This window comes from Podarcis erhardii, assembly GCF_964252035.2.
Source record: "Podarcis erhardii genome assembly, chromosome: 7".
NCBI classification, from domain to species: domain Eukaryota; kingdom Metazoa; phylum Chordata; class Lepidosauria; order Squamata; family Lacertidae; genus Podarcis; species Podarcis erhardii.
The window spans coordinates 37503350-37647528 of record NC_138511.1 but is presented as its reverse complement, the minus strand read 5'-3'; the positions used below and the strand labels follow the sequence as shown (position 1 = coordinate 37647528).

At 43.7% G+C, this 144179-nt stretch overlaps 2 protein-coding genes and 1 long non-coding RNA gene across 7 annotated transcripts; all 3 read left to right on the top strand.

The window, feature by feature from the left end:
* Positions 1–13617: 13617 nt before the first annotated feature.
* LOC309346502 lies at positions 13618–15346 on the top strand. The gene is made up of 2 exons (XR_014158639.1): positions 13618–13921; positions 15177–15346. It is a non-coding gene; the product is annotated as an uncharacterized lncRNA (long non-coding RNA).
* A 9014-nt stretch (positions 15347–24360) lies between these two features.
* On the top strand, positions 24361–40818 carry WFDC1 (WAP four-disulfide core domain 1). Its single transcript, XM_081870318.1, has 6 exons — positions 24361–24901; positions 35104–35299; positions 36297–36380; positions 37922–38062; positions 38743–38784; positions 40107–40818. Exons 1-6 carry the CDS (start codon positions 24776–24778, stop codon positions 40163–40165), a joined length of 648 nt encoding a protein of 215 aa, XP_081726444.1. The 5' UTR covers positions 24361–24775; the 3' UTR covers positions 40166–40818.
* A 7011-nt stretch (positions 40819–47829) lies between these two features.
* On the top strand, positions 47830–86662 carry CYLD (CYLD lysine 63 deubiquitinase). Of its 5 annotated transcripts, none has more exons than XM_081870190.1 (17): positions 47830–47913; positions 53856–54539; positions 54880–55182; positions 56425–56530; positions 59248–59343; positions 61099–61215; positions 63188–63567; positions 65768–65933; positions 66988–67129; positions 69482–69604; positions 72816–72907; positions 74182–74248; positions 76887–77019; positions 77113–77221; positions 78809–78927; positions 79108–79324; positions 80549–86662. In XM_081870190.1, exons 2-17 carry the CDS (start codon positions 54066–54068, stop codon positions 80731–80733), a joined length of 2829 nt encoding a protein of 942 aa, XP_081726316.1. In that variant the 5' UTR covers positions 47830–47913; positions 53856–54065; the 3' UTR covers positions 80734–86662. The 5 variants fall into 5 exon arrangements, with proteins under 5 accessions (XP_081726316.1, XP_081726317.1, XP_081726319.1 ...); XM_081870191.1 differs by having other exon boundaries at positions 47909–48001; XM_081870193.1 differs by lacking the exon at positions 47830–47913 and adding an exon at positions 48032–48081 and having other exon boundaries at positions 54880–55047.
* Positions 86663–144179: the final 57517 nt, after the last annotated feature.

Below are 144179 nucleotides of genomic sequence, written 5' to 3'. Positions count from 1 at the left end.
GTGTTGCCATCACACCTATCAGAAGCATAGTTTGTTCAAAATTCATCAGTATCTGTTGGAATCCTTCAGAATAGTCATACTTCTGGCTGCGAACGCTGCGGGTTGCGCGTTTCTGGGTTACGGATGCACCAAACCCGGAAGTACTGGAACGGGTTACTTTTGAGTTTCAGTGCTCATGCATGCACAGAAGCACTAAATCACGCTTTGTGCATGCGCAGAAGCTCTGAATCATGTCACGTGCATGCGCAGATGTGGCGCTGCAGGTTGCGAACGCGCGGGTTGCGAACATGTTTCCCGCACAGATCACGTTCGCAACCCGAGGTTCCACTGTATGGGATAGTGCTTCTGCAACCAGAACAGATTCAGGTCACCTACACGTACTCTCAGTTGTTCAGTGGTGACCCTAAGCTCACCCTTTTATAGGGCTTTTAAAGTAAAGAAGCAGTAAATAATTTGTTATTTGCCACTGTCTTTCCAAGTAAATCAGTTGCGGTTATATCCAAGTCTGTTGGAGGAGAGTCATTGGGTGTTATTCACTGCTAGAGTAGACCTGCTGAAGTTCAGTGACATGACAAATTTAGGGCCATTCATTTCAGTGGGTCTGCTTTGAGCAGGACTTAGTTTGATACAATACACTAAATTAAAATTTAAAGCTAACTGACGAAAGAAGAGCAGTACATACAAAACAGTTTGGTTCTGTTTTTAAACCAGTAACTCAAAAACACATTTATATACTCTCTGCCTCTCTTTTCCTTGCTGCCCTCGTTGATATCTGGGGACCAATTTTTCCCCATTTTGTCAAATTGTTTTCTAATGCTTCTTATGGCTCCTGAGTAGATTATGGCTTTGAGCTTGGGAAATCTCTTTCAGAGCTCTCCGCGCGCCTGACATGGACTCAGTCAATTTAATCAGAATCTGTTTTCTTCTTTCTCCCCCCTCCCCCCCCGGCAATTTTCTCTATTCACACACTCTTCTCCCAGAGTTGGTTCGCTGCCCCCTTGCCCTGCACTGTATCTTTATGGAAAAAAGTTATGTGATGTATCCTTGGAAGGTGGCAGGTGGCACGGGTGGTGCTGTGGTCTAAACCACTGAGCCTCTTGGGTTTGCTGATCAGAAGGTTGGCAGTTCAAATCCACACAATGGGGTGAGCTCCTGTTGTTCTGTCCCAGCTCCTGCCAACCTAGCAGTTTGAAAGCATGCCAGTGCAAGTAGATGAATAGGTACCGCTGCAGCGGGAAGATACACAGCATTTCCGTGTGCTCTGATTTCAGTCACGGTGTTCTGTTGCACCAAAAGCACTTTAGTCATGCTGGCCACATGACCCGGAAAGCTGTCTGCAGACAAATGCCAGCTCCCTCAGCCTAAAAGCGAGATGAGCACCACACCCCATAGTCAAATTCGACTGGACTTAACTGTCCAGGGGTCCTTTACCTTTACCTTGGAAGGTTATCAACAAAGTGACAAAATTCCCACTAGTCTGGAAAAGGAACAAGGAAGAATTTCAATTCAGTTCACACTGAAAGCAAACCTCCCTAATTCGCACTTTCTGAAAGAATGCACAAACCAGAATACAGCCTTTTCCCAAAATTTGCTCTTCTTTTAATTTTGCTATGCAGTTCTCCCACCAAATAAATTGTGCATACATGTTCATAGTTCCAGTGAAAATAAGGGGAACTCAGATCAATTGAAAAACTGTTGGATGAATTAAGAAAAATGAAATTCGGATCTAATCAATGGAGTCATTTGTTTTGATTATAGGTTACAAAAAGCAATGAACAGTGTAAAGGAAAAAATAGTATTTAATAATATAGTAGAACAAATATTATGTTAGACAGAAGATTCTTTTTTCACTTAAGATTTTTATTAATTTTTCGTAGCTTTAACTAATTATAGTAAATTAGAAGATTATTTACCCTTCATGACTAAGCAGGGATATGAACCTGGGTCTCCCAGGTCTGCTCTAACCACCACACCATGCTGGCTCATGCTGGAAAAAATGTTTTCAGCAGCTGCCCAAAAGAGGACAGTGTCAATAGTGGGTGCCGCCACACTAAAAGACTGATGTCTTACAAATGCGGAAAGTCGTTGATATTTAGTGCGCTACATAAAGGTTAGCCTTGAAACCACTCTCCAGAGTATTTCAGCCTAAGCATAATAAAAACACTGCCTCTACATACTTTTAAAAATGGAAAGGGGCATATCTTACATTTCAAATGTGTGTTTTATGTTTTAAAAATCATGCAGAATTCATGCAATTTTGATGTGCCTCTTTCAAAAATAAAAATCAGCTCCAAACTGCACAGATTAAAGCTATGAATGAGGGCCAGAAAGATTGAAATGGAACTGAATTAAGCCACCCAGACCATCCCTATTTCCCTGTAACCTAGAAAAATGCAGATCCTGAGCAAATGTTCTCCTCCCACCTCATCAAGCCTTCTTACAAACTCTCGTCTACCGCTTTCAATCTGGCACCTCCAAAATTAGACTGCGTGTTCTTTCAGAAATGGGACCAGATCTTCTTTTCCATACTGCAGAAGCCTCTCTCACACTTTTTGGAAAAGGAGATCTGAATGAAATACCTCTCCCTCTTTCCAATCAGATATTCATATGCTTCCATCAGAATGCTTTATTTATTGCAGCCTGGTGCTTTCCATTCAATGTATCAATGCTGGTCAAGAACTCCAAAAGACAGGACGTCTGTCTACACAGCCACCTTTTATATGACACAATTCAAAAATAAAATAAACGTCTCATGTGAATGTGCAATGATGGATATTAAAAGCTACATGTCAGGGTGCTCATTCTTTTTTTAAGGACCAAATGTGTTTTACTGTAATGTAATTTTACCTTTTAAAGTTTTCTCCTGGGCCACAGCTATGGTTATTTAGAGAAATAAGGGAAATCGAAAAGTTTGGTTTGATGGCCGCTATTGGAACACTTTGAGGAAAACTTGTTGGAGTCACAGAAGTGACCTGGGTTAACCTGTAGATGGCAACAGACCAAGAAAAAATGGCATAGCTGGTTTAAAAATGACCTGTCTTGCAGGAATTAGCTGGTGAAGCTTTTTACAAGGATGAATGCTGTCGGCTGCTAATTGCTACAAAAGCTAAGAGAAAAGTTGACAAGCCTAGCCAGGCAGAGGATGGTGAGTAGCAAGCTGGAAATGCATTCATTAAGAGAGAAAGGGTGGTCAGCAGCAAGAACGAGAGAGGAGGAGAGAGGGAGAGGGAGAAATTAGCTTTAAACAAATAGAACCTGCAACAAAACGTTGCAGAATGGAATGTGCCCACTGCCAGAACACTCCACTGCCCAGGAGTACCAACTTGGACCCGTGACCATGGGTGCCCAGGGCCGTGGGTGCCATGCAGCGTGCATGGCCCTGGCACCAAAATTTATGGGAGCCCAGTCCCTTCATGGGGAATTTTGTGGGTGCTCAGGTACCCAGGTCATCTGGGAGTTGGCACCTGTGCCATTGCCCCTCTCTTGGTTTTCCAGTCCTATACTCTCAACAAGGTCCCCTTTCCTTCTACTGAAAGGTTAGGGGGTGGGGGGGAGAGCAGGAGCTTGATTTCTAAACCCCTCCCTGTTGCATACTGATGGCGACATTTCAGCTACATCAGCAACAGCACTCAAAGCCTGCACATTGGAGACAGAGGAAATGCTTTCAAAGCTTTTGCAATTGTATATGGGAAAAGGCTGTGGCCAATTAAGACTTAAAGACTTAATTCTCACTGACGTAGGAAGCCTGTCTCTTTAAAATGTACCACTTTGGATCACAAGGCAGCCCCACATAGCATGACCCATAATAAAAGACTCTAGGAAATGTAGTAAGAACCTGTGGAGAGAACCATATTGGAAAACCATGGCCCACATAAGAAGGGCCTAACTGCTGGATTAGACCAAAGGCCCATCTAGTCCTATTTTTCACAGTGTCCAACCAGATTCCCATGGGGAGCCTGCAAGCAGGACCTGAGCACAACAGCACTCTCCCCACTTGTGAACCCCAGCAACTCGTATTCAGAGGCATACTTTCTCCAACAGTGGAAGTGGATCCTAGCCTAGCCATCACGGCTAGTTGCCAACAATACCCTTATTCTCTTTCAAAGCCATCCAAGTTGGTGGCTGTAACTACCTCTTATGGGAGTAACTTGCATAGTCCAACCATGCATGGTGTGAAGAAGTATCTCCTTTATGTATGTCCTAATTTTTCCAACATTCAGCTCATTGGAAGGCTCTGGGTTCTAGTTTTATGAGAGATGCTGTTATGTACTGAGCTGAATCCTAGAACAATAGGATCCAGAATGCAGCAGTCTGATTGGTCTGCAGGAGCCACCCAATCCAGCTCCAGGTGGAAGTGAATCAGTGACCTGATTGGCTATCAGGAGCAGCCAATCAGGCTTCTGGAGGAGGTGAATCCACAACCTGATTGGCCTACAGGAGCAGACCGGAATTAGCCAATCACGCGGGGCCCATTGTGTAAATAATGTATATATAGCTAGACGTTTTGGGGAAAGTTTCATTCATTGCTACTATGAGCTGAATAAAGAGCATGAAGTTCACACTCGATTCCGAGTGTATTTCAGATGCCTTTTTAAGGTGAGATGACCAGGACTGTACACAATATTCCAAGTGTGGTTGCACCATAGATTTGTATAACAGCATTATGCCGCTGACCGTTTTATTTTGAATTCTAGCATGGAACTGACCTTTTACACAGCTGCTGCTGCACACTGGGTTTTCAGTGCATGAAATCCAGTGCAGGTAGTCTGATTTCATCAGATAAATCTCACAATTCACTGTGCATACCCATATTTGAAGATTGGGGGGGGGGGTCATGTGTGGTGTCACTGCCCTCCACACATGGATCAGGCTGAAGAACCATTCAAGTTAGCTGTAGAAACTGAACCAATTGAATCAAGAAAGACTCTTCTCTTGGAGATCAATAGTTTGCAATCCCTGAGATTGAACTCAGATGCTGATTATAGGAACTGGTGCCCTCTTGTGGGATTCCCACAGGAAATCACCAGGTTTAAATGTGCTGAATGGGATTGGACTAGAGCTTAAATGAAGGCTGCCTCTTGTCCTGATAGTATTCATTTGCTAGTCTAAGCAGTGCTGCCACTCAGCAGACAAGGACACACTACCCACAATTGAACTTCCTAAAATGCAATTCTTATCTGTCAACAACAGAAGAGGCACATTTTCTCCAGTACTATCCCAGACGTCTAGAGTTCAGAAAGGCCACAATGAAAAGGCAACAGGGTATCCTTCCCAAACCTAGTGCCCTCAAGATATTTAAGACTACAACTTCAATCAGCCTAGTCAACATGGCCAATGATCAGGGATGATGAGAGTTGTAGTCTGACAACAACTGGAAGACGCTAGGTTGGGTAGCAGTAGAGGCTGCAGCTGAGATTAAATCTATTTCATCATTCCAGATTAGGGTTGAGGAAGGCCAATGGTTGTATTCTAAGTCCTCCTCAGAGTAGACCCATTGAAATAAATGGATCTAAGTTAGTCATGTAAAATGTGTGCCCTTTGAATAAGACCAGCATTGAATACAACCCAATATTTTTTCATGTGCTGATGTTTATTTGTGGCCCCTCCATATTTAGTGCTGAGAAACCAAATAATTTTTCTAAGGTACTGATCTCTCTTGGAAGGCAATGATTTTACTTGGGTCCTACTTCTGGCCTTCCTGTGAGGACAGCCTGCTGGGCTGAATGGGCCTTTGGTCTGATCCGACAGGGCATTTCTTACTTTCTTATCATTTTCAGCTGGGGACCCCAAGTGAGTCTGATGTGCATTTGCTCTTGATAAGTAGCCCTGCTGTGTTTATGCCTCCACTCATTTCCCTTTGATTACATTTCTCATTGCCTTGTGTGAGCCCTGTTGTTAATTTGTAATCTTATGTAAAGTGCCATATGCGAAGTGATTTGACTTCCAACTCAATCGGAAATGAGAAGCCTAAGTCTGGTTTCTGTTTCACTCGTCTGCAAATCAGTTTCGCAGGCATGCTCTGCACACCGCCATGGCCTCCTCAAATTGTTCATGACCCTGGCAACTATTTGAGGGGTTGAATTTAAATGCACTGTAGTGAGTCAAACAGACAACTATCTTGGATCAATAGACCAAGCAGAACCTGTAGGCTAGAGTCTAGCTGTGTGTTGTGAATCTTTATACAAGAATAGGTTTGCCATATGAGGAACATCCCAGACCCTGAGATTTCCAAACCTAAGACCTAGGGGCAGTCCCTGGTGATGTCATAGGGTTGCCCTAGCTCAGAACTTTCCAAACTGTTTGTCACAACACATTAGTGTCAGCTACAGTGTGTAGGTGTGTTGCGCAAACACTCCCCGTACTCCTCCCGGAGCTGGAAAGAGACTAGTTTCACCTCCGCTTTGCTAGTAAAACTGAATTCCTGATGCATGTTAAAAAGTGCGTCACCAACATGAAAAGTTTGTAAAACTCTCCCTAGCTTATGGCCCATGTGCAGGCCCCGGAGACAGAGGTTAATTGGGAGAGGGGAGCAGAGGAAGAAAGACCCCACCAAGGGTCTGTGCTATTATCTGCAGCCAGCTCCTATTAGGTTGAAGCTTGTAAACTGCATGCACAGTCTTCTTAATATGTATTATTATTATTATTATTATTATTATTATTATTATTATTAGCACTCACTCACCTATAGAGTCAAGCCCTCCACCTGCCACTTGGATGTATAAGACTGTGGTCTAACATTCTTCTTTCCAACAGTCTCTATGTCTTGTGTGATCTCATCCACAGTTTTGCTGTTCCTCCATTCAACCGGTCCCTTTCTCACATACTGCACATACTGCACATACTGCACATTCTGTTGGTGGGCACCCATCTATCTTGGGAGACTATGAAGGAGTGCACCTTTGGGGGTGAAATCAAGTCTCTGGAGAGTTACAGCGCTTGGTGTGGCTGTAGAGGCCAATACAGGAGAGACCTGTTTTGTTGCAACTGGGGCAGATGAATGCATCCAGTTGTGCTGGTACATAATGCATCTGAGCAGTCATTCTTCCTCTGCTCATTGCTGTGGCTACATGTCCTGACTGATTGTCTCCAGATACTGTGCTCATCTGCAAGGGATTCTCACACATCGGGTTTAATGTTGCCAACCTTTATGTCACGTTTGCAAACATATTTGTAGCACAGAATTGGTCTCTTATACGGATACATGCACAGACAAAAGGCTGTCTCCTGCAGAGAATGAGCACTGCTCTGGATAGAATTTGCTGATGCTCAGCAAAATGTACGTAATCACTCTGGTGGGAACTGGAAATACAAAACCACATCATTGTCATTCCTGCCAGCAAGGAAGTCCTTCTGCACACTGTTCCTCACCTTTATTAGGACTGATTCGTAAAATATTAATGGTTTCATCGGAACAAAAAAAAAAATCTCCTGGGGAAAATGAGTCAATTAGTACTCTATGTATCATTTCCACCATGACGTAGAAATAGTTCATCCTGAGCACACAGGCGCTGTGAATTAACTATGAGCTGTCCCCTTCAATGCAACCCAGATTCTCTTCTCCCTCTGGGAGATGGGAGGACAAAACTGCTGCAGGTTCATGTTAAGAGGCCTGCCAGGTATAAACACTGTTCATAATAAACTAGCTCCTAGTAGAGCTTGAATTCATTTTACAGATAACACACTGCACAACACCAGTTCACTGCTGTAAAGTTCTCCCTTTCTGTCTTTTTTACCATTCTCCTTTAATAGGTGAGAAAAGAAATTGAAAATATGAAAATTAGCAAAGGGAAAATAACATTGGCAACAGAATTCGGGGGCTGTTGGTTTTTGTTTTTGTTTTGTTTTTTTAAAGTACAGAGTATAACATATGCAGCTGTTTGGCCTAGTTCCTGGGACCAGCTGCTGAGATGCTTGTTTGAAGGTCAGGGCTATCCCAAATTCCTGAAGTGTTTATAAGTGAGGGCTGAAGTCCAGCTGCAGCCAAGAAGACTAAATTGCTGTGACAGAAGGCCATTGGTTCCAGATGCCTTCTACCAAGTCAGATACACTAAGAGCAACAGTACCTTCCATCAAAACTGGATTATTACAACCATGGGCTGATTTGCTGCCTCACAGAGTTTCTGTGCTAGTATGCTGCAGTGCTTTGAAGAATACTTTCAGTATGCTAGATAAATATGCTAACTATACAAGTACTGTATGCATTCCTTGGCATTGCTAAACTTAAACGACAGCTAAATGGTGCTGCTTCCACAAGAGGGAGCTACAATCTAATTTTATTTATCATCAAAAAATGAGTTTTGAGAGGAAACACTGTGCTTAATTCCTAACAGAAGACATCTCGTGGCTCAAATGCATTTAGAAGCCATGTATTAAACCTAAAGACTTTTGTTTTAGTTAGTGGTAAGAGGAGGGTTCACTGCACATGCTCAGATGCACTCTTCTGCATCATATTCTGCATCACTACAGAAAAGAGGTTGTGGGTTTAATAGTAGTTTAGCTTAGGACGTAGCCTAAACCTCTCCAAGCAGAATTTCGGTCTGAATTTGGGAAGGAGTGAGGAAAGAGAATTTCTTCTTAAATTTGTGTCTGGCAAGTGGTTGATAAAAGAATATGACCTGCCTTTTCTGGACAAAATCTTCTCAAGACCCTTTGAGAAGATTCAAATTTAACTTGGTACTGTAGACTGGTTTCCTACCTTCCAGAGTTGCCAGAGCTCAGGGACACATCATGTGATGCATAGTGAAACTATGGAACTCGCTCTCACAGAAGGTACTAATAGCTACCAACCTGGATAGTTTTAAAAGACAATTAGAAAAATTCAGAGAGGACTGTTGTTGTAAGCCAAAAATAGCTTATCTCCTGAGTTTATGTCAATAAAAAACTCAGAAACGCGAGGAGTTGGGAGTCCAATGTTTATTGCAAAGCAATAGGTTACAGTTGGATAGTTCTATGAAACTGCAACCCCACCCAGTGGTCCAGGTGGTCGTATTTAGAACATTTCAAACAAAGCATTTCAATTTTCACCAATCATATACATCATTACCTCATTTCATGTTTTACACGTGCACAATAAGCTCTGGCAATTTGTGCTGATTCAGGTTTGATTTTCACCGTGTTTTGTTACATTGTGTTATTGTGCAAATTACATTGTGTTATTGTGCAAGCTGGGAACCTGTGTTACTTGTAGCCATTTGCACCATGTAGCAACTTATGTTCTAGCTTTGAGCTGTATCTTTGTTATTCACATACAGTGGTACCTCGGGTTAAGAACTTAATTCATTCTGGAGGTCCATTCTTAACCTGAAACTGTTCTTAACCCGAGGTACCACTTCAGCTAATGGGGCCTCGCGCTGCTGCCACACCGCCAGAGCACGATTTCTTGTCTCATCCTGAAGCAAAGTTCTTAACCCGAGGTACTATTTCTGGGTTAGCGGAGTCTGTAACCTGAAGCGTCTGTAACCTGAAGTGTCTGTAACCCGAGGTACCACAGTATTAGCTGTATTTCTACCCCAATTTGGGGTGGGGGGGGGGACAGCAACTTGCAAAATCATCAGTTTCATAAAGCAACAGGTTACCATAACTTCTCTATTAGAAGCGCACTCAAGGATTTCCAGCGGTACACATTATCACATTTATTGTGGCCCTTTGGTTTGTTATGTAGGGATACTCATGCCTAAGTTCTTTTTCCTTCCCAGTGAAGTAGGAGGTCAGCTGGCTGTCCCGCTGTACGATGGTCTGAGGCACAAGCGACTGACTGAAGCATCCTTGATAGGAGGTACCCAAACATAGAAAACCCAGGAATGCCCCCCATCCTATCATTAAAGAATTTGGCCCAGCCACTTGGCGTCAGGATGGTATGCAAGGGTACCGTACCCCAGTATACGTCTTGAATCACCTTATCCGCATCCAAGCCATGGTAGAGATAATTACCAATCGCACGGCCACAGTGTTAGATTTACTCTCAGACCAAAGCTCCCAAATGAAAGAGGCCATCTATCAAAATACAATGGCCCTAGATTATCTGCTATCTGAAGAAGTAGGTATGTGCAGAAAATTAAATCTGACTGATTGCCGTCTGAAAATTGATGACCATGAGCATTGACTTTGAGTTTGACACCATCTCAGTCTGCAGCCTAGGAGAAGAGGAGGACATTCTTCTGAGTGTCCCAGCACCATTGGGTGCTACTGAGCCCGGTGGCATTTTGCCCATGGAGGGCTTCAGCCAGGAAGAACTCCAGGTCCAGCTAGCTTCTGTCCTGGCTGGCCTGCAGAACTGGAAGAAAGAGGTCCACAGCAAGGCTCTTCAGAAGTTTTCAGGCCTCCTGTTGGAAGCAAATAAACACCCTTCTGTAGAGCTTCCAGAATCCATCCTGGGCAAGATGGTGGCAGTCCTGGTCTCTGTGTGCTAGATCCAGATGCCAGCTGTGATCGTGAGGCAGCAGAGACACTCTGCAACCTCCTGCCTGTCATGCGGCGCAAGGAAGCCATGCTGAAGGAAACAACCTGGGGCTGGGAGGCGATCCTTAGGGCTCGGTGTATCCTCAACCCAACTGAAGGACCTTCCCCAGAGTTATTCCTGCATAATGGCTATGCTCTGCCCATGGTCTTTGGTGCCTACCTGCCTCCAGAGCAGCTCCTGGAGGCAGTGTGTTACCTGGCCAGGGGCTTTGCAGTAAAGGGCATTTTCATGCCACTGAAAATCCACGCCCTGCTCCACCAAATTTTGGACAAATTCGGTGGGAAAGCTATGCAGGTCAAGCTGCTGCTGGAGGCCTTTCTCCAAAATGCCAAGGGGCCCTCCATGGAGCAGCAGAAAGTGGCACTCTTTTGCCTTTTATGTATTGGCAAAGCAGTGCCCGGAGAGTGTGATGGGATACCTGCTCCAGTTCCCTTTGAGTGACAGTGGCAAGATCTGGAAGGTGGTCCTTAGCTCTGCGGATCACCCTCACTTGATCCATCTGCTGACTCGACAAAGGGCCACCTTCAAGGAGTCCACCACCACACTATCAATGGCTATTTAGCCAAGATGAATATGCTGTGCCTCCAATAAATGCTGCTGAATACCTGTTGCTGGAAACCACAGGAGGGGAAAGTGCTTGGGTCCTGCTAGAGAGTTTCCCACAGGCACTTGGTTGGCCACTGTGAGAACAAGATGCTGGTTTGATGGACCATTGGCCTGATCCAGGAGGCTCTTCTTATGTTCTTACATTCCAGGAGGGTGTTGAGCAGGTCTGATGATGTGGGAATTAGACTCTAGTTTCTATTTGCTAGGGAATGCGGAAGATAGCCCTGGGTCGTTTGACCTTTTAATTAGTTCTCTTTCCCCCTCCTATAAAAAAACTATGCAAGACACGCTCTTTGAAAGTTTAAAGAACCAATAACTTGTACTTGCAGATGCAGATTAAAAACAGAAAGCAGGTGGATATTTCTTAAATATGTCTTACATAGGTTAAACTGTTATAGACTAAATCTTTCTGAGGCAGACAGCGGCACAAAACAGCGTACCTGCTTCTCTAACTGTTAAGACTGTTCTCCTAACTGCCATAACTGTACCAACTGCCACAACTGCCTCAGACAACTGCTGTCTGAGAGTGCCAAGGGCCAAATGGATAGGACTTGAGGGCCGCATCTGGCCCATTGCTCTGCGAGGCCACAACCGTGTATTAAAGTCTATATTTGTTCACCGGCGAGTTTTTTAGACCTGGTTGCTCTTAGCATTTCAACCGGAGCCTGCCAAGGATCTGGCAGCTCCTCACTTGAAGCCTGGCCTGTGTTTTCTTACCACCTGGCCAATCTAACCCTGCTCAGTCATGTGGAGTGGCAGTGCACAGGGCGGAGCGGAGCCTTCCAGTTTACATCTTGTTTAGTCTGTTCCTTCAGCTCTGCCGCTTAGCCTTCCTTGATGGATGCCTCGTTCCCAGCAGACTCCACTGTGCCTAATTGGAAGACCTCGCAACAGGCACGCAACAGAGAAAGAAATTGACAAGGCAGCCGAGCATCAGAGTAATGAGCCTACGGGATTGTGGGCCGCTGAGCCGGCTCATGAGAAGTTGGGATAAGGAATGAGTGCGAGCAAGTTTTAGAAAATTATAACAGAGATTTTGAAAAATCACATCCCTATCTCAAAGCCATATACCAAAGGGCTGCATATTTTAAACAATCAAATAAATTACACATGATTGTTGTGGTTTTGGTTTTTTAAAAAACCCTATTACACATATAAAAACAATTGCATATACAGTATAAAACAATTTAAAATTCACACAATCGTGATATATGTTTTTAAAATCTCCACTTCTAAAGCTTGTTGAAAGAGGAAAGTTACTGAACGAGTGCTGGAAAAACAATAGTTTGTAGGTTCCTTTGACTTATTTTATGAGTAAAGTGATGTAGTAGTAGTAGTAGTAATGTCTGATCAAAGGGTTGATGCCTACATGATGTGGAATGGACCTCGTAAAACGACAATATCTGCAGAATGCCCTCTTCTGCAGAAGTCTGACTGTACAAGGGATGAGAATATCTTTTGGGTATCCTTGTCCCAAGCTGTGTAGTCCTTTGCATGCCAGTACCACCAGCTTGAACCTAGCCCAGTGACGTAGCCTCCTGTGAATAAACAACCCTGTGTTTACTAAATGTATTTTGACCACATGAGAAATAACAATAGGCAGATTAGCTGCTTCAAAGTGGATCCAGATTTCAGTGTTTCAGGCTTCTTTATACCACGGCTTCTCCTTATATAATCTTTAATTAAAGAAAATAGCATAAGAAAACCCTCAAACTACCAGACTCTGCGGGTCAGGATGAAAAAAATCCTTGATTAAGATTGTTTCATGGTGAAACATCCACCAAGAGCCCCACCTGGTACTCATAGCTGTCAACGTTTTCCCTTTTTTAAGGGAAATTCCCTTATTCCGAATAGGATTCCTCACAAGAAAAGGGAAAAGTTGACAGCTATGCTGGTACCTTCCAGATGTTTTAGATTCCAGCTCCCATCAGTCCCATCCAATATGGCCAATGGTCAGGGCTGATGGGAGTTATAAACCAGCCACATCTGCAAAAGGCTGTTCCAAGGCAGCCAAACGTAAGAGTCAATGTAGCCTGTGCTAATGTCTTTGTGGATAAATAAATGCAATCCATACTACTAAATATTAGAAACAACAAACCTCCACTTTGGTTTTGCTTTAGAGAAACAACATTCTCATTGGTTTGTCCCTCAATCAACATTTCCAAAGCAGAAAGAGGAAGAGAAGGAAGTTTAGGAACGCTTTTTTGTGGTCAGCCAATCCATTCCCTCAGTATCCTTCCCTCTTTTTTCCTAATGCACAGGCTCTGTTCCTTAAAAGGTACAGTGGAATCTTGATTTTCAAACATAATCCATTCCAGAAGACCATTCAACTTCTGAAACATTTGAAAGCCAAGGTGTAAAGGGTGGTCAGCAAATTTACAGAGAAAATTGAGAAAAATACAGTGGTACCTCAGCGGAAGCTTTTTGACTTCTGAGACACATTCAAAAATGGAAGCATTTACTTCTGGGGTTTTGGCGTTCGAGTTCCAAAACGTTCAGCAACAGAGGTGTTCAAAAACCAAGGTACCACTGTATATTTACAGTGTTTGGGTGCAACTCAGTTTCTTGAGAGGGGCTTGCATGGAGGAGAGGACTGTTGATGGTTACTAGCCATCATGGCTAGGCTCTGCCTCCACAGTCAGAGGCAGGGATGACTCTTAATGTCTCTGAATGCCACTTGCTGGGAACCACAGGTGGGGAGAGAACCGCCACCCTCAGGTCCTGCTTGCAAACTTTTCATAGGTATCTGGTTGGCCACTGCAAGAACAGCACTCTGGGCTAGATGAGTCTTTGGCCGGATCACGCGAAATCTCTGTATGTTCTTATTGGCATAGATATTGAAACTCTACCAAGCAGGTTTGTTATCACTCTTCTTCTTTTTTAAAAAAAGCAACAACCAACATATATCAAGCTGAGTTGAAAACCTCAATTATGATAGGAAATTTTGCAATGATACGGTTCAGACATTTACTGACCTCCTGGCCCCTGAGCTGCTTGTAAGGTCCTGTCTGAGATGTTTGCTTGTTGATTGATGCATTTCCACACAAAAGCGGAGGTTACAGGGAGGGCAATGGAAAGAGAGGCCTCCACACACAACCTTCCACTCCATCCCTTGCACTAAAAACAGATGACATTTGGTTGCAGCTTTCTAGCTGCGGCCTCCTCTCTAATTCGTCACCTTGATGTGCCAAAGCATTTCCCTGACTGCCCTTCCCTCTCTTCCTTTAAATTCCACCTTGAGTCCCACTTTTATTTTAGAGAAGTCTTTCCTGGCCCCATCTTCCATTCCTCTCCTTTCCAGGTTCTCCAAACACAGTGTAAATCTACACTCCAATCTACACTCCAAACATCTGTGCAAATCTACTCCAGAAGCCATATTACGATAAATGGGAGTGTGAGCTAAGTGTGTACGAGATTGCAGTCTAACTTGCTCTCATCTTCAACTTTCTACTGCTAATATTCCCTCAGTTTTGGACTCAGCTGCTTTGTATTTGCTAGTGACTGTTAAACATTAAATGCTGCATTAGCCTATAGAAGCATTAACATAAACCCATTTCCTACTTTCCAGAAAGGAAATAATATCCTTTTGTCCACAGTTTTAAATGTGGAAGCGGGGGTTGGGTGGCAGTTATTGGTTTAGTTTGTTCTGTTATTTTTATTACATATTTTGTGTTTTTTATCTCATATTTTTATGCTGTGAACCATTCTAAGATCTTTGGATGAAGGTATACAAAATAAAAATTAAAAGTAGGTCTAAGCATGGAGATCAAGTGATGGAGGTCTGCTTCACCTGTTGTACTTCTGACTGCCAGGAATACTGGAACTCTGCTGCACAGGGGCGAAAGAGATATTTGTTCAGTCTGCCTGCTAAAGTGAACCAGTCTTATTTGTCACTCCTGGGTTTAAACATTAATTGAAATGCACCTCTCAGTGGATTGCACACAGCTCCAAACTCTGCAATATAGTTTCAGGGTGTTGTGTTTTTTATGTATTGAAAAGCATTTCTGGTATTTGAAAACGCCAAGTGTTTGAGGCAAATAATGAATGAAAAATGAAAACAAAATGGATACAATTTAAACGTGCATTTTTCATGTGTTTTTTTTTTAAATAGGAACAGAACAGTCCTATGATTGAGCACATGAGAAACTGACATGGAAATGGGCTGATCCGCCAATTACTGCTGCTGGGAGGTAGGGGGTTGGAGTGGAAAATCTACCACCACCCAATTACATACGTAAAATAAAAACATAATATTTGCTGTCATTAACAGCATTGCTGGAATGTCCTTGGCTTTTTAATTATTCTAAAGGCAAGCAGTTCTGCACATTTGCTCCCTCCTCTGTTTTCCAACCACAACCATGAAAGGTTTGCTTCCTAAATTATGCATACTGTGGGTGCAGTCAGGAGCGATTAAGGCTACTGGGCAATCTCCCCCACCCCCTTCCTTTTTTTAAAAAAAAAAAAAAAGGAGGGGGAAGCTTTCCTGGGGAATCAATGCTTGCTAATCTTTAGAAAATTACTCTAACAAGCTCCAGGCCTGAACAGCTGGAGTCTAGCTCACTGGCCTCTGAAAGCACGCACAGGCCATTAGTAGAACAGGACTTTAATGAACCAAAAAATCTGTCCCAAGCCATGGCTTTCAGGCTTCTGCATCTGACATTCTGATTAAATGTCAAGCAGCCAAAGAGGAAAAGATAAGCAATGCTCTGGGCTCAGGCAAGAGGCGGTGCAGCAGACTTCAGAAATCAACAGGTACCAGACTATCTCTAACCCCAACCCAACAGTCAACAAGGGAGGGATGGGGGACACCAGAATTGCTTTCTGGGATAGAGACCCTCAAGACTGTGGGTTGTATGCAGGGGTCCATGGGACATCTCCACCTGGCCCCCAGCCTTCCCTCCTCACACGAGTGGTTTCTTGCACATTAGATAGAGATAGAGATAGAGATAGAGATAGAGATAGAGATAGAGAGAGAGAGAGAGAGAGAGAGATAGAGATAGAGATAGAGATGATATAGATATAGATATAGATAGAGATAGAGATAGAGATAAAGATATATTTATTAAATTTATATTCTACCTTTTCTCCAAGGAGTGCAAGGTGGTGTATGTGATTCTCCCCCATGTTTTTCCTCACAACAACCCTGTGAGCTAGGTTAAGCAATGATTCTTTGACATCAACTTCATTGGACTGGTCATGTTGTGCGGATGCCTGATTATCGTCTTCCCAAGCAGCTACTCTATTCCGAACTTAAAAATGGAAAGTGTAATGGTGGTTGTCAACAAAAGAAGTTTAAGGACTCTCTCATGGCAAATCTAAAATAAATGTAGTAGAAACACCGACAACTGGGAAACACTGGCCCATGAGCACTCCAGTTGGAGAACAGCCTTTACCAAAACAAGCTCAAATTCAGGACGAAAGGAAGAAATGTCCTAAGAAGAAGGCATACTTGGCAAACCCTCACCGTGATCGACTCCCACCCGGAAACCTATGTCCCCACTGTGGAAGGACGTGTGGATTCAGAATTGGCCTCCACAATCACTTACGGACACATGGTTAAAACCGTGTTCATGGAAGACAATCTTACTCGGCTATGAGTGATTGCCAAAGAAGATGATGTGATTCTCCCCCACCTTTTTCCTCACAACAACCCTGTGAGGTAGGTTAGGCTAAGAGAGGGTGACTGGTCCAAGGTTATCAAGAGAGCTTCATGACTGAGTGGGGACTAGAAGCCCAGACTCTCAAGTTTTAGTTCAACACTCTAACTCCTACGCCACTTGGGCTTTCTCTAACTCACTACATCACACTGCCAAAGAAGACACATTTTGCTGTTGTGCATGGGTAGATGCAAATTTAGAAATATTTGCTCTAACTGAAATAGAAGTACAGTATATATCTCCATTGTGGGGAAGGTGATGACCAGCTGAGCTATTTGCCAGTTCAGTCTGCTTCTCAGCTGCTAGCTGTTTCTTTCTTTATTTGTTTATCAAAATTTATACACCACTTTATTACATTCAAGACGCTAAGCAAGATTTACAAAAGTATAAAATAAAACATTACAATTCTTGACTGAAAAACCCCCAGTTAAAAACATGTACTTAAGAGATAAAACACACATAACTTCTACATATCTGGAGAGGTGTGCCTAAACAAAAATGTTTTAAGCAGGCGCTGAAAAGAGTGCAGCAAAGGCACCTGGTTGGAATAAAAAGGCAAAGGTGCTACCACACTAAAAGATGGATTTCTTACAAGCACGGAATGCCTATTATGTGGTAACTGCAAAAGTGCTAGTTCCTCAGATTTTTTTTTTAAATGATATTTATTTAAGTTTCCAATAACAACATATAAATACAAGCAACAACCATAAAAAAAAGAAAAAGAAAAAAACATACACAAAAACATACACAAACAAAGGACAACAAGTATAATTTCAAACCTTATTTTCTCAACCTATTTTCCCCAACTTCCTCATACCTCCCCGTTCTGTATTCTAATTTCATTATCCAATCAGCAAATCCATTCCCTTATTTCGCAAAGTTTTTTACTAATTCCATTCCTTTTCTTAATCAACATCTCTGAAAACCACCTTATTTTTGAACCCATGTCATTCTAGCCTTCATTAATTTTATAGTGTTGATTAAGATAGTCTTTAAATTTCTTCCAATCTTCTTCCACTGTCTCTTTCTCCTGGTCTCGGATTCTGCCCGTCATCTCTGCCTAGTTCCTCAGATCAAAGCAGTTGAGTGGACATATATGGAATAAGGTGATCCTGCAAGTAAACTGGACCCAAACTGCTTATATACCAACAGTAACACTTTGGAATTGACCTGGTAGCAAATGGGTTACCAGTGCAGATCTCTGAGCAGAGTTCTTACATGTAGACAGCGTCTCACTCCTGTCAGCAGCATTCTGCACTAACTGCAGTTTCCAGGTCAGGTGCAAGGGAAGCCCCACACAGAGTGCATTGCAGCAGTCCAGCCTTGAAGTCGGTGACTCCCATGTGGTCAAGCTCTCCTGGTCCAGGAATAGCCATAGCTTTAGCACCAGGTGCAGCTGGTATAAAGCACTCTATTGATGAGTAATTTCAAGGCTCCTGCTCTCGGTGCTTTGGACTGTATCTAACTTCAGTCATGTTTAGAGTAAACTTGTTGAAATTAATGGATATGATGACCAACTTTTGTCATTAAATCAGGCTTTGATGGGACAGTCCTTCAAATAGAGAGCTCCTATAGTGAACTGTTCTCTGTAAAACAGGACATTATCACCCGAGAGAGAGAGAGAGAGAGAGAGAGAGAGATTTTCCTTTAAAGCCATATCTGAAAGAATTTGTGTTCCTTGGACAATTTCCATATGGAGTCTTTTCTCAGAGGGCTTTCAGGAATCCTGCCCTCTCAAGCTGTGGTCACTTCACAGTCTTTATACTTGGCAGTACATGGAAAAGAAAGAAACAAAGCACGCACACAATCTTGGGTTTGATTTTGGGGTGGTGGTGATACAAGGTTTAGTTGTCTAATCTCTCAAAGAAGTTCTGGCAGAAGGTAAGGCCTCCCCCTGTTACTCTGGCAGCCAGCTCAGCTGCCCTAGAGTGAGAATTATGTTTTCATGTTTGGAAGCAACTCCACAGCCATAGCAGCAACGTCAATTTTGACACACACACACACCCGCCCCCCCCCCACCATGCACACATACAGCAAAGAAAAAGGAGGGGGAGGAGGTATTTGAAAAATTTGCAAAATATACGTCTACTGGCCATAAGCCATGACAGCTAAAACAATACGCCTTGCAAAAAAAAAGCAAGGTTGCCAAATGATCTGCGGAGAAATGGTCTGGCCTGCTCCTGTGCTTTTGACAGTGGTTTGATCTGTTAATATCTGCAAATGACACTTTTTGCAGCACAAACGTCACTTGTATCCTTGACTAACAGCTGGACATTAAGCCGATGTTAAAGGCTCAGCTGCAGAGGGTGGCTGAAATGTTGATAACCTTACCTCAAACCAGGGGCAAAACTAGGCTTTATTTCACTCAGGTCAGAGACCCAGTTTGGCATTTACCCATGTACATTTCTGTACACACACACACACACACACACACACAGGCTGGGAGCCTCAGTGGTGGCCCTCTGGAGGCTTCACCTAGGGTAAAAAAAAACTGGATAGTCCTGCCCCATCCCATAGCTACGGCTCTGCTCAAAGGATGGATGCCAGAAGTAAAAGGTGTATTGTATTCAGGAGTCTTGGCAACCCATCCACATTCAATTCCCCTGTTAGGCTATAAGAAAGTTGTCTCAGGCCTGTGTTGGGAGTCCTGCTAGGAAACTGTATAAAGCCTTGCAGATAAAAACCTTCCATAGTTTAACAATGTGCTGTTTGAATATGTGCTGTCTTTTATCTGCCCTGACTCTTCCAACATTCAGCTTCCTTGGATGTCCACAAGCTCTAATGTTCTGAGAGAGGAGAAAAACTTTTCCCTATCCACTTTCTCCATGCCATGCCTAATTTTATAAGCTTCTATCATGTCTCTTCTTGCTCAACCAGAAGGCATGAGGCAGGACACATTTGACAGGAGATATTGAACTTGATGGAACTCTTGATCTGAGCCAGCAGTGACCTTGCATTGTTTTGAGGAACCTGCTTGTCTCCAGAATGAGCAGAAGGCTCCACCCAGCACAGACAGTGTTTCATCTGGAGCGCTTGGAGATTCCCATCTGCCAGTTTTATGACTTTCCAGACCTGGTCTCCAGCAGTAGCCTGACTATAACCAACACTATAAATCAACTAAATACACACAGGGAACTCATTCTTTCAGCAGAAACCATTCTTAAGATAGAGAGTAAATTCAGTTTACTTACTGCTTAGAAAATCCCAGAGGCCCAGATCTTCTCTTCCTGACAGTTCAAAACATACCTCAGCAGCTGCAGTGTGTCAAATGTTAGGCTGTGCACTGCATTGAGCTTTAATGTTCATGCATGCAAATTAACATGTATGCACAGGGCCAGATTTTTGGTGGACTACAACTCCCATCATCTAGCAGGATGGCTAGCAGGACCAGTGATCAGGGATGATGGGAGTTTTAGTCCAGCAATATCTGGGGACCCAAGGTTGAGAAAGGCTGCCTGGGCCTGGGGGGCAGGGAGCTGTGCCTGTTAAATGGCCATGAAACCGATGTTAGTTTATATATAGAGTTTATATGCAGAAGAAATTAACTTTAGTAACCGTAAATGGCGCCTTGCGTAGAGCAAGCATCTAGTTGAAAGGCATTCAGACTCAGACTGACTTTGTATAGAATAAGAAAGCTTCTATTTATTAAAGGAAGTACATTATTGAAAGGAAAGAGTTCTATCCTAATTAATTATCTAATTGGACAAACAAAAATGCCATGCTTGCCTCTTTGTTTTCAAAAGATAGATCCACAGAAAAGTGTGTGAGAGGGAGTAGGAAGCTGAAACAGGATGCAGCCTAGGATGTATCAGTCTAAACATCAAAGAGAGAAATCAGCATAGGTACAGGGATAGTCTGGGAAACTGGCTATCTGTCTTACACGATCTGTCTTAACCCATGCAAAACTCTCAGTTGGACTCTGTGTTGTAGATATGCTCTTACTGTCTCAATCTGTCTCCCTTATTCTCAAATAAATTATGAGTGATTATATTACCCATGCATGGAGTAAACAGAAAAATTCCAGAGTTAATTCTAAATTTAGATAAGTTGAAATGTTTGCCTGTAAGCATCTTTAAAAGGAAAGGAATCAGGCATGTGTTGGTGACAAATGTTTAAAAACATGTGCATTGATAAAGCTTGGCTGAGTGCTCTGTAGTGGATAAAATTCACATGGCGTGAGACTAGAGGAATGAATGGCTAAATGGAGAGGCTGGAGTTTGCGTTCCTATTGTGGGTTTTTATAAATGAGGATATGGGGTGCTTCCAGGCCGCCACTATGTTGCTGATTTGGAGCTGTTGTGGAACAAATTCTCAAAAGATCATAGAACCTCCCTACGGATGCATAAAGAGTAGCTAATCATTAAATAGCCAACATTATACAATGTCTCTGCACATGGTTCAGGGGAGATGCTCAAAAGACAAGTCATCTGCAACAACCCTCAATCATATGTTGGCAATTTCAAGTTGCACAATTCCCAGAGTGGTTTAACAATCAGTCCCTCTTCCCAAGGAACCTTGGGAACTGTAGTTCTTTGAGTGGAATATGGGTGTCCTAATGGCTCTCAGCACCCTTAACAAGCTACCCTTCCCAGAATTCTTTGAGGCAAGCCATGATTGTTTAAAGTGGCATGTTATGGCTTTGAATGTGCCTACTGTGTCAAGAACTTGGTGCAGAGCACACCCATGAGAAAATGCCTGTTTGCAGGGACACTTAGGAAGAACACCAACAGAACTAACTAAATATGCAACAGTACTAAGATTATTCAGTTTTACTGTGTTTATCTTGGTTATTTTTATTGGTTATATTTTATTGGCACTGCCATTCATTCATTGGTTTATTTCTATGCTGTTTTGTCCAAAGGCTCCCAAGGCAGTAGACAGAATAACACAATATTATCACAAGAAAATTACAGCAGATACAAATGCAAGAGTACAATAAATCAATTAAAAATGTAAAATAACAAAACAACAACAACCCAGAAGCACCATCTACCACACTTAATACTTTCATGAGCTTCATATATGCTCACAAGTGGGGTGTGTTCATCCAAGTGCTGTGTGCTTGCTTGTTTGTTACTACTATATTTTCTGTTGAGATATTTTTGTTAGTCACCCTGGGCTCCCTTTTGTGAGGAAAGGTGGGATATAAAATTGTGGAAACAAATAAGCAAATAAAAAAAATTATGGTGGTAATTACATGGAATGTTTGAAAATTTCTTCCTGAAGACTCCTTAAGCTTTTTTGCTAAGATAGAAATATTAGCGAAACAACAATGTTGTAAAAAAAAGGGGATGCCTTCGGAGATGCATTGGCCAGCCTTGGCAGGAGTGGAACGTGGCGGTGAGGACATTTTCATAATGCTCTGAGGAAATGGAGGGCAGGAAGGAAGATGAGAAGATGGATGAGGCACCTAACTCCAAGGCAGGCTTTGCTTCCATTGAGTAATTCCATGGTTGGACATGACCTCTGGACCCTTGGATGCCCTCAGAGCAAAACCCTCGACAGGCGTCATTGACAGAACGCTTTTGTCTTCCATTCTGGGTGATCGACTACAGTGAAGGTCCCATTCCTGACAGGACCAGGCTTCTTGTGTGACTTGCTACCGTTGGGTCAGTGGTGTACTGTACTGTACCACCAATGCCATGTTCCACATAGGTTATTTGAGGTATGCGGTTTTTAATGTTTCAGCACAGACGTTTCAGAACACTGGGCTGTATACCTTAGTGGTATCCTTGTTCCATTGGTGAATACCAATAGAATAGGGTTGCTCAAGAGAATGCATAAGCAAGTTGCTGGTAACTTTGCTGCAAAATAGATTGCACAATCTCTTACACAATGGGCTTCCACATATTATATGGAAGCTACATATTATATGTATTGTGCATGTTAGGTACATATTACAGTGGTACCTCGGGTTACTAACACTTCAGGTTACAAACACTTCAGGTTACAGACTCTGTTAACCCAGAAGTAATACCTCAGGTTAAGAACTTTACCTCAGGATGAGATGAGGATGCGGCGGCAGCAGAAGGCCCTATTAGCTAAAGTGGTACCTTAGGTTAAGAACAGTTTCAGGTTCCGAACGGACCTCCGGAACGAATTGAGTATGTAACCAGAGGTACCACTGTATATGTAGCAGCAAGACAAAGAGCCAGAAATCCTTGTTACTCTTATCTATCTTTCTGTAGTTTTCCCCTTCTCTCTCTCTCTCTCTCTCTCTCTCTCTCTCTCTCTCTCTCTCCTTTTCTTGTTTTTCCTACTTTCTGACTTTGTGCATCCAGCAATACAGTAAGAAGGTTGAGTGCTGGCTTACCCCACTAAAAAATGAGCATCACAGTAGAGGCTAACTACCAAAGGCCTGGGTGTCTTAGCCTGATTCCTAAAAACTGACAATGATGGCACCGGGTGTGTTTCACTGGGGAGGGCATTAGACAAACGCGAGGCCAACACTGAAAAAGCCTGTTCTCATATGTTGACCCTCTGCATCTCCCTTGGCTGAGGCACACAGAGAAGGGACTCTGATGAAGGCTGCAGGGTCTGGGCTAGTTCATGTGGGGAGAAGTGGTCCTTGAGGTATTCGGGCCTCAACTGCATAAGGCTTTGAATAATTGAATAAGCCCCAAGCAGCCATTCCACAAGGAGTCTTTTTACTGCTTGACATCTGTCCTTGCTCCCTTCCTGGCAGCCCAAAGGGAAAACAAGCTCATTGGCTGGCTCTAGTCTGGTATTCTTGGGGGTTTTTTTTTGGGGGGGGGGCTTTAAATCCTTCCTTCTACTTTTGAGACAGCTTCCTCTTTTCAGCAGAATAATGCATTGCCCTATTCAACATCTTTGTGCTAATTTAAGCCACTAGGCACTTTCTGGGTTTATGGGAATACCTCCTTAATAAGACACATATGGCTTAATTCGTTCACTGCACGGCTGCATAAGTAGAGACAGGCAAGGGCTCTAAACTTTTCAGTCTGGCCCTACTACACTAAGGAGCATCACTGACTTTTCGCCAAGAGTGGTGGTGGTGGGGTAACTCTGTGTCTGGGCTGTGCCATTGCAGACTACATGTGACGGGGTCCAGACGGAGGAGAACTTGGAGTCAGATCACATTTGAAGGTGAACCTAGCTAATTTGCATTTTCTGAAACAATGCATGGACCAAAATGCAGGCACCCTTTGAAATCTGGACTTCTCTGAGTTTTTGCAATGCTGTTCTCCCCGCCCCACCCATCCACCAAGTGATGTGTTCAAAAATGCATGTACTAGGGTAAAAATGCATATACATCCACGAAAAACAACACCCAAAAATGCATGATCCTAGAGGAAATTGCTTTGCAAAACAGGTATATTCGAAGATATTGTGTACTAATATGTGCATATTAGGAGAAAAATGCAGAAAAATGCTTATGAATTTTATTGAGGACTTTAAAAAAAGATCCATTAGAAAACAGATGCAGAGAACCAAACACAAGATTGGAAAAATGAGAAACTGATCAAAAGAGAAATTGACTACACTAGTCATTGCGAGGAGCCTTGCCATGGGAAGACTTGAGAGATTTTGCTTGCGCTTGCCCTGCCTATTCCTTGGAGACCTTTAAAAAACAAAAAACAAATTCGGCTACCCCCCCCTTCCCTCCTTACAGCAGCTGTCATCTGATCCTCTCGTTCTCTCTGGCTTTGAATGGGCCTCTCTCTCTCTAGGAGTGCCAGATGTTGAAACAAAGGTCTAAAAATAATCTTTCCATCTTTCCAGGGAGGTGGGGGGCACAGCCGTTGGAGCAGCTGCGAGATCGGACAACCTGATCAAACTTGGAAGCACGAAACTTCTCCAACAACGTTCTCAGTTGCACCCAGAGCTCCTACAACCATCTTTTAGGACTAATAGCTGTGTGTGCTTGCATGCAAGGGGCTGGCTGGGCTGGACTTTTGCCTGACCAAAACCAACCTCCTCTTTCTGCTCTAAAGAAATCTGAAGCCAGCCTCGTCCTTGCTGAATTTGGAGTCGGGGAGTTTTTAATTGTTCTCAGTGTAAGGAGAAGAGACGGGTCTGTGCGTGTGTCAGAATGGGGTGCAGACAGCATTTCTTGGTGGTCACTTTGTGCTTGACGCTTCTCCTATCCCCGCATTGCTGCTGTGGAAAAAAGCGCTGGAGAAGAGCCTCACACCTGAAGCTGGCAGACAAATACGATGTAAGTAGATTTGGCTTGGAAGGTGGAGGACAGGGAAACCAGAGTTGCGGGGGGGGGGGCATAGTTTAGTGGTAGAATATGCAGAAGGGCCCATGTTTAATCCTTGGCTTTTCTGCCTGAAATCCTTGAGAGCCACTGCCAGCCCGTGGAAACAGTACTGAGCTAGATTGATTTAGTGGGCTTACTTAGTGCAAGGCAGCTTCCTGTATCCTGAAGAAGTGTGTTGCCTTTGGGGATGGATAATGCATTGGGTCTTCCTTAAAGGAAAAATCAGAGGTGCACAAGCAAAAGAAATGGGGTATCTTTAGAGGTTACCCAGTAGATCAATGGATTTGGGTCTACTCTATGAGTATTATTTGCCAGGAAATCACTTTTCCCCCTTTTAAAAATCTTGTAAACCACCCCCTCTTCAGTTTCTGCAGCTCTCCTCTCTGCAAATAAGTGAATAAAGGGGAGAAATAATCTATAACACAGGGCTAAATAACCAAGAACCAGAGGTTTGATTGGGAATATGCAGACAGGGGGTAAACTCACACCCTAAAGGTCCCTATTCAATTCTAAGGGACACATAAGACATAATTGGTCCCTTAGGATTATTATTTATAATTTCATAAAGAGGATCTCAGCACTGGGTAGAAGATACAGATTCCACAAAATTACGCTCTGCCTCTACTTTCAGTGGCAGTAATGTTTTATGAATGCCAGTAGCTGGGAACCACAGGAGGAGAGAGGGCTCTTGTGCTCAGGTTCTGCTTGCAGGTTTCCCATGGACATCTGGTTGGCCACTGTGAGAACAGGATGCTGGACTAGATGGGCCATTGGACTGATCCAGCAGGGCTCTTGTGTTCTTACATAAAAATAGTCACAAATCATTTTTAAAGTCTAACCTTACCCTTTTTACCTGGGACTAAACCCCACTGAATTCAATGGGATCTAGATACATAGAGCAGCTGATTTTACTTTCAATAACATTTAAAAACAGTGATAATTAAGAGGGACATATGTTTATAATTTTACTAAAAAGCCAGGAAATTATATGAGCAGAGCAGATTCAATGCAGCCATATAACTGAAAATAAAGTGTGATGTCAGATGTTGTCTTGAAATGGAATACTGTACACATTTCTTTAAATTTATTAGGGGTTTGCCTTCTATGATGATTTCTTGTTTGTTTAATTGGGAATGCTTATATGAAGCATTGATTCTTTTGTGCCTGCGTGTGTGATCAATTGTTTTCAAATTACTGAATTCTTCGGGTTGACTACATCCCTAGAATTTCTCCTCTATGAATCTGTGCTTTTGATGTGACACTAATACGGATGTCTTGATCATTACATTAACTGAATGAGTATTTATGTATGCTAGGCTGTTCTGACCGCCAGTTAGATGCTGGAAAAGATGGGCCTTTAGATGGACCCCAGAAGGGCTCTTCTTACTTTTGGTCTTGTCTTCTGGTGTATATATATTATTCTTATTTTAAAATTGGAGAGAGGGCTCCTGCAGCGACTCTTTTATTTCCTTTGTTTCTAACCCACCTTTCCTCCAAGGAGCTCAAGGTAGAATCCATGGTTCTTCCCCTGCTTGCCATTTCATCCACAAACAAGCCTGCAAGGCAGATTAGAGTGCTGCACTGTGATTGGCCCAAGGCCAGCTAGTTTCATGGACCAGTGGGGATTTGAACCCTGGTCTCCCAGCTTCTGATCTGACACTCTAACTTGCCATCTTTTCTCTCTTCTCTTACATTCTGGAGATCTCTCTGGATTGGGTGTGTGTGTGTGTGTGTGTGTGTGTGTGTGTTTAGGAAGCTTGCTGTTACTTGCCTCTCCTCTTCCAAAGATGCCTTCATGGTATTTGCACTTTGGGCAAGCTGCCAATCACGTCATATGCTGAGCTGGCAAGGTTCAGGATCCCCCTCCCTTGCTGCCCACCCTCCTGCATGTTGAAGGACCACTGTCTTTGAATATGCCCCAAGGAGAAATGTAGATAGGTCTTTTCCAGAGGGTGGGCTCCTCGCTGGGACTTGGTTTCAGTGTAGGAGATAAGCAGACCCCATAGTATGAAAACTGCAGGGTGGGACATGATGGTTTATTTATATGCCCCTTTTTTACTCAAAGGTCTCCAGAGCAGCACATTAATGCAAAAACAGATACAAAAAAAATTGCAGTGACAGTGCAAGCCTAACTGAGTCTACTTGGAAGTAAATCCTATTGAATTCCATGGGGTTTGCTCCAGGAAAGTGCGGCTAGACTTGTAACCTAAAGTCAATTATTAGACACCCATAACAATACATCAGCTCCAAGCATGACATGCACACACCCACATCCGATTCCCAGAAGTGAGAGGACTCATAGCCACATCCATCCGGATCCACAGCTTTCTGCCATTGGTTCCATCAAAGCAGCAAGAGCACTGGAGGTTTCTATGCCTGCAACAGAGAGGCTTAAGAAGATGGGCTTAGCCTTAGGGACATCGGATGTGGTGTTCTATTGAGAATTCATCCATCTAGCTCAGAATTCTGGCCCTGACTAGCCAGGCTTTGATCTTGCAGAGAGAGGCAGGATAATGACCACAGAGTTGAAAGAAAGTGGCTGGGTGGAGAGAGCCAAACTTAGGTTAGGCCTCATATGCACCATCCCCCCCCAAAACTCACGCCACTTTCACCTGTCATGGCTTCCCACAAAGAATCTTGTGAACCATTGTTTGTTAAGGGTGCATTAGGAGAACACAATTTCCCCCAACAAAGTTGCAATTTTTAGAATTCCCTGGGACGAGGGAGTGGTTGCTAAACCACTTTGGGAGCTGAGGGGAATAGGGATGCATGGGTCCTGGTTGTGGGTTTCTCTCAGGCACCCAGTTAGCCTCTATGAGAACTGAACACTGTATTAGATGGGCCACTGGCCTGATCTAATAGGCTCTGGTGTTTTTATGTGCATGTCTAAATGGCTGGTAAAGAACAGGTGTGTTGCCATAGAGACAACTGGGTGGTGATGCTTTCTTAGGAGATGGGTAGCCCTCCATCCTCCACACTCTCAGCTGGCTGGAAACTAGCTTTTAGTCTGGCTGGAGCTGAAAGCTAGAAAGAGATGCAAAGGTTTGCCTTGCTGTGTGTGCTTAATCCAAAACTATGGCTTTGGGGATCCCAAACTTAATGGGGAAGCATGATATGATGGAGTGTTACTGCTGCCTTTCCATCTTGTGCTCAGGTTCTCTCTCTCTCTCTCTCTCTCTCTCTCTCTCTCTCTCTCTGTGTGTGTGTGTGTGTGTGTGTGTATTAAAGATACCAGAGACTTCATTGGCCTTCAGTCTAAGGAAACTTAGCCTTTGGGGCAGTGATGGCCAAACTTCTTGGCCCTCCAGCTGTTTAGGGACTACAACTCCCATCATCCCTAGCTAACAGGACCAGTGGTCAGGGATGATGGGCGTTGTAGTCCCAAAACAGCTGGAGGGCCAAGTTTGGCCATCACTGCCTTAGGGTCTCTTGGCGCTAACAGATTGGGGTGTGTGCAGTGATATATACTGACAGGAGCAGTGCTTTTTTTCCTAAAAAAATGTTTAGGGGTACTCTCATTTTGACTCAAGAAAATCACCATTTTATACATAGTTCAATTTGGGGAAAATAAATGCAGTAAATAGACAAAAGTACAAAGATTCACAAAATGTTTAAGCTGTATGTGTACCCCTGCACCCCCCCCCCCAGAAAAAAAGCAGCACTGGACAGGAGCCAAGTGGGATTGGGTGGGATTGAGCTTCTTCAGAGAGGAAATCTACTGTAGGTCAGGTGGAAGTCAAAAGGGCCTCAAGTATTGTTTGAGGTTGAAAAGACGAGGCGTTTTAATCACCGTTTCCTTGAAAGCTCATTTCCTATTATTGTTAGCAGGAACTCTCTAGGATTACTAAGAACGGAAAGTGATCAAAAGGCAGCAGAGAGGGCTCTCCTTGAAAAAGGAAGGCATTAAAAGGGGTGATTTCAGGGGGACTTAGGTCAGGGAATTGATTAGTTTTAAAGTCCACTCATAAATTAGATTAGAAAGGAAGGGAGTTGTTATTAGTAGACAGGTTCTGCACAATTTTGCTTCTATGTGGTCCATTAGGTCAAGAACAGACACACTCAGGTCTGAAACACACTTATTCAGAAATAGGTGGGAGAATCTGTCAATTTCCATTTCTCAGGTCCCTTCACCCACACCCACCCTGCAAAAAAAAAAATAAAAAAAAATCAAAAACATCTGAATTTCAGTTATCTGAATTTCCCTATCAGTTTGTGATTTATTTATTTTTAAAATGTCCTCTCAAAAATTCACCAGCATTTTAATGATCAATCCTCCTAACAGACATGCCTCTGTATGAAATTTTGTCTAATATGCATGCATTTTGGCAAGTGCTTTTCTCTAATACCCATTTCTGTAAGTTGTTTTCATTATTATATGGATTTTTATGCACGCTTTTCTCTACTATGTGCATTTTTGCACACGACTCGGCTGAAGAACTGCACTGCAAATTCAGAAATGGGCAAATAAAGGATGGCTGTCTTTCAGTTTGCATATTGTTTTGGGAGCTGTGAATTAAGTGGGTTCATGCTGAAATGCAAGTCAACAGCTCCCAATGGGTTCAATACGTTATTACTAAGAATACGGTCGGGTAGCTTTTTAAAATTACTAATCCAACAAGAATGATGTAGAGAGTTGCTATGAATTTAGATACATGCAGATAACATGGATCAGAAAGCATTGCACGAACCATCATCTGTTCTACAGATGTGTTGATGGGTCCTTTTTTTTAGTTCCCCCGCCCTGCCTGAAACTTTGAGTTCACAGCTAGAATGTGGCTGGCCACTTCTTCAAATGAATTTCATTGGAACTCGACATCACACTATTATGATCATTCTGTTGAAATGCTTTTATAAATGCATATACCTTTCCATTCCATCATATCCTCCCCAAAAACCCCACATTACACCCACCCACCCACACACACACCCCATTTCATTTGGAGAAGAAAGAGTCAGAAGGCCCACTTTCAGCTCAAAACTCAACCATGGGTTCACCTAGAGGCCTCTTTTCTAAAACATGAACTCTGTCTGCATGGGTGAACACATGGGAGTTTCTGGTGCTACCTGGAGCAAAGCATTCCTGATCCATGTGTTAACCATAATGAAGCAAAGCAATTTGTCAAACAGTGACCCCCTAGTGGCAGAATGCAGCAATAACCTCCTTATGCTAGGAGAAATCATACAGAGTGACACCTAGTGGCAGAACATGGTATTAGCCCTCCTATGATAAAGTCAGAGGTGGAAATGAGGGCGCCTACCTCCAGATTTATTGATAATAAGGAACGGAAGAAACCTAGCTGCTACCAGATGAACAGACAGATTGAAGGTATTCAATACAAAGGAGCAATCCTGGGAGAAACGGAGAAAGGATTAAAATTGCAACAGAATATTCCGGAGACTGCAGGGACCTACAATAAGCTAGAAGTGAACAGACATGCATCTTCTAGAAGGGTTGTTTGCATACTGGAACAATGGGGCTTTGTCTCATAAACATAATGACAATCAGATATAGCTTGTCAACATCATTTATATCATGTACTATGATAAAAATAGAGCTTGGTGTGTCTGTGGATTTTGTGTGTGTGTGTAGCTGCATAATCTCAGCCCAGAGGGATGACACAGTGGAACAGGAACAATGTTAACAGTATGGTAATACATGAGAATTAGGCACGGTGCCCAAACCCTCCAGGATATGTTCTTTCCAGCTTACCTGTCATCCAGGTGCTACTGAACTGGAAAAGACCCCAGATGTTCTTAGATTAAAATGATCTGTGAGCAAAGGCGGGTGTACCAGGAGGCAAAAATGAAATACCTGCCTCGGGGGTGTGGGGCAAGGAGCTGGTTGCCGTTAAGGTGGGAGATGGAGAGGCTAGACACAAGAGACCCAGTCTAGATCATTTGCACGGACACACACAATCACATACACCCACACCTTCCCACATAAAAGTGTTGCCTCCCCTCCCCCCAACCATTATTTGCCCATTAATAGGATAAGAAATTGCATCAGGAAAGTATTAAAGGGAAGACAACATTGCAAAGGGCCACAGGCGAGTGGAAAGTCATCTTTCTTGCATGCAGAAGGTCTTAGGTTTAATCCCCAGCATTTTAAGGTAGAGCTGAGAGAGACCCCTGTTGAAACGCTGGGCAACTGTCAGTGTGGAAAATACTGAGCTAAATGGGCAGGTGTTCTGGCTCTGTATAAGGCAGCTTCCTACATTCCTGTTGCATTGAAATGCTAATTGGTGGGGCTCTGGGGTTTTGTTGCTCTTAAGATAGCCAAGGTGTGTTTGTGAGTATGCTTTTTTCCTAGCAGTCTGCACTCTGCGCTCTTCCTCGACACATCCAAACAAACAAACAAACAAACAAACAAGCCATGCCATTTTTAAACAAGGGCAGCCCAGATTTTTAAAGGCTCAGTAGGGAGTGACCCCTGGCTCCTTCTGATCAACGAGAGCCACAGTCAGGTATGTCAGGTATCTCAAATATCTCAGGTACGCCTTTTGTATTTGACTAGAACTGGTTGGGGGGAGATAGTGACTGCTGGGCATATGAGACATGGTGGGGGCAGGAGGGGATCAAGGCCTGTCATCACAAAGAAGAGACAATTAACTTCATTTGTGGACTTCTTGTCGGCTCAGCATCTGACTCTACTGTCTGCTTTCAGAATCCACACCACACCAATACTTTTATCCAAAGGGAGATTTTTTAAAGCATTGGGGGGGGGGAGGGTTGCAAAGAGTTTGTGCCCACTTACAAAAAGTTTATTAGGACTATTAACTGTTCTTCTTTTTAAACAAATGCACTTCATTTCCACGAGATGTGGGAATGACTGTTAACTTTGATGACTTAAATAGCACTAGAGTCAACACATTCCTGGAAGATTAGTCTATGAATGGCTATGAGCCATGATTGTTACAGAGGCAAAAGATCTAGAAATGTCTTGGCAAATTTTCAAATGAAAGGGTGGCTTCCATAACCACAACCTAAATAGACTCAAAAAATTTAGGCAGCTGTGCTGATTTCTATCTTGATACCCCACAAAGAATGACACATCATAGCATAAAATCCAGATTATTACAATCAGTTTACAGTCCCAGATCAGGGGATTGGACTACCTCAGAAGGTAGTGCGCTCTCCTTCATTGGAGGTTTTTAAACAGGTTTGATTGTCATCTGTCGGGGATTCCTTAGCTGTGATTACAGGGGGTTGGGCTGGATGACTCTGGGTGTCCCTTCCAACTCTGCAATTCTATGAGGGGTGAGAAACCTTTTCTGGCTGGCAGGCCAGATCTTCATCTCTCCACCCTCAGAGGCCCAATCTGACAGGTGGGTGGGGCTGCCCACCTCTCAGTCACTAGGCATCTTAGTGATGTCAAGTGATGCAATACTTGGAAGCCCTGACTTTTTACACCTCAGAGCACAGTGTGGGGCTGTTTGAAGGCCCTTTTGCAAAAAGCCCCATGCTGTTTTTTGAACTGCCAGATTTTTTTAGGTTTAAGGAGCAGCATGGGGTTGATAGCTGGATCTACACTGATTTGTTTAGCATTGTTAGGACTATGTTAGATATATTGTTTTAAAACGTCACAGGGCATACTTGTAAAATGAAGTGTTTCTTACCTTTTTTATATATATAAAAATGCTGTTTCACTGGTTGCTTGTTGCTCTGCGGCGCCTTCAGGTGTCACATTTTAATACTGCATAATGAAAGTTAAAAGTTGGATGTCATGTGTCCATATGGTTATCAAAACCGTACCTTAACACCTCCTTAACGTTAAAAACCATGGGTGTAGGTTCGCCCCAAGGCTGCATGTGCCCTTTCCATTAGTGCAGGCTTTCTCAACCTTGGGTCCCCAGATGTTGTTGGACTACAACTCCCATCATCCCTAACCTGGCTAGCCCAGGATGATGGGAGTTGTAGTCCAAGAACTTCTGGAGAAGTTGAGAAAGGCTGTGATACAGGAGGGAAGCAGCACCCTGTAGGAATGAACTCTCTGCTCATCAGCTGATAGGTGGGGGCTTCAAACCTGCTGGCTGCACAGGCCTGCTTTGCCAGGCTGTTCCCCACACAGAATGCACAGACAAAGCAGATCTTACCAGGATTCAACCTCCTCCTGTGACATCAGCTGAATGGCCTTTATGGAGCAATCTGGACTCCCTGGTGAGCCAAGATTGGCCCTGGGGCTGGATTTCACCTCCTCTGGAGTAGATAATCATGGCCTAAAAATAAATTCACCTTGGAAAACACATTGAGGTATAACAAAATCTTCAACCAGCTGATGTGCAGCTCTAGCTTTCGAATAGAGGTGCAAACAATCTCTCACTAGAAACAAAATGCATCCCACACTACCCATAATGGAGATTTAAAAGGGTGTACCAAGGTGTGATGGGACGCGGGTGGTGCTGTGGGTTAAGCCACAGAGCCTAGGACTTGCCAATCAGAAGGTTGGCGGTTCGAATCCCCGCGACGGGGTGAGCTCCCGTTCCTTGGTCCCTGCTCCTGCCAACCTAGCAGTTCAAAAGCACCTCAAAGTGCAAGTAGATAAATAGGTACCGCTCCGGTGGGAAGGTAAACGGCGTTTCCGTGCGCTGCTCTGGTTCTCCAGAAGCGGCTTAGTCATGCTGGCCACATGACCCAGAAGCTGTACGCCGGCTCCCTGGGCCAGTAAAGTAAGATGAGAGTCGCAACCCCAGAGTCGGTGACGACTGGACCTAATGTTCAGGGGTCCCTTTACCTTTACCTTTACCAAGGTGTGACAAAGGAAGAAGGAAGTGTCGGTTTAAAATGTAGCAAAATGTAATGGAAGGATTAAGAAAAGTTTTTGAAAGCGCGATACGTGTTAATGGATGGTCCCTAAATTAACGGCTCTTCATAGCTGTTATCGCTGCCAGTTAGCGCCATCTGCTGGACCATCTGAGTAATGCAGACAACCTTCAAAATCCTAATGGCTGAAGTTAATGCTGCATAGTATATATACACACACACACACACACACACACTTCTAATTAAAATGGTTAACAACATCTCAGTTACATTCAGTTGGTAGGTTTGGAAGTAGTTGCAGGGGAGAAACATGTAAAATCCTGAACTGGGAAGTTTCTACCTTGGATGATTATCTTCAAAATTAGGAATCCTCCCCTCTGTTTTAACAGTCCTGTTTGAAGGAGTCCTCTATTTTAAAGGTTGTTTGGTCCAAGTCTGGTTGAAAGATAAAACTCGCTAAGAAGAGAGAACAGGAGCCATACAGGTCACCTGGACAGAGTTGTCCCTACTTTGGAGAGATGTATTATATTTCTGTTTAAATTATAGTCATTATTTTTAAATTTATATGTATGCCTATACATTAACTAGGACATGAAGTGCAAATCTGTGTCCTCTTTTATCTTTTTTTCTTGGCAATACCTAAGGAGCCACCCTACCCCCTCCTCCAAAAGTGTCCCCCTTTTAAAGTAAAAAATAAAAAATAAAGCATGGTGTTTGAACATGAATTATGAGACTCAATGTGACTTCCCTGGACTGTCTAGAACTGAAATTATTTTGGAACCAAAAACATATATCAGAATTCCACGATTAATGTGCAACATAAAATATTGATACATTTTGTTCTAAGGCCACCTCCAGACCGCCCGTATTTTGCAGGAGGGATTCAAGAATATACTAGGAAAATTGAGTTTGTGAATGACTGTGTTCTGTCATCCAAACACAAGAAATCCACTTAAACAAAAATCAACAATGGGCTCTTGAAGGTGGGAAAGTGATGGGGAAATGCATTGAAAAATGTGGAATGAAAAAATGATGAACAGGAAGCTGTATTATCACCTCCACAAGCAAATCAGGATGAGTGCACAATAGATGATGTCCCCATAATAGTGCCCACCGGGACTGGCAAGTTGGAAAGGAGGAAGATCAACAGTAGGTGGCGCCAGAGCCAATGCTAGCCAAAGCCAATGAGCGGCAGAGCCAACTGATTCTAGTTTTGAGACTAGGGAGGAGGAAGAAGGCAGTGCCAACCCCTTGGACTATGAAATCAGACAGGTGAGGAGTGGCTGGGGGCAGAATGAGGCTGGTGGGGCAGTGCCCTATTTCCCCCAAGTACTCCCCGCAAACAAATCAGAATAAATGCTCAATAAAGACTGGATATGTTCTACTTCTTTTAGGACTACGAGTACCCCCTTCATTCCCATGGAACGCCTTACCAGAAGAACGACCGCTGCCCCCCTCCACCGCAGACGCTGCCTGACCGAGCGTGCGAGGTGCCCAGCTGTCGCTCGGACTCCGAGTGTGAGAGACACAAGCGCTGCTGCTACAATGGGTGCATCTATGCTTGCCTGGAGTCGGTGCCCCCACCTCCAGGTATGCCAGCCCTTAATATGTCATGCTGGACCAGATGAGGGGTGAGAGAGAGAAAGGGTGTTATTGATCTCTAGCATAAAATATTTGATCAGAGGAATGCATGGAGGTCTGCCTTTGGCAGATCAAAATGGTAAGTGCTGCTTCCAGGTTCAGCTGCACGGTATCAGATGTTGAGTGTTAAGGCTGAATTCCCACAGCAGTTTATTCTGTTTCCCCAGTGTTTCCCTAACTGTTAATTCCCACTTTATATTTGACCCTGGATAGCTCAGTGTGGTGCTAATGATGCCAAGGTTGCAGGTTTGATCTCTGTAAGAAATAGCTGCATATTCCTGCATTGCAGAGGGTTGGACTAGATGATTGTCAGGGTCCCTTTGTGATTCTTTGATCTATGAGATTTCAAATGACATAAAAGTCACTTCTGGAAATCTAGTAGAACATAGTAGAAGCTTATCACTCAGTTCTGTGGTAATTACTTCCAGAAAACATCCATTTGGAAGCCCATTAACCCAGAAAACCATGGGAGTAAAGGCCTTTCCTGTTTTTTTTCATGGGGGGATAATGGGGGAACAGAAGCACACATGTGCTGAAAGGGTATGGGAGAAGCCACGTTGTCCAATGGTGTGTGTCAATGTTGTTCGTCACCATGTGAATGACATTTAGCATGACCTGCAGGTATATTGATCAAAAAGCCACAATTCCCCAATGCTACAGGTACTGCCATGTGAAAGCAACATTAGAAACCAGAACAGAAGCACTAGCATTATAATCAGGAAAACTAGTGCAATGTTCTGCATGTCTGAATGCAGCCAAGGAGCAAAATACCACCACCATCCCTCTGCTTATGAACTTCCCTGGAGTATCCATTTGCCCACTGTCAATTGACAGATTACTGAGTGGCATCAACCAATGATCCATCATAGCAAAGCAGTCCTTGAGTTCTTCTATTCACTTTTCAGTGTTCTCGTTCTCCATAACAATGTCTGGTTTTTTTGAACAGTTTTGGATTGGTTGGTTCAGCCCAAGCCACGCTGGCTGGGTGGAAATGGCTGGCTTCTCGACGGACCAGAAGAAGTTTTACAAGGTCAGAAAAATGTGTGCATCATTTGGAAGGTGTCAGAATATTGATACTGCTCTACAAATATGTTTCCCAATTTGGTTATAGCATTGTAGGATGGGTGAGGATTCTGGTAAAATGGTCAGACCAGTCTCTTTGTTAAGTTAAGGGCTCTAGCTAGGCCTGCAAAGTATTTCTTTGCATGTCTAAACAGTACAAATACTACTACAAATACAGGCACCCCCAAACTTGGCCCTCCAGCTGTTTTGGAACTACAGATCCCATCATCTCTGACCACTGCTCCTGTTAGCTAGGGATGATGGGAGTTGTAGTCCCAAAAGAGCTGGAGGTCTGAGTTTGGGGATGCCTGAGCTAGAGATACTTCCAGGAGACAGGGCTTCTCCCCTCACCTGTCTGGAGGTGATGCAATAAACAAGTGTAAGACAACAGACCTGAGCTGGTCTTGACTGGAGCTAGGAAGACACAGAGGTCTGGCTTGCTCTCTGTGCTAAACCCCCAGCTGTGGCTTTGGGCACAGACACACACTCCGCAAGAAACCTAATGGAGAAGCAAAATCTGTTAGAGTTTTAATACTAAGAGCTCTTCCATCTTATGCCCAGCTTGTGCATATGTGTAAACAAATAAAAATTTACCGCCATCACTGGTGACCCTCATTCCAAGGAAACCCAAACTGACCTATGTGCTGGAACCCGTGAAATCTCCACTTGGAGAGTGGAGTGTGTGTAACAATAGGAAGTTGCCTCCCATCCAGACCAGTAATGTCTACTCTGACTAGCAGCGGCTTTCCAGAGTCTCAGGCAAAGACTCTGTCTGCTCTCTGGTCCTTTGAAGTGGAGACACTCTGACACTGTGTGAGGGTTCTCTGCTATGGCTCCCCAGAGAAAGGCAGCAAAAGCTAACTAAACCTGGTCTCTTTTCTAGCAAGATTCTCTCTCTGTGTGTCTCTCTCCCTTTCTGATGTTACCAGCTGATCATGAAAAACTGAACTGGCATGCTCTTGTGCTTTTAAGCACACTTCACTATGCAGAAATCAGCTCACAAAACTTTTCACAGCACAGAGAGAAATGTGATCACCTGCTAATGCCCACACACCAAGCAGCTGTTAAAAAGTGGAAGAGGCTGGGGCAGGATGAAAGCTGGCAACCTTGTACTTTGGACTTCCTTTGGAAAAGCTACTTTAATTCACATAGCCTAATAGAGATGAACAATCAGGGTTATCTAATGACTAGGAAAAATGCCCCCCTCCCCACAAAGCCAATTGATTTGCAACTGTCCCTGGCAGAGATCTGAGTTCAAGGCTCAAGGGCGGAACATTGAAAGACATAGTGGGCCACTAACTGAGCAGTGAGGTTTTGTGGGCACTTAACTGCATCCATGTCATGTTCTTGTCACCTTTGGGCTGAGAAGGCAACCAGCAAACCAAGCCAGCAGGGAGGATCCTTGAGCATGGCTTGGTCAACTCAGGAGCCTCAACACGCTAAGCCAGATGGACCTTTGGCCTGGCCTGGTGGGGACCTTCTCATGTTCTCCTATGACTCTTTCCGCAGCCGAAGCATGCAGCACCACAGAAGATGGAGACGAGCCTCTGCACTGCCCAACAGGATATGAATGCCACATCATTAATCCTGGCAACGCCGCTGAGGGCATTCCCAACAGGGGCCAGTGTATTAAGCTTCGTGGGAACTCTGGTAGGTCTACACCTTCTGGTGGTCACATGCCCTTGACCTTCTTGAGGGTCAAGAGGTGGAACAACCACAAACGTGACTCTTGTGTACAGCAGGGTACATTTCTGCCACACACAAATCAAAGGTTTCTATGCACACACCTCTCTGTTTTGGCAAGCAGGATTGAAGACACCCTCCAGCAAAAGTGCTTGAGAAGGGCACAAATGGGGGGTGGTGTGGTCTGGGGGCCACATGGCCTGAGGTTCCCCACCTCTGATCCATGTGTGAGTCAATGCTTATCTTTTCTGATTCTTTTGTACTTCTGGCTTCCAGACACTAGGTGTGACTGTAAGTGTTCTGCAGATCATTGAGAAGGAAAAGCCAACATGGTGCCCTTCAGATTTTTTGGGACTGCAGCTTCCATCATTCCCAGCCAGCATGACCAATATTCAGGGATATTGGGAGTTGTGGTCCACAACTTCTGGAGTCCACTGCATTGGCTACACACTGGTATAGAGGAAACTGGGTAAGCTCCCTCTATTGTCTGGAGTTCAGATTTGTTACTGCCTCATTTCTAAAGGGCTGTGCAACATAATGGTTTCAGCAAAGTCAGGAGAACAGCCAGCCAGCATGTTGTGGTCAATGCAAGATAGTAAAATTGGAATGACTATCTGGAGCTCATTTTCATTTGTTTTTCTTCCCAGATGGGTGGAATCTAAGGCCTAAATATTACAAGGAATATTTTGGTAAGACTCCACCACTGCGATTTGGATCATGACAAATTCAGCTTAAATGCATATTGCTGTTTGCTTGCTTGCTTGCTTGCTTGTTTGTTTCAAAACATGTGTGTGTGTGTGTATATATATAGAGAGAGAGCTTTTTTGGTCCTGAAATGGGTTACAATAGAATAATTAATGCACAATAAAAGTCACTTTAAACACACACACACACACACACACACACACACACATACATACATACATATTAACAATCATCCAACGGTCCACTTGAATCGCCATGAATTCCTTCCTAGGATTCCAAGCCAGTTTCTGGAAATTACAAGTGGGGAGAGGGCTGCTACTTATGGGGTTCCCAAAGACTGGGCCCTATGAGAACAGGTTGTTGGACTAGGTTGGCCTTTGGCCTGATCCAGCAGGCTCTTCTTCATGCATTGCATGGTTAAACTATGGAATTCATTCCAGGGGAGGCAGTGATGGCCACTAATTTGGATGGCTTTAAATGAGGATTAGAAAAAATTGTGCAGGAGAGGGCTATCATTGGCTATTAGTCATGGTAGCTACGCTCTGCCTCCACAGATGGAGGCAGCAATGCTTCTGAATACCAGTTGCTGAAAGCCACAGGCAAGGAGAGGTCTCTTGTGCGCAAATCCTGCTTGCAGGTTTCCCACAGGCACTGTGAGAACAGGATGCTGGACTAGATGGGCCATTGGCCTGCATATGGGTTCTACATATGTAAACAGCTGCTATTCTCTTCCTATCCCACTGGTCTTCACCTTGTAATTCTATAACCCCATTACACCATCAGGAGTTCAGCCTACACTCGAGTAGGACCTTGGCAGAGACACATGCCCGTCTGGCATGTTCCCTCCCTCCCGGTCAATCGTTCAGGAGCTTCATAAGCTTTCTTCTGCCTGAACATCACAGCGACCGATGCCAACCGACACTGGCACACTTAGGGATCCGCAGAGTTTGCACATCATGCATGTGACAGAATTCAGCAACTCAGTATGTTGGCTAATCTACTTTATTTACATATAAACACACATGGAGCACTGCAACATGGCTCCCTCTCTCTCTAGCATCAGACAGCAAAGAGAAAAAGGACAAAGGACAATAGTCCCACTTCACAGAACACAGTAACACAAACATCCTGTCTCCGTCACTTCCCACTCTGTGGAGTCAAAACATATCATGGCATGTGAAAGACAAAAATCCCATGACTGCAGTCATGGAGCAGGAATTCTAACATACACCATGATATTCTTGAATGGATTCACATTCTTAAATGTTCACGTTTAACACCTATTCTGCCCATTGTTGTTTTACAGGAGGCAGTTCCAATAACGTGGTGGGCTATGTCAAACAACAGCAGAAACACCTTGGTTAATTCCGGCAAAGCCTTCGGGGGGATTCTCCCAATAAATGGGGACACGGCGTGAAAATGCACGACGATGCCTCTGCTTTCTGCTGCAGCTCTCAGGTCTTCCCCACAATCTAAGATCCAGACCAAACAACATGGCACCTTCGAGATGTCGTTGCACTAAAGCTCCCATCAAACCCCAGGTTGCCTGCTCAGTGGCCAAGGACCATGGGAGTCATATTCCAACATCTTATGGAGGATACTGCATTAGATACCCCTGTCCTGAATTCCTGGTGGTGCCCTAACATTGTTAGACTCCAACTCCCATCAGCCCTGCCCAGCATGGCCAATAGTCAAGGAGGATGGCAGCTGTAGTCCAAGTGCATCTGGAGGGTCCATCACTTTGGCTACTGCTGGCCCCAACCAGTGATAAGACTCCGATAGGAAACCATGTCTTGTAGAGAAATGCTGAATAAACACAGACCTTAACTCCTAGTTTCCTGGATCACACTTTCACCTGTCACTTTGCATTGCATTCTTAAAAGCCACTGTATTCTTCTCCTCTGTGTTTTCTGAGCTTGACCTTTCACTATCATTCATATTTCGATAGTAGAGCTGCTGACTGGCAGTAACGTCTTCTCATTTGCACACACACAATAAATGCATCTTGTCCAGGGGAACTGCCCTGTCTATTTATTTCTTTTGGTGTAGTTCAAATGGAGCAGCCCTGTATGATATAGGTGAACAGATTTCTATCCCCCTGCCCTTGCCCAGATACCAACTGCTTTGGAAATACAGCTAATCTGCACATGCCAAGTGTATTATCATCATTCATTTTATTTCCAGTGTCCAGGCTGTGATGGCAATATAGGAATGGGTGGTATGGTGTTATGAACTAGGACTAAGAGACCAGGGTTCAAATTCTGCTCACAGGGTGATTGTGATCCAGTCATTGTCTCTCAGCTGAACAGGGATGGGGATGGAGAGAGGGAGGACTTGAGCTCCTTGTGGGGAAAGGTAGGGCAATAAATGTTAAAATAAATGCAAATAAAATCAGCAGCATTTGCACAGAAGAAAAAAGTTATCAGCAACCTTGTGGAAATTCCAGATTTATGTTAACAAACACATAACCTTTAGGAAAGGTTGGGGGTAGGAATAATAGCCCAATGAGGACTCAGCATGCTCAGTAGTCTCCATGCTGATGGACTGTTAGGGCAGGGCAATGAGAAATGGTGGTGAGAAATGGAATGGAATGGAAGGATGAAATCCTGAACAGCATCATGCCCCACTGCCACATTTTGTGTCAATGACCTGTTTGCAAATTCAGTCCATTTGTATGCAGATGATTCATAAATAAATGAGGTGGATGTCAGGCACCCACTTTGCTTTCTCCCAGCTGCTGCCAACCTAGCGTCTGAAAGCATACCAGTGCACGTAAATAGGGACCGCTGTGGTGGGAAGGTAAACAGCATTTCTGTGAGCTCTGGCTTCCATCACTGTGTTCCATTGCACCAGAAGCAGTTTAGTCATGCTGGCCACATGACCCAGAAAGCTGTCTGTGGACTAATGTCGGCTCCCTCGGCCTGGAAGCAGAGATGAGCGCCGCACCCCATTGTCAAATTTGACTGAACTTAACTGTCCGGGGATCCTTTACCTTTTCCCCAACCAAGGACCCTCCAGTGGTGGCTGGTGCCCATTGAGGCTGGTAGGGTGGCAGGCAGGGAGCTGAACAGCAGGTGGCACCAGAACAAATGAGAGGCAGAACCACTGAATTCCAGTTTTGTTTCTATCCTCCCTGCTGAGTTCTATGAGGGCAATACTGAGACTATGAGGAGGAAGAAGCTGACAGGTAGTGGTGCCTCCCAGATTGGGTGTAAGCAAGAAGGCAGACAGGAGGGGTTGCCCAAGGACCCACTGCTCACTGATGGCTAGGGTGGCTGTGTGCCCTACTTTGCAGAGGGCACTTCTCCGTAGGAAGACATCTCTATTTGAAGGGTTGTTTGATGCCGGGTACATTTAAAGATAAGCTTAAGAAGGCAGCACAGAGGCTATGAAGCCGTCCATCAACAGTTAGCAGCTGGATTGCAGACTGATAGCACAAATCTTCTGGTCCCTCTGTCCCCTCCTGGGGAGAGGCACTACAGTTAAATCCTAGCAGTCCATTTTGAATGTGCACATATACATACAAATTGGCACTCGCAAATATCTGTGTCGTCATTTATCTTCTTTTCTGGGGATGCATTTCCTGTTTCTTGGCAATACATGAGCAGACACCCTGACCACGACTGCCATCACTTCCTGTTGCCCAATGAAGGGCTGCAGCTCAGCAGTAGAGCTGCCAGTCAGTGTAGACAACACTGAGCTAGATGGACCAACATTCTGATTCAGTATAAACACAGCTTTCTGATTTCTTCTAAGGGAAGACAGAATCTTGGCTGGATCAATGCTGGATCAAGTTTCCTACAGAAACCTTTCAGGGGGATATTTTATGATTCATTCTGCTGCATGCCTCATCATTTTATGGAATGACTTTCCCTCCTTAGAGAATCTTTTCTTCTGTGCCCAGAGGGAAAATGCCTTTTGTGCAGACATAAAGGAAAATGAGGGGCAGTGACCTTCCCCCTGCAGCTCAGAAAACCTGGTGAAGTCTTGTGGCATCTTGTTCTGGTTCTTAACTAGGAATGCAACCTGGTTTAGCCAATGAATTGATCAAATATGTTTGCAATCAACTAAAAATTACAAGGATCATTTATTAAATCTGTTAGATGGTTGTTATGCAAAAAGGTCTCCAAGAGTTGTATACACTGAAACACACAATTACCAGAAACATGTGCAATTCATAAAAATAAATAAATCCCAAAGCAACCTCCAATTAATGGCTACTAGCCTTGCTGGCCATGCTCTACCTCTGCCCATTCCTCAGGCCAATGGACACACAAATTGCTGGAGAAAGGAGAGCTGCTTTATCCTATATAGTGCTCTCACTATATAGTATATATATCCTATATAGTGCTCTCACTGTCAAGGCAGCCCACGCTCCTTGGGTCTCACCCAGATCCCAGAAGAGCATGCTGGTCTCTTACAACTCTGATCCTAAACTTCCAGCAGCATGAATGCCAAGCATCAAACCCCGAGGTTGGCAATCACACACTTCAGCGCTTCAATCAGGAAATGTTATTAAAAATAAAAGATACAAGGAAAAGCAAGAAAGTTCAAAACAGAATGCAAAATAGGCCAAAGAACTTTGGCTCTAAAAATCTACTAATGCTAGCCCATTTACTACACCCTAGTTGGTCTGGTTTACTCTCAAGGAAGCAGTGAGGATAGTCAGCTTCTTACAAAGTCCATTCTGGATCCCTGATGGTAGTGGGAAAGGCAGCTATGATTTTTTTCAGGATCCAGACTCAGTTGCTCAGGTCCCTCACATTTCTCAGGTAGGCATCTGAAGTTCCCTTCTTTCTTTGAAGAGGATGCCTGGAAGATACGTGACAGCTTAACTTGGAGGACACCAAATTCCTGTGTGACAGTAACCACAGCCTTTTCCTCTCTGACATTTTCCCTCTCCCTCATTCTGTTAAGTGAGTAAAATACCTGCTTTCTCTTGAAACAACATTCTGCTACCATCTAGTGACAAAATGTTGTAAATGCAGCCTCTTTTTACCTACTACTGCTGACCCATTACTGTACAGTACAGTGGTACCTCTGGTTATGTACTTAATCCGGAGGTCCGTTCTTAACCTGAAACTGTTCTTAACCTGAAGCACCACTTTAGCTAATGGGGCCTCCTGCTGCTGCCGGAGCACGATTTCTGTTCTCATCCTGAAGCAAAGTTCTTAACCCGAGGTACTATTTCTGGGTTAGTGGAGTCTGTAACCTGAAGCATATGTAACCCGAGGTACCACTGTATTGCAAAATGGCTTTCTCTATTTACATGCTGCTGCTGCCTGGTGTTACAGCCTCTTTTTACCCACAGCTGCCATCTGGTGGCATACTAGTGCAAACTGCAGCCTCTTTCTACATGCTGCTGCCAGTTGGTGCTTGCTGGACAGGTTTCCCAAAAATGTGGCCCATCAACCAGGACTTCAAATAATGAGCAAAAATGTGACCCATGATTTTGTTTGTTTTTCAGCTCCTGCCCAGGTGGGGCACATTTTCACTCATTTTTCAGAGTCCTCACCCATGAGTCATATTTTTGGATGAGTTTATGTTTTTATGTCTTTATGTTTGATCTCAACACCTTTGCTCTTTCTATTTTTATTGTGTAAGTTGCTTTGAGACACCTAATAAATATTTATTTTTATTATGTGGGTTGGTTTTTTTAATTGTAGCAATGCAGTTGCTATTAATCACTTCCCTGTTCTGCTCACATAACTGCAATGGAAGACCACGGAGAGCTGCACACTTGACTCAGCAAGGATTTCTGCCTGAGAGCCAGTGAAGCACACTTCAATGGTCAAAAAGTGGTATATTTAACTGCTAGTGATTAAGTGTCCAAGCCTGGATTTAAAGTGTCCCACTAGGGCCGTACTTATCAGTTAATAGGTAGGGGTTTCAAATCTACTCTGCTCTCACCTTGAAAATCAACATGGCTGTAGCTGAACTAAAAAGGTAACAATATCTAGGGTTGCCATACATCTGGAATTTCCCAGACATAGTTGGTATTCGGCCCTCATAAACAGCATCCTGGTGGAAAATCAGTGAATGTCCAGGAAAATCCGGACGTATGGCAGCCCATGCATGACGGAAGTGTTGAAAGACCATGGTGGAAGATGAACAATGAAAAGCTCAATAACTTTTGTGTCCAGATTTTTGCTCTTTGAAATATGGAATAAAACTCATTATCTCAAAGCTAAGTTGCATTGACCCACCTAGTCTTGCCACCTAGTCTTGCCAGCTTGCCACCTAGTCTTTGCCACCTAGTCTTGTCAAAGATAGCAATACTTCGGCCAACATGCTTTCCTAGGAGTAAAATTCACAGAACCCAGTGGGGCTGCTGTTCTGAGTAAACATACAGAAGATTGTGCTTCTCAGGGATATTTTAAACTGAGATTTAATCAACCTTAAGTAGGGTGAAGGGGAACTTCTGGCCTTGGGGCCGAAGGCAGCCCTCCGGGCCTCTCTAGGTGACACCCCTCCAATTGCGATGGTCAGCAGGAGATAGAGACCTAGGAAACAAAGGGAGCCAGACCATTGGTTCATTGAACTGAAGTCTCTTCTAGACAATCTGTTTACTAAAAAATTGCCCTGATTTGCTTGCACAAAGTTCTCAGGGAGGTTAGGCAGCACCACCTATTTTTCGAGCATTCATCCTGATTTGTTTAGATCACATTTGTGTTAAGCAAATGTTATCCCACACTTTCCAGTACATCTTTCCATCACTTTCCTTATTGCAAAAGTCATTTAAAAAATAAATAAATAGGGGAAGCAGGTTTGTTGTGCAAGGAGAGCTGAAAATCGACTCCAGTTGCATAATGTGAACTTGCTGGTGTGTGATTAAATGCCATCTGCAGAACAGCCGCAGTCTGGAAATTCCCTCAGTACTGGGACTTCCAGGAGCAGCTTTCTGGGGTTCACATAGGAGTCTTTTCCCAGTGCTACCTGGAGATGCCAAGAACTGATGTTTTTTTCATGCAAAACATTTCTTGGGAGACAGCTGTCCATTTGAACATTGGAAGCTGCCTTACAGTGGGTTACACCATTGCTCTTCTGTTTTTATTTTTCTGTTACAGAATTGCACACAAATCATAAAACATGACATTGACAGAAAATGGATCACTGGGGTGGGAATAAAATACTGAACATATTATTTTGCAATACATAATAATGAGATGATTACAGTAAACCACTTCAGTGGATTCCTTAATAAATCAACTCTGAAAGCACAAGATAATAAGAGTGAACTAAAGAGTAAAGGTAAAGGGACCTCTGACCATTAGGTCCAGTCGTGACCGACTCTGGTGTTGTGGCGCTCATCTCGCTTTATTGGCTGAGTACAGCTTCCGGGTCATGTGGCCAGCATGACTAAGCCACTTCTGGCGAACCAGAGCAGCGCACGGAAACGCTGTTTACCTTTCCGCCGGACGGTACCTATTTATCTACTTGCACTTTGACGTGCTTTCGAACTGCTAAGTTGGCAGGAGCAGGGACCGAGCAACAGGAGCTCACCCCATCGCAGGGATTCAAACCGCTGACCTTCTGATCAGCAAGTCCTAGGCTCTGTGGTTTAACCCACAGCACCACCCGCGTCCCGAACTAAAGAGTATTGCCTGCTTATTTACACCATATTGCAATGTCAGTTGTAGAAATTTCTCATCCATGTGTTGTTTCATCTGTATATTTAACGAAATCATACAGTGTAAAAATGATATTGTTTTTTCTCTCCCCTTGCCACCTCCAGTTTTTGTGACAACTTTTCCATTATGGCTGTTTGCTGGAACAGGGAACAATATTCATTCATTGCAAGGTTTTCCTGGTTCTGGCTATCCCTATTCTAGCTGAAGTTAATAAATGTGCCTTACTTCTTAAACTCCATTGCTCTCTCCAGCTCAATACTGTCAGCAGTGACTGGCAGTGGGTCTCCTGGGTTTTAAGACACTGTTCTCTCTCAGACTCACCTGGCAATCTCAAGTATGGGACCTGGGATCTTCTGCATGCAAAGCAGATGCTCTGCCATTCAGCTACAGCCCTTTGCAGTGTGTCAAATTGTCTAGGGTTGAGTGATGGGCTGTGGGGAGGAAACCTGGGCATGCAGAGGCATGACAAACCAATTTATTAGGTTGTTGTTTTTTTTTTAAAAAAAAAAGACTCTCAGTATTAGGCTACTTGGCTCGTTCTTTTAAAGTACAGTGGTACCTCGGGTTACATACGCTTCAGGTTACATACGCTTCAGATTACAGACTCTGCTAACCCAGAAATAGTGCTTCAGGATAAGAACTTTGCTTCAGGATGAGAACAGAAATCATGCTCCAGCGGTGCGGCAAAGGAGGCCCCATTAGCTAAAGTGGTGCTTCAAGTTAAGTACAATTTCAGGTTAATTACGGACCTCCGGAACGAATTAAGTACTTAACCCGAGATACCACTGTACTGATGTTCAGATGTAAAGAGTTTTAAATGCAGTTTTTAAATTAAAAAGAATATCCGCAAACTTATTTTTTAAATCAATCTCTCTGCTTTTTTCTTTTCTTTGAAAGTTTGGAACTGGAACAAATAAATAGCAATACGTTTTCCTGCCTGTCCATCAAGAAACCAGCAGTAAGTCCAGCTGGAGAAACGGAACAGACGGAACCCACCAGCCATGCCCTTTACGTACTGAAAGGCTTTCTATGCCTCCATACTGCAGCCAATCGCTAGCGGGGGCTAGGCCACATTTTATCCAATTAAAACCCACCCTCGGCTCCCCACTCCCCATCCCCGCCACTCTAACAACGACTAATGGCAAAGGGACGTAGGCGGGAGCACGGATGATTCAGCCAATTTAATCAGCGCAATCTCTCCGCTTATATAGGTGGGAGAGGTGCACCCGCCTTCTTCCCAAACAACCACTGAGCAGGCAGAAACCCGCCGGCTCAGCCAATCCGAGGGGGCTCTTTGGTTTTATTTATTTATTTCGCTGCGCCTGCAACCGAGCTTGGCCTTGGAAATTCCCTCCGTCGAGGAGAGCAGGGGGCGGGGGTTGGCTTGGGCCAGGCAGCCAATAGGCAGGAAGAACCGGCGGCGAGCGGCCAGGAGGCGGGAGGGAGAGCTGGAATGGCAGCATCCGCGGTGGCAAGAGCAGGGTAGGGTGCGCGCCTTGAAGCCGCTGCCTGCGCCTCTGAGGGGACGAGGATGGGGAAGGCGAGGAGGTGGAGGAGGCGGAGGCGGCGGGTGAGGAGGAACCCCTGAGGCGGGGGAGACGGGAGGGGCGGCGGCTGCGGCCTGAGCCGCGAGGAAGCAGCAGGAGGATGGTAATGCCGGCAGCGCCACTGGGCCGGAGGCGGAGCAGTGGTTGGGGTGGCGGCGGCGGCGGCGGCGGCGGGGAGACGATTGCAGCCTCTTCTGGGGTGGGGCTCCGGCGGCGAGTAGCATTCGCGGAGCAGGAACGTAATGGAGCGCCCATTGCGGGTCCCGGGAGGGAGGGAGGGAGGGAGGGAATACCTGCGCTGCCTCCCCCTTCATATTTCCTTTCGCTTTCTGTATTAACCTTATTATTCTTAGTTACGGGCCAATGTTGGTCCAACTCAGCGTAGGCGCATTGGACGCGGCTGGCCGAGGGGCTTGCGAACTCCCGCTCTGGACCAGCCCCTGAGCTTGAATTTTAGCCAAGTGCAAAGGTTTACCCGTGATGTTGTTGATGGTGACCATAAAATTATTAGTGGCTTAGTTAGACGGTCTTAATCCTACTCGGCCTAGCACTAGACCATAAATGGCCATGGTTGGCATAGCAGGTTCATTGATTTCAGGGAGTCTTCTCTGGAATAGAGAGTGGTTGGGTACATATACTCTACGGTACTGGCCATTATTATTATTTTATTGTTACCAGTATAAAATCATTATTGGATGTAGACTAGCCTAGTTTTACTCAGAAGGAGGCCCATTGAAGTAAGTGGCCATGACTGCCTTAAAAGGGTAAAGGGACCCCTGACCATTAGGTCCAGTCGTGGCCGACTCTGGGGTTGTGGCGCTCATCTTGCTTTATTGCCGAGGGAGCCGGCGTACAGCTTCTGGGTCATGTGGGCAGCATGACTAAGCCACTTCTGGTGAACCAGAGCAGTGCACAGAAATGCCGTTTACCTTCCCGCCGGAGCGGTACCTGTTTATCTACTTGCACTTTGAGGTGCTTTCGAACTGCTAGGTTGGCAGGAACAGGGACCGAATAACGGGAGCTCACCCTGTCGCGGGGATTTGAACCGCCGACTTTCTGATCAGCATGTCCTAGGCTCTGTGGTTTAACCCACAGCACCACCCGCGTCCCTATGACTGCCTTAGGTTTGTTAATTTCAGTGGGTCCATTCTGAGCTGGAATTGAATAGTTGGGTGTGGATATTATATATTATAATCAAATTATTATTGCTTGTAGACGATCTTAGTCCTATTCAGACTTGTCCTGTTGAAGTAAGTGGACATGGTATAGGTTCATTAATGTCAGTGAGTCTACTCTGAGCTAGAACTTAGTTGGATACAAATACTACCTATCATCCTCACCATCATTGGTTATAGACAATCCTAGTCTTATTCAGAGCAGATCCATTGAAGTAAAATGGACATGGCTGACAAGTTTATTAATTTCAGTGGATCTGCTCTGAATAAGAACATAGTTGGATACAAATACTACTCATTATTATTAAGTAATTAATATTGGTTATAGATAATCCTTGTTCTACTCAGCCTAAACCCATGGAAGAAAATGACCACCAGTGGCATAAGAATTTAGTTGGATACCTCAGCTCCCACTTCCCTTCCGTAGTGTTGAATTTTTTAAAAATGTACTGTATTTAGCATATTAGCTGGCCACCATGTCGGCAAAGGCCTCTGAGTGGTTCACACAGGCTTCAGGCAATGTACAATTATAGCATTAAAATGCTAAACTCAGTTTTAATTGGAGGCGTCTTCAGGGCAGGGACCTGCCCTCTTGCACTTTGCAAAGTGCCATGCACACTGATGTTGCTCCTTCATTATCATTGTAGTAGTAGTATTAGTATTGGCAACAAATATTTGTTTGTGCTCTTACTTGATTTTTATTTGGGGGAAGTAGTTTATTATTTTTTCTTATGTAGTTTGGCAAATGTGTTCTTATTTTCATGTGCTTTTGGGGGGGAGTGGGTATTTTTCACCTGTCTTCTACAGTATTTAGTTATCTTACTTTGGTGATTCTTTTACATTTAATTCTGATATCAACTGCCAAACAGCTTTTTCCATACAGCATGCATAGTTAACTTGTTCCATGTTTGTGTGTGTTGCAGAAAGCTCACAAAATTGAGTATTTTTTCACTTCAAAAGTCTGATAGACTTGTTGTGGCAGCTTTTGTGGACTGGTCCAGATCCCTCTTTGTAAGATGTGTGAACTGTTTGCCTGATTTATTTATTTAGTTTGCATTTATATCCCACCTTTGCTACAAGGAACTCTCCATTCTATCATCACAACAACTCTGTGAGATAGGTTAAGTCATGGCTGAGTGAGGATTTGAACCCTGGACTTCAGGTTCTAGTCCAGCACTCTAGAGCAGGTATAGCCAATATGGTGCCCTTCAGATGTTGTTGGGCTACAACTCCCATCAGCCCCACCAATCTGACTAAGGGTGAGGAATGTTGGGAGTTACTGTCCATGTTGAGAGATTCAGACAGATGCTGCAAATGAGTGTTTAACAATGTGCCCCGAAGGTCAAGAAATTCATTGGGTACAGAGAGTGTGTACCATTTCTACACAGAAATCAAACATGTACAATCACAGTAACCATTTCCCACAGAAATATCTGGCCGCAACATATTCCTACCTTTGATGCTGTGTTATGGCCAGATCATGGCATGTTGCACTAGCACTGTGCTTCTCCTATGCTTTGCATAGAAGTACCACAAACAGTACAAATTTTGAATATTATAGCCTATGGGGCTGAGTGTTTATCCTCTCCGAAGGTGTGCACCTATGTATATGTGCATGCATGTTATACATTCACTGATAATGATATTTCATTGGCTACAAAAGTGAGTTATGCTGCTATACCACAGTGGTGCCTTAGTGTTGCAGCTCGGGCTGGGGAGACCTGGGCTCTGATTTTGCCCTCAGCTGAAGAGCTGGCCTTGAGACTGAGCATCTTTCATGCCAACCTATCTCACAGGATAAAATGGACAGGTAGCCATGTTTGCTGCCTTGAGTTCTTTGGGGTGGGGAGAAAGAAAGGTTATAAATGTAGCTAAAAAAATAAATAGCAAAAGTGTATGCCACACAGTAATTTTTTAAGGAAATAAGAGTCTGAGGAATTATATCCCACAAGGTGTGGGATTGCCTAAGTGGTTATTTTAAAAAATAAACAAATAAAAATAGAATTAGGCATATTTAGGGAGGAGGAGGGTAGATTTATAACTGGCTGTTAGCTGTAGTAGCTAAATAGAGCCTCCATGTTCAAAGGTTGTTTACCTTTGAATACCGATTGTGATACTAATAAATAAAATGAGGGAGGGCTATTGCTTTCATGCTCTTGTTGTCAAGTGCCCTCTGGGTAATGTATGATGTAGCATAAGAGAACAACGAAACCACAGTACAATTAAACATGATACCAAAAATAAACAATAAAAATCATAACATTGTAAAGCCTGTATAAGCATCAATTTGCCAGCAAACAAAACAACCCCAGGTTATTAAAATGTAACTTTGCTGTGCACTCCCAAATGCCTGCTGAAATAAACTTTCATCAGTTTCATAAAACAAACATTAGGTCTGGCCTGCTAAACTTATATATGGGAGAAAAATCTATAGTGAAGGTGCAGCTGCCAAAAAGCCTCATTTATACCCCACCCCACCCCCTGTCACTTGTGGATTTATTTATTTTTTTAAAAAAAACCTCTTCTAACATACAAGACAAGGGCGATAAAGAAGGAGTCTACTGTACTGATTAAACCACTTCATCATCAATATGAGCTGCCCATATGTCCTAAATGCTCCCCAAACGAAGAGAGAGAGCAAGTCATAGTTCAGAGGCAGAGCACACACTTTGCATTCAGAAGACCCGAGGTTTGTCACCTGGTACAGCTGGGGAATATTTCTGTCTTAAACACTGGATAGCTGTGGTCAGTCAGTTTACAGCACTGATGGGGGAACTTTGGCTCTCAAGATGTTACTGATCTACAACTCCCATCAGCACCAGTAAGGATGACCATGCTTGCTAGGGATGATGAGAGTTGTCGTTCAGCAACATGGGGGGCAGCACAGGTTCCCCATTTTTTGTACAGACAATATTAAGTTAGATGGAACAGTGGTGTAGGGCAGTTTCCCTGTTCAGAAAGAAACACACAGTTGAGCAGTATTTCTGCTCTAGATTTTCTCTGTTTCTTGTGTCAAAAGATTAAGAACTGTCTTGCTGTTGTTGTTGTTTAGTTGTTTAGTCATGTCCGACTCTTCGTGACCCCATGGACCAGAGCACGCCAGGCACCTCTGTCCTCCACTGCCTCCCGCAGTTTGGTAAAACTCATGCTGGTAACCTCGAAAACACTATCCAACCATCTCGTCCTCTGTCGCCCCCTTCTCCTTGTGCCCTCCATCTTTCCCAACATTAGGGTCTTCTCCAGGGAGTCTTCTCTTCTCATGAGGTGGCCAAAGTACTGGAGCCTCAGCTTCACGATCTGTCCTTCCAGTGAGCACTCAGGGCTGATTTCCTTAAGAATGGATAGGTTTGATCTTCTTGCAGTCCATGGGACTCTCAAGAGTCTCCTCCAGCACCATAATTCAAAAGCATCAATTCTTCGGCGTATCATGTCTTGCTGTATCAGACCATAATTAAGCATCCTCCTTCCAACAGCAGCCCCACCAGATTCTTCTGGGTCAATCAGAAGCACAGTGATGACCTTTTCTCATCATTTGTTCTCATCCTGCAGCCTTCAGTGCAGTAACATTTAACCACCATGGCAAATAGGTGTTTGAGGGTGCATATGTAACAAATAACCAACTTTCCCTCATATAGCTTGCTTTAGGTGTGTACATAAAAAACAACCACCCAGGGACATTTTGGGGGGAAGGAGCAAGTTGAAGGGCCAAATTTGACAGGTGGATGGAGCCACCCACTTGTCATTCACCAAACACCATAGTGACAGCAGGTGATGCTGCCCTTTGAAACTCTGACTGTTAGGACTTCAAAGCAAAGCATGGGGTAATTGAAAGCACTTTTGCAAACAGCCCCGCACAGCATGGGAAGAGTCGCATAGACAAACTGAGCAGTTAAATAATCATGTGTATATTATTTATACATGGTGGTGTTTGTTTAATGGTCTTGTAAGTTGGAGGTGGGGATCCAAACCTCCCTTGATTCTCATCTTAGAGGATCCTTTTACAGCCAGTTCACCTGGAAGGCACCTATAAAGAACTTTGGTGTCCTTTTCAATCTCTAATAGTTAAGTATTTCGTCTCTGATTTATTTTGTTCTGTGCTTCTTTGGGAAACATGTCGTACTAAGAACAACTTTTGACTCAATCTGAGGATGACTATTGAGTTCACTGCCACCAAGCTATTTCTGGAAATGGTTAATCCACTTGCTGCTTTCATGAAACTGTATTGTGAATTACTTTTGTGTGCAAAAAAATTGAGCAGTACTTCTGTGAACTTGCATTGTAGTCCTCTGTGCGGTGATATATTTCTTGTTGTCTGTCTCTTTACAAAACAATAAACAAATGAATCCTGTATATTGGGTTCATTCTTTTTAAAAATGGGGGAACTCTTCTAGTCTGCAGTAGCAAAGCAGAAACAGGTGGGCACTTGTTCAAGTTTTAAATAAGGATTATATAGACCAGATATCTCCAGTCACAATGAAGGTGAGGCTGCAAATATAGCATTAGGTCAGTTTTATTATGCAGATGAAATCTTCAGCATGACCTTTGTGGCTACCCAAGTATCTCTCTCTTGCCAGCTGGTTGCTGTCATAGATCTATAAAAACCTGTGTTGTTTCTTTTGAAAGTGGTTTGTTTTCTTTTGCTTTGTTCTTACTATGACATCCTTCAGCTGCCACTGATACTATCTTTTATTTTTGTGTCCAGGTCATCTGTTCTGGATTTACCTCATTAGGACATGGGTGAAGAATCATTAACTCACTATGGGAAATCGAACAGGGGCCTATTAGTAGGAGCATCTAATTCCTTGGCAGTTATGTTGGCAACTTGGCTTTCTTGAACGTTTCTTCTTTGTATTCATACAAAGCTTGAACCATATTGAATCTAGGTTTGTGGAGTTAAAAAAAAAAAGGCAGCATGTCCTATTGGGAAGAGCGTATATTTTATTTGCTTCTCCAGGAATGCAGCATTGTAGACAAACAGACTCAAAAACTGTTGAAAGTACCCAAGGGAAGCATTGGCCAGTTCGTTCAAGACCGTTCTTCAGGAGGACACACCAGAAGCAACCCTTCGTCAAAAAGCAAAAAATTGCAGATAGGAATCAAGATTTTGGAGCAGCCCCATGTGGTCCTCTTCGTGGATGAAAAAGAAGTTGTTGATATAGATGAGAAACGAGCAGAACTGCTGTTGGCAATTACCAATTGTGAGGAGAGATACAGTATATTTAAAAGTAAAGGTAGACTGAGCAAGGGTCTCCACATTGATGTTGGCTCACCGGTGAAAGTACAGCTGCGATTAGGAGATGAGAAATATCCTGGAGTTGTTCGCTTCAGAGGACCATTAATACAAGAAAGATCACTCTCTGGGATATTTTTTGGAGTGGAGCTTCTGGTAAGTTTTCTTCTTCTATGCATTGGGTCAAACAGATGCTGTGTGTTGTTGTAGAAATATTCTGAAAAGATGCGTAGTATGAGGCTTTTTACTTAGTATATTTGTATCCTATTTCTCCTCTGAGGAGCAGAGGCCAAAATATATTGATCCCCACACCATTTTATCCTCTCAACTAACTTGTGAGGTAGGTTGGGCTCAGAATGTTGAGCAACCATCCTAAGATCTGGATGAACCTCATGACCAGGCATAGGTTTCAACCTCAGTCTCCCCGAAGACCAACATTTTAATTACTCCTATGACAGTTCTTAATGAGCTATGTTTTTTTCTCCTGCAAACCTAGGAAGAAGGCCGTGGTCAGGGTTTTACTGATGGACAGTACCAAGGCAAACAGCTGTTCAGATGTGACGAGGACTGTGGAGTGTTTGTTGCACTAGACAAACTAGAGCTGATGGAAGATGATGACAATGAGCTGGAGAATGACTATGCAGCTCCAGTTGACTCAATGCAGGTAGAACTTCCTCCTTTGGAGCTCAACTCCAGGGTTTCTGTGAAGATAGGAAAGAATATAGAGTATGGGACAGTTATATTCTGTGATGTCTTACCAGGAAACGAGAGTTTAGGATACGTTGTTGGAGTGGACATGGTAAGAAATTAACCTGATTCTTAACTTTTTGCATGTGTGTTAAATAGAAGTACATGCAATAGTGGCGGGGAGAGATGGAATATTGGCAAGCTACTTATGGCTCTCGATTGCTATGTATAATTGCCACCCAGCAGCTTTTTTTAGCATTGGGTAAAAATGTATTGAGTTAGGCTTGGGAACAGCCACTTGCCTGATCGTGCATGGCAAGAAAGAATCTCCTCCAGGGGATCAGATGGTGCAGCTTTACTAAAGTTTTATTTCTCCCTTGCTGAGCCATAAATGATTGCCCATGTGTATCCGCATTAGGCAGGCTAGTAAATTTATTGTATGCACTAGTAACTTATGTGGGCTTATTTACAGGGCCTTACTAAATCTTACCTGACACTAGCCAGGCAAAATACCCATTTTCTTGCTTCTAATGACCAGCCTGCTTTGCTAAATAATGTTCCAGGGTTGGCACTACTGATCTTTTATAGTTTTCCTCTGAAAATACAGCCACGTCAATTTTTGCCTGCAAGGAAAATGCGAGGTTCTGGCGTAATGTAATTCTGTATGTTGAGTGCAATTCTCAAGCACTACAGTAACATATGCTGATCCTCGTCTTTCTCCTACTTGTGTTTTGAAACCAGAAGACTTACTGAGGCTTGAAATAAAGAGAATGAAACTGAACTATTACACCCTTAGAATATTAGTAGGCATTCAACATGAAAAAAAATTGCACCTTAATGTACTTGTTCACCCCTGCTCTTTAAGGAAGTAGGCAAGTCTTCCCAATGCTGGAAGCTGCCTCTTAATGCCAGAGAGATGAAATATATCCTTCAGGCATGAAAGCCATTTATGTACCTGTTGTGAATGGCTTCAGTTGTGAAACTTCTGGCTTCAGTCGTGGAACTTCTGTGCTGCTGACAAACTTTGCTTGGCTTTTCTCCCACCACTTGGGAGGAGTGTTTTTTGCTTTTGTTTCAATGTTGCCATCATCAGTGTATTAGTGTCTGTGGCACATTTGTAACCAAACAACATTGCAGAATGCAATCTGTTTCTCTAAATGTGGAAGACGAAATGACAACACTACAAGTGTGACACTTGAAATGTTGTTGCAGAGCAAGTGTTTGCATTTCTTGTGAAAGCTTGTGCTTCCTGTCTGGGCTGCATGTAGCCAAGAACTTTAATTGAACCATGTAGATGGTTTCTTGAGTATCTTCACTTGGGCAACGTGTAATGGTGTTTTAAAACGATTTTTAGGATAATCCAATTGGAAATTGGGACGGAAGATACAATGGACAACAGCTCTGCAGTTTTGCAAGTGTTGAAAGCACACTTCTCTTGCATATCAATGATGTTATCCCAGGTACAATTTGTATATTTTGTCTATAAAAAAGAAAAGTGAGCAAACCGCAGTTCTTAGCACACATCCTTGCGTCTAATCATAGTTTTAATGTTGCTCAGGATTCAATCATTTTGCTTTAGTCTTAAACATATATGGGGGTGGGGTGGGGACTCCACTAAACTATTGATTGGTTATATTATCGCTTTGCTGCCTTGTCTTGCTTTATTTCTGGATATGCTCCTGTGACTCTTACATGCTTCTGTATATGCATCTCCCTTCTTTCCCTCTCACTATAATGTGCCATAGTAGCATAGTGCTGTATTTTGGTATTGGTGGTTCCATGGCCTTTTCCTGGTGTTAGAATTTGAAGGTTGAAGGCTTATGGTCACTGTAATGTGGCACTGGGTTTTCTCAGTTGATGAATTTTACTGCTGTATTGTAGTACAGTCATACCTCGAGTTACAGCCGCTTCAGGTTGCGTTTTTTCAGGTTACGGATTGTCGAAACCCGGAAGAACCAGAATGGGTTACTTCCGGGTTTTAGCGGTTGCACATGCGCAGAAGCGCTAAATTGCATGATGCGCAGAAGTGCCGAATTGCAGCCTGCGCGCAGATGTGGGTTGCGAACATGCATCCCGCACGGATCATGTTCTCAACCCGAGCGTCCACTGTATTGCATGTGGTAGGGAAAAGGCAAAACTGTTCTTATTTGCCGCTAATAACTGAGTCTACGTAATTACATGTCTGCCAGTCAGTATTTTAAGGACCATACACAGATAGTGGAAAATAGCACATAAAGCCTTTCCAGGTGGTTCTGCATTTTTCATGCAGTAATATTTGCTTAATCAGAAGGGCACTGTGCACTGGATTGTTTTCTTACACTTTCTTCAAAGGAATATGTTCCAGCGATGCCCACATATGCTCCGACAAAAGAATTGGCACTTGTGAGCAGTGCTTGGAGCCACAGGCAATCTGTTCTTTCTTCCCTGTTATTAGAGTGCTGCATTTTCTGTTCAGAAGCTCTTGCTGCATGGTCACTTCTATGCTGCATATGGGGCTACAATATGGAAGCTTTTGCTGCTTGGCTTTTTGACTGTGTGGCAGGGTTAACAAATGCCCTCCCTGAACAGGGAGAGATTTGGTGGTTTGTCCAGTCAGGATCTACTAAGCTGAACCACAGGGAGGAATAAGCATAATGCTAGTTTGTTGGACAGGCCTTGTTTTGACCCTTGCACTAAACAGAAAAAGTCATGGCTAGGCTGCTGGGGTGGCTAGAATTTTGTACAGCAATCTTGTGAGATGATGGTGTCAGAAATCTAGAGGTTTAAAAGGGAGGCCAGGCTGCTGTCCGAGGAGAGTTTCTTTCCTGCAGCAGTAAGTTGCAGGTGCAACTAATGCTGTTATATTTGAGCTAATACCGCTTTGAGTTAACTGAGGTGGATGGGTCACTGCAATGTATTACTCAAGTGATAGGATGCAGCAGGATCTGTGATGTACAGTACATGAACTTTAGAGAACATGAGAGCTAATATTAACCTGGAAACAACACACTCTTCAAAGTGGTTTTTTCAAAAAATGAAATAGGACTCTTAACTGTAAGGAAGATGCTATAGACAGATTGCCATTTTAAGCATAATTGTCATATTGTACAAACTTGAGGCAGTGCTTTGCTCCTGCTACTTCTTTCTTAAAGAAAACTTCTAGGACATTTCTTCTTGAAAGATCATTCTTTCAAAAAGATGCTTTCTTCACTGTCTGGTTAGAGATGAGCTCTAGTGAAAGTAACTGAAGTATTTTAATAGAGTTATTCCTCAGGGACAGCTTGGTTAAAATGCAATTGAACAGCTATATTCCGATTATGAAACATGAAGACACATTTCATTTGAACTCTTTAGTGGATACATGGCATGGTTAAAAATCCTCAGATGTTATGCAGAGTAAATGGCAATCTTTTGTATGTATGATAACCATACTATTTTGGTGAGGAGTCCAATTTAGCAAAAAGCACAATATTTTCTATTTCAATTACTGCTTTTTAATGCATGCCTAGCTTTCTTCTCCTCAATCTTTTTCTTATTGTTGCTGCTGCTGTTGTTCAATCACATCTCCAGCAAAAAGATTTTTTTAAAAAAGTTTCACTGATGGGGGCTTTTTATCTTTTTTAAGTTTGATAAGTATTTCCTTCTTCCGAACCACATACGAAGCAAATAAATTTACCGTAACATGAAGCCAGTGATCACTTTGGAATTTTTCTTTGGCTGTGTTATTTCTCAATACAGCATTTTACAAGGTTCACCATAATTGATTGGTGCAGTGTGGAAGGAAACATATTCTAAAACTTCTGTGAGAGCAAATCCAGCTTTTTTGCTTCAGTGTCAGTAAAACGGAGCTATGCCCTGAGATTTTGGAAGGGGGAAAAAAAGGCTAGGCTAGATGTCCCATTGTGTTTAAAAAAGTATATATTAATAGCTATAGTCATCCTTATTTAACAATTTTGTGTGTGTCCCAAGGGAGGCTGCCTTCCATATTATGGTTCCTACTTATATGAGTGTTCCTGCAACTGATTAGTTTTGTCTAAGTCACTACCTGAAAGAAATTCTGGATTTCACAAGTATTACTGTGACTTGCTTTATATCCTAAAGGTCTATTTTGTAGTAAACTGATGCTTTAAAGCTAATGCTATCTATACTATGTACTGTGTGGTGGTGTAAGATATCTTAATCTTCTACTCTATTTTAGAGGCTGTGTCTCAAGACAGGAGACCTCCCAAACTTGCCTTTACATCTAGAAGTGGCTGTGACAAAGGATTCAATCATAGTAAGCCAAAGTCTACAGGTACTTTTACTCAACTACTATTTAGCAAAATGCCAGGTATTTCTACTGTCCTTGTACATGAGATTTGTGACATGCAGTCCCTTGGAGTTGTGGGTTCAGAGGTGGGTTTCCACAGAACTGATCCCACATGTTTTGTAGAACAGTGGCTCCCCAATAAGTAGAATGTGTAACAAGATACTACATTTGCTTGCATAGTTAGCATACAAAGGAGGTTAGATTGTACATCTTGTGAAACATTTCTGAGGATTTTCCTGTCTTGCACTTGTTTTGTAAAACTCTTCCCCCAGACTGAGTGCATGAATAGCCTACACATTGCTATGGAAGTAGAACTTGTTGCTTGGTTTCAGTCGGCTCTGACCAAAGTGACATATGCCTTAGTTACATATTGTTTGTATTACTGTAACCCGCTACCTGTGACTGCCTTTAAAGAGTGTTCAGAAATCAGCTGATTCAGAATGCTGCAGCTCAGCCTGTTGAACAGGGCTGGGTATAGGGAGCATGTACAACAATTTTGCTGGTTACTTGACTGTTTTCTGGTCACAATACACAGTGCTCGTTGCTACATATAAAGCCCTACTTGACTTGGGGACCAGATACCTGAAAGACCGTATTTTCCTATTCAAGCATGCCTGGGGTTTTTTTTTAGATCTTTGGTAGAGGTCCCTCTTCCTGTCTTACCAACATCTTAAGCACGTCCGTTGGTAACTCAAAAGAGTGCTACTTTGGTGATTGCTTCTAGACTCTGGAATTCTTTGCCAAGGGAGGCCTGACTAGTCCTTCTCTGATGACCTTCTGCTGGGAAGCAAATACACTTTTATTCAGACATAACATTTAGCCTCATAAGTTGACTGTTATAGCCAAGGTAAAAGTTGCAGTTTCGGCAACTAGCTGTTGTGTGTGTTGGTTTTAAGGGATGTTTTTAAGCTTTGTATTTTTTCTTGTTAGTCACCTTCAGCATCTTTTGATGGAAAGGTGAAATATTAATTTAACAAATAAAGATTATAAACGGATAAAGCACTTTGTTCCATTGCTCTGGAAAGCATTAGAAGTGGTTATTACTGCAATTTGCAGCATGTTAAAGGCTAACAAATGTATTATGGCAGGAACTTATGTGGGCTAGAGTCCATTTCATCAAATGTGTGAACCTTATTCTCACTTAGGAGGTATATGGAGAAATCAACAGAAGCTGATCCATTAAGAAATGTGTTCATCCCATTGCAGCAAAAAACCCACAAAACCTTGTAGCATCTTAAAGACAGCTACTTCTCTAAGAGCAGAAAGGCCAAGTAATTCTAACCTAAAGTGGCCAATTAAATCCTCCATGTATGTTCCTTTGGAAGTAAACATTCTGAAGTGAAAGTTCCATATTTTTGAATTGTTCCTGCAAGTAATAAAGGGAACAGAGTTCCACTGAATAGGAGATGGAGGAAGTTAAAGAGGTACAGTTAATTGTTTGCAACTTGAAAGGTTCTCTCTGTGTAGCTTGAAAATGCAAGCTGAGAACATTAACAATATGGGTGCCGAGGGGGTTATACCTTTGTTGCAGAGATTGGGCCAGATGATTGGCAGGTTTCTTTCTTAAAGTTGTACAAGTTAGATTCTGGTAATGACATTTTTACAGACCCTACTCTTAATAAGCTTAGCAGGAAGACTTGGTTTAAAGGATTGTAAGGCTTGTTTTTTTTCCATAATGCAGCATTTTTTATGTTTTTTTTCCTCCCCTTTGTCTCCTTTATGACATGGTTTGTGTCTTAGGTGCACTCTCAGACCCTGGAAATAGAAACAGATCAGAAATTTTCTACACTTTAAATGGCTCTTCAGTAGATTCCCAACCACAGATGAAATCAAAAAACACATGGTGTATTGATGAAGGTAATGAGAGACTAGACATTAAGTTTGATCACAGGCGTAATAACAAATTATATGATGATTAAATATACTGCCTTCAGATTATTCTGGCCACATTTTGTGTGTACTCTCTAACAAAAGACTTTTTAAAGGGCTTACTTCAGTTGAGATGTGTATTATTATCCTGTGTAGTGGCCAGAATCCAAAGAGCTACTTAAGCTCACATGAGGGGCTTGGTGCTAGCCCAGGGGAATTTACTTTACTGTCTCATTTGCACAGCTGACCCCTATACAAACTGCTTTTGAAAATTGCCCTCTTTTTCTGAAGCAGTTTGCTATGGTTGGGGGCTCTGAGAAAAATGAGTGGGCTCACAATGTTAGTTTTCCTTCTTCTTTGGATCCTGGCTTAAGTTTATTAAATAACTCAAGGCATTTTACTTGGCACATCTCACATAGTAACTTGAGCTTTTCAGCCATAATAGATAATTCCTTAGGCTACATTCTGTGCACATTTGAGCCTAGCCTTCTTATTAGACCAGCTGGACTGTAGGCACAGGATGCAAGATGCTTATAAATAGTAACTTACCACTATCGCAGCTTGTGATCTCATATGCAGAGCATTGACTCATGATTTATTTACATATCTTCAGGTAGTGTTGGTGACTTTATTATTTAGAACCCCTGAGTTGACAGGTCCTGCCTTTGCTAGAATTAGGAAGGGGTGCAAACTTACGTTTTTGAATTACAGACTTTTCCATTACAGAGTGGCAGCATTCAGTTTTTTCGGACCCAGCTAAGTCTAACATACATCATGAAATTCAGTTTAAATCTTTCTGTTGTATATGTTTTCCCCAGTTCCTTCATTTTATTTTTCTGAGAACATTTACACTGCACACATGCTAGGTTTGCTTCTCCCCAGGGAACTTTGGGAATTGTAATTTGGGGATGGAGGAAAGAGAACAGTACTTTCTAAGTGAATTTTTGTTAACTGTGCTGAATTACAATTCCTAATGTTTTAAGCCACAACAGTTAAGCTAGTAGTGTGTAACCAGTGTAAATCTGTAGTACAAATGCATTGTTTTCCATCTTTCCCCATATGGGATTGTAGTTAATGAGTTGCCCAATAGTCTTCTTTAATAATAATAAACTGCCAACACAAATGCAGAATGCACCCTGGAAGTTACATTTTGAAGAATACAGAACAGTGGTCTCCACACTTTCTACGTTCAGGGAACCCTTTCCGTGCCAGCTTGTCTCCTGAAGAACCCATCTGCCATAGGAACCCTGTGCACTGGAGAGGAAACTGGAGAGCTTTATAGGGTGTACGTACAGTTCGTACAGAGCAAAGGCCAAACTTGTATGGTACTTCTGATGCCTGCATGAACTGAAAGCATGCAAGAACCCCGACAAACACAAACATTCACATGCAGGTTGGGATCAACGCAGAAGACTGGTAGCAAGAACACCAGTTTCATAGAATTTAGTAGAAAAACCACTCCTTTAGTTGTAATTAAAGTAACATCCTTACATTGCAGCTAAACGTTCATCAGTTTTGTTGACTGGCAAATTAAAGAAAAATCTGATGTCCTCCTGATCTTTCTGCTTCCTCTGAAGATTTCTGTCAGAGTAAGAGCATAGATATTCACTTGGAAGTAGGTCTCATTATGTCCAATGGGGCTTACTCCCATAAATGTGTGTATAGGATTGTAGCCTGAGTCTCTTTGTTCTCTCCCCCATCCCTCCCTTGGATAAATGATGGGGAAAATGCCTGTCCCTTGTTACCACATCTCGCTTGGCTTTTTCTGAGCAATTGCCAGAGTATGCTGTTTTAAATATAAGTAGGTCATTCTTTCAGAATAGAATCTAGTGCAAGAGAGAGATGCCATGCATATTTTACTCCTTTTGTGTAGAAAGCACACAGCATTAGTTCAGACACTTAGTAAATATTATTCTAATTCATATGCTTATTTACTGTTTTTCTAAAAACAATTCAACAGTTGCTGAAGATTCTGCAAAGTCCCTTAACGACTCCTCTACTGGGTTTGGGCACTCTTCACCGCCGCTGCAGCCTCCCCCAACGAACACTTTATCTGCCGAAAACAGATTCCATTCCCTGCCTTTCAGTCTGACTAAGATGTCCAGCGGCAGCAATGCTATTGGACACAGTCCGCTCTCTTTATCTGTACAGTCGGTTATTGGAGAGGGGAATGCAGGGGCCACCCAGGAGAGCACACCGCCGATGGTAGCGCCCATCAACATGCATGGGCTAGAAGCAGGTTCCTTGGCGGAAGTAAAGGAGAACCCACCTTTCTACGGAGTAATCCGTTGGATTGGGCAGCCTCCGGGAGTCAACGAAGTGCTAGCGGGGCTTGAACTGGTAAATAACGTTCGTTTCAAAAGTTTGCCACTCCTGCCCATTTTATGTCCGGCTACTTCTTCTTTTCTTTTAAGAAACACCTGAGCCCTATTCAGGTGTTCTCCTCTCTGTGCAGTTACCATCACATAGCGATTGGGAGAGCAGGGCGTGCTTCTTGTCCCTGCCGACTCTGTATCGCAGTCACCACTTCCACAGTCCTCCAGATTATAGTTCTAAACTGCATGTGAAGCCCTCATGAATAGAAACATCTCCCTCCTGCAAAGGCTTGGGGACTGTTGGCAGAGCAGGGTGGGACACAGAAGCACTCCCCTTAAAAAGGTTGGTAATTGCATGGGGAGCGGGACGACACCTGCAGAGGGCTCTTGTTCTGCTGAACTTTGTAGTTCAAACTTGTGGCGTCAGTAGAATCTGATTCTTAGCAGTGTGAAAAGTTGTAGCTTGGTTCACAGCACAGATTTACCTTGCCCCACTTACCTCTTCAAATAGATGTTCAGTTTACCTCTTGCCTTCCTTGACAGAGGCAAGTAACAATTGTGTTTCCAGGCAAGCAGAAAAGTGGCAGAATTGCATCTCTCCTTTCCGTGCTGCCCCTTTGGCTTTGACTGGAAAGAGTAGCATGGAGATACTGTATCCAGGTCAGTTGCAATGATAAAGAGGTGAATGAGCAGCTGGAATAGTATGGATCCAGTGTGTGTGTGTGTGTGTGTGTGTGTGTGTGTGTGTGTACATACACTCAGTGATTCCATGACTATTTGAAAAGCTGAGATTCTTGCCTTGCTTAATGGCCTTGAACCTGGAGTTGTCTGACCTTTTCTGTTCATGTGGCAAGAAAGTCTCAAAGGAAGTGCTTTATGCCAGGAATTCTAGGTTAAAGAATTGCATTTTAAAAACTTGAGGGATCCCTTTCCACATCAACATTGAACCCCTTGCATGCTGCAGAAGGTTCTGGGGAAATGCATTCAAGAAGTGTGTGTGCAGGGCACTGGTAAGATCTGTTGGGCCTTGCTGCCATCTTGCATCAGCTGGGCATTTTATAAGGTACACTTGCCAAGCCCCCTCTGCAGCTTCATATTGCTGGGGACTATAAGCAAGCTGTTTTCCAGAGAAGCCTCTCTGCCATTATTGGACCTTCTCCTTCCTGAAACCGTTTGAAAGCCACTAAATACCAGCAGGATGATAGTATTTTAGATGCTGGATACACTTGCAATGTAAGACTTGTTTAATTATTGTAGTTTACATGTACTCAGTATCTGCTTTCTCCCTGTAAAGAAGCAAATTACAACAGGAAATGTAAACTGGTGTTGAAACCTGTTGCTTGTATATGTATTGCTGTATTTGCTAGTAAGCTATTTTCTTAGCAAGTGGCAAAAAAACTTTTGGGCATAATGAATTGATGTTGACATTAGAGAGAGAGATTACACTGCACAGCATCCTTAAAATCATTGCACTTAAGAATTAATAGCATGCATGCTCAACTCCCGCATGGCTAAACAAATATTGGTACCTTTGCATACAGTAATTCCCCATGGAACTTGCTGTGGGCTGATGTATTTTGTGGGAGGGAAGCAGAACAATCCTTCATCACACTTGGGGAAAAATTGGGGTGGTGAAAAATAGAATGCACTCATATTTTCATTTCCCCCCATCACCTACAATGGGCTAGCAGACTAAAAATGAAAGTTTTGAGCTATCTATTCAAAAGGTACGCAAAGCACTTGGATTTGCTCTCTCCAAATGCCTTATTAAATTTGCATTTTCAGTTCTATGTTGAGCTGTCCATGAGTTTTGAGTGTTTAGATATGTGGTCTCTTTTTCCGTTGACTTAGGTTTTCCCCACCGAAATAGTTTTACAATTGTAAATAGAATTTTCAGAGAAGATGGCATTGCTTAATGTGGCTTTTAGCATGATGTTGCTGTGGCTTAATCAGGTCATCCCTTTAGAGCTGATATGGCAGACTCGGCACACACAGTGCAACCTTGTCAAACACTGCTGTTGCTTGACTGCCATTTGTTTTGGCCTGTGTGGGCAGAGGCTCTTGGGGAGACTGAAGGATGCTTACAGGATTGCACCCAGTTCATGGCTTCATAGCCAAAAAACTATTAGGTGCTTCAAATATGATATTAAGGAATAGCTTCCAAGGTGCTGCATGTGTTAGTTTTTCCATTAAGGCAGGTAAGTCTGCCTGTTTGCCTTTTCCAGGAAGACGAATGTGCAGGCTGTACTGATGGAACATTTAAAGGAACTCGATACTTTACCTGTGCACCCAAGAAGGCTCTCTTCGTTAAGTTGAAGAGCTGCAGGCCAGATTCCAGATTTGCTTCATTGCAGCCTGTGTCCAACCAGATTGAACGCTGCAACTCCTTAGGTATTGCTCTTTTCTTTCCCTCTGTTTCCTATTTCTATCTAGCCATGTAAAATTAAGTCTCTCTCGATTAGGAGTAAATTTAATACATTTCCATATCAATTTATTTATAGTTAGCACCTTCAAAAGGCTTTTTAAAACAAAACAAAACCTATTTGAAATGGGTAACAAATGAAAAACACTTGAACAAGCAGATTATTGTTTTATTGTTTACTAAATTTCCATCCTGCCCTTCATCCTGAAGGAGCCCAGGACTGTTACAGTAGCTCCAGCATCCGGGCAGGTTGATGTGGGGAAAAGCACTCTGTCAGGTATTTCGGACCCAAGTCAATTAGGGCTTTATATGTCTGTGTTGAACAATGGGCTCAGTAGCAAATTGACAACCAGTAGACTTTATTAAGTAAGAAATGACTGTAAAAGAAATGCTTTCATGCTGTTGCTTCCTATACTTATGGCATCTGAAGTATATTTGAAATTATTGTCAGTTATAGCTAGTATTTGGAAGTATCAGCACGAAGATGGCCTCTGTGGTTTTAGATCCTTGTTTTTTATGGATACTGAAGATGAAAAGTACTACAGGCTTGGGACACTTGAGCTTTTTGACATGTATGAACTGTCCTCTTTAACCTCACCCTAGCATCTTCAGTGTTGGTTCATTATTTCTAGCAGGTTACCGTTGTTCTGTGTTGGAAGAAGTTATTTCCGTGTTGCACAGCCCCCTGCCATATCTGAGAGCAAAAAAGTCTGGCGGGGGGAGGTGCTGGAGGAAATTGCATGAACGTCCAGGTGCAAAGGGAGGCAGGATGATCAGATATTGCTTGGTTGTGTACGTGGGAGAAATTAAACTGCCAAAGCCAAGGGAGTGAGGTGGAGGAGGAGGAGCAGGTAGCTACTTCTATGCAAGCCATACCAGTCAAAGAACCCCTGAGGCCTCACCATCTGCTTCTCAGTTCCTCCAAGGACAAACATTGCCACTTCATTCTCCCTTGCTGCTGCAGCTCTTGGATCCACGAAGGAGTTTGAGTCCCTTGCTTACTCTCAACCTTTTGTCTTTAAGCTTTTGGGGGTTACCTAAGTGAAGTGGTTGAAGAAAACACTCCCCCCAAAATGGAAAAAGAAGGTCTAGAAACTATGATTGGAAAGAAGAAAGGAATTCAGGGTCACTATAACTCCTGCTACCTGGATTCCACCTTGTTCTGGTAAGTATTTAAGGAGCTGTCCTTTAAACGCCTAGATGAGGGGAAAGGACATGAGTGCACAACAAACAGTGCAAATATTTCAGATGAAAGTTCAGTAGAGTGACATTAGCCATCTATTGTGCCTTGCTGTGCAATGAATGGAGCTCACTGAAAGTAGCTTGACCTGTAAAGGTGAGGAATTCGGTGTGGGTGATTTTCTCAGTGAAGCCATTTCCTGATGCTTTAATCTCAATCTGCTGTGTCAGATTTCTTTTTGGGGAGGCTGGGAAGCACCTCACTGCCTCTTGCATGGCTGGATGAGTGGAGGAGGAGGACGACGACGTAGTGGCAGGTGAAGGTCCATGGGGAAAGTTGTAAATGGATCAAATGAGGTGACACTACTGGGGTTCTGCTGTGGCCTTGTCCACAGTATGGGATGTAACACGACCAGCCTCTTTATTTATATTGCACTTATAGAATACCTAGCTCTTTGTGATAGACGGCTATTACAGCGGAGTCTGAAATTGCAAAATCAACTCTGCTTTGTTGTGCTTCCTTAACAAATCAAACACACCTGTCCCAATAATGCAAAAATACATGTTTACCAAAAACAAGCTGTCAGGGGTTCAGGAGCAGAGACACAGGAGAAGGAGCAAATGGAGAGTGAGGAGGAGGAATACGAGGGGGGTGTAGGCAGTGACAGTGGTCAGAGAGAGTCCACGAGTCTCTCCAGCGAATCGGAAGATTCACAGAGAGGAGCGCCGATGGCCAGGGCAAGGGGGGTGCCAAGGGGGAAACCCCAGAAGGAAGGGGCCAGCAGGGACTCCCTGAGCAGCAGTTGGAAATCAGGACCAGCGTCCCCACCAGAGCGTAGTGGGGGGGAGGAGTCCCAGGCATCGGGACCAGTCTTCCCACCACCAGAGGGAGGAGATGAGTCAGGATTGGCCACGCCTCCATCGGAGAGCGGGGAAACGGTCAAGAGGAAAGTCACCGGCTGGGCGCGCGCGCCAAGTTCAAATGTACAGGCGAGCGGCACAGCAGGTAGCCCGGATAGGGAGCCAGGTCCCAAAGCCCGCCGGAAGGAAGGGCAAGAATCAGGGGGGTCAGCGTCAGAAGAGTCCAGGAGGGAGGAAACCCCAGGGGGCAGAAGGACCCAGAGGAGGAAGGAACGGCACAGGAGGTGGAGCCGGGCTAGGATCTTAAACTGGTGCGGAAGGGGCAGTGACTCAGAGGAGACTTCGCCTATCTAGAGTCTAGACGTAGGGTTGCACGCTCTGGCTTTAAAATGGAAATTATACTTCAATAAAGACTTTTGTACATAATATCAGCCTGGCGTTGGTCCTCTGTGAGCTGGGACCTAGAGGGAGCCCTGACACAAGCAAACTTGAGAGCAGCAATAGCAGCCAGGCAAAAAAGCACACAATCTACATTACCAGTTGGAGAGCACCTGATCCTTCCCTGTCGTCGCCTCACTGTCTTCTACAGCAAGGATGGGGAACCTGTAGCCCTCCAGAGGTTGTTGGACTACAACTCCCATCAGCCCTGGTCCTTATGGCCAGTGGTCACGGATGATGGGAGTTCATCAGCTTCTGGGGGGATTGCAGATTCCTCATCCCTGTGCTACTGGCCTAAAACTTTCCATAGGTTTTAGAGTTCTTCCCCTCCACTTTCATGTAGGGTGGTGGTAGCAGAGCCACATCTGCTTCCTAGATCTCATAAAATTGTGATGTGGCAGCCAACCCCTTAACCAGCTGTTCTCTCCAGGAAGTAGATGACTGTGAGTTCTCTGCCATAAAACTGTCAATAAATAAACATAAAAATAAAGGAAAAACCCTCTCTGCAGGCCCTCATTTCATTGTATGACAGTTGTATTGACTATCATAATCTCTTGAGAGTGGGATTGCACTTGTGGCTGCTGTTTGACAGCTTTGGCTAAATCTCACCCTGGCAGCAAGCTTGCATTTTCCCCTCGAGAAACTGGGAGGGATGGTATGCTTCTGATGTCTTTCAATCAAAATTGCCTAACTTCATCTCTCCTACCTCTAGTCTGCTCCTTATTCTACTTGCTGCTCCTTTTAACATTTGATGGTAGAGTTCACATTCTGTATACTTTGCAAAGTGGCTCAAACTTCCTTTGTAAAGTGTAAGGTAGTACGCATAGTAGTCTCAGCTTTTGGCAAGACTGGAACAATTCCCTGCCAAAACTCAGATCCTCTTGCTGGCAGTAAGGAATAGTTCTAGTTTCTTCTGTTAGTAGCAGCAGTACATAGTGGCAATGCAAGAGTGAGATGCCCTTCACAAGCATCTCAGCTTTAGGGTATCCTCTATTGTTGCTGTGTTTCCAGATTGAAATTGGCTTCTCCCCTCTTTCAGCCTGTTTGCATTCAGCTCTGTTTTGGACACAGTCTTGCTTAGACCAAAAGAGAAAAATGATGTAGAATATTACAGTGAAACTCAAGAGCTTCTGCGGACAGAGATAGTGAATCCTCTCAGAATGTAAGTACGGGCAAATGAATTGTTTCAAAATTTTCAATAGTTTTCAAAATGTATTCCTTGCTTACCATTTCTAGTCTTCCCTGTACAATGTATAGATAGGTGAAGAGCCGAGTGTATTATTGGCAAATACAGGCAGATGGTGAAGGCTTAGATATGTGGCCTGCACCCTAGAGCGTGATCCAGAATCCTTTTTTTTTTTTTTTTTAATACTTTTTTATTCGAGCTTTAAATAATACACATGTCTATATAAATATACATTGTACAAATCATCATATCACTGAACGTATAAACATACATATAAATAAATTATTGTTAATTTTTTCTTTTTTACAAAAGAGGAAAGAAAAAAAAGGTTCAAAAAACAAAAATTTCTTATCATCAAAACAAAAAAAAAAAAAACAAAAACAAAAACAAAACCCCTTTGGACTTTATTTAGTCCTGGACTTCCCTCCACCCTATTGGTAAGTATCAAATAATCCTACATTCACGTATTTTCTCTTAATCTTAAATATTAGACATTCTCTGTTAGAGTTAATCCAGGCCCACCAGTGTCTTCTACTATTTATTTTCAATATATTTCCAGTATTTACTCCAATTTTTATGAAATTTTTGCTCATCTTGGTCTCGTATTCTACCCGTTAATCTAGCAAGTTCGGCGTATTCCACCATTTTAATCTGCCAATCACTTATACTAGGTATGGTTTCCATTTTCCAGTTTTGTGCCAGCATAGTTCTTGCGGCTGTGGTGGCATAGAGGAATATATTCTTGTCTTCTTTTTTAATCTCTTTACCCAACATTCCTAGCAGAAAGGCTTCAGGTTTTTTGGGAAAAGTATATTTAAGAATTTTTTAAGTTCATTATATATTAGTTCCCAAATTTTTTTCACTTTATTACATAACCACCACATGTGGTAAAAATCGCCTTCTGCTTCCCCACATTTCCAGCATCTTTTGTTCTTTAACCTGTAGATTTTAGCTAGTTTCACAGGTGTAAGATGCCACCTATATATCATCTTCCACATATTTTCCCTCAGTGCCATACACGCCGTAGACTTTGTGTTATTATTCCATAATTCTAACCACCTTTCAAAATCAATGTTATAACCCACGTCTATCGCCCACTTTGTCATTGCCTCCTTCACCTCCTCGTCTTTACTGTACCACTCCAGTAATATGTCGTAAATCCTAGACAGTGTTTTACTCTTTCCCTCTATTACCTCCACACTAAACCTAGATTTTTTATCTTCAAATCCTGAATTCTTTTTGTCTTCAATTAACAAACCATTCACCTGGTGGTATTGTAGCCAACTTGTGAAAAAAGATTTTATCTGCTCGTATGGTCTAAGTTTCAGACCTTGTTCTGATTTGGTTATAAGTTCTTCATAAGTGGCATTCTTCTCTTCCATATTAGTTTTCTTAACAGTCAACACCTCTATTGGTGAAATCCACCAAGGAGTCTTCCTTTCCAAAAGATTTTTATTCCTCTCCCATACCTGGAGTATTGGACCCCTAAAAATATGGTTTAGGAAGCCCCTGTGTGCCTTCACCTTTCCGTACCACAGGTACGAGTGCCACCCGAACCTGTTGTCGAAGCCCTCCAGATCTAGTAATTCTCTGTTTTCCAATCTTATCCAATCTTTTAACCACAATAAACATGCCGCTTCATAATATAGACTCAGGTCCGGTAGGGAAAAGCCCCCTCTTTCCTTTTTATCTACTAATATTTTCATTTTAATTCGCGGTCTTTTTCCCTGCCAGATGTATCTCGCCAAGGTTCTCTGCCATTCTTGGCATTGCTTTGGACCTTTGAGTACCGGGATAGTTTGAAATAAAAACAGCATTCTGGGTAGAACGTTCATTTTTACAACTGCTATCCTTCCTAAGAAGGATAGTCTCATTCTGTCCCAAATTTCCAAATCTTTCTTAATGTTTTTCCAGGTGGTCTCATAATTATCTTTAAACAGGTTAATATTCTTAGCCGTAATCCATACCCCAAGGTATTTTACCTTTTTTGCCATCATTATTCCCACCCTTTGCTCTAGATCTACCGTTTCTTCCTTAGTTAAATTTTTAACCAACATCTTAGTTTTGTTCTTATTAACCTTGAGTCCTGACACAGTGCCAAATTCTTCAAATTTTTGTAGAGCTTCTTTTACGCTATGCTTTGGGTCTTGAAGGGTTAGTACAATATCATCGGCAAAGGCTTTGATTTTATATTCATTCAATCCTACCTTGATTCCTTTAACTTCTGTTGTTTCCCTCAATCTTTTAATGAATATTTCCAGTACTGTTATAAATAGTAGGGGAGATAGAGGGCAGCCTTGTCTAGTACCTTTATGTATATTAAAGAATTCTGAAGTTGTATTGTTTATTACAAGTTTTGCCTTTTGTTCATGATAGATAGCTTCTATGCCTCTTCTAAATCTTTCACCCATCCCCAACACTGTCAGACTTTTCTTCAGGAAGTCCCATGAAATATTATCAAATGCCTTTTCGGCATCTATGAATACCAGGGCGGCCTGCACGTCTATTCTAGTATCTAGGTATTCAATTATGTCTATTACATTTCTTACGTTATCCCTCAGTTGTCTCCCTGGGAGGAAGAGCGTGATCCAGAATCCTATGTAACATGCAGGTATTTCTTTGGCAGAATTCCTTGAAAGCAGAAAGTTTGGAAACGACTTTGCTAAATCAACCTTCCCAGTTTCTACCTAGCCCTTTCAACTCTTTTCTTGTTTAACCTATGCTGCTTTTTTTATATAGTTCCAGCTCCCTGGGTTTTGTCAGCAAGGTGTGGCATTCCTGATGTGGAACTCAATATCATTTCTGCTGGGATGAGTACAATGAGAAAATGAAAGGGCCCTTTGTTTTCATTCCTAGAAGAGCAGTTGCAAGAATGTTGCATATATTCAGAATATGTATGGAGGCTTCGAAACAAGTTGGCTCTGAGTATAGCTGCATTGCCCTCAATTCAGAAAACCGATATACTTCTTCAAAATGTGGAGCTCAGAAACTGAGAGCCCATTATTAGGTTACCTTAGCATTTTCTTTGTTGCTTGTTCTCATTCTGCTCTACTAATGTGTGGAACAAGGAAGTTTTATAGTTACCCATTCTGCCAGTTCTGTGTATCCCCATGTGCCTTAAATCTCCATATCCCTTTGAGGTTCACCATTTCTCTCTCTCCTCAGACTCTTCATCTTTTTATTCTAGATATGGATATGTCTGTGCAACAAAAATAATGAAGCTGAGGAAAATCCTGGAAAAAGTGGAAGCAGCTTCAGGGTTTACCTCTGAAGAGAAAGGTAACTTGATTTATTTCTTTTTATTTAAGAAGTTTATATACTGCTTTTCATTGTATATCCCAAAATGGATTACCAAAAATAAAACTCAATTTTATTTGAGCTTTACCAAACTCTGTAGCATTGGTGAGGGAAAGGGAGTGAATAGGGATGGGTGTTTCTGTTACAAACTGAAAGTTCTGAATTGTGAGTGATATTGAGAGAGATGGTTCTGAGCTGGTGCCAAATTTATTAGTGACTGCCAGAACGTTACTATTTATCAGCAAAAAATCTGAAATACCACCCATTTCAGAGTTGCATCAGAAAAGTTTGAAACATGATGCTCCTGACTAAACTGATGTCTTTTTCCAGGAGCTATTATAGAAAGCAAGCGGATAAGTTTGTGTAAATATGCTTCTATTTATTTATTATGCTTTAGAACAGTCTCCAAGATCAGGAAGCGATGGATCCAAGTGCAAGTTCAAGGATTTCCATTTGCTCAACAGAACTTCTCGTACCTCTCCTCCCTACTGTCTGACCCTACCTACAGTCTGTTCTGGAGGTTCCCCAGTCCTCCAGAGCTGATTTGGGATTGGTGCAGGGGGCATGTGGGAAGAGGAGGGGGAGGTTCCATTGTGCAATCCTTGTGCTTATGGAATGACCTGATTGGATACAACCCAATCTGTTTCCTCCCTCAAAGTTTTAGTTTAACTCTCTTGTGCTCATATACCGTGCTTATACTATATTTCTGGCTATATGGCTTTTGAAGAGCATATTTTAGAGACAATCCACTACATGTTTTGAAAAGTTGTTTGTTGGCTATACATTTGGACACGTCTTAAGATATTGCAACCAAAGTTCCTGAAATCATTTGGATACCATTGGGTGCCATTTTGAATATTTTGAAATGGCGCTTGTTTCAACCAGTGATTTCATAACAGCTGGGGTTTTTTCTGCTTAGAATTCCTGAGTGATGTTGGGTATGAGGTGGCTAATGCTTAATATAGCTAGGTTAATGTACTATATTTTTGTGTGTGTGCATAATAATGTCATTAGAATATTGGAGAGTTTCAGCTAAGTTTGTATTTTTTTTAGAATGATAATGGAGAAATTGAGTCTTGATAATCTTGACTATTTAACTGTTTTTATAAATCTTTGTGTATTCAACCGTTTATAAAATATGCTCCCTGCTCTTTGCCAGTTTGGTTAAAATGATTTTTTATGTGAACATTTATTTTAAAATTATTTGGGTCTTACATATTAGTCTTTGTTTGATATACAACTCTCTTTTCCCCCAGATCCTGAAGAATTCTTGAATATTTTGTTTCATCATATTTTGAGAGTAGAGCCACTGTTAAAGATAAGGTAAAATATTCCTCTGCTAAAGTCATGTTTCAAAATGAAGTTTAGGACTTCAGGAACATGAGCTTTCAGAGAATGTTTGGTTGAATTCAAACCTGCTTTTTAGAGGTATACAATTCTAGAAGTCTGACTGCATTCAAGACATCGATTTATGATGGAAATGCTGTGAAAACTGAGTTGAGCTTAATCCTTTACCTAGTGATCATAGGCAACAAGGAACTTTACACAGGCAAGTGGGTTACAGGATGCTGGGTGGGGGCAGGACTAAGCACTCTGCCCCTCCTTCTGGCAGCCCCCTGCATTTCCATGATTGCCTTGTCTACACCCCACATAAAATCACAGCCTACATATTTAGTTTGCTATTAAAAAAATAACAAAACCCACCACCAGCCCCTCGTATCACTAAAAGCAGACTAGTAAAAAAGGGGGGCATCTAGTAACTTGTGGTCTTCAGTGTATGGGCCTTTAGTTGCACATCTCGTTACATTTTGTACTACTGTTTATGACATTGAGGATTTCCCCACCACCACCACCTCTGTTCCAAAAATTGCCGTGATTTTGGGAGGGGTGTCTGTGTGTTGTATTGAATGGCCATACAATCCAATTTTTCATACATGTTCACACTGGGCCAAAAATTTAGCTCTGCCTAAAGTTGCTCACCTGATAAACTAGTAGCTTGAATTTCCCCTGCATTGAATTCCTTTTTTAAAAAAATACAATTTTTATTAACAGGCCAATCAAAGCACATTAATTCCAAATCACATTAGTTCCAAATTATACAGCCATATTTTTAAAATTTTGTTGGGGGTACCCATACTTCAAGCTCCGAAAGGGATCCAAACTTCACTCTTGCTGCTGCTTTAATTAAACAGTTCTATCCAGTTCTGTCCAGATAGTCTCTTTGTTATTTTCCTCATCTTCTTGTTGTTATCATATATTCCTTTCTTTGTGATCTCTGATAATCTTCACAAGCGGGTTGAAAACAAATATATCCTGTGTGGGTTTTGCACTCTCCAAGAGTCATATCACATAAAGGACAGATGCCATTTCCACACCTCCGTAAAGAACATTCCCACAGTCTGTCCGTTGATTTCCACAGGCTTGCCGATCTATATCTCAGGGGGCCCTGCCAGGTCAAGATCACATTCTGATAACCATACATTCACATTCCGATGACCCTGGTCCTCCTCCCCCTCGTCCTCCTATGGGCAAGCCTGTCTTAACGAAACTCCATTTATAACTGCGTTATAAAACTTTCTTTCCATTCCCCGATGTTTCCACCAGTCCTCTCTTTGATCAGTAATTCATTTCCACACAGTTCTTAACTCCTGCTTGTGATTAGTAATTTGCAATGATTCTTCTCTCTGGAGAAGAGGGTTATTGGTACTCACATAAGACAAAAAAAGAAAAGTTTTTTCCTCCCCCCCCCTTTCCGTTTCACTCCAACATACCAATCTTTTAGTGATGATTCTTCACTTGATTTATTTGTCCAACCCGTCGCTCCACTCACAGAGATCCCATTAATCAGCAGTCTTTACTCCCAATCTTCACTTGATGTATGTGCATTAGCTTCTTTCCAATTATATATTTCCAATTATATATTTCGAGCTAATGCGAACCAGTGCGCGATTAGAGACAGCGTCAGGGAGAGCCGACCTCAGCCGAGGGCTTCGTGCCAAGTGTCCTCACCCCCTTCTTTCGAATCCGGGGGTGAATTATGGACACAGCTGGCAAGGCAGTCCCCCCCCATTCCCTTGGGGGGGGCAAGGGAGGCTGCATACTACCATATCAGCCTCTTAATTACCTCGTGTGGGTCGGAGTGATGTTATTGTCGGCCATCTTCCAATGCGCCCCCTAGTGGCCCCCCCTGCATTGAATTCCTGATTGGATATGACTACCAGGCAAGTTAGTAAATATGAAGCAGTTTTAGTTTCATCCTTGTCATATTGAGTGTTTGGGATGCCCCCACAAGCTCTCATATCCATTCCTTCTTCACAGTCATGCAAACTTTCCCTTCCCTGGCTCTCCCTTGTTAAGTATTAAATATGATTCAGTAGTACATCTGCTTGGGTACAAATGACCCTTGTTAAACAGCGGTTACAATCTGTATAACTGAACATTCATTTCAGAAGTATGGGAGTCAACATTACTGTATTCACTTTGTTTATGAATGGTCTTAATTGATATATAATAGTGAAAGGGCTGTCAAAAAAGACTGAAATCCAGGTAATCCAACAGGTATTTCTATATCTCTTAGTTGGAACATCATAGCTGACAAAGGATGGTAATCTGTTGAGAGGATTTAAACACTGTCTTGAACACCCATGTAGGAAAAGAAGGTTGGATTAAGACTAAATTAGTTGGACTTGGATCCCACAATGTGACAAATCATGATTTAAATCCAATTGAAAACAATGGGACTTGAGATCAACTAACATAATCTGGATCCAGCTCTATTTTTTTTAATTGCCTTACAAAATGCTTAATCTTTCCCACTCCTTTCCCAAAGTTATTTTTTAGTTTTTGTAACAGAAGACATTTGTCCAAATGGATGAAAGAATAGTTAAATGTCCTCTTGTTCATCATTAAGCCTTATCATTTTTTTATCAAAATCTGTTTTGAAAATATACTCTTTTCTTAGATCAGCTGGTCAAAAGGTTCAAGACTGCTACTTCTATCAGATTTTTATGGACAAGAATGAGAAGGTTGGAGTTCCTACAATTCAGCAGCTACTGGAATGGTCTTTTATCAACAGCAACTTGAAATTTGCAGAGGTTTGGAGGATATTATTTGCTTTCATAACATTTTTACCCGTTGGATGTATAATTTCACTAAAACAGCTGCATTTTTTTCTTGGCTCTTGCTAGGCACCCTCATGTCTGATTATTCAGATGCCTCGATTTGGAAAGGACTTCAAAATGTTCAACAAAATCTTTCCATCACTGGAATTAAATATCACAGACCTACTGGAAGACAGTGAGCATAAAATATTGTTCATGACACTATCGCTGATTATAGAGTATTTAGAAATAGTTTTATTTCTTCTGGTATTTGGTGGTGTTTGGCTACTGCACAGACTGGTGGTGCTATGAGCCATGTGAATCATATTTTATTTGGCATATTTTATTTCTGTTAACAGAAATTTTGTCTAACATTTTGCTCACAAAGTAGTAGGAGAACCGCATACTTGTGGTTGACTGTGGACAGGCTTTAGGGGTGGTCCAACCTTGACCACAATTCCTTCTGCCTTCATTCTCTTTTTGTCAGGATAGATGACGTTTATATACATACAAAATTGGACCCATTTTTCCAGACCATGTTTATTACACTGGTAGTCTTACCTGCCGTCAGGAAACTTGGAACATATACAGCAGTACTGGTGAATCTGTGGTTTTCCTGATACTGCTGGCCTCTAAACTCCCATTAACCCCTGGTCAATAAACAGGGATGCTGTCTATAATTTATTATCCACTCTTCGCCCTAAGGTTCTGGGTTGCAACCATTAAAGCACAACATGAAAAAACAGTTAAAACAACTTAAAATTACAAATCACAAAAATAAGGTGGGTTCTAAAAATATGCACCTCAAAAACACATAGAGGTGTTTTTTTCTACAATCAAGCAGTATATAAAGTTTATGAAATAAAACAAGTGTCAAAAGCCAGCATAAAGTGGTGTTTATTCAGCATTCAACAAAAGCTGTATAATGAAGATGCCAGATGCACATTTGTGGGGTGGAAATACCACGACTTAAGGGCAGCCACCGATAATACCTTTTCCTGGGCTGCCACCTAACCCCCCTTCAAGCTTTTGGGAGTGGTCAAATGACCAATAGGGTCTCTCCGCTGATTTTAACACCTGATTGGGTCTGTAGGAAATGGTAGTCCAGCAACATCTAGAGAGTCACAAGTACTTCACTCTAGGTGTGTATGGAGTTCCCTGGCAGTCTTCCATCCTATCCATTCTGCTAAGTTTCAGAGGTACTTTGGGGGCCTTCAGGTTCTTCTTCTTCTCCATCAGCTTATCAATTGTTAAATAGAAGAAGAACTGAGCTTAATTTCTGTGTGCAGCCCTTTGGAAAAGTATTTTCTTTTTCTCGTCAAAATTATGAATGGAAGCATTCCATCCATTTTGTTCACCTTCCCTCAACCAACCAGTTGGGGTTTTGGGCATGAATTTAAAACTGAAGAAATTCTTTATGGCTTGTGTCTGCAGAGTAGAGATTTATTTCACTGATGCATTTCTTTTATAAACATGCATGAGTGAAAATATATGTGCTGTAAACAGGGCTGTGGCTTTTCTTTTTGCTTCAGTGTTGGATAAATTCTTGCAGGAGTGTCGTCTTGTTCTGTTTCAACAATATATCAAATTGTGTTAAGTCTTCCACTCTGCTTTTTTGTACACAAAATCATGATTTTCTGTAAAAAGCACCCCTCCCCCCTGTTTATATTAAGGCATGCCTATGTTTGTCTTAACATGTTCATGCTGATTAACAAAGCTTTGAAGGGATGGCTGCTTCCACTGTTCATACACAATTTTGATAGTTTCATCTTGCTAAATACAGCTCCTAGGCAGTGCCGTATCTGTGGAGGACTTGCAATGTATGAATGCCGAGAATGCTACGAGGATACCGACATTTCTGCTGGGAAGATCAAGCAGTTTTGCAAAACCTGCAACACTCAGGTAAGTTACTCTTTCAGAATGTCTTGGGACTGGTGTCTGCTCAGAATTCAGCACCAGGAATCTCTCCAGGGCCAGTGGGTGCCTTCTCAGAGAACTGTGAGATTTGGTTTCCTTCGGAAAACAGTAAGGCAGAAGATGACCTTGCAAAAAACTTATTCTAACCCTCCTTGTCAATTACAGGTTCACCTTCATCCCAAAAGGCAGAGTCATAAATTCAATCCAGTGTCTCTCCCTAAAGATCTACCAGACTGGGATTGGAGACACGGCTGCATACCTTGTCAGAAGATGGAGTTATTTGCCGTTCTTTGTATAGAGACAAGCCACTATGTGGCTTTCGTTAAATACGGCAAGGGGGACTCTGCTTGGCTCTTTTTTGACAGCATGGCTGATCGGGATGGTACGTCTGTTCATTTGACCTCATTTCCTTTCTCTGGTGTTCATGTAGCTTTGAGTAACCTTAACTGGAACCTCGGAAATACACTTTCTCCAAAAGGTTTCCACAATTTTGGCCACTAGTGTAAATTGAACTAAACTTAACATAGTGAACCTTCTCTGTTTAATAATATGAATGAGCAGTGTTAATAGAAACACAAAATATAGTAAAAATAAGCTTGAAATAGAGTAGTGAGTGTCAAGACTAGAGCTAGGCAGACCTACCTTCAAATCCCACTCTGCCATGGAGCTCAGTGGGTGACCTTGAACCTGGCACTCGCCTACCAATCCCACCTCACAGGGTTCTTGTGAAGAAATAAGAGAGGGCAAAAGTACATATACCACCCTGAGCCTTCGGGAAGAAATGTAGGGTAAAAATGTGATAAATGAATGGATACTGGATGTCAGATCTTTGAGTCCAGCACAAGACATGCACAGAATATGTGCCCTTTAAAGGGCTTACCTTCAGATATTAAAACTCTTTTTTAAAAAATCCAGTAACTGGAAAAATGACAGTTATAATAGGTGAAATATACACAGAAGGGCAGTTTGTATATTACGAATGTCTCCTGAGTGGATGCAGTACATCTCTTCACCCAGCAACCTTCCCTTCCAGTGAAGAAGCATTTGTTTACAGGGGAAATTTTTTTAAAACAGCCACTATCTTCTCTTGCTAATCTGTTGATCTGGGGTTGCCACTGCTCCCTGCTCTCAGTGCCTCCACACGCTTAAATGTTGAGCTTGCTTCTCTCTCTTTAGCCCTAAGATAGGGAGGCTGTGGCCCTCCAGCTATTGCTGGACTCTCAATGCCTGCCATCCCCAGTCAGCAGTAGGCAGGGTTAATGGGAGTTGTAAGCCTGTCAGTGTTTGGAGGGCTACAGGTTGCCCACCCCGATTCAGTCCTATCCGTTGTCTTCATTCCTTCATTCCCTGGTCGTGCGGTATGGGGATCTGAAGTTGAGAATTGGCATTTAAATAGATTTATAATTGAATGTCAAACTGATTTACACCTTTTTTTAAAAAAATGACGTGGAGTTTTAACTGGCATCAAGGAGAACTCATGCTCCTTACCACTGCACACCAATGGGAGGCTACAGTCTCAGGACTGCATAGTTGGCAATGAATTGTGACCCCCCCACCCCCTTGAATTAACCCGTCTGCCCTCTCCTTCTCCTTCTTCTCTCAAAAGGAGGACAGAATGGCTTTAATATCCCTCAAGTAACTCCATGCCCAGAAGTTGGCGAGTACCTGAAAATGTCCCTTGAGGAATTGCATTCGCTGGACTCAAGAAGAATTCAAGGCTGTGCACGAAGGCTACTTTGTGACGCTTATATGTGCATGTATCAGAGCCCAACCATGAGCTTGTACAAGTGAAAAGTTATTGTCTGGAAGAAGGGAAGCAGCTTCCCAGCAACTTGACTGTGGCCCAGGAAGATTCAGCAGGACTGTCGGCGCACTTGCTTGTGCATCTGTTGCCGGCAATGGATGCTTCAAAGGGGGTGGAAAGCAAACGTCTATGGAAAAAGAAGTTCATATTTTAAAGAAGGGGTGAAAAAAACCTTACAATGCAATGTTCTGTTGCTAAAGTACTTAATAAGCATTTTGCACTCTAGGAAGTGCGTGTGTGTGCGTGTGCGTGTAGGGTTTTTCTAAAAATATAAAAGAAGTCTAAATGAAGCTATTAAAATGTTTAGGCTGCATTTTCAGAGGAGTTGTGTACATGGAGTGAAGTTTTATGTGTTTCAAAATTGCCTTGTGGAATTTTCTGCATAGACCTCATCCAGGGAACCACAAAGCCTAAGGGAGAGGACTGTATTAATATGCGTGTTTTCTCCAGCATTGTATAGGTTGTACAATCAAGGCACTTCACCTCTGTAATATGCTGGCCTGAATCTTGGCACTGAGGCTTTTGTTTTGCTTATTTTGACCTGGTATAAGTTAAATCACAACAAGAACAAAACATTGTGTTGAGTGAGTGTGCAAAACACATTAGCTGTCTGTTTCCTCCATTGTATTCCCCTGGACCAAGAATGCTCAGTGTTCCCTTTGTAGCTAATGGTTGCCTGCTGGAAAACGGTGAAGATTAAGCTGGTGTAAATGTTTTGTAGCTACAAGTTGGTGTTTAGACTAATTCCCATAGCTGGAAACATTTCGAAGTTTTCCTTCATCCACACAACTCACTCAGTCTATTCTGTGAACTGTTTGCAGGATCATCTCTGAGCAGGTTGTGTGGATGACTCATTCTGATGTCATGCTTCCATATTGGGTGCACCCACATAAAATTCTTCTGAAAGGTATACCATGCTTGCAAAGTATTACATTGGCACTGTGTTGACTTTCAGTGGAAGTTTGCTTTTAAAAACTGCTTCTTATACTCTGGTATTCTCCTACATTTGGAAAACCTTAGCAAACTTCCCGCATGTCTGCTTTTATGGATTTTTTAATCCCCCTGCCCCGACACTGCCCAGTCACTTGGAACTTCTGACTCCAGTGTAGTTTTACTTCTGAGAGTCAAAGACCATCCTATGACTTGCAGCCGTGATTGGTAAAAAGAAGGTGGCAAAGTTGATTTAGAAAGGTTCAAAAACAGCAGGGATGTTAAAGAGCTAACCTTTTTAAAGTGTCTTTTTCGTGTGTGTGTGTGTGTGTGTGAGAGAGAGAGAGAGAGAGAGAGAGAGAGAGAGAGAGAGAGAGAATCAAATCTAGGTCACATAAGGAATTCAGCCGTGTATATATGTACACCACAGTCTGTCTTTGAGGGGAAACGATGTCTTCACTGCCCACTATGCTAAGGCATTACTGGTGAGGAAGTTCTGTTGCTGTGCTTTTCCCTATGGTTGGTGTGATTGCCAATTAAGGTAGTACAGAATAATAGGCTGGGGCAGCCAACATGGTGTCCTTCAAATGCTGTTGGACTACAACTTACATCACCTGTCACCATCGGCCAGGGTGGTTGGGGCTGATGGGAATCCTGATAACAGTTGAAGTCCACCATGTTGGTTACCCAAAAAATAGTCTTTTGTCCTTATTCTGCTTGCCTGTATGGGACTATCAGGTGCACCTTGCTTGTGAGGTGGATTTGACAGTATTTGATTTGAGAGTGCAATACATACCTTCAAGTTGTTGGGATAAACTATCCTCTCCAGACACCCATGCATAATATTAATAGGTTCAAGGCACAAGGCAGCATCCTTGACAGTATGTTCAACTTTTTGCCTCAGGAAACATCATTGGCTCGGAAGTCTGTAGTCTATAAAATGGAAGCTGATGCTTTAGACTGAATTTATTTTCTTTCCTTTTTTTAGGAGATGGCTTACACATTTATCATATTAAAAGGATCAAGTAAGGTCTGTGTGTAGTCAAACCATTTGACTTGCTGCTCAGTACATATGAAAAGTTACTTGTTGCTTTCAAGTATCTTGTAGTGTATTTAATATTTTTATGAACTGTTGAGTCTAATAGTTCTCTGCAGTGGGAAAAATATCTCCTGTTGTAGTTGCCTTAAGTATTTTGTTTTTAAAAAGAGCAGATAAATGCACATCCAGTACGAACAAAATTTGAATGTGGCAAGGAGAAATTGTAGTCTCTTTTTTAGCTTGGGGTGGGTGAATGGGTAGACACCATGAGTAGTCTTAGGTCAGGTTGCTGATTAGAAACGGGAGAGAGTAAGAGACACTTAGGGCGGCTTTGGATGAATTTTTGCTGCAGTGCAGGCTTGCACCCACACCTGGTTGCCTGCTAAACACTCACACATGGGATGCATGTCTGCATCATCTACATAGGACTAAATTCCACTTGGTTTGGGATGCGAACTGTGTATTCATTAAGTCGCATAAAATGAAATCATCCTTCTTCTCCCCACCTCCACCTTGTGTTGGTTCACTTTTAAGTTGCCACTTTGTTTTGCTGCAATATAGCAGAGGTGGCAAAAGCCCCTGGAGCTATGTAGTGAAATGGCTGGAACTCCTACCCAGCACCCAGCACCCAATACCTGCCACCTGCTTTCTCAACCCCATGACAACTCCTGTCATTTATTTTTTCCCTAGTCCACAACTGTCTCACAACTTCTTTCCTGCTACTTTGGAAGTGGCTGCTGTTTCCTCATTGGCTGCAACCGTTTGGGTGAGGGTATAAAGGAGGATGAGGCAAGGCTTCATCTTGAATAAGACTTTAAAAAAAAAGTTCAGTTTTAAATTGCACTCAATTTGCAGACAGTGGCTCTTAATTTGGAAGTAAAAAAGAGACCTTCAGGCAAGTAACAGTACAAGCTCAGCAGCAGATGCAGGGCTCGGGCATCATGATCCAGGAGTAGGGAAATAAATTCAGAAGTGACAGAAGTTGCCCCAAGCTTTTGAAGATGAGGAGTGATTTGTTCCCTTGCCTTGTGGAAATGCAGAGACACTCCATTGGGGTGGTCGTCTCTTATCCCATCTGCAGAGGGGGCACCTGGTTCTGACCTGGAAAAGCTGCACCTTCCTGTTTGGGTGTTGTTCAGTCCTTACCACCTCTTGTTCAGCCCCCCCCCCCCAATAATCAAAGCCTTCCTCTGCCTCTACTGAGACTTCATGCACCAGCCAGCATCCCTGCTCCCCCTTCCAAAGCAACTGAAATCAGATTGGGAAGGGGATATCTTCCCTCTTCTGGCCCAAGTTCCCCAATTCCTCTCTCCCCCCGCCCCTGTTTCTTCCACTTCGTCCTCTGCCTGATCCCGACTCTATATAGTACCCAAGCTTTTTGAAAGCTGCTGTATTCTTTAGTGCTATTTTGGTAACCCTAATACATATTTTGGGATATTTCTTATAGGCCAACACTGCTACCATTTATACTTAAACATTTTCTAGTGTTTGTTCTCATTCATTTAGAATGAGATTGTACCGTTCCCCCTTTTGCATCTATGCTGCTGTTATCTGTAAACTATTAACTGTGGCCCTAAGGTTTGTGTGTGTGCTTCCTTGCTTCTCTGAAGATACCAAAACAGTTTGCAAAACTACTGTTTCCAATAGTGAGAGAAATTGATCAACTTATAAAAATCCCATTTTATACACTTTCCACTATATTCACAATGCTCAGGGCAGCTGACAGTAAATCTAAATAATTTAAAACAGTGCAGCAAAGAAAACCCCCTTTGGCAAAATGTTCTCTTGGAGGTCGTTCTTACTTGCTGCAGGCCGTTGAGCAGGTAGCCTATGCTAGAGGCATGTGTGAATAGGGCCTGGCACAGCACTGCTTCCTGGTCTCCCATCAATTGCCGTAGTTTTCCGGTCTTAAATCTGAGGCCAGACATAAAATTGAATCATGGTGAGACATTGGTAAAATGTTAACTGACAAAAGTGAAGTGGATAAAGCATTTTAGAGCAGAAATGTATTGGTTACATTAGGCATCTGTCTGATGATTTATATTTTTGAGGGAGGGAGAACTTTCCACTGCAAAAGTACACAGGGTTTGTTCCTGAGACTTGTGGATGCAACAGGCTACAGATTTAAATGCATGTTACAACTGTACAGGTCAAACACCTTTCATAAACCTTTGGGAATGAGATTAAATTATATGTGGGGGGTTGGCTGTTGTTTTTTTGCAGTGGAGGAAGTGTGACTTGTGAACTTAAATTGTCCAACTTTCTGGAAATCTTTTAAGTTTGATCCTGTTTATAAAATCCAGACTACTTCTTATACTGCAGCCACACATAATGATTTGCCCGGTTAGCCCCTTGATGCAAAGCAAACAAAACTCCCTTAGGAGGGATTGCTTTAGATCAAGGGTAACCTGGCCTTCGTCAGTGCTTTAAGGACCTGTGTTTGCTTTCGGGTAAACTGCTCTGGGACATTGGACAGAGCTGAGAACTGCTCCCCTTCTCCCCTGTTCTGTTGCAAAACACCTTCCCAAGTCTGCTTTGCAATGGAGAGGAGATTACCTTGCCAGATATTACCTGTGGCTTGCCATAGTTTGGCTTTTGCAAAATATGTATGGGCCGCTTGCAGGAAACACTCGGGGACTTGGCTGCCCCATTTATCCCACCCCAGCCCAGCCCAGCCCACATGGTCTATGAAAGGAGTAGAAGACCCCTTCTTTTGAACCTTTGAAAAACACCCTCTTCTTCATTTGTAGCATTTTCTGGTTCTGTTGCTCGTAATCTTGGTGTTTCGCTACTTGTGTTCTGAATGCTGTTGCAGCAATCTTTCCCACTTTGCTTTTGTGGCTTCTGTTACTTGACTCTATGAGAAGCCTTAAATATTTAAAATAAGACCCTTGTGGAAATGTGCAAGAGGATGAGAGACGCGGTTGAGGTGGCTAAGTCACTGTTTATGATCATGTAACTTGTGGAGCTCCTGCTCGTGCTCCACTGGCTGGGTAGTTGGTGGGGAATAGCAAACTCGAACGTATCTGTACTTTAGGGGCCTTGTTCCTTATGCCTTTCTTATTTTTAAACTCAACAAAGCATCGAGAGCTGGCATTGTGTACAGTGAGACAGCATGCATCCCAATACTTGGGCTGCCTCCATTGAAAAGTGCTGTGTGTGTGTGTGTGTGTGTGTTGAGGTAGTGTATATAATAAGCCCTGTTTTTTGTGGTGGTTTTTGACATGTGGTGGTGGTTTTCCCATCTTCAAATCATCATCACTTGCTGTCGCAGTTCCTCCCTAGCAGTTATGCATCTGTGAACTCTCCCTTCTGACTGTGACGTGAAATAGAGAAGAAGAAGAAAAAAAACTAACATCATCTTTACATATCTCATCCCCTCAAAGACAACCAAACAAAATCCTCACACGCACCCTGGTTTCCTTCCTCTTTTGTACTGCGCATTGTAGTTTTGGCATTCTGAAACTGTCCTTGTAATCCTCTCATGTCAACTGTACAGAGGTGAACATCTAAACACTCGCATATACAGAACGATGTGGAATCATTTTGTTTCTAGGTTTTCCCGCAGACGTTGCAACGTTAGCACGGTGCCCAAACCCTGGTGTCGTGCTCCCAGGGCTGAGATGGTTACAGAAGAGCTACGTTTGTGTGAACGTGAAGGTGGAACTTTTTATTTTTCTTCAGAATGCCTCTCTTGAGGTTTTGGGTTTTATTTATTCCGCAATTGTAACAAAGTGTGTTTTGCATTGGCCTGCACAATTCCTGGTCTTTTTGTTAAATAAACATCCTGTGCTTGAGTGCAGTCGTCTCCTCGGTAGATTGTCTCCACCAAGAGCTTAGAGAAGTGTTTTATATCAGGTTGCTGTAATTAAGCCTTAATTTCCCAGAGAAGAGACTGTACCATATCCTATTTCTGTATTAATATTTATTAAAACTTATCATTTTTATGGCTGTCTAAATTACTTGGGGGAGCTTTGAAAGGCACCTGATCCTTGAAAGGGGTTTATTCTGTGGTGTTTACATGATCTTCATTGGGTGGTTTATACATGGCAGAGGGGAAAATGTGATAATGTATAGCACAGATGGGGAGTCCTGCGGCCTTCCTGAAGTTCCCCATTCTACTTTGACTTTTGGCATTGCTCACTTGGGCTTACGGAAGTTGGCATCTAGTAATACTGGAGGACCACAGGTTCCCCGTCTGATGCATAACTTCATCACTCTTGAGACCCAAAAGTTTGCACATGTGACTCTTCCCACATTTGAAATGTACTCTAGCCTCTGTGCATTGGGTATAGCATGTTCAAGGACTACCTTGCACTAATGGGGCGGCCCAATCCTTCCCTCAACCCACACCTTGGCTCTAGTATTTTGTAATTTTATTTAAAATACGTTTAGCTGTGGAACCATTGTTTCATTATATATCTTGAATTTGGAATGGCAAAACTTCTGTTTTTCAATTTTGCCACCAGCTAGCTTCTGGCTGAAATACATGCATCAGGTGCCATCTTGTGGCGAAAAGACACAACTGCTGCCTGCTTCATGAGATGCTCCATGAAATGCTACTAATTTGCATTAATTTTTCTTAAGTGCCAATTAATTTGTTCACATTATCCCAGTTATTTTACATACTCAAGCTGAACAGTAGTTATAATTGCTTATATATATTTTAAGCATGTTTAAATAAGGTTTTAATGTGTATGAGTTAATCACATTTTAATCCCACGCTTTCCTACCCGGGAGCATAGGGTGGTTTAGTGGAATGGGGGTGGGGGGCTAGCTCATATTATCTTCATAACAGTTGTGCAGAGAGACAGAGCGATAGAAGCGCGGTATCAAACCACAGGCCTTAAGTAGATCCATGTGCAGTCCACTTCTTGAACCAGGGTTCAGGGGCATAAACTGGATGCATAACTCTAGCGGACCTCTGTAGCACAACCCAGTTCCTGCCTAAAGCATGAAACTTGCTATAAGCGCTGAACAATGCTTGCAGCAAGTCTGACAGGGAAAGGTTGCCACATGGGCTAGTGGATGCTTCACCTGACGTTCTGATGCTCTCAGGTGATTGACAGGTGGCTGAATCCAAGAGTCAGAGAACAGGAGGATCTGGCCTGTCAGCTGGATCCAACTCCCCACCTCTTGTTGAAACATGGATGATTTAATATGGGCATGGAGGGGCGGGATGTACTTGGGATTAATCTGGATCACCGTGCTTCCCATACCTTGAATGTGGTTTACAGAGTATTGCAGAGTTTTGCAGTTTTGCGCGGGAGCTTGTGGGAAGCAAAGCTTGCATCTGCAGACGGGCATCCTTTGAACTTGACGGTTCCATCTCCACCCAGGGATTTTCTCTATTGCCCACCAACAGATTGATTAATTGGCACAATTGAGAAAACTACCTAAGCTCCTCTGGATTTTGAAATGTAGTTCTCAGACCATAAAATGTGGGGTGGGGGTGGGGAGGGGGGAATGTGTATGTATAGTGGGGGAGGGGAGTGTGTGCAAAAATGTGGGTGTTTTTTTTTTTAGAATAACATATATAAATATGCCCTAGAAAGGTGCACAAATGCTTAAATGAGCATACAGTATTAGGAGAGATGTGCACAAAAGTAGTTGTGAATTTTTCATGCTGATTTTTAATGTCTTGAAAATGGGATGAACTGAAGAGGTATTACATTTTTTTTGGTAAGGCATTCTCCTTCTTGGCTTGTGCAAAACTATCCCATGAGTTTTGTAGGACCTTGTTTGAGCCTGAAATGGCTTCATCCAGACCTAATGTTCTTTTCACTATTCCATGGACCTCTTACTGCATTTTGGTCAACAGCAGCTGAACAAAGATAGGAGGACCAACACCCCATAATTCCCGCTGGATCTCTTGTATTTCAAAACACAGGGATGGGAGTCCCAAATATTGGCTGTTTACAACTCTACCCTACCCCTCACAAATGCCATTACTTGGCTCAACTTCAGAAATTTCCTGGGTTGTTTTGTTTTCTTTCTAAGAGATCCTAGAAAAGCATCGGCTAGCTTTTGAACTCTGTGATTATTTAAAATAGGCCAATTTGGGGTGGGGGTGGGAATCATTTTGATGTGAGCTATATTGAGTTGGGCTTCAGGCCAGCTGCAGGTTTCAAACAATTCTTTAAACAGGAGTATAGGGACATTGTTTTTCCTTAACAAGTCCCGCAGTGACAAAGCAAAATGTTAACAAGAGTAGATTTACAGGTACATTCACCCATTCTCTTCTGCCGTGTGCCAGGGACCCTCAAAGAGCGGGGAAGAGGAGGCTAGAGTCTCCCTAAGGTGACTTAGTGCGGCAGTGGGGGAATTTTACCACCATGTTCAAGCATAGGAGCAGCAGGCCGAAGGACCACTGCTGCACCTTCCCACACCCAGCAATAGAGAGCGAATTTTGATTTGTGGGGCAGGAGAAACTTTCCAAACAACAAAAATCCTGTGTGGATGGGCTTCAAACCTGCTATTGCCTTTATGAAAAACTGGTTTATTGTTACCAGCTGTGTTTCTATATAAAATGCAACCTAACCTACCTTAAAATTGGTTTTTGCTCCACAGGCTTTTTTTTTGGGGGGGGGGGAGTCTTGCAGAGTGATGACTGACTTTTCAGGCAGCACTATTTAAACAACCCCCTTGGCCAGACTAGAGACAATTATTTTTGGAAGCTGGCACCTGATAGATTTTCCCTAAGGAATTGGAACCCAACCATCAGTTGCATGAACTTGAAAGAGACTCATTACTGCAACAGACTTGTACCGGCGATCCGTAGCTGGTGCTTTGTAGCATTCATTGTTTGGGATTCTGTATAGGTTTGCTTTAAATAAACAGCATTTCCTCCCAAACCAATACAAAATCCCAAATACCACAAATGCTGTGAACCACCGACTATGCAGAAACTGGCTGTTTATCAATAATCCAAAGAGTCTCAAGTTCATGCAGCTGATTATGCCTTTAGTGTAATACAGAAGCCGCTTGTATATATTTGAGTCTCTCTCTTCATTGTGGTGGATTTTAATCTGTCTTTGGCAGCAAAGAAAATACTGAGCCCGTCTTGCAGCTTAGCATTTTGGTTTCTGCGGACCCAGTTATGGAAGTATTCCGAGGCTCTGCAGTCATTGGCAGGCCCAGGCTCACTGGGCGCTCTGTGTCCCCTGCTCAATGGACATTGACAGAAACATTTGCTTGCTCTCCGAGTGTCTGGCAGACAGGAGCGCTGGGATGCTAGCCAGCTGGCAGTGATTCTCCTCCTTAAGACTGGAGAAAGTTGGCTAATTAGCCAGAAGAAGGGCTTTGAAGAAGTAGCAAAGGGGAGGGAGGGAGGGAGCTTGCTCAAGATGAGGGTAAGGACCTGAAGTCGCTTCATGCTGGATCGGACATTTGCTCCACTGGATGCTCTTGTTTGTGGTTGTTCTCCAGGCAGAGGTTGTCATGAGTCCTGCAGAGATGTCCTGGAGAGAAAGGTCAGATCCTGAAGAGGTGTGGGAGGAGATTGTGGAATTTGGGACTGGATAGACATGGAGAAGGTTGGGGAGGTGAAATCAGGCCTTCAGGAAACATCAGAGCTGGAGGAGAAAGCCAGTGATCAAGGGGAGGGACCACAAGGTGTTCTGCCCCTTTGTTATTGGACCCCCGCCCCTGGTCAGGCATCTCCTACAGTAGAGGCAGCGCTGGCTCCTATCTGTGAGGAACCTTCCCCTTTAGGGGTGGTGACTGGGAGTAAGAAACTGAACTGGTACTGCGGACACCAACAAACTTCACAGGCCCAGCCCACTCAAAGGAGTGCCTGACTGCTTGCCTAGTCCTGCGACTCAAGTCGTTTCCTGTGTGAGGAGCTGTGCCCACCCCATTCTTCAAGAAGAAGAGGAAGAGCTGTATCAGGTTGCAGCTGCTGCATCTTCTTCCTTCCGCTTTCTTTCCGAACTTGGATCTGTTTTGGTCATCTCTCAGGGAAGAGCCATAGCTCAGTAGTAGAGCATCAGCTCTGCACTCAGAAGGACCCAGGTTCAATTCCTGGCATCTCCAGATAGGGCTGGGAGAGAACTCCGCCTGAAATCCTGGAGAGCTGCTGCCAGTCAGTGTAGACAATACTGAGCTAGATGGACCAGTGGTCTGACTCAGAATAAGGCTATGTCCTATGTTCACTCAATCTTTTTTTTGATGACACCTTCCTTCTTTTTTAATGACAATTGTGCCTGCCCTATTTTTTGTGTTGACTGCTGCACATCTGTGAAGCAAACTGGAAGCTTACAGTGCATGGATTGGTCCTCAGACACAGTCTCTGTAAATGCAAGTGTGGGGAGCCTTTGACCTTCCAAAAGTTGCAGTTGGCCACCCTTACTGGGGTTGATGGGAGTTGTAGTTCAGTAACGTCTAGAGGGCTAAAGGTTTCTCAGACCTGCTGTCAGGCAAGCTATGAGGGTTGTGTGAGATGATCATTTATGAACCTCTGAGTATAGAAGTAATTAAAACCTAGTGTATATTAATGAGCAGAGCGTGTGTCAATTCAATTCATAGCCAATTACAGTAGAGCTGAAAGAGTATTAGCCCAAATTGAAAGGGAAATCATTTTATTGAAACAGAAGGCTGAAGATATGCGGTCTTGGTCGTGAAAACAACAACGGGCCTATAATGAAGTTGCAGCAGTGGTGACTCTCGATGGCCACACATCGAACCTCATTTGTACCTGCTGTGATAATATTGATTTTCGTGCAATTATTTGACAGTCATGCCTTTTTTGTGTAGCTCTTCCATTATTGCATGTTCCTACTGAGAGGGGTGCCTGTTGAACTTCTGTCTGTGATGCACCTTTTAAAAAGCAGGGCTACTCTGCCAGGAAAATAGGTTTTCTATTTTTGCATGGTTTGTATAACAGGTTTTCCATTCTTTTGTGGCCTGATGTAATCAGGGTTGTATGCCTTTAATGCAAGGCTAGCCAAGATGATGCTGTCTAGATCTTCTAAGCCTACAGCTCCCACCATCCCTGACCAATGCTGCCATAGCCTCATGGGAGATGTAGTCCAGCAACATCTGGAGGGTTCCTAATTGGCTATCCCTGGTTTAATCTGTTAGGAAGCAGGAGGAAGGAACTCACTCAAGTGTGCTGCATGCAGAATTCCTAGGTTTATTCCCTGGTGGAGCAGGGACAGCCCTCTACTAGAAATCATGGCACACTCTTGCTAACTGCAGTTGCGTCTACCATACCCTCCAACATTTTTCTGCTGAAAATAGGGACGTCCCATTCCATAATGATAATTTTACTATATACCCCACACATCTTACTGGGTTGCCTCAGCCACTCTGGGCAGCTTCCAACATATATAACGCATATAAAAACATAATAAAACATTAAATATAAAAACTTCCCTATACAGGATTGCCTTCAAACAGCTTGGGGGTTAGATAACTCATTACCCTCCAGTATTTCTCCAATGAAAATAGGGACATCCTAAGGAAAAGTGGGACATTCTGGAATCAAATCAGAAACCAGGATGGCTTCCCTAAATCACAGGCATCACTGGAAAATCAGGATACCTAGAGGGTCTGGTCTAGGCCAGATAGACTAACTTCATGTCTTTGTAAATGTCCACATCACACATCTGAAAAGACCAGCCACCACCTTGGGGGCACCTGGGCCTGAACCTTACCCAGACCCCACCACACTGTGTCTGCATAAGAAGACTAGCAGCTGAATGGGGTAGCCACAGCTTTTGCAATGCATGGGCCCTGGCTGTATTGTTTATATATAATGAATAACAAAACTCAGAGGTGGAGCACATGCCTTCTTAGTCAGGCATAGGCAAACTCCGGCCCTCCAGTTGTTTGGGACCACAATTCCCATCATCCCTGACCACTGGTCCTGTTACCTAGGGATGATGGGAATTGTAGTCCCAAACATCTGGAGGGCTGGAGTTTGCCTATGCCTGTTCTAAGCAGAAGGACCAGCACCCATCTTCAAGCTGCCTCTAGTGTGGTCCAGAGCTGGAACTGGGACCTTGGGTGATCACGGCACCTCAGGAGAGAGACTGTGCTTAATGAACTGGGTCTCCTTGGTAGTTTCCAGCCCCTGACATCTCCAGTTTTTAAAAGGATCAAGGAAGATCATTCTATTATTCTACCTTCTTATGAATCTATGAATTACCTTTTTCATAATGCTCAAGGGGATTTGCAGTCATACAATGAAAACCATTTAAAAATGGTTTAGAAGCAATGCAGAAACAACTAAAGGTGGTTTGGAAAACAATACAAATAAGCACACAGGCCAGATACTTAAAAATAAAATAAAAATTATTGAGCTAGGAAATTGTCGAAACAAGAATATCTTCCAATTATTTGCTGTAAGCAGAAGTAGTGAGTACCAGTCCTAGCTCAGCAGGGATGCTGAGGCAGGGTGCACTGAAAGCCCTGCTCTGAGTTGCTGTGAAGTGGCCTTCTGGTATTTGGGGGACTGCAAGGAGACAGACGCCTGCAGGATGCATTGGGTGTGAAAGGGGTGAGGCAGTCTCTCATGTAGCAGATACGTCAAGACTGCTGTCAGTCAGAGTGGATCATACCTTGCTAGATCGACCAACAGCTTGGTTTGGTGTAAGGTGACTTCTCAAATAAATTTTTGACCAAAGTTCCATCTGTATGGAAATTAAAGGTGAGTAAATTTAAGAAGGCAGAAACTACATAAACGTAGATTTACATGTGCAAGGTCTTCTTGTAAATGAGCTGGCAGATGGGAGCCTTAACTTACCCAAATGTATCGCAAAAAGCTACCTTGGGGTTGATGCTCTGCACCATTTTCTGCTGTTATATATTGCTCTTGCTTTTGGGGGAGAGCATCTGCTCTGCATGCATAAACTCTCAGGTTCAATCCCAGGTGCTGCGCTTGAAAAAATACTGGGGGCGGGGGGGGCGCTGTGGTGTGAAATCGCATGAGATCACGGCAACCAAAATGGCCACTATGCTCTTGAGATAGAAAAGCGGAAACATAAAATTTAGAATTGGAACCCGTGGAGGGAAGGAAGGAGGTCTCAAGGTTTGAAAGAACCCCCTTTTTAATGTGTGAAAATGTTGTGTTTATGGTGTATAACCTTTATGCAAAACTAATTAAAAAATAATAAAAAATAATAAAAAAATGAAAAGGGGGAACATGGTGTCTCAGATTTTGGCTTCAAAGTGTTGGAACCTATGCCATTGGACATGATGGCTGGGGCTGGTGGGAGTTGTAGTCCTAAATATCTGGAGGGCTCGAGGTTGTGTTGCATTCCGCACGATGCGAAAGTCAGAATGGGGGAATACACTTGGGGGTTACGCGGAGCAGGGAACCTGCCCTCACCCCAAATGCAACCAGGAGCTCATTGCTATGGCCCGAGCCCCCTTGACAGAGTGGACAAGCAATAGTTAGCTCCCAATTCCTTTAACGGAATCCCTTGCAGCAGCATTAGAGGGGCAGGCACAGCCAATCCATGCCCCTCAACCAACCAAACCATAAACCAATGCCTAACCGCAAACCTTACAAGTTGTGACGATTTGCTACGCAGTAGGCAAAAACCAAATGGCCCCAGCCAATCAGCCAGATGGACAAAATTCCTACCAGGCCCCCGCTCCAAAGCAGACGACCCCATGACAGGCATAGCAAGGTCAAAGCAAACAACCCTATTCTAGGGAGGGAGGGACGGGCAATCCAATGCACTGGCGAAAAGAGAAAGCCCTAGCCTCGTGCAAGGAGTTTTACTATTTCTGGCTGTCAATCAATAAATGGCAACATTAACTTCTTCCCAACAACAAGGGAAGCCCCAATCGCATCAGTGGCCAACGATCAATTAGCCCGCCCCCCAACTTTGGAGTGTCCTGGCAGCCCCCACCGCAACACGTGCTCTCCATGAAGGAGAACACGCTGTGCCAAAATGTCTTGGTCCACCCCTATCTCTCTCCATCCTCCATCCAGGTGTGAAAGGGGCATTATCAAAGTTGTGAGTGTCTCACAAATGCACTCATGGAGGATGTGAAGTGAGGCCAGTAAGAAGGGGAAGGGGTGTCCTGAAGTGAATCTCAAAGGCCTAATAGAGAGACCTGAAGAGAATCATTTGGCCCCTGAGCCTGAGATTCCCCATCCCTTGTCTAAAGTATCTAGCAGGGACTCTGCACAGTTTCAGACAGCTTTTCTTGGAGATGTTGGGTATTGAACCTGGGATCTTCTGCATGCAAAGCAGATTCTCTGCCACTGAGCTACAGCCCTCCCCCATCTCCATTTGAAGCACTGGCTTTAGCTGTATAAAAGACACTTATGCCGGCTATTTGGACTCACATTCCTATCATCGACTGGATTCTCTGTGCTGTTTTGATCTCAAGCCTATGGAAGCAATTTGCAAAGGTACTTCTATTCCCAGCTCTCAATTACAATAAATTAGTGAATAAGTGGCGCATAATGCTGCATTTAAATGTATAATGATATGGGCAGCAGCAGCTATTAATCAATGCAGAGCAATATGCCCAAAGGTGGATAAACTCTTCCTCCCTACCCCCTTCTTGCAAGCCAGGTGATGATCTCTCAAGGACGGCGAAGCCAAGCAGCTGTTGTACATGTAAATGAACTCGCATGTCATATGGGTGCTACCCATAATACTCTTCTCCAGGCCACATTATCGCATCCATATCGGTTCTTCCACGCTTTCTTTTCTCCCTGAATAATCAAGATGCAGGAATTGGTAATTGATTGCCTTCAAAAGGCAGATCCCTTGGAGTGAGTTATTCCCTCAGAGTCTTCCACCCAACTCACGTTAGTAGATTTGCATAACTCCATTCTTGTACAGCAGTTGTGGTGACAGGCTGGACTAGTGAATGGTATCAAGACTAGGAAAGACGACAGCAATGGAATTATTTATTTATTCACATGTATTAGTTGCTTCCCTGCTTCCCCCTTCTAAAAAAAGTCACCTAAATTGACTTACAAAATTTTTAAACTAAATATAAAAACCAAAACAAAATGAGAACCCAAAAACAGATCATTACATGTATGAAAATGTGGGGCAATATGAATTCAAGTTCTTGCAAGCAATGTTGGAAGGAATTGCTTGAGAATGCAGGTGGAGAAAATGGAAAAAGAAAAGAAATGTAGTTACATATTTTTAAACTTTACATCCTGCCCTTTGTCAGGAGACCATGGGGCAGCTTACAACGTAGACCATAATAAACAATGTGACATAATTATGTAATGCAATGCAAAAAAACGCAAAATAATTCTATGGATATAATATGATTCAAAAAAATAAGCCATACATGGTAATAGATAATGCATAATGATACATCATCCATAATGAGCAATACATGCTGAGCCACATATCAAACCATGCACATTGTCAACCCAGCAATAACCTCCACAACTCAAACCCTTCTGAAATACAGAGCCTCATAATGCATTGCCTACCCATCTCAAGCACAGCTATAAAACATAATACATATCTGAAAACAAGAGCCTTCTGAAGAATGAGAGAGTTGCAAAATCAGCAGCTGTGTGCCTGAAGGGCAGGAATGGTGTACACAAATTTGTACAAAACTAGTTTTTCCTAAGTTTCAGCCAACATCTACACTTAAGCCCGTTAGGTCTAACCCTGTTCTAAGGGAGGGGGAGAGGAAAAGTGAAGCCGAACGTTGTGGCTTCCCTAGCAGAGATTTGCACTAGAGAAATCCTGGCTCTCACTCATGTTTGCCCAGAGCTTCCACTGGCTTCAGTGCGTTCCGTCATAAATGTGCTTAGAATTGCAGCCTTGGCCATTGTGCTGTATCTGCTTTCAAGATGTGCGTAAGGATGCTAAGGGGAAAAAAATAAGTGAGATGCTGAGTACAGTTTTAGCCCAGTTTAGAACTCTGATGGAACTTCTGCCCCACATCTGTACTCTCTGGCTGGGACTGTCTCAGCAGCAGAGTGAGATGGTAGAGTCCTCAGTTTGTACAGCAGGCCGTACCATTTCAGACTGCAAGTAGGGAAATACTATTTTTTTTAATCTTCCACATCAGGTTGGGGTGGGGAGCACTTCAGGAAGGATGTGCTAATCTCTAATGTGCTAATTTCCTACCTCCATTGAGTTGTTGTTGTTGTTTTTAAGCATTCGAAAATGGTGCCACTACCACCACCTGCCATCCTGAAGTGGTACAGCCTCCTCTCCATCCCCAGCACTCTACCACATTGTTCTGCAGCACATCTAAATCTGGACTGTGATGGAATTTCGAGGCAGAGCGCATCAGGTGCAGAGGAATGAAACCATTACGCGGGGGAAGGGGAGGCGGAAGCCGCCCTCGGTACAAAGTAAAGAGAACTATGATAAATAGATCTGTGCATATTTCTTTACCCTCATTCCTCACTTGCCAAGTCGGATGCTATTTTCATTAGGTCATGTTACCCAGCCGTGTCATTTTATGCCAAGCTGCCGTATATCACGACTGGGAGGTAGAGGTGCTTGTAGTCGGACACGAATGAGCTTGTAATGGTCCATCTGCTTTGATTTTATTTAGTGATCCCTCAAGGGCTGGGAGCTAGAGTGAGAATAACAATGCTGCAGCCCATCTGCTATTGTAGTATCAGCCCCAGTTTGAATTATCACATGTCCTGAGTGGCTGGCATATGCTGTCACATAAAGCTACAAGGAAGTGTTGCTCTCCAGCTGTTGTGTTGACATACTTTTGAGCCAGCCATTAACTTCAGCTCAATAACCGGGCTGGTGGGGCGGGGGAGGAACAAAGGGGGAACCGCCGCTAAAAGTTGGTTATTATTTCTTAAGAATTGCAATGTGAGGCGCTCGAGAACTAACGACTGTGTGGTTTCTCTTGTTTCTAACGGATGGTGTCAAACAGATGAATGAATGAAAAGGATGGGTCACCTGGTTCGACTGGCTGTAGGTGTGCTGATCGAGGCGATCACCTTCCTGTGAGTGAGGTGTTTGAAAATGGGCGGTGCTTTCAACAGCCAATGGCTGAAGTCCAAGGTTTGCATCTCCAGTTCCATGTATTTGGTCGAGGTCTGGAGGAAGAGGAGGAGATTGCATTGGCTGGGCCCTGCTCCAAATGTCCTGGTCCTCTACTGAATGCTTGGAGCTGAAGGCATGACTTGAGATGGGTTGTATTCCACATTGGGAGCTGTGTGAGTTCATGGTCCCCGGTAGTGAGATTGTGCCTGGTGCATAGAGACTGGGAACAGAGCCCGTTTGTGGGATCCTACACCTCCTAGCACAAGAGTTGCCAACCTTTTGAGCGCCAATGGACATATTTGCAAACAGAAGAAACTGGCCGCTCACTGCAACCAAGCACATGTGTTCAACTGACTACAATAGAAAACTTCCCTCAAACCTGTAACTGGCCACCTATAGTTGCCTCTAGGAGAGTTGCTTCTAGGAGAATATCTTCTAAAGGAAGAGCACATGCTCAACTGATTTTCCTCTTCATTCATATTCTGCCTTTCCAAACTAGGCTCAAAGTAGCTCACAAAGGCATTAAGCAAATCAGCACTCAGGTGTATGAGTGGACCCCTGCAAAGTGAATGGACTGGAAATGGACTGTTCCATCCTCCCCTCCTCACTTTGAAGATGGGCATTTTGCTAGTAAGATGTTGGTATGAGCTTTGGGGCTTAACATCTTTGGTAACCCTATAAAAGGTGCTGAAACACTGAACCAGGTGGCCTTCTGGCCTGCTCCAGTCTCCCAACTTTGGGACTACTATCTTCTGGGAGGTTGTCTTGCAACAATCCAGGAACAAACAAATGTACGTAAAGATACCAGTTTTGAAACAAATGACTTAAGTTATTTCCAAATGACTATTTAGCACTTACCCTGATTTGCTTGTGAAAAGATTACACAACTTTGCAACTATCAATTGCCATCCCACATTGCCCAGTGCATTTCGTCATCACTTTTGTGACTGCCAAATCTCAGATTATTTTTGGAAGTGGGTTTTGTTGCCCTGAATTTCCCAGCTGGGCATTGGATTCCACCTGCAAAAAAGTAACAGTCTGAAAGTGCCCTTAGTTTTCTAAACATCGCTACTAGTGATGTGCTTGCTGCTAGCGGCATGCTTTTCCTTCTTTAAGCCCTAGAGTTCTCAGTTGCAGGCCTTGCAGCCAACCAGCCATTTGTTACTTTACTTATTTATCTGCATCTATTGGCATGTCAAGATGTGATGCTCTTTCTACATGTGGGCCAAGCCTTTGAATCCTTAAATATGACTTACACTTGCGTTTGCACTGCAAGACAATGGAGACGAGTTCATGTTGGCGTGTTGCAATTTGAGAGGTTTATGTTTCTTATTGTGTCCCAAGACCTGTGGGTACCAGCTGCCTTTGGGGCTGTTCCCGTATTCTGATCCCCTGGCTAGCATATGAATTGTTGATTAGATTCTCTTTGATTCAGTTGATTACCATGAATAATAGGGCAAGAAATGCTGTCAGCATTTTGACTTTAACTATAACTGTTACAATTAATTATGGGTTTAATTAGCATGCATGTCTGGCAGCAGCGAATATAACACTTCATAGTTAACAGATGACCCTGCAGCTGTACCAGCATGTATGATAGGGGCCCCCAGGACAGACAGAAAGAGTTATTAATAAATGGCTCCTATTGTTTGACGTCCTTATTTATACAAATTAGCAGGCACTACATAATCAACTTAAACTGTATAATTTATAATAATTGATTTCATTTTGACTGACCACCGGTCAGTCTCTGGAAGAAAAATGGCCCTATTAGGATAAGTTTAATCCTAAACATAGCTAATGAATCCTATTACTTTAAGGTCATATTTGAAGCTTTTGTTAATTGTCAGAACCATTTTAAATTGATTAGAGTTAAATTAAATCAATGTAATGTTTAGAAAAAACAATATTTCTAATGGATGAGGCCGAGCTGACCTCGAATAAACATATATATCAACCGATTTCAGCGAATGAGAAGGCTAACAGCTGGGCTCATAATTCACAATTGTCTATAATATGGGAAATGTCACTATCTCGGCAATTAATTATGTCAGGTTATAAATCTGTTGCTTACCGTTAACCATTTGCCAGTTGGGAAGGTTGATAGTCCTTGTAGCAAACGGATGATGTGTTATGACCCACCCCTTGCTCAAACTTTACTCAAGAGAAATTTAAAACACACAGGGGTTTTGTTTTGTTTTTGTAGAGCAAAGCCCCGGACTCCGGAATCTATTTTCCTGAAATATATTTCCCAAGCCAATAAGCAGCAGAATAAGGCAAACCTGAGTACCATGTCATCAACTGTGGCCTTCCATGGTGTGAGAACCCAGCAGGTATCAGAGCATAGGAAGCTGCCTTATGCTGAGCCAGACCATTGCTCCATCTAGCTCAGTATTGTCTATGCTGACCAGCAGTGGCTCTCCAGGATTTCAGATACCTGGCCCTATCTGGAGATGCCAGGGGTTGAACCTGGGACCTTCTGCATGCAAAGCAGATGCTCCACCATTGAGCCATGGCTCTTCTTAAGTGGGGAAGGTGGCAAAGCTTCTCTAAGGGCCAGCCAAAGACATTGTGCCACTGGAGGTGAAGGACAGAGGCGCCATCTTCTCTGGATGATTGAGGGGGCCCAACGCGGCATCCTGATGTTGTGCACGCAATGTCATGAGGAACCAGGAGGTAGAGCCAAATGCCCTCTGAACATTGAGGGGGCCAGCATGGCGGGGGCACAAAAGAACCTCAGCCCTTAGGAGTTGGCACCTATGGCGGAGGAAGAGGTGCACCTCCCTTTTATCCATGCATAGAAGCTGAGTAGACGGGCAGTTGAACGTAACATCAACACTGTTAATGGGCCAAGGTCCTCCACCATACTTGAGGGCAGCAGACTACTTTAAGGGGTGAAAGGCAGGCCGTGTGACCTTTCTCAAATTGTGTGGAATGGACTTCCTGAAAATATGGGAATTGCAGGTTGCCCTCTCCTGCGATTAGTTGCTTTATCTAGGCGATGTGGAACTCTGTTAGGTATCCTGGTCCCAAACTGTGTTGAGCTTTGTACACCAATACCAGAACCTTGAACTGAGCCCAGTACAAGGTGATCTTGAAAATACCCTGGTGCTAGCCTCTTTTACATTGAAACTTCCTGCAATGGCTTTAACTTCTTTAAAATGTCTGTGTCTTTCTGAACCCCTGCAGCCCCTTTAATCCCCACAACCCAACCTGCAAAGAATCCACCAAACTCATCAAAAGTGTTGCTCAAGTTGTATCTATCATAAGTCAAACACCTCACGTTCCAGAAACTGATGTATTTTTTTAAAAAACACACACAAATGCCTCTCCTCTTCAAGATCACAGATACATTATTACAGTACTGGTCTCATACACAACAGTCTTGCATGTCAATCCACCCCTACTTTAACCTTACTAGAGTGGTCCTTGTGTTAATTATAGTAACTCCCCACCACGATATTAAAGTGTTCGATTCTCAAACATATTCTTATTTATTTTAGGCCTCTTGTTTTTTTCTCCCTCTCCCAGGTAATGAAATGTCAGAACCCTACTTTTTCTGGTTTTGTAGTATGTTGATCAAAGTGACCTTTGCTTGGCAAGCAGACACAAATCAATATCACGCGCCCGCAACGTTTGACAGAGAAAGGTGCAACATATAATAAATGACAATCACTGACGAGGGGAGCAAGAAAATACCTGCCAACTTCAGTTCATACCGGCAATTTTCAGACAATGCCGCATGTTATGTTCAAAGCGAAATTCATTTGTCCATCTAATAACAGAGATGGGGAGATATTAAAGGCCTCGGTTTTGTTAAAGAAATGTTTCATCTCACGGTAATAATTCAGGGACCAGCCAGGGTCTGAGTCACTGACGTGCAGGTAAAGTTAATACGTTTTGAAAAGCAGTGGAGAGTAGCAATTTTCCTCCGGGTAAAGGGAAAGCAAACTTTTGTTCAGAGAACCAAATTCAACAGACAGTTCCCAGACCATTTGTGCCCCTGCTCCCCCATCTGCACAAACAGGCCAGTCAAGTCCTCCTAAAATTACAATCCTAACCAAGTCTACTCAGAAGTAAGTCTCATTGAATTAAATTGGGTTTATTACCAGGTAGGTAGAATTACAATTGCAGGCTAAGTGTATGCCCCACCCCCCCAGATGTCCATTTTATTATGCATTAATGGTGATTTTTGTTCATGATGGTAAGTGTAATTTTTAAAATGTTTATAAATTCAATATAGAAGTGGCACAACTTATTTATTTTTGCATGGAATTAGAAACTGAGTTGTAAAGGTAATGAACCTCTGCTGCCACCCTCTTGTGTTTGGGATGATGTGCTACTCCTCCCCCCCACCTTTACTCCCCGATCAGCTACAGCTACAGCTAAATCCAAGGTACCGGAATTATTTTCTGTGGGGCAGCAAACATTTATCTACCAGGTTGTAGATCAGGGCTGAGGCATCCTGTGGCCCTCCAGATGTTATTGGACTCAAAACACCCATCAGTCCCCAGCCAGCAGGGCCAATAGTCAAGGATGATGGAAGTTGGACTCCAAGAGTTGGAGCCAGCCAGAGTTGGATCTGCAATGGTTGTTTCATTAACTTACCTGAAGATCTGTCCACAAACAAGAAGCCACAAGTGTCAATGCAATGGATCATAGAATTACAGTGGAGTTGAAAGGGACCCTGAGGGTCATCTATTCCAACCCCCTGCAATGCAGGAATGTCAACTAAAACATCCATGACAGGTGGCCATCCAACCTCTGGTTAGAAACCTCCAGTGAAGGAGAATCCACCACTTTTTGAGGGCGTCCGTTTCATGGTCAAACAGATGTTTAGTAGGAATCTTCTTGTCTAGTAACTTGAATCCATTGGTTCAGGTCCTACCTTCCATTGCAGGAGAATAGAAGCTTGCTTCGTCTTCAACGCGACAGCCCTTTTAGATATTGTGGAGTTGTTTATTTATTTCATAAAAGTTACGCACAGCTTGATTGTAAACAAAAAAATCTTGAAATGGCTTGCAAAGAGAATGAAACAATTCAATTATCAGTAAAACAAACAAACAAAAAACCCAGTTTAAAACAACTATTTAAAACATTTTTTGCGCCGCTGGTCGGAGTGGGTGCAATAACTAATGGAATATGCAGAATTAGACAAATTAACAGAAAGAATGAGGGACGGGTCGAATCAAACCTTTACTATAAAATGGGATGTATTTAAGAGATACAGTAACAGTATGAAATCCGTGACAGCTTTTGAATAGCTTCCGCATTATATGGATTAAGTGATGAAGATAAACTATTAATAATATTTTAACTCTGATGTGCACTATGTAAATACTTGTTTAAACCATGTATGGAGAAGATGGGAAATTGATTTGATGCTTAGAAGACCTAGCTTAAAATGTATTAGACAACTGACAAACTTTTACATTATTTATGTTATTTGATTTTGTGTTTGTCTTTATAGGTTCAATAAAGCATTGGGGGGAAAAACATTTTTTAAAAAAAATGGGGGGGGGGGTAACCCAGCAATAAACCAAAAACAGATGAAATACACACCAACCTTCTATATGTCTGGGTAGGCTTGTCTAAAGGTGCACTTGTCTGATTTCAATAGGCAGGGAGTTCCAAAGTGTAGATGCTGCCATACTAAAAGACTGATGTCTTATGAATGTGGGATGGATATTATATGTGGCACCCATCTCTGTTTCACAGATTGAAGTGGTTGAGTAGAGTAAGCTGATCTTGCAGGTGAACTTGAGTGAGGGACCAGGTCTGCTCTTGTCACCCGCAGTGAAATACTCTGGTAGTGCTTGTCAACTTGAGATGTGTCATTTATGCACAACTGGCAACTTATTCACATGATTTATGGGTGTCCAGAATCTATAGCTGCTCTACTCTGATCACGTAGGTTAGTTTATGTAAAGTCCATTAGGGCCACCTTGATCTAGGGCAGTTTTAAAAACCAAAGCAACACGCAGCCCTGTCTCCTTCTCCCAAACATCTGCTCGACTGATAGACAGTGCAGAGTGCATCTTGTTCTACCTGAGATCACCTGGGGTGTGCACCGCAGCTTGCACAGCATATGGCTGTGCTTATGACATCAATAGAAGAGACTGAATAATGCAATTCTTTTCCGCAGTCATCTTTTATTACTATCATAGGTCCGTCTAGCTCTCTTTGTTTTTCTCGGCCTCCTGTAGATCCCGCCTCCCCCTCCCCCCACCCTTATTAATTATATTGACAGCATGATTGAATTAGCCAGTGGGCTTTGCCAAGAGATACCAGATTGCTAGCAGTTAAGGGCCTTTTTCACAAGAGATGATAACTTCCTGTTGTTTTTTTTAAAATTTCCCTCATCTCTGTAAATCTAAAGAGCCACATGGTTCAAAAACAATGCACATTTCTTTATGCTGCCCTATGCTGCAAAACCACAAAGTTGTGTCTGGGTAGCCCACATCCTTTTACCTTGTATACATCATGCAAACGAAGGATATCTGCCTCTAACTTTTCTCTCTCTCTCATTTTGCACAACTTATACTCCAGTTTTGATTAAGCTGCACTGTTTTTTACTAATTGTGCTAGTCAAGAAGATTGGTAAGAAGCTATATCCATCTCTGAATCCCTGCCCTTTGATCAGTTCATATTGCCATTAGCAGGCATTAACCACATACTTCCAAGTACATCTCTGCAATCATAAGGACTAGGAGCTTACCATTTTAATAGAAAAGAGAACTAACATTTTTAGGTAATTCTGAAGCTAATGCCACTACAGCTTTTCTCTCTCTGTGTGTTTTACATTCCAGTTTCCCTCTCCTTATCTAAAGCCAGGGTGGGGAAGCCTGTGGCCTTTCAGATGTTGGGATCCAACCTCCCTCAGCCCCTGCCAGCATGGCCAATGGCCGGGGATGATAGGAGTTGTAGTCCAGCATCTTCTACTTTGCTGCTCCTGGTCTAAAGCAGGCTCTCTATTCCATTTATGTGCTTGAAAGAACTTCAAAGGCTGTTTCCAAGTGAATTTGTTTCCTGGGATCCTGATCTATTCTTTCTGACGAAGGTGGTTAGACTTAAAAAGAAAATGTCGCTGGGGCTGGAGATGTGTCATCAGGAAAACATGAAAAGAACAGGTGGGCCGCAGGAAGAGGCAGAGAAGACGCTCTTTCTCAGAGCCTTCATTGACCAAGGAACTAGAGGTAAAATGACTCCATGGCTGAGGATGGAACTCATTCCATCTGTGCACAGGTGTTTTGCTTTATTTCATTAGAGGTAATATTGTCTTTGGAAATATCAGAGCCATTCTGTTAGAAATTATGGAGAGAATTAATTTTGGAAGCCAAGATGGAAAGAATAAAAATAATAAGAGTAATAAAAATAGGGGGGGGGGCAAGAGGATTTGAATTACTGAGCTGGTGCATTAGTAACGTCACTGAGATTTGCCTCTATTTTGATGCCTCCTGCATCTTTGTGCATCTGAATGTCTTTAAAAACAGCTTGCTTGATATCAATTATCCTGATGTCAAATCAATTGTTTATGACACTCTCATGTCCGGAGGGTGGGTTTCATTTCTCCATGCTGGGATGATGGATTGTGACTTTAAAAAAGAAGAAGAAAAGGCTTGTTTTAATTGGGATTACTGATCATAAATGCCGCTGTTTTGCCATTTTCTCTTATGCACCTAAAAAAGAAGAAGCTGGTTTTAGACTTTTAGATTACAGACTTCCTGATGGCAGGAAGGTGCTGTGAATTAATGCAGCAAAACATCAGCGAGTCTATAAGAACATAAGAAGATTCTACTAAATCAGGCCAATGGCCCATCTAGTCCAGCATCCTGTTCTCACAATGGCTGATCAGATGCCTGTAGGAAACACATAAGCAGGACCCAGGCACAAGAGCCCTCTCCCTTCCTGAGTTTTCCAGCAAGTGGTATTCAGAGGCATAGGATAGCTTTCATCATAGCCTTCTGTTCCATGAATTTGGCCTGTCCTCTTTAAGTTTCAGACTAATCCTGAAAGATGACGAGAGGGAGAGTTCGTATGTATGTACCTCTCTGCAGCAGAGAGGACATTTCTTCTTCTCATCATTAGGGATAATGGCTGGTGTTCCTCGCTGGCATCCTTAGCCAATCCAAAGTCAAAGATTCCAAATCTTTTAAAAGAGGTGCACTCTCAGCCCCCATTTCTTTTTTTCTTTTCTTCTGCATGTGACATTAATGCAGCTGGGCCTTGTGTCAATCATATGGTATTGACTCTCCAACTTGTAAACAAAGACACAAGACAATTACAGGTTCAATAATACCATTGGCTCTGCCAAGGCCTGCCAATTATACTTTATGGCTCAAGAGACAAAGACTTGCCCCACAATAAAAAGGGGCCGTGCTAAGTACCGTATTTTTCGCCCTATAGGACGCACTTTTTCCCCTCCAAAAATGAAGGGGAAATCTGGGTGCGTCCTATGGGGTGAATGCAGGCTTTCGCTGAAGCTTGGAGAGCGAGAGGGGTCGGTGCGCACCGACCCCTCTCGCTCTCCAGGCTTCAGGAAGACATCCGCAGCCTAGGCAGCCCTGTGGGAGTTCCCGCAGGGCTGTCTAGGCTGCGGATAGTAGTTTGGTTCCCGGAGCACCGGGCGCGCTGAAAGCAGAGCGCCCGGCGCTTCGGGAACACATCCGCAGCCTAGGCAGCCCTGCGGGAGGTCCCCACAGGGCTCCCCACGCTGCGGATAGCAGCCTGCCGCCAGGTACGCGGGGCACCCTGAAGCAGAGCACCCCTCGTGCCGGGCAGACATCGGCCAGCCCCACAAGCTCGGGGGACAGCAGGGAGGCGCAGCGCCGCCATCCCGCTGTTCCTCGACCTGGTTCGGTTTCCCCGACCTGCTTTTGGGGGGGAAATAAAGGGGGGAAAATTCCTTTATTTCCCCCCAAAAAAACTAGGTGCGTCCTATGGGACGGAGCGTCCTATGGAACGAAAAATACGGTAAATGAATCCGTTTAGAGTCGAAGACAACAATAAGGGGAGAGAAACTAAGGCAAAGGGAAAGGCAGCTTTAAGATCAGAATAAATATGTGTTGTTCTATTTTAAAAGAAAGCAAAACTCCCTTCCTCTATGTTGCTTACTGGGTGTTTCTGTGTAAGATGCTGTCCTTTGGCCTAGCGCTGCCTCACAAGGCCATTGTGAAGATAAAATCAGTTGATAATTTTTAGTGTTCCAAAAGACACTTTTGGAAATAGAAAGAATGGTGGGTGAAGTAGGACTGACATCTAACCACCAGAGCTCACTCCCACAGGAGCCAGGGATGGCTGCTAACATGGATAGTTTTAAAAGGGAACTGGACATTCAGGGAGAATAATGCTATCATTGGCTATTAGCCATGATGGCTATGCTCTTCCTCCAGAGCCCAAGGCAGTCATGCTTCTGAATACCACTGGCTGGAAGCCATCCAGGAAGAGGGAGTGCTCTTGCATTCATGTCCTGCTTGTGGGTTTCCCACAGGCATCTGGTTGGCCACTATGAGAAGAGGATGCTGGACTAGAGGGGCCATTGGCTTGATCTGGCAGGCTCTTCTCATGTTCTCATTGGCTGTGCAGGAATGTGCCCCAAGCAGCTCTCTGCAACTGCAAATTGCAGACTCCTTGGGCAGGGATGTGTACATTTTTGGTTGTTGCTCTAAAAGCACCGCGCACATGGACAGTGCTGCATCAAACACCATCGTTTTAGCAGATCCGTTTATGAATTCAAATGCCACGATGGAGCTATCGCAGATCTGCAATGTATGGATATGGGTTTTTTTCTCCTCTCCTCTCCCCTCCCTTCTGGAAAGCATGTGATTTTTATGTGCAGTTTCCCTCCTCCCTGCATGTATTAAACAAATTGCACAGCTGAATAGCTTTTCTTAAAAACTGGACATTCACCAGAAAGTTTGGCAGCAGAGACAATTAAGCTTTCTTCTTTTAACAATGCAGTGACTGACTGGCACATTTGAAATGCAAGCGAAATTTTTCCCCCTCTTTGTTCCTCTCTTCGCCCTTTGAGCTGATAAACAGGAACAATGGGAAACAGCTGGGACAGGGAAGCGTTTGAGTTTTAGATTTCCAAAGCCAGCAAGAAATATGCGTGCCAGATCGCATCTTCTGCCTTGGGGGTAGTCTACAATTGGGTTGCTGTTTTTTTTGGGGGGGGGATTGAAGTGGGGGAGGAGGAAGAAATACTATCCATATTTTTTAATCGAACATTACATATTTATTAATGTGCAGCTGTCCCATTGTTGTGTGCGATTGTTACACCCTCCACACCCATCGGATGTGGTGCGTTGTGTCCATCAGGCAAACACAGCTCTATAGCTGAGATTCGTCTCTAAGAAACAGAGAGCTGGTCCGACTAGAGCATCTGACGACAAAATGGCTCTTTTGGTATTATTTGAGACATGTGACGTGGGAGCCATCTGAAGTCCATGCTATTTTCAAGTCCATTTTGGTGCACCTGTGATGTGGCAGGCAAAACTGCATCTTCTCTACACCCCAATTTTGCAATCCAGACGGGCACAGAAAAAATGCATGCAGTTCTTGGAAAAAATATGTGTGTGTGTTCTAAGCAAAGCAAAATGACAAAGATCAGTTAAATTCAATCTCCGTCCCTTTTATTCAGATGAAACTTTCAGTAGCGCTTTGCCGGTAGTAGCAAAGGTTTGGCTGTTCATTAGTTGTGGGGTTTGGCCTTGTCAATTTCCATTGACTGTTGACTAAAAGGCTCACTTTATCATCATTTGTCTGCCACAGAGACGCTCTTTTATTCTGCCTTGATTCCTCTCGGGCCGCAGCTGTCATAACTTCATTGGCTTTATAGGGGCGAGTCCTATTTCACGAGCCCCCTCGGTAATTGCCTAATAGACTTCATTCGCCTTTTAATATTTGTTATGCTATGCGGAAAGCTGCTGACATGGAAGTGCACGGAGGGGAGGGGTATGCAGACCTCTTCGCTTCGTGCATCTCAAGCTTTCCTGCCTAACACGGAGGCAGAGGCAAGGGGGCAGCGCTTTTGCAAGGGAGAATCTGTGGGCAGCAGAGGGTTGCTTAATGCCCATGGTGGCTGGGGCCCAGTGGAATGGATAGGGTGAAAGGCAGGGAGACTAGCAGTTGTGGGAGGCAAAGTTAACAGATTCTAGTTCCCACCCCCTGTCCCTGCTGAGATCCTCAAGGGCAACAGAGAGGCAGTGCTGCCTCCTCCTGGACTGGATGGAGGTAAGAAGGCAGGCAGGTTGCTGCAGGCTGAGGTGGGTGGGGCTGTGCCCCATCCATCCTGATGGATCAGTCACCACTGCTTAACGCCTTCCCCACCTGTTGCTTCATTACCTGCAATATCTCTTCCTGGGTTGCTCAGTTAGGGGTGGGAGAGAAAATCGATTCTGTCCTCACTTAAAGGTAAAATTGCTTATTGTTTCAGAAAATGTGAATTAGGTAAACTGAAACGCAGGCATCCCTTGAAATTCACACACTTCTGTTCTCCAGACAGATAACGTGGACAAATATGTGTATCCTATGGTAAAGTGTGCACAGAAATGCACCTATGTGTGAAAACAACATGCAAAAAAAATTGCATTCTATTAGGAGGGATTGTGTTGCAAAAAAATATACGTGTTAGCAAAATTGCGCACAAAAATAAGTGTCTTGGAAGAAATTTGCACGATGTGGAAATGTGGAGAACTGAACTCAAATTTGAAAGAATGGAAATGGGGGGAACCAAAAGGGACAGATTTTCTCATCCCTAGCTGTTTTCCACCTGTTGGGCTTCCCAGAATCTCAGATCCTGGCTGGGGTTTGTGGGGTGGGGAAGTGGCCAAATAGAAGCACTTGGAAGCTGGGAAGTTAAGCCTCATTCCTGTTGCCCATCTGTTTGTTCCTTGTTAATGCAAAAGCCAAAGGTCAAGGCTGGATCCAGGAGAACCGTGGCCAGTTAGGGTCAACAATGTTGTCTCTGAGCACTGAGCTGTCTATGTATGAACCTGTGTCTTGCAATTGCCAGTCTTGTTTGGATGTCCATTTGGACGTATGGACTGCTTATATATCAATAAAGATGTTTAACATTAGGGTTGATGGGTTACTCTTATTCTTCATGCCAGCTGCTGTTCTTTCTTTCTGTTGAATCTGCATTTAAAAGAAATCGAAGAAAGAAATAGAGAAAAGCTGGGAGTGACACCTACATTTCTGGCTTGTTCCACAACACATAGCTTAAACTATGGAGCCTCTTTCTGCAGGAGGTAGTGATAGCTGTCAGTTTTGATGGCTTTGAAAGAGGACTGGGTAAACCCATGGAGGAGAAGGCTATCAATAGCTACCAGCCATGGTGGCAGCATACTGCCTATGTTGTAAGAGGCATTTGAAAGCCAAGTGGATCACAAGTGGGGAGAGTGCTGTTGTACTTGGGTCCTGCTTGTGGGCTTCCATTGGGCATTTGTTTGACTACAGTGAGAACAAAGTGCTGAACTAGATGGGGTCTTCTCCTGATCCACCAGGGCCCTTCTTTACTTAGTTCCCGCCATGCTTCAGTCTGCTTCCCATGGCCCAGCCAAGCCCAGGTTTCTCAGTGTCAAAGGAACACTGTGATTTCCCGCTCACACAAACCATCCCCAGGCCTACTGCAGCATCACTTACCGTAAAAACCAGATTATGACATTCCTCCCCAGTCACAATTCATCCCATGTGAAAACAGCTGGAGACTGCATACAATGGAGTCCACATGCCATGTTGTTAGCAGCTTTACCCCGAGACACCTTTGCCATTTATAATCTTTATTTTTTAAAGGATGCTGTATAATGTGCCACTGTAGCCAAAAGGAGTATATCAGGAGACAGCCCTGAATGGAGAGAGCTTTAAAAATATATAAAAATTATATTGGTCTGCACAGAATCCTCTTTTCAGGGAACTGTTTGAAGGGGGTGGGGGAACTTTTGCAGACAGATGATGCATTAAAAAAACACCCCTATTAAATTAAGGTTACGGTCTGAAGGGAAACCCACAATAAAGACATACTTTGTGACTGGATCCCCATATTCATGGAAGGAGATTGCCAGCAGGGATTGGGTGTCTAGAGGTGGGAAGTGAGGAGCTTTGGAGTAGAGGTGGCTAGGGGGACTGAAGTTCATTGAACATGGGTCTTGGGGGCAGCTTCCTGAGCTTGCCTGGTCTGAGTGTCACTGAAGGAATGGGTACATGCAACTTTCCCCCTCCACCATGGTGGGGGACCTCAGACTCAGAGGCCAAAGACCCTATCTATTTGGCCCTGACATTCTCCCCAGTATGGAGGACACTGATTCTGATAACATTTTTTTGGGGGGGGGTTATGGACACACTGCTTTACCCCAAAGCCTTGAAGGAAGCAACAGCAAACACCCTGAGAAATAAATGCTCAGTATGGTTACAATCAGGACGGGGGTGGCGCTGTGGGTTAAACCACAGAGCCTGGGACTTGCCGATCAGAAGGTCGGCGGTTCAAATCCCTCCGACGGGGTGAGCTCCCGTTGTTCAGTCCCTGCTCCTGCCAACCTAGCAGTTCGAAGCACGTCAAAGTGCAAGTAGATAAATAGATACCGCTCTGGCGGGAAGGTAAACGGTGTTTCCGTGCGCTGTTCTGGTTCGGCCTATAGAGCGAGATGAGCACACAACCCCAGAGTCGGTCACGACTGGACCTAATGGTCAGGGGTCCCTTTACCTTTACCTTATGGTTACAATCAGACTCCTTTCACTAGTATATGTGTAGACTAATTACTATTACTATTACTATTACTGGTTACAGATAGGTAGCCGTGTTGGTCTGCCATAGTCAAAACAAAACAAATTCCTTCCAGTAGCACCTTAAAGACCAACTAAGTCAGTTCTTGGTATGAGCTTTCGTGTGCATGCACACTTCTTCAGATACACTTCTGAAGAAGTGTGCATGCACACGAAAGCTCATACCAAGAACTGACTTAGTTGGTCTTTAAGGTACTACTGGAAGGAATTTGTTTTGTTTTGACTATTACTATTACTACTACCCCACCCATCTGGCTGGGTTTCCCCAGGTAAATGCGACCACATTGCCCAAACTTGCTTGCCCCAATAGCATCGATGGAAGTATAGCAGCTACAGTGTGTGTGGTGTATTCAAGATTTTCATTCGGAACGCTGGCACCTGCTTTATACTGAGTCAGATCATTGGTTCATCTAGATTTGTATTGTCTGCCCTGACAGGCAAGAGCTCTCTAGGGCTTCAGGCAAGGGTCTCTCCAAAGCCTATCTGGAGATGCCATTGAGGATTGAACCTCTACCATTGTGTTACACCAAGCACACTTGCATACATGGCTAGAACCAGTAGATATTGGACCCAAAATTTAACACTGAGGCTGATAGATGCTTTCAAGCGGCATAGAATAATATGCTTTTTTAAGCCCCCCCTTTTTTGCAGCAAAGATAGCCAGAGACTGCCAGGCAGTTTTATGGAGTCCTAAATCTTCATTCAGAGCCCCTTTGCATCTCCAAATGAAGATTTAAAGTGCAATAAAAACTTGGTGGCAATGCTTGGCATGGCTGTGTGCTAATCAAAGAAGAGACAAGAAGAGAGTTCACCTTACGAGGAACATAATCACCAGTCAAACTTTCATTTTCCACATCTAGTTAGTTGGCTTTGCATTCACTTTTTAGTGCCAGTACTGAAGCAGATTTAGGGCCTTATCCCGGCTTTACGTGCAAACAATTTAAAATTGATGAGGGGGAGGGTGGGGGAAAGAGGGGGGCAGTTTCATACTTCGGGTTCAGTTGTGGTACAAAATGTAAGAAACTCTGCTTCTGGGAAGAAGAGATGCAAAGAGTGTCCACGCATGCTGGCAAAGCACTTTCCGTGCCCATCTCCCCTCTCCAATCACAGCCAATTTCCAGGTGGGGCTTGGGATGTGCCCCATTTGAAACCCCAGAGAGCTGCTCCCAGTCAAGGCTGAGCTAGATGGACCAGTGGTCTGACTCAGTGTAAGGTACCTTGCTGTGCTTTCCTAGGCAAGGGCCATAGCTCATGGGCAGAACATCTGCTTTGCATGAAGAAGGTTCCAGGGTACCTTCCAGCTGGGGCTGGGGGTGTGGTCTATCTGAAACTCTGGGGAGCTGCTTCTTGTGATCCGGACATAAAGCCAGAAGCCGCAGGGGCACGAGATTTGGAAGAGGACTCAGAGTTGACTGCGGAAGATAGGGAGACCCTTGTTCCTGAGGTGGTTGGCTAAAAACTCCAAGAGGAACATCCCAGACCACCAGAGCCTACAGGGCCAGAGTATGGAGCCTCACAGGAACCTCCCCCTGAGCTGGAAGAACCAGCTGCCTCCCACTGCACATCACCAGTCTGGCAGCAGCGGGAGTACACCAGCAAGGGAGGCGATGAAATGAAGGAGGAGCGATCTTCTTCAGGCCAGTGGGTTGGCCCATTAAGACTCCGAGGTTCTCTCAAGTGGCAGAGCCTGCAGGAGAAAAGGCCTCAGTCTGATCCCAACCTGGTTGTAGCAAGTTGCTCACTTGGAGCTGTCCATGGTTCATCAGCAGGGTCTCCAGCCCTGCCTCTTTCCACAATCAGACCAAAACATGACACTACTAGTCAGTGTAGACAGTTTCTGAGGTAAGTGGACCAATGGTTCGACTCAGCCTAAGTCAGCTTCCTGTGCTCCTGTTTCATGCCCTAAACTTCAGAGAATAGGTTTCATAACATACGGCCGGTGTTTTTATGATCCATATCTAAAATGCACAGAGTGCTCCATACTCTGAAGGAATTTTTGTGTGAAATTAGAATGGCGGCTCTGAGACAGTGGCAGAGAAAGGGGGTTGCCCCGGGTGTCATCCCTGAAGGGTGGCGGCGCCCCCATGCTTGCCCCACCCCAGGTGCACAGCATGTGTGCCATTCCAGGTGCTGGAGCAGCTAACTCCACCTCTGCTCTGAGATGCAACCGTCCCAGAGAAAATAGCCTGAAAATAGCCTGACAGTGGTGATGGACCCTTCCAGAACACAGGTGCCCTGGCAGCTGCCCCAAGATACTGAGTGCCAATGCCAGGCTTGCAGACAGATGCCTGCAGATGAGATCAATACACCAGCAAGTTCATGCAGAGAAAACAGTCCTTTAGGTAAGAAGGGGAAGAGGAAGAAAAGGTCGAAAAGCAGGGGTGAAGAACCTGTGTCCCTCCTGGTGTTGTTGGACTCCAACTCCCATCAGCCTCAGTTGGCATGGCCCAACAGCCAACAATATCTCTAGAGAGCTGCAGGTTTCCCAGTGCTGGCCTAAACCTTGGAGGGCCACTCAGCTGGATAGAACACTTATCATTTGGAAATAACTTTGGGGGGAAGAGAAGGGGCTCTATATTTTTGGTTACCTAGTCAGAAACATCTCCCCAAGCAACCTCATAATGAAAAAGCTAACTCTTATACACTGGAATTATGATTATATCCTTTTAGTGTTTTCAGGGAACTTATTTAAAAACCACCCTTCTCTACAATTTCTTTTCTGCAATGTTTTCCATTTTTCCTTTTTTGAGTGAGTAAGAGGAACCTATACCTGCACATCAGCTGTCCCTGGTTTTCAAGGTTATACAGATAGGAATAAGGCGTTTACTCCTAATCTGCATACTGTTGCATTGAGGATGCAAACACAGTCCTTTTCGTCGTAGCCTAGATGACGATAAGGTCTTAAGTCTGCTGAGTTTCTTGTGTTCGTGCTTGTATTTATCATACGATTTCCTTAAGTCAAGGATGAATATGTAAATTCCCTTCCCCTTGCCACTGCCTTGCTTCCGACGTAAGTGGACGCCACGCTTGCGCCGCGGCAACCCCGAGCCTCCCAAAATTGATTAATATTTGTTTTCAAAATGACACGGCGGTGATGTATGGATCCTTTTACAACTTAAATTAATACTTTAAAGAGATGAATGGTCTCTACAGAGAATGTGAAAGTTCAAGCTGGGTAAATTTGCATATTTATATTACAGCCAACTGATAATAATTGTTGAAACAGAATGTAATGTGGTTCGTTTTTCATTTTAATCTGGTTGTACTCAAACACAGGACCTCATTAACTTCCCACAACTAATACAGCACTATCAGCCCCGGTAAAACAGGTTTGCCTTGAATTTATGAATTTCAAAGACCGTTTTCCATCAGTGTTACGACACTTGGGTCGGTCACTGGCCCTTGTGCTTGTCGAGTGCATCTTTGCCACAGGGAAGCTCGACTTACTGAAATCCAACACTGGGGAATCCTGAGGCCAGAGAACCTGGGATGACTTTTCCACATCTGTGAACTTGCCAGGATAACTCCAGCCGCTGGCTGAGGCTGATGGGAGTTGTAGTCCAAGACTGGAGAGCACCAGGTTGGCAAACACTAATCTAGCCTTTTTACTTGGGTTGAAAGGAAGAAAAGTGCACAGGCAGTATTCTACCCAACTGCTCGGTAAGCAGTAATGTGATCCAGTAACTTTAAAACTTATTCAGCTCTTATAATGTTGATGTTCTGATGGTTCCATGACTAGTGTCCATAAAACCTCTGGCTTTCTACAGCAACCTCCTGGGAATGCATTTAGTACACAGACTTCTTGTTCTTGCCTTGTCACAAAAATAATATCAACTGCTACCTTCCCCGTTGGAATGCCATATACTCCTGGATTGCAACTCCCATCATCTGTTGCTGTCTGGAGCAGAAAAGCAGACAGGAGCACAACATGGTACAGGCATGCCTGCCATCAGCAGTCCCATCAGTGGGGTGAGGGTGGGGAAGGCACCTATGTACATCAGCCACTGCCACACTCATGGAGATGTTTGTACCTCTCCACTGCTCAGTATGGGATGTGAGGGTGGGTGTCTAATCACGGCATCCTGTGGCACATGGGTGTGTTTAAGGGGGCATGCTTATGTAGGAGAGGTGGAACCAGTGCAAACTGGAACTGAGCAGGAAGGGCAAGCAGCCTCTTGCACATTGTTTATTTTTTCAGGGGGTATTTCCTGAGACAGTTCGCATGTGTCATAGGTCAGAGTGCTGGTAGGTACATAGGTGGATGTGGCTGATTTTAACAAACTTTTGACAGGATCTTTACTGAGACCTTTTGTGAGCATCCTCTGAACTAGAGGCATCGGGGAGGCAACTCTTTGAGAAAGGAACACACATCAAAACATATGTGCATATATAATATTTACTCTGAGAAGCTGTCAGAAGGTTGTTCTTCCTCCCTTTTCCATAGGCCACTCCACTGTGATATGCTGGAGAGCATCCGCATGCTCCTCCCAGCCCTCTCTTCCTGTCTTTGCCGAATCAATCAATAGGTACACTTAGGAAACCTGTTATGGCATGTCGTGCATCATGGATTTTGATCATATCAATCATAATTGGGTTTGATGTAATCCATCTGACTTTCACTACGCCAGGGTCAGCGGGGGATGCGATGCCTCACTTCACATCAATTACCGCGTGGAGCAAGGAGGCTGGCGAGCAATTCCCTTTGATAGTTTCCAGCTATAAATAATTGTGTAGCGCCGGTAGTTAAGCTGGCTCTTGGGCACAATAGAGTATCATGAATTTTCATTTACTTTCTCTTGGAAGCTTTTAGGCCCAGTGGTTGGGAATGGGGAAGTTTTATGGTTTTGTATCAATCCTTGCTGTTAAAGATGGTTTATTTTCATGCTTGCTCTTCCTGTCATTGCAGTAGCCCTGGTTAAACTGGCCCTGAGTTGTAGCCTGAGCTGTAAAAGCACAAAGTATGTCACCATGTGAAGCTGATGGACAGAACGTGCAGAAAGAAAACCTCAAGCAGAAGCCCATGGAGCCCAGAGGAAGGGAATATTAGGGCTCAGAGCCAAAGGCCTCTCCATCTGGCACTTGGAACTTTCCTCCAGAGCTTGGAAGGCCCCTTAGCAAAGCACCTTCCATGGTCGTCGTCCCCCACCTCAGTGAGCCTACCTCCTCATTGCAGTAGGTCTAGGTGGCCCTGGCAGTGGGCCTCTTGCTGACCATGGGCTTTGGCCCATTCCTAACCATGCCAACCCTTAACCCTTGTTCCTGAGAGTCATGGCTGATTGTTGGCCTGCTGGTAAACATAGTTTCAGATCCCCCCTAGACACAACATTCACTGGCTTGGTTTATGCAGCTGCAATGACTTCTGGGAAGAAACAGGAAAGCCTCATCTGAAACTATGTAGTGATGTCTCCACAGTTATACTTCTGGCTCAGAAACACTGAGTTTTGTAGAGCTTGTAATACTTGTCCTAACTACAGTATTAAGCAGGTATTAATGCTCCCCTCTTCACCCATTTCTTCCCTGGCTCAGATTTTCATCAAAGCTGTGGGGAAATGCCCCTCCACTGATCTTTTGCTTCACTCTTCTCCCTTCCAACTCACCCACTGAGCCCTTTCCCATTCAACCCTACCTACCAATGGCATGTGCAAGCCACAGAGAACTGTTCCCTCCCTCCTCTTCTCTCCAGTCAAAGAAGCTGTCGGGAGATGTAATCCCCCACCCCAAAAAGGCTACAGGCGACTCAGGGACAGGTGACGTTATGCCCTCCAGATGTTGTTGGACCACAAATCCTATCATCCCTGATCATTGCTCATGATGGTTGTGGCTGATGGAAGTTGGAGTCCAATGACATCTGGAGTGCACCATGTTAGCTACCCCTAAGGTAGGTATTTGACAAATTATATCACACCCGTACAGAAACAATGCACAAACTGAAACACAGCTGTCATTCGAAATTCACAGTTCTCTGAATTTTGCAATGTAGTTCTCTGGACAAATAATGTGCACAAAAGTGCAGAAACTAGGGAGAAGTGGCATGAAAATGCCTGTCTTAGTGAAAACAGTATAAAATATGCAAAATATTAGGGAAACAGGTTTTGCAAAATACAAGCATATTGGACAGCATTGCATTTAAATAAGTGTTTGTTGGGAGAGATCTGCATTAAAATGTTGATGAATTTTCATGAAGACTTAAAAAAAAAAACCTGATGTGGAAATATGAAGAACTGGTGAAATGTAAAGAGTGGAAAGAGAAGAAATGGAGAGAACACATTTGCCCACCCATACCAGCCCCAGACCTGCCTGCCTTCCTGCCCCCACTTGACTTGATTCCAAGTATTGATTGATAAGGCATGATCCTAGCACTTGGAGGTGTCAAGGGCATATGCAGGAGCAACAACACAGAGTGGGGATAATGCAGATTGATGAAGTCAGGGCTTCCAGACAACCCTGCCTACATAGCAAGCCCAATGCAGACCACACCTACCCCATGTCATGTCACACCCACCCCACAAATAAATCCTTTGGAACACAAGAGGAACTCTGCTGGATCAGGCTAGTCCGACATCCTGCTCTCACAGTGGCCAACCAGGTGCCTGTGGAAACCCACAGACAGGACCCTAGCATTCTCCCCTCCTGTGGCTTCCAGCAGCTGGTGTTCAGAAGGGTTGCTGCCTTCAACCATGGAGGCAGAGCATAGCCATCATGGCTAGCAGCCATGGAAGAGGGACAGGGAAAGAGAATCAAGCAAGGTCACAGGGCAACCCCACTAAGGTTTTAGCAGGAGATTTGTTTCACTCACAATTCAGGCTGTGCACTCTTTGAATGTCTTCAGAACCTTCCTTTGCAGAAACACTTGCTTTGCTCTAGATTTGCTTGCCCCACTTTTGCAGTCAGTTTATTTTGCTACTTATAAGTGGGGAGCAGAGCAGAGGGGAGGAGGAGAAATACAGTTACTGTATTTCAATCTTGCCTGCTTATGAAATCTCTCCCCCCTACACTTTTGTATAGCTTGTCATGTTTATTGAGCTCCACATCTGTGCTTGTGGATATTAACACGAACCTAAGGCAATTGTTCCATGCCTCATTTAGCATATGACACATACCTGTTGTTAAAGCAGCGCTCAGCTGCCAGGCAAAGTGAAGAACAACCAGCTCCCTAAGCTTTTGCATAGGTTTAAATACTTGAGTTAGTGAGTCGTGATGGCCAACTGATATTCTGAGGACCTGGACCATCAACATGCTCTAGAGATAGCCAATGTGCTGCCCTCCAGATATTGATGGATTACTGCTGCCATCATCCCTGGCCACTGGAAGTTGTAATCTAATATCATCTCGAGGGCACCATATTGACAATTTCTGTCCTATCTTGCTAGGGTCAGAGCTAAAACAAATGCAGCAAGGAGGATTAAAAGAAACTGCCTACATAACTCACTGATGTCCCTTTGTAAACAAGGGCTCAGCCACACTATATGTTTAAAGGCCTATGATGCCACTTTAAACAGTCATGTCTTCCCCCAAAGAATCCTGGGAGCTGTAGCTTGTTAAAAGTGCTGAGAGTTGTTAGGAAACCCTCATTTCTCCAAAATAGTCCCCTTTTCCAAAGGAAAAGACCACACATTTAGCAAGTTAAAAATGGTTTACTTGCAAACTCTCCAAAGGTCAGATTCATGTGTGTTTCTATACAGTCAGAACTGTTGCACATGCAGTAAAACTTAGTTTAGTTCCAAAATGATGAAAGTTCCAAAGTGGTTGAAAGCATAGGAACTCAATAGAGGGTTGTAAGAGCCATGTGGTCTGAGCTGGAGCAACCAGCTCAAACCTCTTTGCATGCTGAACTTCTCAGGTGGACTGAGGGAGGGAACAAATACTTTATTACCTAGTTCCTCCCAAGATGAGGGGAAGTGGACTTAGCTAAGCTTGGCAGGACAGCTTACTCTATGGTATTAACCCCTTCACACATTAATTAGTCTTAAGTATATTGAATATATGAGGCTGGTTATCCTGGAAGAGCAATGAATGTGAAGTCTGCCATAATGTAGGCTAGGTTCTATGCATACTCACACCTCCCCTTTGTGTCCTTCATCCAGACAAGCAAGAGGCATTATCAAAATTCAAGGACACAGTCCTGTCAGCTAAAATCACTCAAAGAGGGTGTGAAGTCTGGTGTGTGGCTGAGGAGGGTGTGTGTAGAGGCTGCTCAGTCCTCTTGCTGGCTTGCTCACCTCAAAGGGGAAGTGCAGAGCTTCTTCAAAGGGAAATTTTGCAGAGGGCTTTAGCCCCTGCCCATCAGCTGATGAGTGTGGATTAAATCCTGCTCCATTAGTTGTGCAATCCTCTTCCCTCCTGGAAACAGGATGTGCAGCCAATGCAGGGTTAAACCCTGCCCTCCTGCCCATCAATTGATGTCCCCAGTGATGTCAGCTGATAAGTAGGTGGGTGTGTTTGGGAGAAATGGCCTCATGGGCCAAACTGTACAGCTCTATGGCAATGATGGAGAACCTGTGGCCTTCCAGATATTGTTGGAGGGCAGCTTCCATTACCCCTCAGCAATGGACATGCTGCTTGTGGCTGATGGGAGTTGTGGTCCAACAACTTCTGGAGGGTCACAACAAGTTCTTCATCCCTGTTCTAAGGGGGAGTGCAGATCCCTCCAAAACAAGCTGGACATCCCTCAGCTGGGCAGACAAACCCCTAGCTAACTGTACCTCAATTTTGGATTAAGACACAACCTACTGGTCTCATCTGGTCCATTACTGCACCCGGGTATGGTACAGTCCTGGAACAAGTTTCTCATGTGATCTGCTGCTATTTGTGCAGACTGACCCTAAAGCAGATCCCAAATGGCTGTCTACCTCTAAGTACCAAGTACAGCATACTTTTTCATTACGGATGTCCTCCTTTTAGTGATCATGCCCCATGCCATTTAAATACCTCTTGTGTTTATCTCTTGAATAAATCATAATGGAGGGCCAGTTTGAAGATCTGTCTGGGAGGCCTGGTGCCATCCCCTTCCATATTCATCAGCAATCTCTCTCCCCCCCCCCCGCTATTTTCCTTTTTTAAAAAATCTTTTCTTCCGCTACCAGGCAAATCTTGCAAACTGTCATAAGGAACAAATAATCGCTTTTCCTCTCCCCCCTTGCTTTAAAATGAAACAAAGGGCCCCCCGAGCTGTGCTCTTTGTATAATAGTTAACATTGTCGCTAGTAATCAATTTATTTCACTGGTAGGGACAGTAGCCTCATGGCAAGTCAAAGACCTTTGGAAAACGGTACATCTGTGCCTGTTATTTAAGCATACGCAGACACAAAAGGGTGGAATACATTAGAAAACAAAAAATATGTCAGCTTACAGAATGGATCCATTGTTATCTCTGCCACAGAGGGGTTTGAGACATGGCATATGACACTAGATGTTCTCTCCTTGTTTGCCAGTCTCTGTAATAAAGTATTTGATGAAAACGCTGTAATTGATACCCAGAAGACGCGGGCATTAGCTACCCCTTCTCTCCCTCTCTTTCTCTGGTGACGCCAACCACGTCTGAGTCAAAACATTATTTCTATCAATATCAAGAACCTCAAAGCAAGATCGATAGAATCCTGTTCTAATGCCGTGGCTTTAACGGCAGCTCTTTGATGCGCTGCGAGATCAATGCTTGTTCGCCTGTGATGCGATGGGATTTGGAAAAAAATAAAATGCAGGCTTGCGTTGGAGAGGAAAAGACCCTTGGAGATGGGAGGTGTTAGCACCCACCATTTGGGGGCAGCTGCTAGAGGGCCACCATCAACCCTTCCCATAGGCTGTCATTTAATTTCCCCTCCCTCAACCTGTGGCTCTAAGCATTGCTGGGTGGCCAACATTTAGATTTCCCACAATGCTCTGGGGCAACTATACATCATAACAAGCTGCCATATCGAGACAGACCATTGGTCCATCTGGCTCAGTATACTGATTGGCAGCAACTCTCCAGGGTTTCACGTTTCTTGGATGAGACCAAGGAATGCATCCTTGAGGGGAAGACACCTGGATTTCTCCACAGCCAGTGCATGGTATCTTGTGCGAGAAACAAACTGTTCAAGGACATGTCCACACTATTATGGGTTCTATACCAGTTGAACACTCATGGCTTCCCATAGAAGACCCGGGCAATTTCTTTTTGTTTTGGACAATTAAGATACTGCTTACGTATATTTAGACAAAACTCTAAGCTGTTAAAGTTCCCTTGTCCATGTCGGTCACTGTTCCCAGAGCCCTCAGGGGTGAGGGCATAATTCTTTGAGCAATCTGTATCTGTTGTGGAGATCAGCAAGTTGGGTTTGCTTGCAACTTCTCTTTACCACTAATGGAGGTTCCCAACTTCTCTATAGACCCCCCCTTTTGCTTGTAGTTGCTGCACTCATTGAGTGAGTCCCATCATGTCACCTTCACCTTTCTATTTTAATTACTTTCTACAGCTGGACTCGTTGTTAAAGCTGAAATTATGAGAGAGAGAGAGAGAGGGTTGGGCGACACGTGTTTGGAATGCGGCTCCATATGCCCTTGTCAGGTTGTAATAGCGTCATTGCTTTTGCGGGATGTCGGGGCTCTCTGAGGTCTAGGTGGAACCAGTAAAGGAGGTGGGGGAAATGATACAAACCGCGTCTGCTAACACACTGATGGGTCCAATTTTTCACTGTCAAAGGCAAGTGTGTTTTCTTATTAAGCAGGCATGTTATAAGTGGAAGATTTGCAAGAACATGCTGCACTCCAAGTTGCCATTCGGAAAACTATCTTCATATTGAAAGCAGGCACCGAATCCTATCCTCACGGGGATCTTTAAAGCTCCAGATCTGTGATTAATCTCGTTGGCCAATGCGTGTCATATAAATGTTGTCAAAAGCTCAGCATGGATCTGGCTGTAAAAATGCCTGCCTCTTATTAAAAAAGAATAATAATAATAATATGGAGGAAGAGGAATGGGGTGAAAAGATGACGTTAACGCTGTGTCATTCAACACACTATTCACTTTTATTTCTTGGTCTCTCTCCCCTGGCCCCTGCAGTTCCACCCCTTAATCTGGTACAGTAATTTAGTTATTTGGTTGTTGTTTTTTTCTTCACATGGATTTTCACATCAAGTGAGCTACACTGGAAATTGTCAGAGGAGTCTTTTGTGGGATTGTTTACTTAGCTTAGGGTTAGAAGCAAGGACCAGCATGTTTAGGTATCTGCCTAGGACATAAATGCAGCAGAGGGCTCACTCACTAGGGATGGGCAAATTTGCCCTTTTAGGTTTATCTCAGTTTCTTACCCCCCCCCCCATTCTTAAACCCTGTTCTGCATGTTTCCACATCAGTTTGTGAACTTTTGAAATTCACCAACATTTTAAGTGTCTTTGTAGGCAGTGTCTCTTAACATGGGTTCTTGTGGAACAGATCTTGACAAACCTAATCATTTTCCAGGACAAGTTGGAGAATTGTTTAGATCTGACCTCCCCTGCAAACTCCCCTCTCAGTTCTGAAATTAGGACTTTTCATGTTTCCAGTGACTCAGCATGAAAGAGGAGGGTGACAAAACTTGAGCTAGCTGACTCTGCTTATTGTTGTCTCTCGTGCCACCTACCTCTGGCCTCCTTGCCTTCTGCTCCACCAGTCCCAAAGGACATTAACCACCACTGTGCTCTCTGTCTTTGCTTAATGTGTCAGAGAGGTGAGATTTCCTGGTGCAAAAGGAGGGCAAATGGTGGGTTACGAAGGCATACAACTGTCTTATTCTCACTAAATGAAAAGATGGCATCATATGTTTTCGTTGAGTCGGGGAGAGTGGAAAATATGTGCTTAGCTAATATGTGTCATAAAAGCTATCTGACTTTTAATGTGATATTTTTATGGCTCTCAGGTAATGTTTTACCTGTGTCCCATCACACTTTGTTGGATACAAAGAGTGAAAGAATCCCAGCCCTCTGAAGACAAGGTAGTTGAATTGTTTGCTGGATTGTTATACATGTTTGTTTGTTTATTATCTTCTTTTAATTAGTTTTTCCAGAATATTACAGGCATCTCTTTATGAATGGGGTGGGGAATGAAGGGGAGTGAATAATCTACAATACAAATACAGTTTACCTCGGGTTACATATGCTTCAGATAACAGACTCCGCTAACCCAAAAATAGTGCTTCAGGTTAAGAACTTTGCTTCAGGATAAGAACAGAAATTGTGCTCCGGCAGCGCGGCAGCAGCAGGAGGCCCCATTAGCTAAAGTGGTCCTTCAGGTTAAGAACAGTTTCAGGTTAAGTACGGACCTCCGGAATGAATTAAGTACTTAACCCGAGGTACCACTGTACCCATTTTAAAGCAAAAATACAATTCAATTCAATGAGACAATCCCTCCATGAGGCCTGTATTCTTAATTCCTCTGTACATGTGTAGATTGCAATGGGGATAGAGAAGGAATTCTGTTGGGTTCACTTTTTATGTGAACCTAACTAAGGCCCTATACATTTAAAGCAGCATCGTACCATTTTAAAGAGTCATGGTATCTCCCAAAGAATCCTGGGAACTCCAGTTTGTCAAGAGTTGTTTGGAGACTTTAAGTCTCCTGCGGAAGGTTGTTCAGATGGGGATGTGACCCTCAGTTGCTATCCTTTGCTAATACTAACATATTAGTTTATTTTATGACATATTTTCATATTCTTTTGGAAGCCACTCAAAGGGAAAGTATAAATCTAAATTAACATATATGGTAAACATCCGAATTACATATTGCAAAAAGAAAGAAAGAAAGAAAGAAAGAAAGAAAGAAAGAAAGAAAGAAAGAAAGAAAGAATAACCACTGGGCATTTCTACCAAATCAAACTGCAATTAGCATGAAGCAAGCTGGTCTCTCCGTCCATTTGGAGTGTGCCAATCACAGTTCCTACCTGCCTCCCGAAACACTTTCTTTCTGTCTGGAAGCCCTGTGGGTATCATGAGAATTGTAGCAAAACTGATTGGGGCCAGAAGGGAGGGCACCGAGATCAAAGCCAAGGTCACGTCCAGCCTCTTCAGGCTCCAGGCACTCCCAGAGAGAATGTTAGGGCAAATTTGCAGCAGGCCAAGGAACAGAGGTGACGAGAGGGGAGGTCAGAGGCAGGAGCATGTTCGAAACAGCTCTGGGGAGCAGAGGGTGGCTGTGATGAAAGGCAAAACAAGGGCTTCCTCCAGAAATGAATGGAGGACGTTGGCACAAGCCTGCAGTGAAACAGGCACAAGATTCAGTGGAATGTATCTCCCTTCTGCTTGACTCAGGGCCCATTCTGGCTCAAAACATTTTGCTCCCTAGCGCCCAAATGGCACCCTCTTCTCACTAGGAACTCCTACTGCACCACTGAGACTCCAGTTCCTGCCTTCCTCTGCTCATCTTCACTGTGAATCCTTCAAGACCTGCTTCTCAGGATACCTACATACTCCAGAGGTTGTATATTGTCTTGGCTTAACTGATATCAAATTTGTGCATCTTTATTTTTGATCTGATTATGACTATTGTGGGGGATCATTTAATGTTGTTTTATACATTTTGCTACGTTTCTATTTATTGCTTATGACCACTTTTGCTATATTTTCTGAAATTACGTGAATCTTTTTTATTTTATACTCTTTACTGAAAAATTTAAAAAGTACAAAATTACAAGTGCACAGAGCAAGACACAAAAAAGAAGAAACAAGTAATTATGTAAATCTTTTCATGTTGTAAGCTCCCTTGAGCATGGTTTCAACTATTGAGAAGGTGGCATACAAATGAAGAATGAAAATGTTGATGACTCTTGGTGTCATCATTGTCATATGTGGCGGGTCTGTTCCTGCTTAAGAACACAAAAAGAACCCTCCTGGACCAGGCCAAAGGCTCATCTGGTCCAGGACCCTGTTCTCACAGCAGCAAACCAGATGCCTTTGGGAAGTCGAGAAACAGAACCTCAATGCAAAGAAGCACACCTGCTCCTGCAGTTTCCATCACTTGGCGTTCAGAAGCTTGCTGCCTCCGACTCTAAGAATGGAGACCTGGAGGGGTCCCCTAGCAGTTATCAGCACCTGAGGAGACAGAGATGTCACCAGGTTGCTGCCGTTCCCAGTGTGGTGAGATGCATTTCCCCCCTTTATGGTAATCATTTTTAGATCTGTATCTGTGCACATGAAAAGTTTATACAACCGTGCACCTTCCTTGTCTGTTTCATTAACAGGATTTCTGTACCAGGATCAGGATGAGGTTGGTGGGTTAGTTAACCTCTTCCATTTGTGCCATGGGCTTGATGAAAACCAGCCCTTTCTCAAAGCTACTATTTTCATTCTCCTCCACAGGAAGCAGTTGGCCAGGGCCAATGGTAGATGTCGTTCTGGGAGGAACGGCATGTTGGTGACTCTTTGGTGGGGAGGTATGTTGTTGCTGCAGCAGCAGCGTTTATGTGCGAGGCGATGAGAGTCATCATGGCATAGTGGTTAGGGCAGGCATCCTCAAACTCAGCCCTCCAGATGTTTTGGGACTACATCATCCCTGACCACTTGTCCTGTTAGCTAGAGATGATGAGAGTTGTACAGTGGTACTTCGGGTTAAGAACTTAATTCATTCTGGAGGTCCGTTCTTAACCTGAAACTGTTCTTATCCAGAGGTACCACTTTAGCTAATGGGGCCTCCCGCTGCTGCTGTGCTGCCGCAATGCAATTTCTGTTCTCATCCTGAGGTAAATTTCTTAATGCAAGCTACTATTTCTGGGTTAGCGGAGTCTGTAACCTGAAGCGTCTGTCACCTGAAGCATCTGTAACCAGAGGTACCACTATAATGCCAAAACATCTGGAGGGCCAAGTTTGGGGATGCCTGGGTTAGGGAGACCAGGGAGACCAGGATTCAACACCCCCCCCCACTTTGCTACAAAGTGACCCTGGGCAAGTCACCAGCTCTCACCCTAGCCTGCAGGGTTGTTGTGAGGGAAATATGGGGGGTGGGGAGAGCCATGCATGCCACCTTGAGCTCCTTGGAGAAAAAGGTGGGATATAAATGGCAATGAATGAATAAATAAATAAATAAATAAATAAATAAATAAATAACACCACTCCATTACATGTCATGGTCCTGATTGTCTGCTATTTCAGAATACACAGAGGGGGGGGGGGGAAGAGATTTTGTGTAGGGGTTGGACTAGAGGACCTTTTGGGTCCCAGCTGTACAATTGTATGATTCTAGGGTGGTCCTTAGGATTGGCCTGCCGCTTGCATCCCTTTGCTGTTGTCGCTTTGTCGGATCTGGGGGAAAGAAAGCAACAAATACATTATTTTCCTTTTCCTTCCTCTTCTTCTTCTTTTTCATCCTCTTCTGTCTCCTCCCTCCCTCCTTTTCTCCCTCCATCTCAGCTCCTAAGTCAGTGCCTTCCATCTCTCTTTCATGCTGCGACACCATTAGTGGAACCTAATCTCTTCTCTCAAGAAGCAGACAATTAACAACAGTGTAGGGTAGAAGGCACTTATGAGGTCACCCACTCAAACTGCACTTATCTAAAATAAATGCCTTGTAAATAACCAGGGAGAAGTTTACACCCCCTTCTGCCATATTTACACCCACTACACCCCTCCCCCCATTTGTTTACACTGTCACCATGGCCAAAATTCAACCACCCCCCTTTTCTTTTTGGCCCTTAGCCTGGACTTAGGAGGGAGTAAACAGTGAGGTAGGGGAGGGCTGGTCTGTGAGGAGGGGGAAATCCTTCATTTTTCTTCTTCAGTTGTCACAGCAGGAACAATTCTACCTCCCACTGACACCATTGTGTTCTCCAATACTTGGTGGGATTTCAGCCTCTCTTGGCTGCTTCGGTTTCCACCCCCCCCCCCGCCCACTCAGTAAATGCCTATCAACCTCTTGCCTTTTGGAGACACAAAGGTGACTTGTTAATACAAATGTTGTTGCAGCTTTAATAACAATGAAAGCCCTGATGTGTTCAATGATCTTGCACCTTGGAAGGAAATCCATCACTGTTCATGAATTCAGGTGCTGACTTCTCTATGTGTATTTGAAATCGGGATATAAGCAAGAACCCCCTTTTATGAGTGTGTGTGAGAGAGGGGGGGGTACCTATGCCTATATAATTTAAGACCACGTTCACATCCTTCACACTATGATGCCACTGTTTAGTCATTGCTTACCCACAAGAACACTGAAAAATAGTTTGTTAAGGGTGCTGAGAGTTCTTAGGAAACCTCTATTACCCTCACAGAGTTATAGTTTCCAAAATGGTTTAACAACCAATCCCTCTCCCCAGGGAACTATGGGAACTGTAGCTCTCTCAGGGACCTCCTTCCTAACAACTCTCTTAACAAACGACAGCTCCCATAACAAACGACAGCTCCCATAATTCTGTAGGGGAAACCACGACTCTTTAAAGTAGTCAAGCTATCATTCATGTTTCAAGAAGCAACAAGTGGCTAAAGTATTCCAGGTAAATTCCTGTTTGCCTCTTCTAATATCACTACTTAAGTACAGTCCTATTAGCTTTCTTGGCACTTGCAATCCTATGACATTTTTATTCCGCTCTTGCTCCAATTGGAGAGGGCACTATCACAAGCACCTGCCCTTTTATCTTCCCAACAGGCCTATGAGATCTGAACCAGGGAGCATGGTTAGTTTCACTCAGGATCTGTAAGCATGTTCTGCAGGCAGCCTTATTTGATTGTGGGTTGTTGTTTTTTTGGAGTGACATAAGCCCCAATCCCAGTTCAGACACAATGCCAAGCCAAGGACTGTGACTTATTTCCGCCCAGCATGCGCGGCCCAGAAAATTATGTTTCACAGGAAATCATTAACTACGGTTTGCTGTGATGTGAGATGTTTCATAAACAGTGGTTTGAATCCAGATTGGTACATAGAATCATAGAACTGTAGAGTTGGAAGGGGCTCCCAGAGTCATCTGGTCCAACCCCCTGCAATGCAGGAATCTCAACTAAAGGATTCGTGACAGATGGCCACTTAAAAGCCTACAGTGAAGGAGAGTCCACCATAGTTAATCTTAACCACGGTTAAGATTTACTACAGTTTGTCAGGAGCAGATGACACAACAAGCTATTGATTGCTACTACCCACGATGGCTATGTTCTGCCTCCACAATGGGAGGCAGCACTAATTCTAAATACCAGTTGCTGGAAACTACAGGAGGGGAGGGTGCTCTTGTGGTCAAATCCTTCTTGTGGGTTTCCCAAATGAGGCTTCTGATTGGCTGCCGTGAGAATAGAATGCTGAACTAGATGGTCATTGGCCTGATCCAGCAGCCTCTCCTTATGTCAGCATTTTAGTGTGAATTTCTCCTAATAAGGTCATTTTTGCATGTAATAAACACATTTTTGGAAGAAATTTTCCCCAATATAATGCATGTTTTGCATGTTATTTTTAAAAAATATTTGCATTTTTAAGAACACTTCCCCTTAATTTATGCAATTGTGTACTGATTGTTTGCCTTGCATTGCAAAAATGGGAGAAGTACAAGTTTCAACAGATACGTATTTTCATTTTGGTTTGTGTATTGGTTGGAGAAGTGCAAATTAGGCAGTTTCTCATTAAAATGCAGTGGAGTAGCATGGGGGGTGCAGGGAGGCCCGGCCGCATCGGGTGCAACATCTGGGGGTTAGGGTTAGGGGGCGCAAATCCACGGGTTAGGGGGCGCAAATCCACGGGTTAGGGGGGTGCAAATTACTTGCCTTGCCCCAGGTGCTGACAACCCACGCTACGCCACTGTTAAAATGCAAACAAAACTGAATTTCTCTTTGAATTCTATGAAATCAAACAAGTGGATAAGATGAATGCTCATTAAACAGGTCAATTGGAAGCAATCACAGAAAGAGGGGGGGATTGAGTAGAAAGCTTTGGAAACAAGGAGAAGTAGTTTCTCCTGGGTGAAGAAAGAGATAGAAAGTCTGCAAATGGGTTTGAGAAGTGTCACCAGGTCTGAGCAATGAAAACTTCACAGCAGAATTCTAGACAGATGTCAGGGTGACTGGGAGACAGACAAGCAGGTTTGGAAAAGTAGATTGTGTGAGTGGATTGGACTGGAGAGCTAGGCTACTTTATAGAGCCCAATGGAACTCTATGGGCTCCTTCTGTCAGTTGGTCTAGGAGCTGCAGTACCATCTTCTGGCCACCTGCAGCGGTGGTGCTGCAGCACAGTTGCGCTCAGACCACCCATTTTCTCACCTTGCAAAATCACTCTGGCACTGGTTCAGGGAGCAAATCCACACAGTCTGTCATGCCAGAGTCCCAGTTTAAGACCCCCCCCCCAAACACCTTACAGCAGCGGCGAAAATGAAAGGCAAATGAGAAGGAAGTTGCAGCAGCAAAAATCTTCTGCACTGAAGTGGCTTCAAAAATGTCTAGAGAGAAGCAGCCCCCGGAGACCAAATTTAAGTTTTGAAACCTCACTTGGCATGCTCCCTGTACCCTGTGGCTCAGTGCTGGACTGATTAAAATAAATATGACTGGGGTGGGGGTGGGGAGACAGAGAGATTAGGACTATGTGAGAACATTGCCTCATTGAAGACCCCTCCCAAAAGCAGGGGATCAGCTGCTGTTGCTGCTGTGAAAGTTTTTACTTGTGTCCTAACAAATGCAGTTGATTCATTTTCAGCAGTGGGACATATTGTACCAAGGCAGCGAGAGCGGACATTGCACCCTTAGATGTTCTGCTTTAAGATGAAAAGAAACATTGGCCTTTTTTCTCTTCTTCTTCTTTTTCTTTTTCATATAAATAAGAGCTGAATCATTCCCAAAGCAAACTGTGCCTCCTTTGTAACTCTAAGCAGCGAGGCTTTTGCACACAGCTGCTATATTCTTTGAAACCCTTTTCCAGTGTCATATTTCCCCCCTCCCCTCTGGATCATTACACCCTTGCACGGAACTAATCAACATTTACAAATTGAAATTAATCTAGCAAACAGGCTTTCTCTTATTAGGTTTCATTACATTGCTTTTTTTTTTTTAAAAGAGACACACACAGAGGGGGTTACTGGAAATTTGACAACATGGTTTTTAATGCTTTGAGTTCTTTTAGATTTTTTTTAAAACCTTTATCCTATGAACAATAGGCTCCCCTCTTTTTTTTAAGGGGGAGGTTCTTCTGTGGTTTCTGCTAGGACACTGTGAGTCACTGAATATTTTATAGAATTCAGTGATCTACAATATGAGTCATTCATCCCTTCCAAAGTATTTTTGGTAACTGGGCCTTAAAAAAATAATGCAGGAAGACCCGAACTGATTTTCAAAATCTCGGTGTTGTAGATTATAAAAAGAATAATAAATAAATATTTTTTTAAAAAAACACACCCAATGACTGGATAAGAGCATGAGAGCACAATAGCATGGAGATAATCAGTCCAAAAATTAGTGTGAGGAAGTGGGTACAAGGCGCAACAATGAATTGTTAGGGATGTATTGTCTTATGCACGTGACCCATTTCACTGGAAACGATCAGAAGCTGCCAAAAAAATCTTTATTTCTCCCTGCATGCTTATAATACTTATAGATTCCATAGGACATTGTGGGGCTTTTTCTTCTTCATTTCTGAAGTGCCACATAATCAAGGCAAGGCTGTTTAGTGGCTCAGTTTGGGGTCTGATCTTCCATCTCTCTGCAGACCATCTCCACCAATGACACCATCTTCTGCTTCACTCAGAATTTCCATGTAATCCTACAAAGTCACACCAGACACTGTCCTCTGCTGCCTTCTGCTCCGTCTATTTGTTGATCAAACCTGGTATTGTCTGGGTGGGTTTCGGACAAGGATCTATCCCAGCCCTTCATGGAGATCCCGGGGATTGAATCTGTGGTCTTCGACATACAAAGTGCTCTCTGAACCCCAGCCCTTTCCTGAAAACCTTATGTCCAGCTGGGAAAACCTAGCAGGATTGCAAAGGTACCCACACTTCCCTGCTATTCTGGAGACGCTTCATAGGTCCATCTAGCTCCATATTGTCTACAGCAGAAGGCACAGAACCCTTGTTTAAGCAACTCTGTAAATTCAATTCTGGGCAATCTAGGTACCACATGCCTGGGGTGGATGGGGCCCAAGGGGAAAGGGCAATGGAAGGGAATATTTCCTTTGTACAGTTAGTTGGATAGATACCAACCATGCCAAAGTCAGGGGTTTCTATGCACAGGCAGACACTCCTCTCCATCCTCCAGCCAGGCAAACAAGCAGCATCATCGTAATTGAAGGACATGTTCTACGCAAGAGAAAACACTAAAGAAGGGTATGGAGCTGGGAAGGTGTGTGGTGTGGCTTCTGGAGAGTTTGAAGGGCCAGAAAGAAAGGTCTGGAGGGCCAGATTTGTGCCTAAGATTTCCAACTCCTGGTATACACTATTCAAGTTCAGGCACCGTTTCATTTCCCCATACTTCTCCAGGTTAAGTTTATGGCTGATTTAACGTTGTAATTGTTTGGGTTTTTTCAGCTGTTGATGTTATTGTTGTATGGATTTTATATTTTTGATGGAAAATTGATTGCAGAGGCAGGCTGTTTATCTATTTAAGTGGTTGCTTGTTGGCTGGCAGCTACACTTACTCAGCAAAACAGTATAAGCATAGAGTGTGCTAGTCATAAAGATCTTCCCCAGGGACTAAAGGCCCTGAAGCTCACTATGGTCTCAATCATGAGGGTACCTCAGGCCCATTAGCCAAAAATGACCCCAGGCCTCACCATCTGGCCCTCAGAATTCTCCCCAGGCCACACCTCCCAGTGCTGCTGCTTCATACCTCAACCTTTTTGTCATGCCGGAATGACCCCTTAAAGTCTGAGACTGTCCCTTCATTATCTGAATGGAGGATAGGGAAGAGTGCCCTGCATTTGGCCCTTGGGCCTGAGGTTCCTCACCCCAGCTGTAGATGACACCAGACTGGAAGGACAAATAATCAGACTTGGTATAAAGTACCTCATAGATACATAGCTCTGCAGTTTGAAATGAATCTAAATAGGGGGATTGCTGTGGATATTACTGGCTACAAGGGATTGCTTTTGCATAGCCAGGAGAACCACCTCTAAATACCAAGGTCTGCCAAATAATTTCAAGCTGTGCACATGTGTCGATCAATCGTGTGGCAAAGATGTAGCAAGATGATGGCTGGGCGTGAACAGGTGTGGAAAAATGTGGAGCAATCACCCACGCTCAGCTAACATCTGATTAACATCTTGATATATGCTTTCTGCATGATTAATGCCTACAGAGGACATCAAATCATCTCTCTGGAGTGGCTACAAGTTGGGTTGGTCTGGTAATGCTTTAGACCATGTGAAAATCAAGGAAGAATGTGGGAGAAGCAAGAAGACTCCCTTTCCAAAAAAAAAAAAAAAAAGCAAAAGCAGTTTTGTTTACATCAGGCATGGAGAACCCACAGCCCTCCAGATGTTCTCTAGCTCCACCTTGCATCAACCACATCCAGTAGAACCAGTAGCACTGGATGATGGGAGTTGTAGTCCAGCAACATGTGGAAGGCCTCAGCTCCCCCACCCTATTACAGGAGCTCCCAGAGTCCAGTAGGTTCAATGCAAAGACAGCTGAAGATACAGCTGATTAAAATAGAGTGGTTACTCTGGTTTCGGACATTTGGAATTAGGCAGTGACGTAGCATGGTTTGCTGGTGCCTGGGGTGGGGCAAGTGTTGTGTCCCCCTGATGTACTGGGAAGCTGGGGTGAAAATGCATACACTAGAGTAAAATGTGTGTGGAAATGTATATGTGCAAAAATGACATACAAAAGTGAATTATATTAGGGGAACTTGCTTTGCCAAAATGTGTATATTAGGCAACATTGCACAGAAAGTATGCCTATTAAGGAGAAATTTGCACTAAAATGTAGATGAGTACTCATGAGAACTTTTTTTAAAAAATGCAGGCTGATGTGGAGAAGTGAAGAATGGAACAGAAGAGTGGAAAAATGAGAAACCGAGAGAATCAGAAATTGACAGATTGGCCCATTCTTGTTTCGATGAAAAAAAATCTCCTCATGGAAATTAGTTCACAAAACACTAATTTGTTGGGGTGGGGGACGATATGATATGATAGCAGTTGGCTCAGGCTTGGCCAGAGTTTTCTAGGTGAGTTGTAAATTTTGTCATGGCTCTGTGTTTTAATGGGAAATAAGAGGTTATAAAAATGTCTAAGAAACACTGGATTTCAGGCGTCATGGCATCTATTAACATGGTTATTCCAGCATGTCATATTTCATAGAATACTAGCTTGTTTCAGGCCTAGAATACTTCTCCATTAATTATATTCGAGGCACACGTATCCATATCAGAGCTGCTGGGCTTGTCTCTTTCTATTAGTTTAACAAGCCCTGGTATTAATGAGATTGCTTCATAATTGAACCTTTTCATGGGTCCCTTGGTTAAGAAATTATGCTAATCTGAATTTGCAAACACAAGGCATCCATCATACTTGATGAAACAGTAAACATCAACAGTGATCCACGTGGAGTGCAAATGCACTGTTAATTATTACAGGAACGAACAAGCCTCATTATTTCATCTTTACGTATGTGGGACACATTGCAATGTGCAACCAAGACAGGATGCGCTGGACTTCCACTATGTGGCAGCATGGTCCACTTAACAGAGAGCAAGCTTCTGCATGCTAGGACTGTAGTCCTGATGCACATTGGTGGGAGAACTGAGCAAACCTTTCTGTATGAAAGGCAGTTTTGATGGATCAAGTATGTGTACCTGCAAGAGACAAGGATGTGTGGGGTTTGGGGCTGTTGGGTTCTTTTGAATCAGAAGTGGGCAGCTTGCTTTGATTTCCAGATGCTCAATGCCCCATTGTGATGCATGAAATAACCAGATATTTCTGCAGATAGATGCTCTTTTAGCCAGTGTTCACAAGCTCCAAATTTCAACAAACATTTTTGCAGCACTTGAAACTCGCAGTATGCTTCTCATCTGATTTGGAGTGTAGTCACAATCACAGGTCTGCAGTCAGCTCAGGGAATCCTTCCTCTGTCAGAGAGGCTGCAAAATATTGGGAGTTGTCAATTCTTGGAGCAAAGCCCACACATTTGCTGTTGTGGATAAGCATCCATGACAGGCAGCAAGGTTGTGATATTTCTGTCAGATTCTTTGAAAAGCAGCAGCAGCTTAATTGTGCAAGCTGCTGCACAATTAGACCAATTACACATCCAATGAGCAACTGTGACTCTCTGATCTGCACTGCAGTTCTGCATGTGCTATTCTGAATGGGAAACATGATATGCAATTGCAGATAACAAGGATGTGTATGTAATATGAAACAATGATGTGCACTGTTTGCATGATTACAGAATGGTGACATTCATTTTGCATGGGTAAGTGCCCCTGAAGCAAATGATGCTGATGCATTAAAGGGCAGAAACATCCCTGGAGTAAGCCCTACTGAATTCAATGGAACTTACTTTTTAGTAGACATGGTTTGGGGTGCAATGTAGGACTGATCCAGCAGGACTGTTCTTATTATCATGCTCCAAGTTTATTTCATAGCATTTTTATCTCACTCTTTGCCCCCTGCAATGGTTCCAAGAGCAACTTACACATATCATCAGTGAGAGAGTTCCCACCCTCTGGCTTACAAATGGAAAAGAAGAAAAAGAGGATGGGGGGGGTGGAGCAAACTCAGGCACTATTTGTAAATTATGGGGTTCTTGCATAGACCTGCTGGATTGGGAAGATTTCAAGGATAAGAGGAGCCCAAAGTTTCTGGTCTTTCAGCTGACAGAATAACTCTGCACCCCCTCCATCTTCTGTACAGTACTCACTTTGAAGAAAGGCACTTTCCCACATGCAAATTTTATCTGAATTGTAAACTGGAAATTAAAATAGGGCTACATCCAAAGCATTAATTTAATTGCGTAAAAATGTGCGCGAATTATTTCAAATGATAATTTCTCTTTTAAACACCTAACAAATCTCAATGTTCCATTGGTATTGGGGGGAGGGCTTCCTTTCAGTACAGGAAAGTATTAGTCCTTTCAGTACAGGATCCAGGAGGGCAGACAAATACCATATTTTTTGCACCACAACACTCACTTTTTTCCTCCTAGAAAGTAAGGGGAAATGTCTGTGCGTGTTATGGAGGGAATGCCTACGGGTGGCATGCCTATGGATTTTCCTCCTCTAAAAACTACGTGCGTGTTATGGTCGGGTGCGTGTTATAGAGCGAGGTAAGTGATTTCTGCACCCCTCTCCTTCCAGCGACAATTAGGGAACGATACCTCCCATCTCTGTCCCCCCCCCAATACTTCTGGAACATTGCTACATCCCAATTGCTCACAGTTCTAGATTGCCTGGGGAGCTTCCCCTCTTCAGACATGATCCTGAGCAGGACGACACCAGCAGTGAGACAGGAGTAGTTGTGCAACTTTGGGACTGGGGAAAAATGCTTGGCTCCAGCCACTCTCTGTTTTTCAACATGATTGCCTTCTACCTGCAAGTAACAAAGAGATGAAGAAGAAGAAGAAGAAGAAGAAGAGGAGGAGGAGGAGGAGTTTGGATTTGATATCCCGCTTTCTCACTACCTGAAGGAGTCTCAAAACGGCTAACATTCTCCTTTCCCTTCCTCCCCCACAACAAACACTCTGTGAGGTGAGTGGGGCTGAGAGACTTCAGAGAAGTGTGACTAGCCCAAGGTCACCCGCAGCTGCATGTGGAGGAGCGGAGACGCGAACCCGGTTCCCCAGATTACAAATCTACCACTCTTAACCACTACACCACACTGAGACTCATTTTAATAAGAAACACAAACTGCTAGAATGAAGTAGGAACCCCATCAAAGGAAAGAAGTATCCAGCCTGATTTTTCTCAACTTGCCTCTATGTCACAAATCTGAATGCCTCTTTACCTTCCCACATGCCTGATAAATCAAAGAGGGTCCACCTTTTGCCTTGGCACTCCAGCAGATCGTGCTGTTTTTTGTCTCAAATCTGTCCTCTCTCTCCTCCTTTCAAAAAATTCATTTAGACAACCTTAAATCAATGTCTTCCCTTCTTCTCTTTCTGTGGTTCATTTTGCATACCATAAAGGCAAAGGGAACCCCTGACCATTAGGTCCAGTCGTGACCGACTCTGGGGTTGCAGCGCTCATCTCACTTTATTGGCCAAGGAAACCGGCGTACAGCTTCCGGGTCATGTGGCCAGCATGACTAAGCCGCTTCTGGCAAACCAGAGCAGCGCACAGAAACGCTGTTTACCTTCCCGCCGGAGCGGTACCTATTTATCTACTTGCACTTTGAGGTGCTTTCAAACTGCTAGGTTGGCAGGAGCTGGGACCGAGCAACGGGAGCTCACCCCGTCGCGGGGATTCAAACCACCGACCTTCTGATCGGCAAGTTCTAGGCTCTGTGGTTTAACCCACAGCACCACCAGCGTCCCTTGCGTACCATACATCCCTGCATATTTTACAGGAACTAAACTGTTCAGTAATCCATTGTTACATCCACCAAAACTTATTTACACTGCTGAATTTATCTTAATTCTACCAGCCTTTTTAAATGAACACAATTTCCACCCATATATTCAGTAAACATTTTCCAGTCTTCTTTAAACGTGTGTTCTTCTTGTTCTCTTATTCTATATGTTAAATACGCGCAGAAACTGCAGAGAGTTTTAAAGCAGTGGACTACCTCAGAAAATAGAAGCAGGTCACTTGCAAGTCTCAGGAGCTATGAGGTTGCATGGCTGCAAGCTATACAAGGTGAACCTATGGAAGAGTGTATTTAGGGGCATAGTTAATCTGGTCCTGCTAAATGTTAAATGTGTCTGTCCGGATGCTTAAACAGTTATGGGTCTAAAAGAGAGTTGGAAGCCATATAGTGCATAGTTAAACTTTGAAACTTGCTCCCGCAAGAGGCAGTGGTGGTCACCAATTGGAGGGCTTTGAAAGAGGCTTGGCCAAATTCATAGAGGAGAAGGCTGTTGATAGCTACTAGCTATGATGGCTATGTTCTACCTCCAAGGTTGGAAGCAGTAGTGCTTCTGAATACCAGTTGCTGGAACCCACAGGAGGGAGAGAGCTCTTGTGCTCAGGTCCTGCTTGCTGGTTTCCCAGGATGCTGGACTGCATCGGCCAATAACTCTTCTTGTTTCCTTATGCCATAGCAGGGGAGGGCTTGAGCCTCATTGGCCACTATAAGAAGCCAGATCCAAAACAAGATGGACCTTTGGTGTCTTCCAGCAGGGCTCTTCTTACATTTCTAGTTCATGCAGTAAAGCTTACATCCACATTTCTTTGCTAATAATGCACATACTACTTCTATAAGACGTAGCAATGTGTTTGAAATATAAACCGGTTGCTGGACAGGATTTCATTATCTATATTCAGTTTGATTACTATGGAGGGGTTGTGCGTGTTGGAGGGGGGTTAGAAGGATAAACTGACATCTAATTAGATTTCATTTTAAAGTCTAGATGCAGCAATTATGACTTCTGAATAAACGTGGTTGTTATTTAGCAGGGTAGCCTAAGCAATGCACGTAATTATAATAATTATTGTGTACCTAATGATATCTAATAGGAATCAACATAGCAAATAAAATGCCTGCAAAGTGTTTCGCAGGGTGGCCCCCGCTTTGTGGCAAACAAAATAACAGAAGGTTAATACGTTGGCAGCTGATTGTTTTACAAGAACCCCAGGCACTGCTATAGCTGCTAAGATTAGCAGCATTAGGATTCGGTAGACCAAAAAACCATCCCCATCAACTGTGTTGGTCCTGATATAAAACGGCTGTATAGAAATTCAATTCAGTTTTCATTTACAGGCAAACCGATCTCACTTGCACTTTGCAGAACAAGATACAAACTGAAGCACAGCAATCCTTGAAATGCACACTTCTCTGAACTTTGCAATGCAGTTCTCCAGCCAAGTGATGTGTGCATAGAACTAGGTTGCATAGAAGAGTGCCTGTAGGTGCATCTAATAGGGAAAACAGCATACGAAGATAAATTGTATTAGGAGAATTTGTTTTGCAAATATAAAATAAAAAATAAGCAAAAATGCATGCAAAAATGTACATATTAGGAGAAATTTGCACTAAAATGCTGATGGGCTTTGATGAGGGTTTTTTATAATATAAAATAAAAATGGCAAACTGGCGTGCAAATGCGGAGAAAAAATGGGAAGAATGAGAAACCAAAATGGACTCATTTGCCCATCCCAGCCGAGTATTAATATGGTAAATCTGGATCCTCCTTTTATACTCTCCAAAGCATTTAGCTTTGGAAAATGGGGCCCCTCTTAATAGCAGATGCGTAAGTGAAAGCTAGCAAATCTAAGGGGGGTATTGTTTAATAAGATTTGGAGGTGCAGGTTGGGTGAGGGCTATAGTTCAGCAGTAGAGCATCTGGTTTGCATGCAGAAGGTCCCCAGTTCAATCCTCAGCACCTCCACAAAGGACAATGAAGGAAGCCCGGTCTGAAACCCTGGAGATTCTCTGCCATTCTGTGTAGATACTGACATAATCAGACCAAAGGTCTGACTCAGCTTCCTATGTTACTATGATATGTGTTTTCTTTAAACACACACAAACAAAAACGTGGTATTTGGTTGTCTGGTAGAATCTCATCACTAGCCATGTTGCTCTGCCCTGTGCTTGCAATAGCTGAAGGATCGTGTTTTTGTAATTAAAGCACACAGCTGATATAGGTGATGTGCTATAGATTTTAAATAGCATGTGTTTGCACCATCTCCCCTCTCTCCCCTCAAAATCCATTGTGTTTTCAATTATCTTTCTCAAATAGACAAACCAGGGAGAGGCTAATCAAGTATTTTATCCTCAAAATGTTTTTCGTCAGGCCACCTTTAGAGAAGTTGAAAGGAAGCAGCAGAAAACTTTCAGCTGATTACAGTACATCATCATCATCATCATCATCATTATTATTATTATTATTATTATTATTATTATTATTATTATTTAATGCTAGCCTTTCCCAACCTGGAAACTATATCTGAGATTACTGGGAAGACAGATTAAATGTTAGACTACTCTGGGAATTGTAGGTCTGTGAAGGGAACAGGGGTCTCCTAATAACTACTCTTGACATCCTCAACAGACTACAGTTCCCAGGATCCTTTGGGAAAGCCATGTCTGATTAAAGTGCTGCTTTAAATGTACAGTGCAGACAGGACTTTATTCATGGTGGATAAGGCTACTAGTCATGATGCAGATCAATAGCTACTGTCCGCAATGACTATATGCTACCTGTTGGATCAGAGATACCACACGTCTGAATGCCATTTGCCGGATAGCAACACCAGGCTTTTGTCCTCATACTTGTGGGTTTCCCAGAGGTATCTGTTTAGCTTCTGCGAAAAACACAGCACTGGGCAAGATAGGACTTTGGTTTCTTTACTCTAGTGGTAGCTAATGTGGTGGTCTCCAGCTATTGTTGGATTCCAACTCCCATCAGTCCCTGCCAGCTTAGCCAGTTGTCAGGGCTGATGGGAGTTGGAGTCCAACAACAGGTTGGTAACCCCTGTTCTAGTTCAGCCCCAGGCACTCTGATTACTAGAAATGTTTGAAAATAGAGCACCTCATTACATTAGCATCTCAAATTTGGGACACAGTTATTATTATTATTATTATTATTATTATTATTATTATTATTAATCATAACTTTCCTTCCAAAGAAGTCCAGGGTGGCAAACACACAAACACCAGGGGACTGTCCCCCCCGCTTGGGGTGCGGTTGGTTGGGTTTTATCTTCTAGGGATACTTACCCTATCAGACCTCCACCTCTTTCCCATACCATTTTGACCCAGGAGTCCTGGCCCAAGGATGACTTGTTATTGAGGGGATGTTACCCATCTATTGGGGAGGCTAGTATGGGATCTGGGATTTCCACAATTGAAGGGCTAGGGAGGAATGGAGGTGGGGCTAGATATCTCTATCGGTGAAGGGTTTCGAGATGCAGTGATCCTCAAACCCCTTCCAATCTACGTCCCATCCCAAGGGATGAGGGTAGGGAGAGCAAGGATTACACACCTCCGTCATTGGTGCTGTGCAATGCCAGGTCCATAGGCAACAAAACAGCCACCATGCATGACTTTTTTGTCTCGCAGGGGATTGACCTGGCTTGCGTGACGGAGACCAGGGTACGGGAAGGCGAAGTAGTCTCCCTACATGAGATAACACCCCCAGGTTTCTCTGTCCTCCATCAATCGTGGACTGTGAGTCGGGGGGGAGGAGTAGCGTTGTTATACCGGGAGGATTGCTCTTTCAGAGCTCTGCCATCACCAGCGATCTCTGGAATTGAATGTGTTGGTCTCGTGTGGGGCACCAAGGAGAGCTTGGCTTTCTGGCTGGTGTACTGACCACCCAGCACACCTGCAGCCACCCTGTCAGACCTGCTGGAGGTGGTGGCGGGCTGGGCCTTGAAGTTCCCAAACCTACTGGTTTTGGGAGACTTCAACGTCCATGTTGATGCCGCTCCCTCCTCACAGGCTCTGGACCTAGTGACTTCCATGGCAACACTAGGGCTCTCCCAGTTTGTTTTGGGCCCCACTCATCAAGCAGGCCACACTCTGGATCTGATCTTTGGGGCTTGCATAGATGTGATCATGCTCCCCGCTGTGGAAGTGCCATGGTCTGATCACTACGCTCTGAAAGCCAAGATTGACTTCCCGCTCCTCCCCGGCTCAGGTGGCGAACCTATTTGGGCTCGTCCGCGAAAACTGATCGATCCTGATAGATTCCGACAAGCCTTGCGGAACCCTGCTCCTCCTGGCGACTCATTAGATGACCTTGTTGAGGACTGGAATAACCGGCTCTTGGCAGCCATTGATGCGATCGCGCCTAAGCGCCCTCTGCGACCCCGTCGAAACCGGGCCCCTTGGTTTACTGAGGAGCTCCGGAAAATGAAGCGGGATCTCAGACGGCTAGAGCGAGTATGGCGACGGACTCGTGACAGAGCCTCAAGAACATCTTATAGGACGCTTATGAAAGCCTATGAGATGGCTATGAAAGCTGCTAAGAAATCTTATTTTGCAGCTTCCATTGCATCCGCTAGCTCTCGCCCGGCACAACTTTTTAGAATAATTAGGTCAATAACATCCTTAGGAGGACAACCAAATTTAAGCACAAATTCGACCCACAGCTGTGAGGCATTCGCGAACTTTTTTACGGAGAAAGTCCTGTTGCTCCGCCGTGACCTCCCTGCCAATTTAGATACAGTGACTGAACTGGAGGCCCCTCGACTGACTTCAGGTCCAGTGTTGGACCATTTTGATCAGATACTCCCTACTGATGTGGATAGATTCCTCCAAATTGGTAGGCCCACCACCTGCCTCCTTGATCTGTGCCCGTCTTGGCTGATTAGGGAGTGTCTAGATGTTGTGCGGACCCCCCTGGTTGAAATTATCAATTTGTCCCTTGACACGGGGACATTCCCAGGGGAACTGAAGGAAGCAGTGGTGTGTCCACTCTTAAAGAAAACTTCATTAGATCCCTTAGACCTATCCAGTTACCACCCAGTTTCAAATCTTCCATATCTGGGTAAGGTAATTGAGAGAGCGGTTGCTGAACAGCTTGGTAGGTTTCTGGAGGAAACATCGGCATTAGATCCATTTCAGTCCAGTTTCCGTTCTGGTTTTGGGACGGAGACGGCTCTGGTTGCCCTAACAGATGATCTCCGTAGACAACTGGATAGAGGCGGGTCAGGACTGCTGATCCTTTTAGATTTGTCAGCAGCCTTTGGTCGATCATGATCTTCTGGACCACCGCCTCGCAGACGTGGGGATACAGGGCATAGCCCGTAACTGGTTGTACTCTTTTATCTCTGGTCGGGGACAGAGGGTGGCACTAGGGAGGGAAATGTTGTCGCGCCACTCCTTGGTGTGTGGAGTGCCGCAGGGCGCAATTCTCTCCCTGATGCTTTTTAACATCTTTATGCACCCCCTTGCCCAGATTATCCAGAGCTTTGGGCTGGGCTGTCACCAGTATGCTGATGACACTCAGCTCTATCTGCTGATGGATGGTCACACCGACTCGGCCCCGAACACACTGACCAGATGCTTGGAAGCTGTGGCTGGATGGTTTCATGGGAGCCGATTGAAACTAAATCCTTCGAAGACAGAGGTCCTATGGCTGGGTTGGGATGGCATGGGGATGAGGGACCAACTCCCTTCTCTTGCGGGGGCCCAATTAGTGCCACTGCCTTCCGTTAAGAGTTTGGGTGTAATCCTTGACGCCTCCCTTTCCATGGAGGCGCAAGTTACAGCAACAGCCAAGGCGACATTTTTCCACCTTCGCCGCATCAAGCAGTTGGTCCCTTACCTTTCACGCCCCGACCTGGCCACAGTGATCCATGTGACGGTCATCTCCAGGCTTGACTACTGTAATTCGCTCTACGTGGGGCTGCCCTTGAAGCTGTCCCAGAAACTCCAGTGGGTACAGAATGCTGCAGTGAGGCTCCTCACGGGGTCTCTGCCATGGGAGCATATTCACCCAGTGCTTTTCAAGCTGCACTGGCTCCCGGTGGAGTACAGGGTCAGATTTAAGGTGCTGCTTTTGACCTTTAAAGCCCTTCACGGCCTAGGACCCTCATACCTACGGGACCGCCTCTCCTGGTATGCCCCACGGAGAGCCTCAAGGTCCATAAATAACAACACCCTAGTGGTCCCAGGCCCTAAGGAAGTTAGATTGGCTTCAACCAGAGCCAGGGCCTTTTCAACTCTGGCTCCGGCCTGGTGGAACACTCTGCTTCATGAGACCAGGGCCCTGCAGGATCTGATTTCTTTCCGCAGGGCCTGTAAGACAGAGTTGTTCCGCCTGGCCTTTGGCTTGGAGCCAATTTGATTCCCTCCCTCCCTCTCTTTCTTTTTTCTTTTCCTTCTCCTCCTGCGATGAGGCTACATTTTAATATTTTAATGTTCCATTATTTTAATGTTGTATTTTATTTTTGTTTTTAAGTTGTAATCATTCATCTTGTTTTTATTATTGCTTGTAAGCCGCTCTGAGCCCGGCCTTGGCTGGGGAGGGTGGGGTATAAATAAAAAAAATATTATTATAATTATTATTATTATTAACAATAAAACTATGGAAACATCTGGAAAACAATTCCACAGCAGACTGGGAATGATTTCTACTTGAAAGGTTTGTTAGAAGAGGAAGATCTTCTGTAGGTGCTGAGAAGACAACAGAGGTGGTGCCTATGCAATATTTTAATGGGAAGGAATTTCAAAGGGTGGGTGCTACAACACTAAGACCTGATTCTTGTACTGTGTGGAACAGACTTCCTCATAACGATAGTATCCTCAGGAAGCCCTCTCTTGTGGAGCACAGTGATCAATTGCGTATATAAGACGTGAGATTATCTTTCAGCTATCCTGCTCCCCAGCTGTATCGGTCTTCATATGCCCAAACCAGCACGTTGAACTTTACCCACTAGTAAACTGGCAGCCAATGACCAGCATTCCAGTCCAGACGGTGGACCGTCAAAGTTCTCTTGCCTCTTCAGACTTAACTCAGGGGAGGAGGGAATTTCAGTTGCAGCCAAGAGTCTGTATCTGTGCATGCAGAATGCAAGTTTCATTTGCTAGTAAATAAATATAAAGCTGTTTATTCCACAGAACAGATCCCAGCAACACCTCTCTACAAAGGAAGCATGCCAACATCTGCGTCAACATATGGTTGTGGAAATGTGGGAGGCAAGCACAGATAACAATCCTGAAATAAATCATGGCCAAGAATAGAGTTGGAGGCTATTAGATTCCCAACTGGAGGTGCA

Excerpts from the sequence above, each read along its gene's own strand:
- WFDC1 (XM_081870318.1), top strand. The coding sequence starts at position 24,776 with ATGGGGTGCAGACAGCATTTCTTGGTGGTCACTTTGTGCTTGACGCTT. Across the intron at positions 24,902-35,103 it reads AGCTGGCAGACAAATACGAT|GACTACGAGTACCCCCTTCA; the intron begins GTAAGTAGATTT and ends TACTTCTTTTAG. Across the intron at positions 35,300-36,296 it reads GTCGGTGCCCCCACCTCCAG|TTTTGGATTGGTTGGTTCAG; the intron begins GTATGCCAGCCC and ends TTTTTTGAACAG.
- CYLD (XM_081870190.1), top strand. The coding sequence starts at position 54,066 with ATGTCCTATTGGGAAGAGCGTATATTTTATTTGCTTCTCCAGGAATGC. Across the intron at positions 55,183-56,424 it reads ACGTTGTTGGAGTGGACATG|GATAATCCAATTGGAAATTG; the intron begins GTAAGAAATTAA and ends AACGATTTTTAG. Across the intron at positions 59,344-61,098 it reads TAGTAAGCCAAAGTCTACAG|GTGCACTCTCAGACCCTGGA; the intron begins GTACTTTTACTC and ends TTTGTGTCTTAG.